This window comes from Arvicanthis niloticus, chromosome 17 (assembly GCF_011762505.2).
Source record: "Arvicanthis niloticus isolate mArvNil1 chromosome 17, mArvNil1.pat.X, whole genome shotgun sequence".
NCBI classification, from domain to species: domain Eukaryota; kingdom Metazoa; phylum Chordata; class Mammalia; order Rodentia; family Muridae; genus Arvicanthis; species Arvicanthis niloticus.
Window position 1 is genome coordinate 16046108 of NC_047674.1, and position 129728 is coordinate 16175835.

The 129728-nt window shown below is 47.6% G+C and overlaps 1 protein-coding gene across 3 annotated transcripts; it reads right to left on the reverse strand.

The window, feature by feature from the left end:
• Positions 1 to 6832: 6832 nt before the first annotated feature.
• On the reverse strand, positions 6833 to 87986 carry Sh3bp4 (SH3 domain binding protein 4). 3 transcript variants are annotated; one of them, XM_034521502.2, is made up of 6 exons: positions 87770 to 87986; positions 55165 to 55240; positions 24334 to 24578; positions 15949 to 18302; positions 9501 to 9689; positions 6833 to 8830 (listed from the first exon to the last, which is right to left on the reverse strand). In XM_034521502.2, exons 3-6 carry the CDS (start codon positions 24449 to 24451, stop codon positions 8606 to 8608), a joined length of 2886 nt encoding a protein of 961 aa, XP_034377393.1. In that variant the 5' UTR covers positions 24452 to 24578; positions 55165 to 55240; positions 87770 to 87986; the 3' UTR covers positions 6833 to 8605. The 3 variants fall into 3 exon arrangements, with proteins under 3 accessions (XP_034377393.1, XP_076770945.1, XP_034377395.1); XM_076914830.1 differs by lacking the exon at positions 87770 to 87986 and adding an exon at positions 73720 to 73856; XM_034521504.2 differs by lacking the exon at positions 55165 to 55240.
• Positions 87987 to 129728: the final 41742 nt, after the last annotated feature.

A 129728-nucleotide genomic window follows, 5' to 3' on the forward strand; every position in this document is an offset into this window, starting at 1 on the left:
GATTGAGTTTCGGTTTACACTCAAATATTGGCTGCCCCCGAGGTACATCCCAGGGAAAGCACATTCCAAAGACTCAAAAAAACATTCCAGGAAGACGGGCCCAAGATAAGAGTTTATCAGGAGATGAGCCCTTAACACAGGACACCTGGGTAAACAGAAGCCACTTAAGCTGACCCTCTTTGTTGTAAAGATAAGGTGCAACTTTGAGTTACCTAGAAACCGGGCCTGGGAATGGCTGTTTGAAATCCTTTATTGTTTAGAAAGTAGTTAACTGTCCTTGTGAACTCTGTAAAAATGGTATATAAACTGCTTTTAGCTTCAGTTCAGGATTCTTCTTGCCTGCATGCAAGGAAACCCCAGTGCACTGGTTATCATTATCAATAAACCTCATGTTATTGCAACGAATCCCGTCTGTGGGTGTTTCTGTGGGAGCGTGTCACCCGGTTTTGGATCTTTAGGTCCAACATTAGTCTGATCTCCCCAGACACAGCGTCTGACCTTATTGCCCCCACTTTCCAGAAAAGCTCTTTGTTAACGCCTCCCCTCTGACCCCCCACATCCCCATCCCCAGTCCGGGGACCTTGCCACTCTTTCTGAGGCCCACAGCCACCTGCCTAATCGAGCGCAGATAGAATGGATTCTCCTTCCGCCCTCTGTGGCTCTACTTTTACTGAGCCTCTGAGACTGAGGTGGGAGACTGTTCACTGGCCTAGATTGCACATCTGGCTCACTCTTTGGGGAACTGCTATGACAAAATACTGAAGACTTTCTTCCAGTTCTGGAGAGCGGAAGCTGACTGTTATGGGGAAGAACGTGTCTCTTCTTCCAGGATGAAGCCACGAACATTGTGTCCTGCAGAGATGAACACTGTGTCTTCACAGGATGAGGGCAGAGGAGCGAGTGAGTTGAATGCTATGGAGGAGGCCTCGATAATCCAATCACTTCTTAAAGGAGATTAATACCACGACATTGGCCATTATATTTCACATCTAATTTTTTTAAAAAAATATTATTTTTAATCATGTGTATATATGTGTGTCTGTGTGTGGGTGTGTGCATGTGAGTACGGTATATATGGAGTCCCAAAGAGGACATCAGATGCCCTGGAAGTGGAGTGACAGGTGGCTGTGAGCTACCTGACGTGGATATTGGGAACTGAACTTGGGTCCTCTTCAAAAGCACTATGTCCTCTTCAGCTAACTATTCAGCTCCGTACCTGAATTTTAAATAAATAATAAACAGATAAACAAATAAATAAATACATTTGAGATGAGGTTTCATTATCTAGCCCACAGCCTCAGATCCATAATTCCCCTGCCTCAACTTTCCAAACACCCAAATCATGGCTATGCACCACGGCACTTTGCTTACTATTTGAACATTGGAATGAGGGGTACATTCCAAACCGCAGCACATGCACCCCGTTTTCAGTTTGCTATTTACTTCTTTATTGTTTGCATATGTTTAATGTGTACGCACCTATGTGCGTGTGTGTGGATTCTGGCATATGACTGCTACAGAATGAAGGGCAAAGGTGAAGACTCAGGGAGTCTTCGCTCAGCGGCAAAGGGTCAGCATGGCAACCCGAGTCCTGATCATCAGAAGCCACTTAAAAACAGGCTGTTATGGCATGCACCTGTCACCCTGAACTGAGGGCGGGGAAACAGATACATCTGGGAGCTTGTTTGCCATCCAGTCTATGCAAAACAGTGAGTTCCAGGTCCATCAAGAGACCCTGTTTCAAAAAATTAAATGAATGAATGAATGAATAAATGAATACAAAATAAGGTGGGGTATGATAGAGAGTAAGAGACTCTAGACTTGAGACCTCCACTTGCAGGCAAAAGTGAATACACCCTGGAAGCACATGTCTACATCCATGCCTACAGCAACACACATACACACACATACATATATATGTATACATACACATACATATATGCACATACATATACACACATACACATATATGTTCTTGGAGCCACACATGGAATGGAGAATTCCTATGTCACAGGAGCTAAGGACTGAGGAGTGGGTGCTTGGTGAGCTGTTAGGTGGGGGCTGCCTGTATACAGCAACAGTGCCCTACACAGTTCAAACAGCTAGAAGGACTTGGAGAGTTTTCTCCATAACGTACTTTTCTTGAGAGCTGGGTGTGGTAGTACACACTGGCAACCCCAGCACCTGAGAGAGAGAGGCAGGAGGATCATATGTTCTTAAGTACCCCTGGCTATATACTGAGTTTGAGGCCAGCCTGGGGGTACACAAGAGTCTGTTTCAAAAGAAGAAAAATGTTTGAGATAAGTACTTAACTGGATTCAACCCTAATACAGTGTAAACATTTGTCAAAACTGCATGGTATTTGTTTGTTTTTTTTAATTTTTAAAATTAATAAGTAAAATTATTAAAATTTATATATTTTATCAGGCATGCCTGTGTGTGTTGGGGGGGGGGGGAGGCATCTGGAACCAACTGTAGTCACTGTTCTTCACACAGCACTTTCCCAGAGATGTCCCCTCTCTCCCAAGGCTACCCACTCTATGCTTGCCCTGGATTGGAATCCTCTTCAGCTCTGGCTTCTTCCTAACCTAACCCTGGGCATTGATCTGGTAGACTGCTGGCTCCCATCAGCTTGTTGACTCCTTGGGGACAGCACACCCCTGGGGTCTAGGGCAGTGCCTAGCTAATGGTCAAAGTACTCAAGTGCTCACCACCACAGCACCTCTCCGTTTTAGATCCTCCAGGACAGCTCTCTGCCCTGCATGGCCTCCATGGCCTCTCCCCACCCCCTACTCTTAGTAGAGGTATAGGTTCGTACCTTATGGGTGCTGCTCTTCTGCCTCTGTCTCCCTGCAGCTGTTCTTCACACTCGAGAGACCGCTCAATGGCTCCTCCCCTCCTGCCTTTCCTATCCACTCTGCTGAGCATGCCAACCTGCCTTGAACGTCAGCTGTTCACTCTTGTGTAAGACCTTCCCCAAGAGAACTGATGTCCCCTGCTGGGACACCCTTGAACCCTGTGATGGTGGCAGACACTGCTGAGCATGTACAGGCTCCACCTACCTGTAGCTCACAGGACAATAGGACAGACTCTGAGAAGCCTTTGGTTACCCTCTGCGATGAAAAACACACTCAGCACTACTCATATATGTGTATATATCTAAACACACACACACATGTGAATATATAATATATTGCATATGCACATATATTTGAGTATATTGATATTTTTAAGACAAACTAAATAAAATGGAAAATTAAGAAAAGTGACTTTAGACACTTAAAAATCACCTCACCTCACATACCAATTAATTACTTCAGGTCTTACTCTCTCTTCCATCAGGCAGAATATTAAATTAGGGGCTCAAAAAATTTAAAACATCACCCTTCCTAGCTTGGAGCAAAAATACCAATACAAGAGAATTTTAGAACAATCTGGGTAGCTAATGTGTGGGAGACTGGCTTCCTCAGAATGAGGGTTTTTTTTAATGAAGGGGGAAATTGCCTTTTTATTTTTATTATCTTCTGGGCATTAACATTTCTGTCAAGAGTCTCTGTAGACAAGGAACTAAGATATAAACACTCCAGAGAATTCTGACCTCTCTGACTGTGATGTCTTGCAGATGTCTTAATGCTTATCACAGTGTTGAAAGTCTGGCGGGATAAAACCTCCATTATTTTGTGTCTGATTGGGTAGTCTCCACGAACGTGTTAAGTATCTAGTGTGGATGAGACCTTCCATTACTGTCTTGAATGCCTGGTCGGATGCCCCCATCAGTGTGCCTGTTTGTCTGGTGCTGACGAGACTTCAGTCATTGTCTGGTCAAGTAACACCAACCATTGTGTACTCTGTGGAGTGTGGTGCCCAGACCTTCAATCACTGCTCGATGTCTGGTGCAGATGAGCACTTTCACTAGGTGGTGTTATTAATGTGTAAAGCAGCACACTTTAAATCTGTAATCATCATCTTTGCTACACATACCAAGAGTGCCTTTCTTTGTCCTCCCAGGTTTTATTTTAAGCATTTATAGAATTTGGAGGTGTCTCTTGCCTTCATCAAATCATTAAGGGGTCGGTGGCACAGAGTGCTGAGTTCCTTTCAAGCTAGTTTACAAAACATCAAAATTTGTGACAGCGTCAGGTACCTAAGAAAAAACGTGTCCTTTGCATGCCTGCTCTTGGGACATGGTTTGCTGAGTTCCATTCCTGCAATGTTCTTCGTCTTCTTCAGATCTGAGGCAGTTTTGATGCATTCATTATTCAAGTTCCCACTTGCTTTTGTGCTGGTAGTAAGCACAGCATGAAGGCTGTTAGCCACTCCACTAGCTGCAGCCATCCCAGTTTAAAATCTATTATACATAGGAACGACTGCCTCTTGCATCTCGGGGTTTAGAGATAGACAGGCTTCTTCTGTGGAGAGATCAGTGTGTAACCCTGCTAGGAGGAAGGGGAGGGAACACCCTGGGCAGCAAGGATTTCTGGAGCCAGGCCTGGAATTCCAGCTACTTGGAAAGCTGAGGCAGAGGGATGCAGGAAGTGCTAGGCCTTGTCTCCAGAGGGAATTCAAGGATGACCTGGGCAAGTTAGCAAGACCCTATCTTAAAAAAAAAAATCAAGAGCTGAGCTGTTAACACAGGGGTAGAGCGCTTACCTAGCAGAGGTTAGGGTCTAGGTTTGATCCCCAGTGACTCCCTCAAAGAAGTTGGAATTTGGGCGTTGTGGCCAGGTGATAGATTCTCGAGAAAAGAATTACATCAGTATGACTCAGTACACACTGAGGGTGGAGGTCAAAGCAAAAACTTACCATGGGTAAAACCCGTCTTGTTTTCTTGAAAATCAAAACCTATTTTTTTTTTTTAAAGCTTTATTGTTTTATTTGTAATTACATATGTGGGTATGTACCTGTGAAAGCAAGAGCCTGTACAGGAAACTGGGGTTAGAGCCCTGGAGATGGAGTTACAGGGAGTTGCGAGCTGTCCAGTATGGCCCCTGAGAACTGAACCCTGGTTCTCTGCAAGGCAGAATAGGCTCTTAACCACTGAGCCACCTCTCCAGTCATCCACACCCACACTGCTCTTGTTTGTTTAGCTTTTTGAGACAGGTTCTTACCATGTAGACCAGGCTGGCCTTGAATTCAGTGATTCGCCTGCTGGAATTAAAGGTGTATGTGACCAAGCCCCGTACCTAGTTTCTACATCTTCTTTTACTTAGTATCTGTTCCCAAAAGACACCTACACATTCCCAAGCTGTGTGCTAACTTGTCAGTATCAATAGTATCTGTGTCAACAGATTTTAAAACGTGGCTTCTCACCGAGCGGCTTGGAAGGAAAGAGACGGCGTGGTGTTGTCCGAAAGCCACAGTGAGTCTAAATCTGCTGTCATTTGGATTAGTCTGTGTAGATGAAACCACATTAGGTTATGGTGGGACATAAATCCTGCTATTGATGTCCTAATAATGAGGGGATAAACTGGTTAGGTGATCTGACACCTTCACTTTAGACTTCTGGCCTCTGCCAAGGTGAGAGGACACAGCTTTCAAGTTCATGGCGTTAGGGCTGCTCTGGGGTAAGATCCTTGCCTCTGGCCTGGGGGTGGGGGTGGGGGCGGTGGTATGGTTCTGTGGCACAGCACTTGCCCAACATGATTAAGGCTCTGGTATTCTCCGTGCTTATCACCTGGAGAAAAATCCATTTCCTATCAGCCATGTGTAACGTAAGTTATGGGGTCTATGGGATTATGTCTTCAACTGCAAAATGGGTGAAAATTCAGAAAATCATTATAAAATGAGAAGAGGTGTACCTGGAGTCACAACTCAGGAGTTGCTGTCAAGGACTGACTGGCTCTGCTGTTATGGAGCCTTTGAACACACACAGTAGGGACTACATGGACAAAGAGGCCATTCACTTCATGGCCAGATTAAAAAACAAAACAAATCCCCAAACAACACAACAACAACAACCACCACCACATCAAGGGCACACTTTCAGTGTCCTAGTCTCCTCCCATCAGATCCTACCTTTTAAAGGTTCCGTTCCCCCTCCCCCCCCCAACAGTTGACCTGCTGAGGGCCTAGTCTTTAACTCTAGGGCCTGTAGGGTACAATACTCAAGATCCAAGATGGAGTAGCCAGAATTAACAAAGGCTTTTCAGAGGCTTAGCCTCCCAATGCTACTCATGTGACAATGCTACAGACACAGTTCCCAGGTCTGGCCTGTTTCTGGTCCAGCTGGGACTTGGTCTTCAATTAAAAAATAGGAGAAAACTCACCAAATCATCCTAAAGTGAGAACAGGTTTATCTGGACTAAATCAGGGGTTGATGTCCAGGACTGACTGGCCTGTCTTGGGCTGTCCAATTGAAGATATTCTCTCAAGGAGACTCTCATGAGCCGAGCTCCTCCTACCACCTCTAGCTAGGGTTGGTCCCCAGGACCAGCACCTATACTCCTTGGTCCATTTTTACTGACAACAGAAAGCATACACCCGGGCAAGGCCTTCATTGCTTGCTGCTATCAGCAGGTCCAGAAAGATGCAAAACACACTCAGAAACTGCTGAGTCTTGAAATCCATGATGGGGGATGGTGGTACTAGTTCCAGGAGGTAGAGACCAGGAACAAGGAGAGTCTCTTTTGTTTGGGTGCCATAGGCAACACTGACTCTCACTACCCACTTAGGAGAAATTAAGTTAACAGCAAGAGAAAATGTCCCCTACATACCAATTGCCACACTGTCAGAGCGGCTGATAGGAACCTATTCACTGACTTTATGCTGGTTTTTATTTAAAGTCTGGCTGGGCACAGAAAGACACACATACACACATACACACACTAACCAGTTAAAATATCCAAATAAAATTTACTGCAATTTTTGTAGAATTTAATTTGTGCTACAAGACTTGTTGCATAGGAAACTATTCACAGCCCCTGAGGAAAATTATCCATGGTTTAAGGTGCAACTGGTTTTGTTTCTTCTTTGGGGAAAAAGGCAGAAAGAGATGCTCTCTGGGCAAAATGAAGGTGCAGTGACGGGCGTTACTGTGGTGACCAGGGAGTCCTGTGATTTAGTTATTACAGCCTTAATACCTATTTATAAGTCTGTTGGTCTGCAGTTCGGATTCAGAAGGTATAGACATTTCAGCTCAACGCAGAGGCTGTACGCTGGTCAGCAGACTGTGCTTGCAACGGAGATGGAGGATCTGGAACTCCCCCTGTAAACAGATAGCCTGAGTTGTTCTCATTACCAGGGTCACGCAACTGCTGATCTTTCTGGTGTGTATCCCACTTCCTGTTTCCACCCCAAAATGCCAGAGCTACTGTGTCCCTGGAAGTCAACGTGGACCACATGACCCATCACCTTGAAGTTCAATACAATCCTCTGCAAGCTCCCAACCTTCCAGAGAGCATCACTCAGGGAAAATGTTCCCCGGGCTAATATTTAAACTGCTGGACAACTACGTTCTCTCCTAAGGAGATGTGGGTGCACCAGGAAGTAGGAGGTTAAATGTGAGAGATGAACTGTGGAGTTTGGCAACAGTGGATGGCACCTCCACACGCCACCAAGTTATGTCACCTGAAGAGTCACCAGGTGACCATGGTGGACATAGGAAGAGCCAGGGGTCACTAGGTTGTGGCTGGGTGCTAGGGTGTTCCTCCCACCTCTAGCAGAGGCAGAGCTGCCCTGAGGGAGACAGCATTCAATGGCCCAGACTGGCAAGGGACCATCTTGTTCTCAGGGGGCACCACTCTTCAGAATGGTTACTGCAAATAACCAAATACACAGGGGTGACAGGGACCCCCAACTCCAGCTGATTTCTTATTCGTTGGAAGAATCTGAATGGTGCCGAGCTACCATGCTGGAACTTTGCAGCTCACCGAAGCACACATGTTGTGAGGATGGCCACTGAGGACAGCAAGATGGAAGGAAGGGAGGGCGCAGCTCACCGAAGCACACATGTTGTGAGGATGGCCACTGAGGACAGCAAGATGGAAGGAAGGGAGGGCGGGCAGCCTCAGGGCCACCTACTGAAAGCCACCAGGCCCATGGATGTGCCTTCTCACAGGCGACAAGTGGAAAATGTCTGTATGGAGCCAACTCTGTTCCCACTCTGAGTGTCAAAATGCAAGATATGTCTGGGACTCAGAAATACCTGTGGCCTTAAAATATCTATGTACACTTGGAACATAATTTAAAAGGGCCTTAAAAGAACATAAAAACCTCAACAGCATTTGCCTTTACTAAGGTGAGTTTTTTTTTTTTTAAATAACCTTTACAGTCCATTAAAAAATTAGATACCGCCTTTCTTATGTCCTGTCTAAGTCTTCTGTTTAAAAAAAGTGATTTTAAATTTAAACGTACATGTCAACAAATAGAAAGCAACACAATTGGCAACTGGAAGTAGAAAGCCCCTGGGACCTGCCCCTGGATAGAGGGGAGGGGAAGAGAGTCAAAAGTCCTCAGTCCCTCCTGGGTATGGCTGGCAGATGGGCAGCCATCCCTCCCTGCACCATCCGGTGATGGCATGGCCCCTATTGCGGACAGATGATGGGTGGAGTCCCAGCCCTGGTAGGAGGAGTCTCAGCTCTGGTGAGCAGTAGGGCAGGGACCCCACTCAGATCACAAAGTCATCATGGTCCACAGGGCTGAAGGCAGCTGCCCTCAGGATGTCCAGTGAGTTCACCAGGATCAGTGTCCCCGTGAGGTGCTTCCAGCGTCTGGTGATGGGGTTCTTCATCTTGTCCAGGCCTATGTGCAGCTCTTGGATGACATCTCGGTAGCTGTCCCCAATCTGGTGGCTCCAGGTGAGTAAGAAGTCATAGGCGGGTTTCCACATGGCCTGGGTGATGCAGTGGACAGAAACAGAGAGAGAGAAAAAGGTCAGGATGGTGAGGTCCCTCAGTCAGTCACTCCTGTGACACTCACAGCAACAGGTGGAGCCATTGGTGCGACTCAGCCTACACTGGGGAAAGGGTGGTGTCCTCCTGTGTCTGAGTCTCTCCTGCTTTATAGCACCGGCTTTCACCTGTGGTGTGTATCGGAAATTGCCCATGCAAAGAAAGCACACCCTTATGCTTGGGACTTCCTGCTTCCCTCCCCTGTGAGTCTGAATCAGCTTTCCAGGGTCACCTCCACAAACAGGTAGTGTCCGGGCATGACTCTAGCATACCCAACCTTTGTCTAAGTTAGGCAGGAATTGTAGCAGGAATTTAGCCAACACAGCAGACCCCCAGGGCTCTGTTAATATATTTGTTGATCTTACAGGAGGTGATTTAAAAGTAAAATTAGCAAGAGAGGACAGTCCACACTTCCCAGAGTATCCCTGATCTCTCTACACCAGGTTCTGAAGCCAGGATCCCGAGAACAGGCTGATGGCTCCCACCTAGCCAGGGTATACTTTATAGCTTACCCTGCTAAAGTGCCTGAGGTAAATCATTCATTATTGTACCCCAATGATCCTAGGAACTGAGGGGCAAAGAAAGTAACCAAGGGGTTGGAGCCCCACTCACCTCACTGTCTACTACCCCATTCCTGTCTCGGTGAGGAGACTCATAGGCGTCCATCTGTTGCTTGGAGACCTTGGCTAGCTTCTCAGCCAGTTCCCGCCAGCGCTGTGCCACTTCCACAGCTGTGGTCAGGAGCACGAAGTCTTGGATGAGTCTGACCACCAGGCCCTGACAGTCCATTTTCAGCAAAGCCTGGGGAGATGAAATGCAACATGAGACCAGGGTAGGCTTGGCTTTGGGGGACGGCCAACCCATAGATGATGCTCTTTATCCTGAGAGTTCTAAGGTCTGTGTGGCGTCCAGGCCCCATGCCTGGCAGCATGCATGTGCAAGAGGATACAGATGCCTTTAAGGGCTTTCCGGATATAACATGAAAAATGTAAGACCACAGGGTGCAGGCCACCATGGCTAATGTCCTTATAAGAGCTACATACCTATGAGCCAGGGTTGGATTGATACTCTTTCCAGAGGCAGTAGGGGAAAGGTGAGCGGTACTCCCAGCCATGGGAAGGCCTGACTCAAGCTGGCCAAACACATCTGTTGTACTGGCAAAAAGATATACTGGCAGATGCTGTGCAGCTAAGTCCAGAGCCCCTCAGACAGAGACCAGAGGCAGAAGCAAGCCCCAGTTTCTTGAGGTTCTCTCCATGATGCTGGGCACATGATACCAGGAGCTGACCCAAACACGATGCCAGGGTGGAAGGGTTACGTACACCTGGTGTCAACTACTTATGTATTTCTGAAAGAGGCTGACTGTCGCTTGGATTTTGGTATCTGGAAAGAAATTATTTTTAATAAAATGAAGTATGTGTTTATGTTCCAGAAAAAAAGTACGATCACGTGTCTCGGAGTGGATGTGTGGTGTGCTGGTGGTCAAGTGTTAGGATGAAGCTTTGATGGGCTGTGAGTTTAGGGATAGATTGAGACAGAAAAGGTCACCTCAGCTCTATGTGTTGTCCTGGGAGAGGATGCAAATGACAGAGGGCTTGGCAGCAAGTCACTCAACCATATCAAATAAGCTGGGGTGTCTATGCACTTGGGTGCTGGCTCTGGAGGTGACCTAATGTCCCAGGTGACAGAGTGCGTCAAAATCACCTGCTTTGGATTCAAATCAACTCTTGGCAGGAGTCAGTAAACCCGTTTTCTCCCCAGGGGCTCTGGGAACAGAATACAAAGGTCCTGAGAAATTCAGGCCACTCTCTGGCCACTGTTGGTCAGGAGAGCACATGGCCAGGTCCAGGGCAGCTAAAGCTCCATTTCTGGGAGTAGCCATTAATGACTAAGCTAGTGCTTTTGACATCAGCTGTGAGGATGTCTCACCTCTCCTGCACTATACTGGGTTCTTCTCACTCCACTTTTTCTGAGCCCGGCAGTAGCTCTGCCTGTTACCAGCTGCTCATACCACTCAGTGTGTTTGAGTGCATCCTCCAAACGGGTGATCTTTGGATACACATACGTGCTAGCAACTGGAAGTGCACCTCAGTATTCCAGCTCTGGGGATTCCCACCCCTCACATGGCTTACTCAAGTATACAAAGGCATGCTGGAAAATACCAGAGGAAATAAAACACAATACTAATTTCAGATAGAAATTTGCTAATATGAGTGAAGGGACAGATTGAAATTGTGGCTTATAGGCCCCATGGTTTCTGTCTCAGCATTCCACGGGGCAGAAAGACATTGCCTGGCAGCAGCTCTTCTAGTTTTAATTCTGCTGCTGAGAAACATCCTGCCTCAAAGCAACATGGGAGGAAGGGGTTATCTGACTTACAATTTCAGGTTATAGTCCATCACTAAGGGGAAGTCAAGGCAGGAAACTCAACTGGCCAGTCATATCATACTCACAGTAAAGAGCAGAGAAAAACAATTGCACCCATCCTGTCTGCTTCTTGTTTTCGGTTTTATACAGTGTCAGGGCCCCATGCCTAGAGAATGGCACCACCCATAGTGGGCTGTGTCTTCCTACATCAATCATCAATCAAAACAATTCCCTCCACCCCCAACAATTCTTCAACTGAAACTCTCTTTATAAGCAACTTTAGTTTGTGGTAAGCTGACTTTAAAATTAACCATCACAGCAACTGCAGACAGTTGGGAGGTCAAGGGACATGATATATCACTGTAAGATATTATGTACAGTAACAGCCAGGCACAGGCTATGTGGTTGCTAAGCTGTTTTGCAAGCTCTAAGCTTGTTAGTGTGTTTGCTCCTGAGATGCTCCAGTCTGAATGGAAAAGCTCTCCTGCATGACATAAGGGACAAGGCCAATAGAGCTATTTATGTCTTCACCCAGTTAACCACATAGCCAGCAGCTCAGTCTCTGTGGCCTCCTAATCTGCAGGATAAGGTGGGTTTTCCTCCTGATCCATCCTGAGTCTCCTTGCCACTCTTCCAGCCCAGACACTTCTATTCTCTTGATAGCCACCCTCCTTGGTGTCTTGGGCAGCTTAATCCATTGCTCTGCTGGAGACAACTACCTTCCTGCTTTGTGCCTTACAACCTCACTCCTTTCTTCTCATACACATTCCTGCAAAGGGCCCACTGTAGCCCTCTTTCTATAAGTCCCATGCTGTGATCCCATGGACTACCGGAGGCTTTGTCCTTAGTGGTGGCTCCAGGATAAGGTGTGGGGTGGGGTGGGGGGTTGAGGGGACTTTCACAACCACCCCAGGGGTTTAATGATGTCACCGCGGGTTCTTTCTACTTAAATTTCTTTTCCTCTCATTTCCAATCAACTTTTCTCCCCTCAAAAGAACAGAGACCACGGGGCCCTTTCAAGGTGGTGTCCTTAAAATGGGAAACACCAAAGGCATGCTCCCTGGGACTAGAGAGATGGCTTAGTAGGTGATAGCATTTGCTGCTCTGTCATGAAGACCAGAATTCAGATCCCAACACACACATTAGGTAGCTCACAAACGCCTGTCACTTAGTGCCAATGGATCTCATGGTCTCCTTTGGTCTCCAAGGGTACCAAAGCATGTGTTTACAGACACACAGACACATACACATATACAGACACAGACATACACACACAAACACTAAAAACAAATATATATTTTTTGAAGTTTATTGCCTTAAACTAAAAAGCATATTACTCGATACAACCCATCACAGTCCCTCAAGAGTTGGTTCCTTGGGGGTTCTGCCTATGACCTTTTACTCCCCAGGTCACTTCAAACCTGTGCTGTCGAGATGCCAGTAACTCAGATATAGAAGGTGCACACAAGAATTTCCTCATTCAGTGTATTCGTAGACCATACATACATGAACATGTGTTTCCACTTGGCTTTCAAACACACTCAGAAAACCCTCTTCCCAAGGCCCACACCGTACAACAGAAGATGTACCAGGATTCCAACACCTTAAGAACAGAACATTCTGCAGTTTCTCCTCTTCAGGAAACAACCCCAACCCCCCATACCAAACTTCAGGCTACAGAATCAAGTCTCCCACTCCTTCCCAGGTTCTGGGCCAATAACTTCAAGGATGGTGCTTCTCAGAACTTTCAAAGTGTCTCCTGTCACTCTCAGCCAGCCGACTCCAAAGTGACACTGGCTATCTATGTACCCAACAGTGCTTTCTGCTCCCTGGAAAGAGCCTGTGACTAGGAATACAACACACAGGCTTCCCAGAGGGTCTCAAACGTCAATGGTCATCAAAACCACCAGTGCCTCCCATCAAATATGCAAAGGTACCAGAGTATAGGCAGCCCCAGAAAAGCCAACTGTAGAACATCCACTGAAAGTCCCACCCATTGTCAAGGACAATGGTGGCCTTGAGTGACACAGGACAATTGCCCTTGACAGTAGAGGAAGGAAGCATGGTGGGAGCCATAAGAGCACAGAAGGCTCAGATGCCCCTTAGCTGATGCCTTTGCTCACATAGCCACCCACTCTCTCTCTCTCCCTCCCTCCCTCTTCGAGGATTTCCTCTGTGCCCTCCTTCCTCCATAGAGTTCAGGTCTAATGGAGGGCAGTAATGAGAAACAAATACACAGCAAACTTGACTTGAGCAAGCACCATGAAGATCCAGGAACAAAAGCTTGCTCCATCAAGGGCTGGAAGGGACACTGGAATGGACATCTGAGAGAATTCATCGTCAGGAACTCCAGGCAAGAAGGACACCAGCTTCTGGGGCTCCCAGCAAGGGGACAGCTGCTGCATGTAGGACACAGAGAAAAGGCCACAGGCAGAGGCATGGGCAGACACAGGCCCAAGGTGCAGGGGAGGAGCCTGGTGGCTGGCCCTTAGTGAGACCTCTCCCTTCCACTCTGCACAGTGAACACCTCAACCCTTCAATTTCCTACTTACTCTGGTTATAGCTGCCAGAGCAGAGGTGTTGACGATGCTACGGTAGTTCACAAGAAGAGGGCACTGGCCTAGCTGTGACCTGCTGGCTGCAGCCAAGTCTATAGGAAACCTGACTGACCCTCAGTCATGAATCCATGAGAAAATAAGCAGGTTGCTGATGCTGGGGTTAGCCAGCAGTGGGTTTCTGAAGTTTGGCCAGCTATTAAAATTCAGCTGCTTGGGAGGCAATGTCCGAGATAGCTGGGGAGAACAGAAAACAGAGGAAGCTGTTTTCTTTTTCATTATAAAAATGCCCTTGCCCTAGGGCCAGGTTCCAGCCAGCCAAGGCCAAGCTGCATCTCCACCAGTCAGGAAGGCAGAGGGGACTCAGTGGTGCACAGGACACTCCCAACCCCACCCACAGACCAGAGAGCTAAAAATCCTCTCCAAACCTGCCATGCTGAGCAAGAGCCAGACCATGAAAGTATTTAGGAACTGGGCACAGAGCCCCCATCCCTGATGTTTGCCCACAGAGGAAGAAACTGGGCCTATGCCAGATAAATGTTCTTCAGCTGTGGGAGGGACAATAGATGCTGTTTATGTTCCGTGGAGGCATGGAATTCTGCAGGGAATAAAGGATGCTGTCAAAGGGCTCTCAGGAAACACATGCTACTGCCCTGGGGAGTTAACTAGCCAGGAAGGCTAGGGCAAGGGGGGTTCTCCATGACCTTCTGGAAATCCATGTCAAATGGCAATATAGCTGAATATAGAGACATGTTCAACCCCTGTGGAGACCTACATGCAGAGCCCATAGCTGTCCCCAGTGAAACTGCTGCTGTCAAAATCCCCTGGGACCTAATTGAAGGGCCCTCCTAACCACAATCCACACTGCCATCTGCCTTCCTGGGGAGCCTCAGGCTTGTCTGTCCCATGCCGCGTCATGACATGGCGGGCCATATTGAAAGGGTCACGTGCCCTGCTCTACCTTGGAGGGTCACCTGCATTGACTCAGAGAGACTCTTGATGATGTCATACAGAGGGGCAAGTGAAGACAGGACATGGAATAGGAGAGCCGCCAAATAGCTGGGGACAGTGGGAGCAGGAAGGAGCAGGAACAGCTCACCAAGTGTTTCTACTGAATGGTGATTGCCAGAACCACGCAATGGTGGTGGGCGGCCTGTGGGAAAACACAGGGCTGTTCCACTACCTTATGCTCCAAAGCGCAGGTTGCTGCAAGCCCCGAAAAGGTCTCTGACAACATCCCTAGCTAGCTTGAGGTTACGCGTGTCTCAGAACCAGACATGGAATTTCTCCTTTCTAAAGCATTTCTTAGAATGCCAATTTGTTCTATACCAGCCAAGAGTCTGGCCCCCATGGACTCAAATGAACCCAAGGCAGCGAGAAGGCGTCCCAGTAGAGACAGATGTCAGAGGCGCCATGCAACGTAAGGCAGGAACTCGCATCAAAGCAAGGCTAGGCTTTGGGGGCAAAGGCTTTTACCACTATGTCACAGCCTGTTGGGGATCTAATGACACAGAGATATCCTTCAAAGACCCAGGTAGAAGCTTCTGGATTGTAAGCCCCATGCCCTTTTCTCATGGTGTCCTAGTTTGCTTTCAATTGCTGCGATAATCATCGTGACCAAAAGGAACCTGGGGGGAAGAAAGGGTTTATGTGGCTTACACATCCTGATCACAGTCAATCACCAAAGGAAGCCAGGGCAGCAACTCCAGCAGGAGCAGAGGTATGAACCATGGAGCTTATGGGCTTGCGTCCCATGGCTCTCTGCTTTCTTATACAAGCCAGGATGAGCTGACAGGGACAGCACACACCACAGTGGGCGGGGCCCTCCCCTCCCGCATCATTCATCAACCAAGAAAGCGCTCCCACAGACTTGCCCTTAAGCTAATCTGACGGGGGCAGTTTCTCAGTTTAGGTCCCCTGTTCCTAGGGACTCTATAGTTTGTGTCAAGTTGTCAAAAACTGACCAGCGAATTCAGGACCACAGGAAACCATAGAGGCTGGGGACGACAGCAGAAGAGGGGTCCTTAAGAATCCTACCCCACATCGTCAACAGCATCCCTGTGACTCGGCCTGGTATGACCCATGCCCGTCTACCTCAGGAAGCTCACCCGAGGTTTGGACACCCGCCTAGGACTCACCATCACCAGCTCCTTCTGGAAGGACTTCCGGTCCTTGTTGTCAGGGTTGTTACAGTCTTCCTTCAGCTTTTCCAGAACGGATGCCACCCGCTCTGGCTCACTGTCCAGCTCTGCCCGGCAGAAGAAGGTGAGCGGCAGGTTTCCGTAACCCAGGGCATCAGCAAAGGCCCGCCAGCTGCTGATGTTCTCCATGAGTAAGGTCCGCACGGAGGCGTAGATGTAGGTGAGGAACTTGCAAGGCCGCAGGATCTGCTCCAGCAGCACGGAGGTGCTCAGCTCGGGCCCTGAGAACAGGCTGGGCCGGGCCTTGCCGACGACCAGCACGTTCTTGGTGTGCACCAGGCCCACCTTGCCCTGATAGTAGCCAATGTACCACTCCTTGGTCCACAGCTGTCCCTTGAGCCGGATGCGCTCCTCGCTGAGCAGGGCTATGACGTCACCCTTCTTGTACTCCAGCAGGTAGTGACTCTTGTTCTGTCGCACCACTGTCTTTAGAAGCTTGCCAAACTTGAGACTGGACACAGGGCGGTCCTGAAACGTCGGATACTTGGTCGTGACAACGAACGGGGACAAGATGATCTTCCCAACTTCATTCTTCTTGAGAAACCTCCTCTGCCCGGATGGTTTAATGGCACTTTTAGGGGGCGGCTGTGGAGTCTGGACACAAAACTGCGTGAGGATCGTGTCCTGATCATCCTTGACCTGTACCCTCAGTGTGAAGTCGGACAGCTCGTTGGGGTTCTGGGAGATGACGGAGAAGATCAGACGGCTGACCTTGCCCAGTTTCATCTGAAATCCTCTCACTACTTTGGCTTGCTCGTTGGCCTTGACCTCATAGTTGGTCATATTGGAGAACATGCAAACTCTGAGATCCTGGGGCCTGGACAGGATGAACTGGTGTTTGCCCCACAGCTGTAGGGCCACGGGGGCAGGACTGGGAGCCTGCCGAGTCACCTCACTGACCAGGAGGGTCTTGGGGGCACAATCATGTCCAAAAATGGTCACCACTGTCTTGAAGGATGGATGGATGTGTTTGGGACCATAGAGACCCACGGTGACCCTCTTATTGATGAAATCCCACACAGTAGAAGGGTAGAGGATGTTGGGGCCCTGGGCAACGATGGCTAGGTACATGCAGGGTTCCAGGTTGTCCAGCTGTACCTGTATCGTGTCCCCATAGCTGTAGGCGAGGGGGATGGGTGCATAAGGTCCCTCCTTTGAGTCACTTCTCAGGCATTGCAGGACCACCGTGCTTTTGCTAAAGATGTCACCCTTCACCTCTGCGGAGAGCTTCATTTCCAAGATGATGAAGGTACCCACCTCTAGGTTGCTCAGTTTCACCTCCACCACGGGGCTTATGCTGGTGGATCTGTCACTGTTAAGGTCCAGTGGAGGGTCCAGCAGGGCTTTCATGGAAATCTGCTGTGTCTCTCCAGGAGCTACATGGCCCTCTGGCACATGGATACTGATGTTGGTGTCAGGAAGCTGCACGGAGCCCCCAGAACTATCCAGCTTGCACACAATATTTGTCTCCACTGCTTGGGTCTGGCCCCAACCTGGGCTTTGGCCGAGCAGGTCCAAGTCATGGCAGGAACGGGCCAGCTTCCGGTGATTCAGCCAGGCGGTTCGGAAGTCTTCTCGGCTTTGAAACTGTTCCGGGGCAGGTGACTTCAAGCCTGTGAAGAAGCTGGATGTTGGGGGAGCATCCGATTTGGCTTGCAGGACAGACAGTTCTGAAAGGCTGTAGGAACGCTTGCTCCTGAAGAAAGGGTTGTCCCGCTTGACAGGTTGCTCCACGTGGAGTCCATTGGTGGCTGGGAGCTCATCAAAGATGTTGCCGGTGCTGTTGGTGGTCGCTGAGCTGGATTCAGTGAAGGAAGATGTGCCTGTGTCAAAAAGGAGCAAATCCACGGTACTCTTGGGGTTTAGCTCATCCATACTGGGCTGTGCATTCCCATTCAGAAAGGGGTTCGTTCGGACTCCATTCCAGAAAGGATTGTTACTATAGGGTCTGGCAGATTCTTTCTGGTCGTCTGTCCAGCCCCCTAGCAGATCCAGTTCCTTGGCAACTTCATCGGGGCTGTCCGGGAGATTGTCAATCATTCCACTGTCACTCAGGGTAGAATTCCGGTAGTTCAATGGCTGCACGTACGAGGAAGGGATGTAGCCCATCTCAGTGGTGTTGTGAGCGTACCACCACTCCCCGCCAGACGTGTCCAAGACATAGAGGTGGTCGCCCTTGGAGAACTTCAGGGTGGTGAAGTTGTTTGGGCAATAGTCTTTGATTGCAATCACTTCCTTTGCATTTCCAAAAGGCGTGGGGTTGTCTACTAGCAAGGCACTGGGGGAAGGCACTGCGTAAAACATAAAGAGTCAGAGAGTGAGGTCAGGCTCACAGGCACAGGAGACACTTCCAAATTGGGGGTGGGGGGTTGGATGGGCTAGAAACAGACGGTACCATGATGTAGTCACCAACCAAGCCAGGATAACACTAGAGACCAGCCAGGGTGAATGACGAGCCACTCAGCCACTTTCCAAAGTCAACCTTCCAACTGAGGCAAAGGACTCAGAAGAATGTCCCTCAGCCACCTCAGACAGGCAGACCACATGATAGGTAGTGGACATGTCCCCTTGTTCTGAACATCCGATTTTAGTAACGTTTTAACCTAATTTCTAACCAGGACCATCATTATGATGAAAGAGAGGACAGAAGAAATCCTAGAGAGCACACTGATGCTCCAGGCTAGGCAGTGGCCCAGTGATGCTCCAGGCTAGGCAGTGGCCCAGTGATGCTCCAGGCTAGGCAGTGGCACACTGATGCTATAGGCTAGGCAGTGGCACACTGATGCTATAGGCTAGGCAGTGGCCCAGTGATGCTCCAGGCTAGGCAGTGGCCCAGTGATGCTCCAGGCTAGGCAGTGGCCCAGTGATGCTCCAGGCTAGGCAGTGGCCCAGTGATGCTCCAGGCTAGGCAGTGGCACACTGATGCTATAGGCTAGGCAGTGGCCCAGTGATGCTCCAGGCTAGGCAGTGGCACGCTACATGTACAGACCAGGAATGAGGGGCCCTCAGATTCCAGTGAAGATCATTAAGTCATTGTTCTTCTTTGGTATGAAAGACAAAAAGGAGCAGATCAAGTCCTTGACAATTGGGACTAGCTAAGTTTCAAAACCCCACCCATCCCTCACCTTTCTTCATATAACAGTGATTTTTGAGTTTGTTTGGAGTCTGTCCCCATTCCCCCCTCCCCAGAGAGGGTTTCTGTGTCCTGGAACTAGCTCTGTAGACCAGGTTGGCCTCTTACTCAGAGATCCATCTGCCTCTCCCTCCCGAGTGCTGCGATTAAAGGCATGCGCCACCACTGCCTGGCTAGATTTTTTATTTTTTTTTAAATGATTATTTAAAGCACGCCCTTCCCCATACTCCTTGACAAAAAGAGGTCTAGCCATGCATTGTGTTGCTATCCAAAACTGCTTTGACTTAAACGCAGCCTGAGAAACTATCACTTTAAAAACAACCCAGGGTATTGCATGGTCCATCTCCAACACACCACGAGTGTGGCTACCACAGGCAACACCTGGAACAGATAAAATAAGTCATCTACTCGGGATGTGTACTGGGAAAAATAATGAATGTTCTAGGCTCAGGTGAGATGCTTTTCAGGGGACAGAGAAAATGCTTTCTGACGGAAACAGACATGGGGACCCCTCCTTCCCAGGGCAAGTCCTCTGCCATGGCCTTATTTAGTCGGTAGACATTTGGTCTCTGAAGCTAACATAGAGAAACATTACGGAATTAAGTTGTTTGTCTACACATACATGCACATGGCAAGGGCGTGGAAAACAGAGGGTATACTTTCAGGACTAGATTCTCTCCTTCTGCCATGGGATCCAGGAATTGATCTCATGACATAGGGCTTAAGTGACAAGCACTGTTACCACTGAACCATCTCGCTCGCTCAACTAAAATACTTTCTAAAACCAACTGTGTATACAGAAACAAGCAAAAGGACAAAATTCTCAGCTAAATCAACCAGACAGCTGCTCGATGCACGATGAAGTCCTAGGCCATTGGGGCTTCATCTGTTGCACTGGCTGCCCAGACACCAGTACCTGCCAGGTTTCCTTTTCTTTGAAAGAGGACACAACAAATCAGATTCTGTCTCCCTGGCCAAGCTTGGGAAGCAGACAAGGCATCTTGTAGCTGGCTGGGGTGCACCTGGCTTACCTGGGCCCTGGAACCTCCCCTCTCACTTTTGAAAGGATGCAAAGCCCATCTCAGTGCCCGGGTGCTGCCGGCTCCCCAGACCTGAGCTGAATCACCTTTTAGGGCCATGTAACCACTGAAGCCCCCGTTCTCCTGATGGGAGAAAAGGCATCTTTCTCAGTAGGCTACAGTGAGGCCTAATGGTGCTCACCCTGAAGTTGGAGTCATACATAATCCATCTAAAATCCCATTCACTCCCTGCTAATTTTATTTTTACTTCACAGCACTTTCTAGGGTAATGGGAAATTTCTCCTTTACCTTCAGAGTTCAGTGGAATAAACAGGCCAAGATTAAATTGAAGAAAGAGTAAAAAAAAAAAATTCATTAGTGTGTAAAAAAGGGAGCTAAGGAATCCCCTCCTTTCTAAAGGGAAGTGGGGAACAGGAACAAGGAGGCAGAAAGTTTTGGGGAAAATACTGCATGACTTTTAGGGGAAACCATGTGCCTGGAAACACTGCCACACTCTCAGACAAAAGCAGAAGCCAATGAGGTTGAGAAAGTCCATCCCAGTGTGTGAATTTAGTTATAGAAACCAGGGAAGGGAGGCGGGAATCTTCCTGGGTCTGGAGTTCTAGCAGATATAATCTCTCCTTGTATCTACACTACCCCACCCCCACCCCACCCTGTTCCTTTAGCACAATCACCATACTGCAGACTTGACAAGGTAAAGAGCATCAGGTGCAGAGTCCTAGGAGGCACCCTCCTTGTGCCTCAGGCAAACATGGCCCCAGACAGGGGACTCACACTGCTGGGCTACTGCACACTTAGCTCTTACCTTCCTGTCCTGTCACCTTTTCCTAAGACTCCTCACATCAAACCTGCCTAGAAACGTTTAGGTTTAAGCCTCGAATTTGGGGGTCTTCACTTCTCTCTAAAGGTTCTCATGTCCTGCCAGCATGCATGTAAACCCTCTGTATGCATTACGCTCACCAATCTCTTTGTTAACAAGGACATGTCTGAAAGGGTGGAAGTCTTCATCGCTCAGAAGGATGTAAGCTCCACGGGAGCCTGGCACACAGTAGGTGGGCAGGGGATATCCATGAGCTGACAGTCACATGTCAGGACCAGAATGTTGGAATCAGGTACGGGTAGACAAGCAAGTCAGAATTCCCCCGACCGGACCCTTCTGCCACCAAGTCGGGATTAGTTCCCTTTTCCCATTGCTGGAACAAAATACCCGGCCAAGGCAACCACACAGAGGAAGGCTTTGTTTTTGGCTCCTGGTTTGAGAGTACCATGGCAGAGAATGAGCGGTTAGGGGTATGAGGCAGCTGGTCTGCTACCAGGAATGTTGGTGCTCTGCTGGCTTCCCCATTGTCTCCTTTTCTATCCAGTCCAGGGGATGGTGTCACCCACATTTAGGCTGGGTCTTCAGCCTAATTAACCTTAGTTATTAACTCAGTCTGAAAACTCCCTCACTGGCTAAATTTGTCTTTTAGGTCATTTTCAATTCTGTCAAGCTGAACATATGAACCCATCAACACAAATCCTGCCACGGAAAGGATGGGAGGAAACAAAGACCCCGAAGGGGCAGGCCAGCTTCCTCTCTGGAGTGTGCTAATGTGAGTGCCGAAGGTAACAGTCAAGGGGCAGGGGAACCTGAGGGGAGTCACACTCAGTCTTACCTTCCTGTCTACGGGAATCAGTCTGTGAGAAAACACAAAATCACAAAATCAAAGTCTTTAGGTGGAAGAACCTCGGCCCAAGGGAACTGATGACTGAGAGCCCTAGAGGGCCAAGCAGGAAGATGCCGCTGGATGAGGAGGGTGCGAGCCATGGGAAAGACAGAGAATGCTAGCCCTGAGCAAGGTCTGTCTGCTCCCATCTCTTAAGTTGTGGCTCTGTCACCTCTCCCTGAGGCATGGGGCAGAGCTCCTCTGGAATAATTTCTCTTAATTTCTCACATCTGACTAAGATCAGAGATTTGGGAAGGGTAGGTGGGGTTGTAGGCCTTTCTCCTGGCTCAGAGCTTTCCCAGATGGTCTGGGAGGAATTCTTTCTTTGGTATGCCAAGAAGGGGCAGAGACAGGAGGGCTGGTCACACTGTGCTCCTGAAGCCTTCATCCTCAGCCCCAAGAGAGCCCCAAGCAGAGTGGAAAAAGAAAAGTGACTTGGGCAGGACTGGAAGTCACAGAAGTGCTTCTCCCCCACATCTGTGGCTGGCTGTACCCTCGAGCAACAGGACACTCATTTTCTTCCCTGATGCAAATACTAAAAATAAAAGACAAAACAAAACAAACAAACAAAAAAAAAACCCCAGGTGAAAATTAAATAGCGCATGGCAGCCATTGAAACCCTTGTCGTCAGAATCCCTCCAGAGTCATTTCCTGTTGTGTTCTCTTCCAGTAATTAATTCTCTTACAGCCAAGATTTTCAAAATTAAAAAAAAAAAAAAAAGCCAAGCACTAAAGCATGCTTTGTACACAGTCTGAAATACATCAATACAAATTATCGTCTTAGCTTCACCAGACTGAAGAATAAGATGGTTTTTACTTAAAATTCTGAGCACTCTCCCTCTAGGACACAGAAGAAGACATTTCTCTCCGAGATCTGGCTCTCCCATCCCTTGGGGAACTACCATGGTGGACTGTGACAATTCCCTTCTGGAGGACATGCATGCATCATCTCCATCAATTGCCCACAATACCTAGGAACAGGAGGACATGGGGACAGAGATTTTTCCACTTCCAAATCCTCACTGGATCTCATCTTAATGAGATATGGGAAGGCCTAGATTGGTCGTTTTATAATACATAAAACCTCCCTGGGTGTTTGCAACTTCAGGGTTCTGAATAATATGTTTTCTATCCCCTGGCCTAAGTGTTTATGTAGTCAAAACATGGATAAGGACAGAAGACTCCGTCTGCCGCCGGTGCTATGGCAAGAGCTGCTTGCCTTTTGATGTACACATCAGGTAAAGGAAAGTGGTGCTGCCAGGTGGGATAGGCCAGCATAGAGGCCTAGCAATCTCCTGCGCAGACCAAGGCTCTTCAGTCCTGAGTGACCTCAGATCCTCAGATGCTCTCCCTGCTAGCATACCGGCTCTGCACGCTTGGTCAAGGTTGTTTGCTTTTGGGTCACTGCTGTTATTTTTAAATACTCAGCTGTCTCTTCTATGTTTTGAGCACAAACCATGCATGTTCTGCTCACCTTTTCTAGCCTGCCCCTCCCCCAAAGCTTGAAGTAAGAACATGTTGCCCATCACCTGACTGCCAAAAAAACAAACAAAAAAAACCCCCCAAAAACCTAAAAACAAATGTTCCATTATTTATAGCAACACTCACTAACTCTGTTGCTATAACACCTCCCAGTTCGTTCTCCTTCTTTCAAAGAACACTTGCAGTGGTGCTCAATACTGCATGCCTAAGCCAGGGCAGGGGAGCAGAAAACTGGTGGAAAGGTTCAGGGGCCATGGCTTCAGTTCAGGATCACTTAGTTCCGAGTTTGCCAAGGAAGAAGAAACAGAGATAAAGTTCTGAGTGTTCAGTGTGAGAAAGAAGACAAGGAGTGACTTCGGAGTGAGCAGTCAATGTTATCTGGCCCTCTTCAAGGAGGCCGTTTGTGTGTGTGTGTGTGTGTGTGTGATATCAACAATGAACTACCAATGCTGTAAAAACTGACCACAGTAACACAGTAACACAGGGGATCACGATGCTACCAATACATCCCAAGGCACAAGCCACTAGATGTGGTCGAGCAAGGTCAAAGTAGACTTTTGGGAGTCAAATGACATCCTGGGTGGGATCCATGCAAGTAGCTGAAAGGTTTGCCCAGCAGCCCAATTCTGTAAGTTAGCCAGCCTAGTACACTCCATTAAGTTCCAGGATCAGGAGGGATACCCTGTTTCAAAAACCAAGGCGGGTGGTATCTGAGTAGACATCTGGCCTCCAAGTGAACTTGCATCCAAGTGTACCCCAACCCATGTACATTCGTGTACACATAAGTTAGTATGTGCATGTGTGTGCACACAACCTTCTTCTCCCTAGATAAATGGCACTGTTTCAGGAGGAATGAGTAGCAGGGGGGTTAGAGGGTTGACTGTAAAACTGGCTCCCTATAGACTAAAGAGCCATCAATATCCCCATGCGCCCCTCAGGCAGAGGTTGGCTAGGAACTTACCTTTGACGTCATTAAAGCTTGTCTCTGAGAAGCCCTCACTCAGGTCGATCAGAGTCCCCTCCGACTTGCACCGAGGGAGGCCACTGGAGTTGGCTGCCCGGATGCGCTGGGCTGCCATGGTGAACCTCTTGGGTGGGTGAGGTACTACGGTCTCATGTCTCCTCCCCTAGTTCCAGCACGGACAGCAGGTGCTGTCTCATATAGTCACGCTGCACGGCAGGGTCAACTTGGCAGTGTGCTTCTTCCTGAAGGGAGAGGAGAAATAATTTCCTCTGAACAAGTGAAGCATGGCTTTCAGGGTAATCTTACAGGAGGAGGGAGTCCTCTTTCTTCCAGACCATTCCAGTGAAGAGAGGCCCAATTCATTGCTCTGGCCTGGGAGCAGAAACGGCAAGCTGCACAGACCCTGTGCCCAGTGGGCATACAGAGACGCTCTTCCTAGGGCACAATGGGGTCTATGAAATGTGTCCCAGCACCTGGACGGCCATTCAGTGCAGTCAAAGAAGACAGCCTCAGACTGTGCAGTACACTGTCACTTCCAGGACTCAGGAAGAAAACATCCCCTGTCTGTCCAAAGTGGCGGGTCCTATTGGAGGAGCAGCCGTAGGAGGCTTGGCACAAGCAATAAAGAACCAGTGACACCATTTACTTTTGAAACCTTGCCATGATGGCTTAGGGTATGGGGGTGTCGGGGGGTGCTCCTCCCTGCCTGTGCATACCCACAGTCTCTACTGGACCTAAACAGATATCATAACCCCAGTCCTCGTGGGCTACCAAATATATGATGTGTAGCTAATACATGTGAAATTGGGCACAGTATTGAACTGCTATTCCTAGGGTGGTGATAGACATAATTATGAGTAAGGTTTATTCTTAGTGGGATGAAGTAGACCAGGCTTAAGCGTCTGTGGCGGGGTGTTTCGTTGGCTTGGAGCAGACCCTCAACCAGGACAGACAGACAAGAAATAGCAACGAGAGCTGATTTCAATGTGAATTTTGTAGCCTCTCTACCAGAAACCCATGCATAGTGTCTCAGCTGATCACTATCATCCGCAAACAATGGAGCTCTCAACACTTCATCTAGAACATGGCTGGAAATGGGGCCTCTGACTGCAGGTGTGGCACCCTCACACAGCTCTCTATGACAAAGTGAGCTCACCAGCCCCAGGCACTACATCCCCAGCTCAAAGGACCCATGTAGAGAACAAGCAAGCTCCGCACCCACCTTCTGCTGATGGTAACAGCACACAACCTGAATCCTACTCAGCCTTGGTGTCTGTGTTTATCATCCAGCGTTAAAACCCCATTAACTACACTTGGTATTTTTAAAGAAATACACACGATCAGAATGATGTACAACATGAAGCAAGGTCTCGATGAACACCAATTACTACTACCAAGCATCAGAGGCCCGTCTTGGCTCCAGTGACCAGTGGGCGGAGATCCAAGAAAGTCTTCCGACTTCCCGCCCACCTTAAGACTCCAGAAGATCACAGCTTACAAGCTCTCTATGCCAAAGACTCAGTGTCATTTACGGACACACAGGGAAAATGATGACAGAGGAAACAGGCTGGAGAGGGGGAGGAGGAAGATCACTTCAGGAATGGGCGAGCGCTGAGCTTGCCCACTCTCCAGCCGCACGAGGTCAAGTGCCCCCTGCGACTCTAAAGGCTGGGATGTCTAGGGAGAGGCGACAGACTGTGCAGCCAATATAGAAGGGAAGCTGAGGTCAGGAGATGCCTACTGGCTGTGACAGGTGATGGCAGGCTTGTCCCGATCACGCTGGTGAAGCTCAGAGTTGCTCTGAGGACCCGTGTGAACGAGGGGTAGGTTTGGGCTCTTCATCTGCTCTAGGGTCACAGGCATTACTACCTGTGCCTGCTTTCCTCTTATGTCTGACAAGTCCTTCCATCAGAAATGGATTGGTCATCTCTGTCATCCCACCCCTCCCTTAAGGAAGCGGAGGTGTGTGTGTGTGGGGGGTGTCGGTCTCATAGACTGTCCCAGTCTAGGCCACAAGAACTGATTTTGTAGAGGGTTAAAGAACCAGAGTCCAAATGGTACAAAAGGGGACATTAAAGCTTCAAGACAACCTCATGACTTTAGGACCCTATGGGCAGAATCTTGCCTTGGCTCCCAGGTAAACACCCTGGGGTGTGATGGGCCATAGGAGACGGAGTTCAGAGTAGCCCTGCTCAAAGGCACCCAAGCCTAGTACTGGAACAGGGGTGGGCCCTGGAGTGCCTAGCCAAGTGAGTGGGGACCAGGGCTGGATGGGTTAGCTCATCATTCCCTGAGGACTTCTGGAAGCCACTGAAGGTGTGGCTTGAATGAGAAATGTCTCCCATAGGATCCAGTATTTGGTCCCCAGTTGGTGGCCCTATTTGGGGAGTTCTGAGTGGTGTGGCTTTGCTGGAGGAAGCATGTCACCAAGGGTGTTTTTTGAGATTAAAAGGTTCATGCTGTATCCAGTTCACTCTCTGCTTTTGTGCTTGTGGTTCAGCACGTGAGCCCTCAGCTTCCTTCGTCTTCTACTATGCTTGCTGGCATGCCTGCCTGCCATGGTGAACTCTCATCCCTCTGGAACCGTACGTGGAAATAAATCCTCTCTTCTATATGTTACTTTTGGTTGTGGTGTTTTATCATAACCTCAGGAAAGTAACTAACACTCCTGGCTGGGAACAGTCATTCGATGTAGTTGAGAAAAACAACAACAACAAAACGCCGTTTCCTTTGGGAATGGTTACTTCCAGTTTAGGGAAGATGAATGCTGTTGACCAGGTGCAGGCAGGGGTAGAACACAACACCGAAGGATCAGCTGGATAGCCTCGCCTCCCTCAAAGTCAAGAACAGAAGGCCACCTCACACAGAGATACTGGGATATTCTGCAGTGGGCAGCTCTATCAGAGCAGGCCAGGGTGGACACCAGTACATCCAATCTGCAAGGCTGAGGCTCTGAGTTTCTCCACGAAGGACTCAGAGGTCAGTGGAAAACACAAATGATCCATATAGAAAATGGCCCAGGGCCCTCTCATGACCATGAGACCTGGGGTCAGATGGTCCTCAGGAGTGGAGAGAGTTGTAAGATGAATCACTGTTGTCTCTTAGGGAGGGGACATAGCGAGCGCCCTGAGCCAGGAAAGAGACAAAAGGGGTGTCAGCAGTTACACAGAGACCAGTAGGAGATAGATAGATAGAAATTGACACCTTCAGAGGAGACATTCGAGGGACAGATAGGTTACTACCTATGGACTCTCCATCAGACAGAGAAGCCATGCTCTTAGGTGTGACCATCAGTATCCTGACATGCCTTGTGTTTAAACTGGCACCAACGTGCTCCCTCCTGCACAGCTGGGTACCAGTGCACTCACTCTAACACATACATGCCCCTACTACCCTCATGGAGTAGAGAACTTTAGTCTTGTGGTTTAAAAAAAAATCCCAAGAACGATAGTTTTTTTTTTTCCCCTCCAGTGACAGCCGGTCCTTGAATTGGATCCTGGTACTATCAATACCACACTGAGTGCAAATAGGGACACTAACTGCCCCATCCTTTGTGGACATTTTCTTGAAGGAAAGAGACAAGATAGTCAGTCCCTCTAGAGCTGCCTGGGGGCACCCTCCTCTCTCCTCAGAATACAGTCCAGGCAGGTGGACTGTACCAACTCCATTGCTTTGTGCCCTGCATACAGAGTCTGGCAGCTACCAGCCCTTGGAGTTGCCCTGCCCTTTGCACCATCATCCACAAGACAGGTCCTTGTCCCCACTACCACTCTGGTGAAGACACTTACTCCCCCTTACTTGGGCCTCTCACTGGCCTGGCCTGACCCTCCAACTGAGCTGATAAGACATGGGGACCAACCCTCAGTCTCTCACTCACCTTGCAGAAACAACTGATCCCAGGAGGCTTTGTGACAGCCTCGGGGCTCAAGGGGGCCAGGTGGCCCTGTAGAAAAGGGACAGTCCCTTAGAAGCTATGGCTCTCCGCCACCTGGCTGGCCTATTCTTCCACAGCCTCACAGTGGTGCTGGGGGCTTCCTGATTCATCCACCATCTGTCCTTGTGGGAACCTCATTTTCTCCAAGGTTAGGCCATCTTGTTCCCTCAAATCTCTAGGGATTATTTCCCGTCTCTAAGGGAGCAAGTCAGTAACCCAGCCCAGTCTGCTGTGCTCTCGTGGCTCAGTTTCACCTTCATCTCCAGCTTTGCGGAGCTGCACATCCCTCCTGACGACATTTGGACTTGCTGTGTCTCAGGCCTGCCTAACAGCTGCCCTTGCATTTTCCATTCAGTGCCCAAACAAAAACCAGGATGGCTTACCTGGGCTTCCAGGAAGCCAGGCTTCTCTGCATCCCCCTCCCTCCTGGCTCCACCCACTTCCCTGGGGCTCTATCAGTTCTAGCTGACTCATGGACACTAGCTCTCATCAGACCAACTCAGTCAACCAGTGTCCTCAGGGCTCTCATCCAAGTTATCACCATGTCCCTCACTGTCGCTCTCCGAGCCCTTCAAGGCTGAGGTAGATGGCCAGATTCCCATTCAACACCCGCCAAACGGCCAGAGGAACCCCTCTGCCCCTCAGTTATACACACATACACCCCCACTGTTAGAAAGTAACCTCCACCTGACCCTTCCCAGTGCCAGCACACCACCTCAGCTCAGCTCAATTACAGTAATTGGCTCCTTCCCACCAGGCTGCCTGCATCCTGCAGTCCACACCTCAATCAGCAGTCAGAGGCTGCCAGGCCTCTCTACCCACCATTCTTTGCTCTTAGCACTTCCAGCCCCTCCCTGTACTACCAGTCCTGCCATCCCTTGGGTCAGTTTCCCAAAGTCTTGCTCTTCTCCCACCTGCCTCCACAGTCTTACCAAAATTCATTTCCTACAATAGGGCCCCAACACATACTGTTTAGGAAGGACTGGAAGGTTCTCCCCAGTCATTCACTAGACTCTATCATCCACCCACCCATGCATGCATCCACCCACCTACCTACCCATCCATCCACCCACACACCCATCCATCCACCCACCCACCCATCCATCCACCCATCCATCCATCCACCTATCCATCCATCCATCCATCCATCCATCCAACCACTCATCCATCCATCCATCCCATCCAACCACTCATCCATCCATCCATCCATCTATCCATCCATCCATCCATCCATCCCATCCATCTACCCACCCATCCATCCATCCACTCACCCACCCACCCATCCACACACCCACTCACTCATGTACAGCATCTGATTGGTAGAAAGAGGAACACCTTCACCCCACACTCTTCCTATACTTGTCTCATCACCACTAAAGTCCTGTTCTTCCTTAGCAAGACACCCCTGGAACGTGAGCCTATTCAATCTCTGTTCCCACTGTGCTATGCAGGCTCAAAGGCAGGGAGTTAGGAATCCCTACTATACAACCACGACGATGGGTCTGAGGTATTTTGTAGGCACCTTGAACCATCTTTTATGGAGCCAAGAGGTTGGTGTGACTTGATGACACACAGCACGCTGAACTTGCAAAACCCACCCCGTTGATTCTCCACCAAAAGACCGACAGACAGACTGCCTGGGTGAGCACCTCAGAAGCACCCAGACATCTAGCTGAGCAAAAGAAGATAGGTACATTTCTCCAAAAGGATGTCTCCATTTCTCAGGCTCCAGCCATCCTTTCTCCAGGGTGGGCTGCCTACCCTATAGGTCACTCTCACTGACAGGGGCAGGCAATAAATAGCTCTACTCCAATGTTCCAGATGGTGCCTGGGTATGGAAGCATCCCTCTGTGGGCCCAGAAGGCTGCTGTGGGTCTTACTCCTCTGACTACTGAGTTTTCCTTTTCTGGGTGTCAGGGCTGACTTGTTTAGAGACAAGACCCCGGGAGTTAGGAGGTTGGCAAGCATTCTACACAGACAGAATCGCTGACAGATCCTGCTGGCTGCCTCAGGCGCTCTGCCCTCCCTGCTGCCGCCAGCTTGCTCTCTCTGCACCTCCCAGTCACGGGATCTGCATGTGGTGGCCTTTCTGCCAACACCCTGGCTCCAGGAACAATGAAACTACCCTCAATCCAGGAAAGGCACCGAGACCAAGATGGGGTGTGTCTTGGGGTAGCAGGACCGTGTGTGACTTGGGCAGAAACCAGGAGTCTGAGAAGGAGAGCCAAAGCTGGCGGAGAACAGGGCATGAACGCTCCCAGCGCCTCCCTCACCAATTCCGGTTGTATTAACATGACTCACCTTTTACATCTATTTGCAGTCTGTGGAGTACTGGGCCGATTTCAACAGATTTCTTCCAGTAAACAACAATAAAAGTATGAGTTTTGACCTGCCCTGTGATTTGCATCTCCAGCCTCTATAGAAAAATCTCAATTATTTGTTCTCTTTCTGGCTCCCTAAGAGATAGCTGTACAAGAAGTAGCTTGGCTTCCTGGGAGTCACTCTGAGAGTAGAAGACTTCCACGGCCTTAATACTTCAGCCCCTGATCTCACAAGGATGGCAAAGCCATAGGTATTTGTCTCTAAGCTTCCACCTGACTGGCATAAGCACTAACCCAAGTTGGGTCAGCATGGCTCCAAGTCAGAGCTGCCTAGAGAAGCAGGTGAGGAGAGCATGCTCAGATGACTCCTCCTGAGGGGGTCAGCTCTGCCCAGGGATGGGAACTCTGCCTACAGCTTGGCAAACAGGCCTCTGTTCCCTCCAGCCACCTGTGGATAAAGCAAAGTGCTACCCTGTGGCTTCCAAAGACTCCCATGCTGGCGCCTGTGTGTAGTGTTTCAGGAACACGTGAGACAGCATTGGTTTGGAGCTGCAGGAAGCCTGTGCTTTGCCACTGAGGGGTCAGATGAAAGCGTGAGGTACGAAAGCCAAAAATTCTGTCTCATGCTCTAAAGATGGGATGCCCTTTTCATGTCCATTGCAACCATGGCATAAAGTCATAGCAGACACAGCTGAGGTTCCATGTCCCGCGGGGAAGGTAGTCACTTGTTCACTTTCATGAACCATCCCTACAATGCTATAGGACCTACCAGCAACTTGAAGGGGAGCCCAAGGGCCAGGGACAGCTGAGAAGCATTGTTGTCTTGCGACAACGGAGACCAAGCAGGCTGGAATGGGCTGGGTCAATAACAAAATACAGAAAATTGAGTCAGGCGAGCACAGGGTTGTGGTGGGGATCAAGAGAGCTTTCTGGTCACGCTGTTCAGGCTGCAGCAGACAAAGCAACCCCTGTGCCCCACATTGCTGAAAACCTCAGGGTTTGGAGGCCAGCCAATGAGAGTACAGCAATGCCTGTCTCCTAGGACCTCAGAGCTACTCATCACAACCAAGTCTGTGGTCTGTTCTGCTGAGCCATGTGGGAACCCAAGCCAGTGTGTGGTGTAGCTGACGGCAGACGAGGCATGAGGAAGATCTTGTGACCAGCCCAGACAGCACATACTTCTAAGCTCTGAACTCCATTCAGTGACTCTGAAGAAAAGGCACAATTATCTCTGAAGTGTGGTCACAGCATCGAGAAATAGAGAGGTTCATTCATCTAACTTGAGTCTAGACTCCATCTGACACGATACTCAAGACTGCAAGCCAGCCGATGTGATTTCCAATACTAGTCACTGATTTCCATACTGGAAAACAAACAGAAAGCCAACAAACCAGCCAATCAAACAAACAAACACAGCTAGATGCGGCGACACGTGCTTTTACAATCCAAGAATTGAGGCAGGATTCCAAGTTCAAGGCCAACCTAGGCTACATAGTGAGACTGTGTCTCAAAACACCAAGTTCTGATACCCCACCACATATGTATAATTTAACAGCTCTCTTTAGATGGGTCGATCCACTTAAGCTAGAGGACCAGCTCAGCTGTTAAGTGCTCCTGCTGCTCTTGCAGAGGACCCGGGGCCCGGTTCCTACATCTGAGTTGTATGGCCTACAAGCACCTGTAATGCCAGCTTCAGCCTTTGCAGGCAACCACACTCATGTGGCATTTACTTACAGAACATACACATACATAAAAATGAAAATAAATCAACCCACTTCACAGCTCGCCTTGTTTTAAGGATGTTTTTTAAAGTCTACTCAGGCAGGACTGAAAACTTCTTTCCCACTGGTCACAGGATTCTTACAATGGTCTTAGGTAATTATTACTGTGGGAAGCTCAGGAATAGCCACTCTGCTCACTTTCCAGGTAAGGGAGAGCCCAGGCTTGGCCATATTGGAAAGGGTATCACTGAGTTGCTAAGGGGTGGGGGGGGTGGGGGGCAGCTATCACAGTCTAAGCAGATCCATGGTAGTCCAGCACAGTCCTTGTAAAAAGGCGGGATAGAGGGCAGAGCTATGCCTACCAAATGAAGCATGAGACAAAAAGCAACATACACCACACTGCCCAGTGCCTGACAGCATTGGCAGAGGTGCTGCACAGGGACGGTGAGGACAGGATGCCCAAGGGCTCTCTCTATCCTTAGTTATTAGTTGATAAGTGTCTGCCTCCCAGACAGAAGGTAGGGAGCCATGAGAGAAAGGGACAGTCTCAATGTCACCTATCAGCTTTATTCCATAGGTAACATGGAGCTAGCTCTATGTAGTATATTCACAGTGCTAGGGAGGCAGAGGCAGGAAAAATGCCTCAAATGCAAGAGGTCAGCCTGAGATACAGAGTAAGACCATGTTGGAGGTGGGGTGTGTGTTTGCACCATTTAGCACAGTAAGCAATTGGGAAAATTCCTGGGATGAAAGCCTATTTCTTTCCTGGAGAGCAACTGCCCATGAGTCACTGACCAGATACCTAGAGCAGTGAACCCATCAGAAACTCGACCTTTGCCAAGGCTTATTTAGGGACATGGAGGAGGACCCTCTCGCCATCCTACTGCCCCTCATGGCTATTTGTCCTTAGGAAATTACAGGTGGAGAAAGAGTGTCCACAATGCCATGGAAATGGAATGCCCTAAGCAGCATGCGTGAGCTGGAGGCACCCTTAACATAGGATAGCTCAAAGAACAGAGAACACATACAATCTAATACAGAAAAAAACTAATTCAGTAAATTTAATGGTAAATGCTTCATCTACTTCATTTCCAGAGGTGTACATTTGACAGAAAAGGAAAATGTTGACCTTTGGTGGAAGGGACATTTTCCTTTTACAACGTTTGATTTCCTGGTTTTCTGATTTTTCATCTTTAAGTGATGAAGACGGGACTCTCTTAAGTCCCATTCCCAGCCCCTGCGTCAAGTCAAGCCTTGGCTCTTGAAGGTCCTCTGAGATGGGACAAGGCCACTTCCTCGGCACAGAGGCAAGTCGTCTGATAGTGAGTGGGTCTCCGACATTTCAAACTCTCCCGTGACACCTGTGGAGACTGACCCCAATGCGTAGAACCCGAGGTACCCCGTCCTGGTGCTGTGGCCAGGGTGAGTCAGTAGGACATTGTCCATACTTCCTTTCCCTTACAATCCCTCTCCTTAGACGATGTCCCCAACCCCCAGGAGAAGAGGACAAAGTTAAAGCCGGGCTCAGCTGAGCAAGCCTGCAGCCTCATCTTCAGCTCTGCAGAGGCCTGACTACCACAGCCCTGAGCCTTCTGTTCAGCTCATTCTGATACCCGATCTTATGCATTTTAAATTACTTTCTTCCCTTCTTCCTTTTCTGTTTGGGGGTAGGGTGAGGAGTGGGGTCTCACTCTATAGCCCAGGCTGGCCTGAATACATGGCAGTCCTTCTGCCTCTACTTCCCAATTGCTGGGATCACAACCCTGGGCTTTCACACCCAGCTTTTAAATCATTTTGTAGGACAATTTTCTAGATGAGAACAACAGAGCCTTGCCAGATGCTCTGCTGGAAGGTTCTGGAAACTCAGCCTCTCCACAGCAGTGGAGTTTGTTTCCCACCCTGGGTAGACAGCTGAAGGAAGGCTCTGCTAACCTACTAAGTAGCAGCAGACATTCAAGTCTGAGTCACTTTCCTTCCCCAGCACCCAGAACTCAGTGTTGTGTGAGGCACTGAGTCCCCACCAACAGGACAGTGGCTCTGTGAGAGTACACTTGGTGACACAGTAATATCAGGTTTCTGTCTGAACAGTGACAAGATGGCTTCACGTTATATGTCTCAGAGCGTACCTTGTCACGTGGCAGGCCCATTTCTTTCTTTCATGTTTTTAGAAAAAGAAAAAATATTTATTTATGTGTGTGTTTATATGTATTTATATATATGCATGCATGTATGTATGTCTGCATGAATAAATAAATGTATGTATATATGTATGTCCGTATGTATATGCACCACATGCATGCAGGACCTGAAGAGTCCAGAAGAGGGCATCAGATCCCCAGAACTGGAATTACAGACAATTTATGAGCTGCTGCCATGTGGGTGCTGGGAACTGAACCCAGGTCTTCTGCAAGAGCCAGTGTTCTTAAACTGTGAGGTAAGAGCTGTGTCTCTCTGTCTGGCCCTATTTCCACCTGGAGGACTCTCACATGGAGTCAGTTGCCAGCATCTTCCCCACCCAGCTATTGGAGCTCACCCACTAGCTGGCTTGAAGTCTGAATTATGTGCTCATATCAGTCTTTCCCGTGGCTTTCCCTGGATGCACAGCATGGCCTCTCTTTAATGAAAAATTTGATGAGCACTCCCATCTATTCCTTTTATTTAAAGAATTGGTCTGTGTGCTGACATGAATGTACAAAGAATTGATTTGGCTTCTCGGTGAAGACTGTCACAAAATTAATTAGCGAAGAACTGAGTAATTACTTCTGCAGAGCATTCCCGAACAACATGTTCCCTCCAGACTAGATCAATGTCACCACCACACACTTTAATACATACAGACATGAGGGTCTGCACTGGGGCCATTGTGTGTCAGTAGCCTGACAATTTCTGTGGTAATACCCGCTTATGTAGTGGTGACAGTACTTCCAACCGGCCACCCTCCCGCAAAGTCCCACCTTAGGTTTTTTACACCTATCTTTTCCCTTCCATCAACTTCAGAACAATTTAATATAAAATGTTTCCTTACCACTTCATTCCCTCAAAGAGTGGCCCCACTGGTTTTTCTTGATGTTATGTTGTCGAGAACTGACATCTTTTATGCTAGCTCACCTTTTTGTGTAAAGGTGTGGTGGGTGTCCATTTCTTACATTTTCTGTAAAGGGACGGAGAATAAATTGAACTTTGGGGACTAAATGTTGTTAGAAGGACTCAACTCCGTCCTTTTAGTCCAAAACAAATCACAAACAATATGAAGCAAACATCTGTGACTATGTTCCAATAAAGTATTATTGATAAAACATAAATGGTGGGCCATAGTTTGCTTTCCCCCAATGTCAAGCTTAAGAGGACGTGCAGTTCAGAGTCCAACTCACCAAACTTTAATCCCTGTCTGGGTGTGTTAGGAATATAAAAGTGTTCAGAAATCAAGGCCAGCCTGGGCTACATGAGACCTGTCTCAAATAGCCAACGCACTTCCTGTCCAGAAAGCATCTCAGAAACACTTTAAATTGAGTTTCAATGTAGTTGCCATCGTGAGCATCTTTTTTTTTTCTCTTGTATTTTCAGGTGAGTATTTCTGGAAAAGACTGTCTTCTGTATCTACACAATTTACATTCTGTAGCCAAAAAACCCCTTGTTTAAGAGCAGCAGTTCTCAACCTGTCACAGGGGTCTCAACCTCCTCACAGGGGTCGCATATCAGATATCCTGCAGATCAGACATTTACATTATGATTCATAATAGTGGCAACATTACACTTAGGAAGTAGCAATAAAAATAATTTTATGGTTGGGGGTCATCAGAGCATAAGGAACTGTATTAAAGGGGTGAAGCATTAGGAAGGTGGAGAGCCACCTCTTTATAGATATTGATAACCAGTACAGACTTGTGCAGGACAGGGCTCTGTGCCCCGGCCTGCCAGTCTGCCTGGCATGGCCACGCTTCCCTTACTTCCTCACCCAGCACAAACCACCCTCTCTTCCTGGCACACTGACCTGCCCCTGCTTCTCTCTCATAGTCTAAGTCAATAATTGATTTAAAATATTACATTTGAGGCTGGGTATGGTGACTCATGAACGTAACCCTAGCCCTTGGGAGGCTGAAACAGGATGAGTTTAACAGCGAGCGGCTGGGGCTCCACAGTGAGTTCTAGCATGTTCAACATTTTCAAACAGAAATTTTAATCTGCCATTCTTTCTTTTTAAAAATTCTGCTCTCAGGGTTGGAGATATGACTGCAAGTGAAAAGAGCCTCATGTGGTAGTGACCCCAAACCTTGAAATTATTCTCCTTGTTACTTCGTGACTGTAATTCCGCTGCTGTTATGAATCGCAATGTGAATATCTGATATCCGTGATCTCTGTTATTCAATCCCCGTGGGGGCTCACCACCCACAGGTTAAGAACCATTGCTCTTCCAGAGGACCTGGGTTTGGGTTCATTTGGTTCCCAGCACCCACACGACAGTTCACAATCACTTGTGACTGCAGTTTCAAGGGATATGCTGCTGTCTCTGGCCTCCATGGGCACCCACTCACACACACGATGCACATGTACTCACACAGACACATGTGTGCGTGTTAAAACAACAAAGCAAAAAGCTCTGAAATGCTATTCTTAGGGTAGCGAGATGTCTCCGCAGACAACCTCAGATTGATCCTGGGGTTCATACGGTGAAGGATAGGACCAATTCCTGAACCTTTTATTCTGATCCCCACATGAGTAATGTTTTGGTGAACAGAGGTGGGGACAGAGCCCCACTCTGTAAAACATAAATCTTTAAAATTCCTAAGGAGAATAAATGCAGCCTTCGAACTTGGGCCTCAGACCGCTCACTGGCAACAAGATATGGAAGGATGTGATCCCCGGAACACTTCGAGGACCAGACTCTTCCTGAAGAGATGGCAGCAGTAAGAGAGGTAGTGGTGACAGTAAGATCTGTGCCTCCTGCCAAGGGTGCCACATGCTCCAACAATACCCTGTCTCCTCCCTGCAGTGGGCCTCACATTCAGACCTCATCTGACTGAAACCTCCGCCCTGACAAAGTGCCGGATTTTAACAGGGCTCACCATAGGGACCTCTGCTCTCTCTCAGCTAATCCCTCCCCGTGCTCAAAACCACATACTTCACACACTTCAAAACCATTCTCCGGCATTCCAGCATCTGGGAGACTCACGGTGCTTTGAATGACCTCTTGACTCTGTAAAGAAAGACCCCCTCGCCCTCTCCCAATCCCCATCCTGTCACAATAGCCCAGGCTCTCCTACTGCAGTTTAACTTACTTGACTGACAGTTCTCTCTGGCAGGCAAGCTCCATCCCACAGAACCTCACTTGCAGGTTTTGCCGACTGACCCTCCATTCAATGTCCATCTGGAGATTCCCTCAACCTCTCAGCAGCACAGCTGTGATCACTCTACTCTGGGGGGGGGGGTTCCTTTTTAGCTCCTGTCTTTGCTTCCATCACCTTCTTTGGGTCTAGCCTGTTCCTCGTCTCCCTCAGAGTACGTGGGGTAACCCTGCTCCTGATGACTCTGCCTCCCTGCACAGGGTTGGAAGTTTCTCGGCCACAAGGAAAATCGAGCTAAAAGAGTGGTGAGTGGCGAGCTGAGAACACACAGTCCCATGCCCCCCCTATTTTAGTGTAGAACATGCTACAGCCTCCCGGGCTCCTCCATCTGAAGACCGCACCCTACCCCCCACCTGGGGACTCCAGAGTCTCAGCAGCTTCAAGGGACTCTGGTGGAAACATAAAAGGCACCCAAGCCACTCCCATGAAAAGCATGGCTCACAAACCTCAGTAGTGTTTCCTTGCCAAGACCATGAGAGGCTGGAGGAGGAAATTCCTGTTAAGTGACGGTTCAGGGCAGGCAACAGGTTCTGAAAGTGTACCCGCCAGCCCAGAGGAGGAACCTGGGAGGTTATAGCTTGTCCTCCACTAAAATCTGGAAGGCACAGGACGTCAATTCTCCCACTCCCCACTCTCACCTCTAGAAACACACCTTGTTCATGAAAGACCCCCTGGCTTCTTGTAAAACACACTCACTGCACCGTTGTCTTCTCTCCACTCCCATCTCTACCCCCAGGGTTTGGAACGGAGATGCAGGCAGCCTTAGGCTTGGGACCCTGGGCTCTCCCCGGAGTAAGACATTAACAATTTAGATGTGAGGGATCTTACAAGAATTTATATGTAAAGTATCTTAATATTCTAAACTGGTCTGTATTTCTTTCTCATACATGGCATGGAAAGAAACATCATTTTATCCAAAGGAAAGCAGAAAAGACTGTGGAAAAGGGATCCAGGTGATCCGGCTACTTGTCACTTTCTGTGTGCCCCAAATATTCTACGCCCTTTACGACCTACTCTAGGAAGACGTCAGGTTTGCCCCACTCTGGAATCGCAAGGGCTTTTTGTGGTCACGCTGAACTGGCAATGGATGACAGAGGATCTGAGTACGGGCCAGGCTTGGCCCCACTCTGTTCACAGAACTCCTGAAACCTTGCTAAGCAAGATGCTCTCACTCCTAGTACAAAAACTATTTTGCCTTCACAGAATAACCTTTCTAAAACATGAAGCAACATACAGGGCACTTCTTATTTCCAATTCTCAAGACGTGTCAGGACAATGTGGGTTCCTCCTTACCCCCTTGTTCCCAGCCCTGCTACCTCTAGGTAGCACTACCCACACATTTGGGGATCAGGCAATTCTGTGCTAGGGGGCTGATCTCAGCTTCCAGGCAGATCTGCTATACCTTCCTTCTCCACCCACTAGATGCCAGCAACCTCCTCTCGTCCCATCTTGTTTCAATGACTCCAGTGTTGCAAGAGTAAACTCCCATGGAGCCTCGAGTATATCCCCAAGCCTGACAAGTGTCTTCCATATGAGTATGACTGATACTCAGCAGCGTCAGAAGCAGAAGCCTGTGCATCTCTCACCTGCATCTCCCATATCCCTGAGCTGTGCCTGAACACCACCACAAGGTATTCTAAGCCTGGCCTCTCTTCGCAGCACCATTCAAGGGGGTTGCCTGGACAGGGACTTAAAAGGAAGGGCTCATGGAAAATTCTTCATCTCGAGATGGGCTTCAAACTACTCTTATATCCCCCAGAGTACCCTAGAGAGGATCCCCAGAAGACATCAAGTTTACAACTACATATACTGGCCAAGTTCATGCCCTTTAGCTCTTAGCTGTATGGCCTGAGAAGTAGGGAGACCCTAGTGTCCCGTCTCATCTGAGCCAAGGTGGAACAAGAGAAGACAGGGTATAGGACCTGGAAATTCTGCCTTGTGTTATAAACTCAGGCCAGGGCAAGGAGCCTCTGTAGATGGTCTGTGCTGTTCCGCATGCTCCCCCACCCCCAGGTACTGTGGACTGCTTTGTAGGGTTTTGTTACCTCCCAATGGCCCCACCTCACTGTGGTTTGAACACAAAGGATTTCTGGGTGCTTCATTAGACAGGCAGGCTGACTTTATAAAGCATTAGTCACTTTCGAGGCATGACCTCCCTTGGCCTTTCTCCACGTGAGCTGCGTGCACTGAAGATTTAAAGACTCTCGTGCGCCCTCTTCTCAGCTGCTTGAGAGGTTCAAGAACTGGCCGAGGGCTCATTTAACAGGAGTGCAGCATAATGCCGTGAACAGTAGCTTTGGCCAAAATCTTAACTCCAGAGAAAATGTAGAGGGGCTGGCTCCTGCAGGCTGCTCTGAGGCACAGTGCAATCTTCCTTGTAGATAACCAAGTGGCAATGCCATTAGGGTGACCCTAATCCAGTACAATGAGCAATCCTTGTTTATAAAAAGAGACAGTTGTGGACAGAGACATAGAGGAAGAGAGAAAATCCAGAGAGTCAGGAAACCTCCATGTGCCAATGATGCCAAGACTCCAGAGCCAGAATGGTGGGAATATTTCCCCTCCATAGCTGCCAGGGAACCAGCTTTACAGGCACTAAGTTTTGAACTTCTGGTCTCTGGCATTCACAGAAGATTCTTGTGCTGGTTAAGCCATCATGTGCTAAGGTCCCAAGTCCTGCAATACTTCCGGGTCAATGAAGGACTGCATGTGTAATGGTGGTCTCATAAGAGCATAATACCTATACATGGGTGGCCTAACTTATGTATATGCACATTCTACAATGTTCACACAAGATGTCACACTTCTGAGAACTATCTTCCTTGTTAAGCAACACATGGCTGTGCCTGGCTGTGCCCTGTCCAGCCCAGGGAGCCTGCAAAGCCTACTCAGGGGCTAAAAACTATAATTAATCTGTAGAACTACACTCTACTTTGTGGAATGGCCTGGGTGGCCCTGCTCTCCAGCAAACCTCTGTCTGTCTGTCACAGCTAATTCAACAGCATCTCCCAGACACAATTCCTCACACGGAGGGTAAAACTTCCTTGTCCCGCACTTTCTGAGTGTACTTTCCAATAACCACCAGCCACTGCCTGGTCCTGCTTGGCAAATTCCTGAGGGATGAGTCTGACGCGGGCAGGCATCCAGTAATTACACTTCTAGGCCCCGGAGTGGGATTTAAAATATCGTGCTAAGTTACTTCGAGAGTCACAGAGAGGCATTTGAAGGGAGGCAAGGAACTGGGCCTTTGAAGATGGCTATGGGAAGATGCTGTCTGTCTGTGTGCTGTGATTCACTAGGAACACACACCCCACTAGACAGTAACATGGGGGTAACAGAACCAGAGAATGGGGCCCCCAAAACCCTGCAGGTATAGCTAAAGGATGCTCTTTTGCCAGAAGTCCTGTTGGGCCCTGGCAACTATAGTAGAACAGACATCAATCAAGAGACAATGCAAAGGGACACCCACATAGTTACTACAGTAGAGCATGCACGATCCACAATGGGAACCAAAGGCATAGGCTGGAGAGAAAGCCACATGGACGACAACGACGAGCCTCAAAAAACGCATCTCTTACCACACTGGCTAGACATGTCCTGCAATGGACCTTCAAGATCTTACTAGATCTTCTGGTACAAACTGCATCTTGCCACTGTTCAAGAGACGGCAATCCTGGGAGAGACCTGCAAACTGTAGAGCTGACTACAAACATACACCAGGCTCCTTGTAATGGGCTGATTGTCCCTGAAACCTGTGTGATAAGCACATAAGACTATATTACCACCACTCTAAAAGACAAAGGCCAGACCCTATATACTCAAGTCAGCCCTCAGCACCATGGCCCAGACCTAGCAGGGTCCACTCTGTCCCATGGTCTTCTTGTATGATCCTTGGCTTCTTCATCAGATCCTCAGTGGAATATTAAACAGGTCTATACCGGGGACTGAGCTTGGGAGGTGGCATGGCAAGAAAAAAAAATGTGGGATTCAGAGTTGAATTAAGTATGAACATATTCATGTGAGTTGGGGGAGGGGGGAGAGGCTGGCAAGGGCAAGGCCTATGGGCCCGCAGGTCCTTGCTCACCATGCTCAGGGATATGGGCCCCTCTCACACACTGGGGGATGGGCTCTCGCAGGCTTGCTTTATGTAGACACGAGTGTATGAGAAAACAAGGACGAAGAGGAAAGTAGCGGGTGGCTCTGCTCCCACTCAGAGCATGTCACGTAACAGCCGGTTGTCCTTGGCCTTCTCCATGGTGCATGCAGAACTTGACCAGCATTGACTATCACTGACCAATGCTCAATGTAAGAGGAACCCTGGGAACCTGTCCAAGAAGATCCAGGGCCATTCGTATCTCCTGTTGGCCGGCTCTCCCCAGGGTGCTCGGAGTAGTGGTCAGCACCCTGTGATGCTTTCACTGCAGCCGAGGGTTCACAGAACATCTTTAAAGCTGCTCTGGATTGACACTGAGGTTGTGGTCACCTGCCCCAGGGCCATGTGCTTTACTATAAAGGGACCTCATTGGAACTGCTGATTCCGCTCCACATCTCTCTGGCCTCAGCAGGAGCTGTATCTGTCCTTCAGTCTCTAGTTCCCAACACAAGTGCCTGACACCCGGCACCCATCACCCCGCAAACGGCACACACAGCTCTGTGGCGCTCACTCCCCAAATCAGGAGTGCTTCTGTGCCCGGCTGACTGGAGCCCGTGTGGTGGAGGCTCCTGCTCTGAAGATGGAAAGGCTGTGGGAAGCGGAGGCTCCCTGAAGTCACAGCTGTTGCCATGGGCATCTACCAGAAACAGAGAGAAAAGCCAAGCCGTGACTGCTCTCCTACTTGGTGGAAGCCACAATACAGATGGCGCCAAGGAACAGAGCCACAATCGTGAGCTGCACGGTGCCCCCTCACCAGCAGATCCACAGGTCCAAGTCCTCACTCTGTGGGCTGTGCAGGTGAGCTTACTGGGAAACAGGGTCTTGCAGATGTGGTCAAGCTCAGTAGGGCAAGCTCATAGTGGATCAGGGCGGGCCTTCCATCCACGCATGGGCACCCCTTTAAGAAAAAGAAGTTTAGATGCAGAGAGAGAGAGAGAGAAAGGGGTGGGTCATGTGAGGATGGAGATGGGAAAGAGAGGGGTGCAGCCACAGCCTGGGGGCCACTGGGAGCCATCACCTGCCCTCACCAGAAGCCAGGAAGAGGCCAAGGTACAGAGGCTCCCCAGAATTCCTGAGGGAGAGGGAGGGGCCCTGTCAAATTTCTAATGTAAACTTCTAGCCACCAGGTTATGAGAGAATGCATATCCACCATGGTTTCTTCTTCCCTTGGAATCTGAGGGAATTGCTCCCAGGACCTGGCAGACATTCAAGCCTCCTATATAAACGGGCATAATGTTTATAGATAACCTATACATACCCTCTAGACCCTTTAAACGTTGTTGTGTAGTTAATATTCAGGGGAAAAGATGACCAGGATATAAAACTCGGTACAGTATTTCTTTTTCCTTCCAGATATTTACTGTGAGGTTGGCTGGATCTACAGAACCAGAATAAAATAGGAGAGTGTAATTTTTTTTTTCTGAACTAGGGACAAGACCTAGCACCTCACACATACTAGCTCAAGCACCCTACAACTGAGCTGCACCCCAACTACAACTACCTGCTAGAGTACCACCTACCAGGTGGACATGTACCGGCCTCTATGCCACGTGCTTCTGCATGCTAACTTGCATAAACACCATGGCCACCTTATGCTAGCGGTCCATATGTCCACTTCCTCAGATAAGGAAGTAAAGGTGAAGAACCAGGTCTGCCAGCCTCAGTGAGGCAGGGATGAGCACTAAAGGACCTCGCTCCCCCATTCCATACACACACCAGCAGGCCAAGCTGAGCAATACAGGTGGGGACAGGGACTCTGGCTGGGCTGCCTGCAGAGACATTTCCATGTGTGGCTGAAGGGCCAGGCAACCCTCCAGAGGTAACGTTCCCCACCCCGGCCCCTCAAGCAATAGGCCTTAAAGCGCTCTGAAGATTGGTGTATTTTGAAGGAACTGTTCAAACAGATGCAGCAGCAAAAGGTCATCTGTGAAGACTTGAGCTCTCAGCTATGGGAACACAAGCAGACGCAAACCAGCTGGCTTCCAGTCCTGGAAGATAAATGCAAGCTGGTCCCTCCAACTGTCCCTGGTCACCTCGAACCTACCTCACTGGGTGAAGGAGGTATGTGGCGGTCATCAGCACTAACAGAACACTTGGTGGAGAGATAGGCACCTTCCTGCTTTATCTCCTCCCCTTGGAGTCATGGCACAGAGTGATCCCTGTGGCAACTTGCCTGCTGTTCAGGGGAGCCTCTGCCACTGGCTGGAACCCAATCGAGGTAAGTGATGGGCAAATGGGCAACCTATCAGACAGGTTTTCATGGGACAATGGGCCCAGCTAGGCCCGGGGCCTTCTGGCAATCCAGACTTGTTTTCTTACAACTCTTATGGAAAGAACAAGGGGAGAGGTTCTTGGCACTAAGGCCAGGATGACCTAGAGCCAGAGGGCACAGGACAGTTTCTCGAAGCTTCTCTGCCTACAGCTTTAAGGTGCCTAAGGAAGAGGGCTATACACAAGAGAAGTGGTACTGGGTCCAGTGGAGACGCAGCCATTAAAGAAGCAACACAAACAGTGGCTTGGCCTCTCTGCCAGGTGCTTCTCTGTCCTCGGCTTTATGACCGTATGGTCCTCTCAGACCTCTCACTGGCTGCTTCTGACCCTTCTTTTGGGCCCTTGCGGGATCTGGAAGCCCGTCAGCTCCCACAGCAGCAAGCCTCTTTTCCTCCCATTGGCTGGCTGGCCCAGCCCTGCAGTCTACCAGACTGACTGAAAAATCTCCTTCCTCTAGGCTCACAAACATCCTCTTTCCTGCCTTTCTGGACCAAGCACCCAACTCAGGCCTCATGAGGCCAGAGAGGAGGGCCAGGGACAGTTGAAGAATATCTTCCAAATGCCCCTTCTAGGACCCACATGACCTCCTAGCTACACAGTGACCTCCTTCTGCTCCCTCTTGCTGGGGACAGTTCATCTTTCCTTGGTCACTTCCTTTTCCAGCTTGCCTTCAAGAATTCAAAGGCCTGTGTTCATCCTGGTCCAGCCTGTCTCCTCACTGGGTCACAGTTGGGAAGCAAGCCACCAGAAGAGTTCCTGAAAGTAGCCACTTGCACTGCTGGAGGTGAGGCAGGACACCGGGCTGCCCAGCTGTCTGCCCTAGGCCTCCCTTTTCTCTTCTGTCCTATGAACAGGAGAGGATGGTGGTAACACATGCTCTGGGCACAAAGGCAGTACCACATTCAGCTTTCCAAGGCACCAGTCTGCCCAGCACCAAGATCAGGACAGGTGGCTACAGTTAGGATTAACAATGGAGCCAGAAGGGCTGGAGTTGACAGCTGCAGGAGCTAAAAGCTGCTTCTCACCCACCAGAGGCGCCTCTATGGCCAGGAGCACAGACTGGACAGACAATGGGATCCAGACAATGGAAGCCGTCAGGTGCCTGGCATGAGAGGACCCAGTCAGGCATGACCTACGTTGGCCATGTCAGAGTCTGGCTAATCATTTGCCTTATAACACACTTGCCTTCTTTCCTCCCTCTCTGTAAGAAGGTATGAATCAACTTTTGAAGCTTCAAAGCTTAGGCAGAAGGCTGGTCTAGCCTGCTGTGGAAGCCAGGGTGGCAAAAGGATTCAGGATGCAGGCTCCCTGCCCCACCTCGGACGACTTCACTCAGCAATGACAAGAACAGCCACTGTTCAAGGTCCAACAGGAAAGAAACATTGTTTCAAGTTGTGGGTAGAGTGAGGGAGCTATGGGGGAGGAACCGAGGGGACAGGGAAAAGGGGAAGTGGCTACAGGAGACAAGGATCCCTCAGGACAGGAACCCGGGTAGCCCTAGGTGTGGCTGTAAAGGTTCTTTCCTCCCTCACTTCTTGCCCCTACCCACTGAACAGAGAGGCTCAGCAGCTTGGGATGCAGTCTTTTCAAATGGACCCACAGAGAAGCCGCAAGGTTACCAGGGCAGACTCAGATGCTGCAGCTCAGAGGATGTCCAGGAAGCTGTTTCCTTTACAAAGCTTCCTGTGATTCACCCCTGGACTGCACACCTGGCCTTGGGTTGTCCTGACACACCTGGAGCTCACTAGGACATGGCTGCTGGACACTACTGTGATATACACACTACACTGGGGACAAGAATGTGTGACTGACCCACCTAGGTCACAACTGGAATTCCAGAGCAAACCAAGCCTTGGGGCTTAGGGATTCGTGCTAGACTGGGGCCAGGCATGGGGGAGGAATGGGGAACAATGGCTGACGGTCTCCAAGGTCTCATGTCCAAGACTTGGACACGAGAAGTCAGCTCTAAAAAAATCAAATGAGCCGGGCGGTGGTGGCGCACGCCTTTAATCCCAGCACTTGGGAGGCAGAGGCAGGCGGATTTCTGAGTTCGAGGCCAGCCTGGTCTACAGAGTGAGTTCCAGGACAACACAGAGAAACCCTGTCTTGAAAAACCAAAACCAAAACCAAAAAAAAAAAAAAAAATCAAATGAAACAACTCACTCCACACATCATTCTCAACCACCAAGAGGTGAAAACGACCCCAGGACCAATGAGGATGAACAGACCAACAAGACAGAATTATCATACAGCTGTAGAAAGCAGCAGAATGCTTGTGCATGCCACAGTATACATGAATCTTTAAAAGTCATGCTTAGTGGGACACTCCACTCACCGAAAGTCGCAGACTGTTGTAGAACATTTGAGACTGTTCTTTGACTTAGGTTGTCCTGAAACACGAGTGAACCATCCTAACACGATAAACTTAACAGCTCATGATGGAGTGAGTCTGGACAAGCAGACCATGGAGCTGAAGAAATCCTAAATTAGACGACCAGAGATGGAAATCATCAGACAAAACATGATCCTGACAGAGTGCCTACCTCATCCATCGCCTTCAGGAATGTATATAAGACGGTTGGAGAGAAACCTTGGCAGTGGTTACTGTGTGACTACACTGACCATTACTTTTAACAAAGTCACTCTTGGAAGGTCCAGGGCCACCAGGACTGTGATGGGTTAGTGACATGCCTAACTGAAGACTGTCAGTCTGTAAGTTTACCCATGAGACAAACCATCTTAAAAGTCGCTTGTTCCGAGAAATGTGTACAGTGAAAACATGCTTCTGCTCTCGGGATTAAGGCACAGATGGGCAAAAAGAAAACCTGTGTCCAGATACAGAGGCAGGCCCTACCAAGAGAAGAGGCAGGACAGGGGAGGTCTCGGCAAGCTTCCCCAGCGTGTCACCAGAAAACGGTGGCTGGTTCCAGGTGCTGAGAGCCATAGTACCTGGTGTTGTCCCTGGAGTAACACACCATGAACAGGGACAGATTCCTAAAGCTTTTGTGTATGCTTTCAGGATCCTTTAAAACCAACTCAAACTGGCTGAGCAAACCCTGACCCTAGCTGAGAGAAGGACTGGAGTCTGGCCCTAGAGCCACTTGGATACAGACATTTAAGAGGGGCAGCCTCTGGCATCTTGTCACCCACTGTAAGACAGGTGTCACCCTTAGCCACTGGATGCTTCCTGGACCACCTCCCAGTCTGCTCTGAAGAAGAATGGAAGACAGACCAGGTCCACACAGCAGGGATGGACTGTCCACAGGGAGGTGGGTGTCCTGTCCAAAAGACCCCTGGGGTACTCAGTTTGAAAAACCACTCATGCAGAATAAATACCTAAAGAACTTCCAGGAGTTATTTGGAGTAAGGCCAAGTTATACAATCCACTGAAACCCAGCATCCCAGGTTGGGTCAAGGACTCCATAGTGACTTGTATGCAGACTACCCTGCAGAGGATGCCAAGCTCTCCTGAAACCAAGAGATCAAAGCCACACAGGAGTCAGGAGCTCATCATTCCCCCAGAGCCAGTGGCTCCTGCACAGCCTCCCAGCATTCTGCTACGGCCAGACAATTTCTTCTTGTGCTGGGCCACTTTGGAACCTTCTCTGGCTTTGCAACATCTGAGCTCATGGATATTTGGGGGATCCTGGCTAATGGTGCTGAGCTCAGATGACCCAGTCTGGGTGGATCTCTCCCAGCAGCTGGCCTTTATTTAAAGATGTTCAACTTGGAGGCACAAGTTCCTCCTCTGGAGAAGCAAAGCTTGAATGAATGCTTAGCCCAGGGCACCTGGCCCTGAGAAGATGAAGAGAGACTGGAGCTTGGCACACTGTTAAGCATGGTGCAAGCTTACTCACAAACCAACACAGAGGACTTTACCAATGCTTAACAAAATCTGGGCTGTCTTCCCACAGTCCCCTTGTCAAAAATCAGAAAGAACATCACTTGAAACCCACCTCCTAGGGGCACTGGTGGTATACACCTTTAATCTCAGCGTTGGGGAGACGGAGGCAAGTGGATCTCTGAGTTTTGAGGGTCTACAGAGTGAGTTCCAGGACAGCCAGGGCTACACAGAGAAACTCTGTCTCAGAAAAACAAAACAATTAACCTACCTCTTTCACAAGTCCCCTCACAAGTCCACGCCAGCACCTCACACCTCAGCACCAAGAGTTCATTCATCTTAGGAGTACCCTCTGTCTATAACCTGACCAGGAACCATATTCTAGTAAGTAGCCGGGCCTGTGTTAGTCATTGGAAAGCACCTCCACATTCCAATTTCAACCAAGTTCAATAGCACCCACGGGGATTTCACAAGGCAGGTGGTTCCAAAAGCGAGCACATTAACATACGCCCTTTCAAATGCCAAAGAAATAAAAATCTATCAAGGACACAGGTTTGACAACAGCTTCTGTTGGTGGCTTCTGAGAGACATTCAATTCCTTTGTGAGGACCGGCTTATGGTCAGATACGTTCCAAGGGCCTTCTTCTAAGGCCAGGCTATCAGCTATTTTTACAGGCAATCCTTCAAGAATCTGGTAGCAGTGGCTGATGGCTCAGTAGCTAAGAGCTCTTCCTGAGGACCCAAGTTTAGTTTCCAGTACCACACAGCAGCTCATAACCATCTGTGACTCCCATCCAAAAAGATCTGTTTGACACCTTCTTTTGGCCACACGGGCAGTGCACAGACACACATGCAGGCAAACATGTGTGCACACGCGCGCGCGCACACACACACTTTAAAAAAAAAAAAAACATCTAGTAAAGGTATGTAGAAAATGGAACTACTGTGAAGGTTTGCAGGAACGACAGGTGTTTTGAACCCTCTGAACCACATGAGGGGTTCCTGAGCCCAGTATACACCGCATGTTCTCTGTGTGGACCAAGTGTGGGCCATGTCAAAGGAGCAGGAAAGAACCCAAGATGTGTTCACTGAGTACACAGTCCAGGGCTGCTGGCATCCCTGGCAGGGCATCAGATAGGGACAGGATAGGTGACCCATCGATGAGGCTTCGGACAAGCCACCAACCTTCAAATCTCTGCTTCTTCCACTGCCTAGTGCAGTCTGTTCGGTCCTATGGCCCTTTCAGCACATCCCACACCAGGCTCCAGGACCTGTCTCTGCCCAAGGGAAAAAGGAGCCTCACAGCTGTCTGCCACACACCAAAACAACAGAGCACACTGCAGGAGCAAGGTCCAATCTGTCTCTTACTCACAAGCCCCGGCATCTTCCTCGGCAAACTAAGAAATCCCAAGAGGCCAGGGCCATGTCCCACAAAGAATTGCTATTCAAGGGCTGGCAGCCATCCCTGGGTCAGGTGCTCCTAGAGGGAGAAGCAGAGACCTGGTGACAGGGCAGGATGCACAGACAAGGGCGACCATGTGACTCTGCAATCCTGAAGGGCAGCCTCACTTCCCAAGGTCTGGTTCCCAGGCCCTGTTGTGTTAAGACTCTTGGATCTTTCCAGTTGCCCAGACCCTTCCTTCTCCATCAAGTCTGAGCACACATTCGATTCCCTTGTAGTCCTTGAGACTCAGGATTCCTGTTTACTGATGGGGAAAGGAATGCCCAAGGAAACTAGTCTATGCAAATACTAAATTAATCTATGTAAATCCACATTAATTTATGCAAATGCTATTGTGGCTAGAACAAAAAAAATTTGTCTGTACTTAGAAGACAATTGTTTGTTTTGTTTTTGAGAGTCTTACTATGTGTGCATACAGGTACCCTACCTGGCCTGAACTGGCAGAGATCCTCCTGCCTCTGTCACCAAGGTAATGGGCCATCACACCCAGCTTTGAGAAGAACAGTTATACATTTCTTTGCATAGATAATTTTAATAATTCAAGAATGAAATACAGGGCTAAATATGTAGCTCAGGTGGGAGAGAATTTTCTCAGCATGCACAAAGCTCTGGGTTCAATCATCAGTCCCTAGCTCTGTGTAACAGTCATGGTGTCCATGCCTATAAACCCAGCACTCCAGAGATGGAGGGATGAGACTCAGGAGCCCAAAATCGTCCTTGGCTACATAGCCAGTCAGAGCAAACCTGGACTATGTGAGGCCCGGTCTAAACAAATAAACACAATCCATCCTCCTTACCAAGCTCCCTCATCCAGGTTGTTTAGACAAAAAACTGTATCTAGGTCAGGGGTTAATTCGGAGACTCATGACTGGCCAACATGCTGGGAATAACAGATTGTGATAATTCAGCCATGGATGGGGAATCTCTATCAGTCTTCCCAAGCTCCGGGGAATCATCAGGAAAGAGAAGGCCAGAAGGAACGTACAAGTAGGAGGGTGCAGAGCCATGCTATAAAATGCTGCTCCGGTCTCACTTAGCACTCTCATGCTCAGGTACCAAGTTGAGGTTACCTCTCCTGGTATGGGGGACATGCCCCAGGGGCTGGTCTCACATGGGTGTGCACAGACCTAGGGGACTCAGTTGGTTACAAAAAAAGAAGAGGCCATGGAGTCGACAAAAAGATGTGGTAGTGGTGGCCCAAGGGGAACTGGACAGAGCAGATGCCATCAAGATACAGTATAGACACACATGAAGTTCTCAGAGAATAAATAAAATGTTATTTGGCAGGGGCTAGACAGAGCGTAGGAGCCCTTAAGAGCCGAGTTCAGTGTCCAACACACAAGTGGGGTAGTTCATGATCTCTTGTAGCTTCAGCTCCAGGAGGGACCCAGCACCCTCTTCTGTCACCCAAGGGCACCTGTTCGTACTCAGGCTTGTATATATCCAAACACAGGTAAAAGTGAAACAAATCTTTAAAATATGGTCTCTACAAGACAGGTACGGTTTTTCTTCACGGTCACACCCTCAGGAATGCAGTGTAAGAAGCAGCCTGCATTCGCCCTGTTTGGGGTACTAGGAGTCACTCAGGGCTGCAGTGGAGGATGCTGGAGGATGTAGGTTATAGTCATCGCAGCACGGAAGCACAGCCTGGATAGTCTGAAGGGGTCCTGGGTCTCATCATCCACCCTGTGGCTCCCAGGTGAGCTGTGCATACGTACGGTCCATGTGCTTTGCCTAAATGTCAGTCTGCTCCGTCTGCTTTAAACATGGAGCTGACAGGGAACTCCAGGCTTGGAGCCTGGGAATGAGAGTGTCTCTCAATGGCCTGGAAGGGTCTTCCAAGTCCAAGTATGTTTCATCAAGACATTCTAAAGCCCTTAATATAAACAACACTGGAATTTTTCTTCCTCTACAACCCACTGCCCCCCAGAGACTCAAGTATGCCAAGAATGTTTTCCCTGTCCCCAGGGCACACCTGCTTGAAGGAGGTTGAAAAGACTGTCATGGTGGGCAGCCTCTTATAGACCTCGAGTGGCTTAGGCTCCTTTCTCTCTCCAGCCTCCCCAGCCCCCCCCAACCCCCCACTGCTGCTGATCTCGACCACCTTCGGAGAAGTCCTTTACTGACTGAAGATGCAGATTTTGTGGCTATTTCAGGGCAGAGGTTTTGGAAGACACCAAGAACAACAGCCTGTTGGAGATGGTCTGAGCCGGCTGAGGAGTCCACGCTGGTCAGGCTGTGAGCATTGGTTATTATGACTCTGTCTGAGAGCCACTATCTCCTGTCCTGTGTCCTGATCCCAATTCACAGCTCAGTAGTGAACCCATAACTTCGTCCCATAAAGCCACACCTCCTAAGGGTCCTATCACCACCCCGCAGTGGTACCCCAGGCTGAGAGTCAAACCTTCAACACATGGGTCTCCTAAGAGGCATTCAAGGTACAAGGTATAATACAGGGTCAAACTTTGTTAGTGACTCTCCACAATGTCCAGGCAGGAGGCAGCTGCACAGAGTGGTTTCAGCTGGGCCCCTAAAGAAAAAGTCAACAAGGCCAACCACCATAGATTGATGAAACCCTCCTTTTAGACCATATAATGTCTTAAAAGTATATATTTGATTTCTAAAGACACTCACCATCCCAATATTAACTTCATCTGTTAATTTCTACTTTGTGGCTCCCTTCTGGTTCTCCATACAGGTCAGTGAAGGGATCAGGGATCTGGCACATGCCCAATGGCTCCTGTGGCCTCCCAGGTACAGGCTAAGAAGTGAGTCAAGGTAGCCTGGAGGGCACACAAACCTGGTGGAATTCTAGACCTGGACTTTGCTATTTCATACTAACCCTCTGGGCTAAGCCTGAATGAGGCCCTCTCAGAGGCTTATTTTCCCATCTGTAAAATGGGCAGGGCACACAGAGAGCCCCGGAGCATAAGGAAATTGAAATTTGAAAAGGAGCGGGTGATCATCAAGGCTGGGGGGGGGGGGGCTGGAGCCACACTCAGGTGTGGAACATAGTGGGGGCCTCAGAGGGGCAAGGTGGGGTGGGGCTATGGGACACACAGGACAGAGAGCTCAGGCTTTCCATGACCTCAGGCTCCCTACCAGTTCTAAGCTGCTGGGCTGAGCTCCTAACTGTCTTAGGTGAGAGACTAGGAGTTAGACAGACTCCCTGGTAGACAGACTGGGGAGAGGGGCGGGCACATGGCTAGGTAATAAAGGTGTCAAATCACCCTCCAGACTAGAGACAAAAGCCCAGTAGCCTATAACAAATGTCCCATAGGCTTCTGTCTCCCAAAGGCGGGCTCCTTGCTGTTGGTGCGGCTCTGCAAGTTCAAAGCTAGAGCAGGACAAGTCACACATAGCTGTGGGCCCACCAGCCTTCACATCTGTCTTCAAACTAACTAACCCTAAATCAGGGGAAGGAAAACTTCAGAGACTTAAAACCAACAACCCTAAAGAGACTTGACTCCTCTGCTTTGCAGACAGAGGGCTTTTTTCTCTGTGTGCCTTCCGCGTGCCTACTGCGTGCCAGTGTTTCTAACCCCCTCAAGCCCTTCCTCCAGCTGCTGACTCTCGGTTCCTGTTTGCTGTGTTTCTACAATGTTTGCAGACCTGTGGCACTTAAGATTTTTCCTGCCTTTTAATTCTTTAATTGGCAGAGAAAACAAACCTATCAGGCAAGACCCCTAGACTGTATTAAAGGTGCATGGACTGGTCATACTGGTCTCAAAATGACTCGACCACTGCACCCATCATTTTGAGCAGCCATATGCATGGTCATGGGGCAAAATATTTCCAATTGGAGCAAAGTGGGATCAGAAGCAGGCTGTGTTTGAACCTACATAGCAGGTTTTCCAGGTAAACAACAGAAATGGCCACCAGCACAGAACCCTGGGTACAGAAACCCCGGGAAGCTCTCTATCACAATGACAGAGGGGCCAATTGGGCTATGAATATAAAGACGGAGAACATGGGACACTTGTTTTCCTGGGACCAAAAAAAAAAAAAAAAAAATCACAGAAACTGGCCACAATGTATCACAGCCATCAAGTGCTGGGTGCTGGGCTTTCTGAGTGCTGTGATGACTGGCATGTAGTACCTGAACTGCACTCGAAGATGTATCACTTCGGGGTGATCACACAGAGCCTGCCTCACGGCACTGAGTTCCCAGGTAGGTGACACCAAGGCCCACCAGCTCATTTGAGATGGCAAAGCCACCCCAGGGCACCGTCTATTTCCTCTCCCCTGACGTTTCACTGGCCCTGTGCATCTGGCAGAGTGCCAGAAAAAGCAAACCACACAAATACCACCCAGGAAAGTGCTGGGGTCAAAGAGCAGTCGCCCTTTAGTCTCCTCCAACAGGGATCAGAATGGGGCCTGCTCAACCAGCCTCTACCCCATAGCCAAGAGCAGTTGAGTCTAAAAAGGGTCCCCTGCCTCATTTCCTGCTGCACAACCCTCTGGAAGCCCCTGCATTCATCCAGAGAGAATCAACCCACAGGAACTGATAGTAATTTCAGCACCCTAGTCCCACCTCTGGCCAAGGCCAGGCCAAAAGAATGTGAGGAATGTGGATCAAGCCAAACATCAGCATCTCAACATCTACAGGGCAAGGAACTGCACTTATAAGGGAAAGGCCTGCTGTTGGCCACTTCCTGGGCATTAAACCCTCAGACCTCAGGAGCCTGAACAATGACCCCCCACCCCCGGGACTGATAGCTCCTGCATGCTTTTCTTCGGTATCCCAGGACACCCAGGCACTCTCCCTACCCTGGTGCACATGTGGACTCGAACGCAGATAAAGACAAAAGGGATTGGCAGGGACAAAGAAACAAATACCAAGCAGCTTTCTTGGCTTCACAGAGGGCACCGTGGATTTAAAGAAAATGCCCAAATGACTCTCGTAGCCGGGATGGGCTTTATTTCAATGCATATATATTCCAGAACAGAAGATGACATGGCCCAACAGCTGGTCCTCAAACTCTCTTTTTAGCCTCCAGAGCAGGAGCCTTGTGCTTAGTGGTAGTCAATGTATTCCATCAGGCAAGGAAAGACACAAGGTGCCACCATATCAAGTGGAAATTCCTCCCCCACTGACTTTACTGGGGACAATAACAGTTGGCCCTACTGGCAGCCAGACGGAAAAGGTCAGAAACTAATCCAAGAACACAACACCAAGTACCCACTAATTCTCTGGTCCAGTCCTTCCTCCTGACACTCCTGGAATGGGTGTGCGTGTGTGTGTGTGTGTGTGTGTGTGTGTGTGTGTGTGTGATCTATAACCTCAGGGCCAATGGAAACCAACTGCTTATCACTGGACTTGGGAAACTCGTGTTAGAATAACAGCTCCTTTGTGCAAAGGCAGGACAGGCCACTGGCCCTGCCCCATGCTGTCACCAGAGACAGCAAGCTGTGGGGCTGGTTTGTCCATAGGACATGAATAGGAATTCTCAGAAAGTAAACAGGAACATGGCCATCCCGGAAACACACAGGTGGCAGCTTCAGGCAACTGACCCTTGCCAGCTGGGCACACTGTGAACTGGAGGAGATGGGGGAGGGGGTTATTAAGGGAGATGCTGGTGGTGGTTGGTGTCTGAGAAAGGACAGAGGTCACCAAAAGCTTCTAAAAGCTATTTCTCCTTGCTTCGGTTGAGTCTTTGTGTGCTGGAAGCCTTCCCTCCTCTCTAACCCCGACATGCACTTACTGGCCTGTGCATCTCAGGCACCAAACGCTGCTACTGAGTGGAGGTTAAAGGGAGCAACCTTATCCAGGGCCTGCTTACCTGCTGGGGGATGGTGACCTGATGTTAGAGGAAGAACTCCAAGACCTGACCTTCCGTCCAACAGAAGAGGGATGCCCTAGGAGACAGAAAGGGCAGCATGAGAAGATTCTGAGAGTGGGCTCTGTTGTAAGTCTTTGCAGAAGTCCGGGTAGGGATAGACAGACAGCTGATCCCTCACTGCAGGCCTCCCAGGGCTGCACTGTTGGAAGAAAGAAGCACAGCAACCACCTCTGAACTACCTCTGCTCCAGCCCCTGGATATTGTCAGAGCAGCAGCCAAACCCAGGCAGATTCCAGCCTAATGGAGCAGTGTGGTCCCCTCCTGATATACCTCAGGTATCTTGGTGACGCAGTGAGACAGCCACAGAACGACCACCAGCAAGGGCAGACTTGATCACCATGCACCATGTAAGATATAGTGGGGCTAAAGGCTTGCGTTCTGTTCCCAGCACCATCTACCCCAGGTCAACTTTTGAGAAGTAGGGTGGTTATATTGTTGTGCACATTTATAGAAATGCTGCCCTGGGCAGCGTAGGAGGAGAAGAGGCCATTCTGGACACCTTCCTACCTCAAATGACACTCTACATGCAACAGCTGTCATGTACATAGACTCATATCCGTGCCCCATACCTTCACAAACCAGCACCCATGTCACTGTCCCTATATTTACGGAACATATACCCACAGGGCTTCACTTCTGGTTCGATGGAAATAGAAATCCCAGATGTACCAAAAGGTGGAAAGCAGAGAAAGTTGCCCTACCAAAGTGCCCCAGGAAATGCCACTTGAAACAGATGGGCTTTGTAAACATAAAGGCAGTGTTTGACATCATGGGCACCAGAAAAACATCACTCAGCTTGATGTATGTTACCAGAAAGGCTGGGACAACATAAGAAGAAATGTTCATCAACAAGAGAGACCTCAGTCCCAAAGGAAACCAATGGTAAGAATCACCCAGGGCACCATGGTCTGTCTAGCTGTTTGGCTTGCTGGAGAAGAGCCAGCTTGAAGTCAAAAGACTCCAAAGTACTGGGTAATCCATGTCAGAGTACTTTATAGAACTTCACAGTCAAGAAGTTCATGGCAAAAGGGGATAGAGACTCTGAGCGTGGCAGAACCAGGCTGACACAGGTGGCCCACTAACGACCTGCCATTCCAGTACTGGGGAAATGGGAGGGAGAGGTGGCTGGAGGGTACTATGCCGCGATGCCCAGCAGACAGGAGCAGAGGTCACTGTTCATATCTCTTCCTCCTGCTCTAACTCTCTGGAGACCCAAGGTCTCTGCGCAACGAAAGAAATGGCTGTGCAAAGACTAGGGAGCCAGGACCCATCAGCTGTCACGACATCAAAGATAGCCATGTGAATGAATGTGAACAGACCGAGTCACTGTAAACTCTGAAGGTGTCTACATCTCAACATCTGCTTCAAGAAACACCAATGCCATCACTGGAAAGGATGTTGGTAACCCCCTATAAACCCCACTGCCAAGATGACATCAATGTGCTTTCAGGAGTCTCAAAGCGCCAGAATCTTCTCCCACTGCCCAACAAGAAGGTGCGCATATCACTCTGGTCATCTCCCATGGGCCCAGAGGACATAAAATTTCAGAGCTTGACCCTAGCTGAGTGCTGGAAGGCTGAGCAAAGGCTTATGGCCACCATCCCACCAGATTCAAACAGTAAGCAACAGAGAGACAGAACTGTCCACACCCCCCACTCCAGAATGACTAGCAAGTCCCTCTGTTTCCACACTCTTAGATGACCTCCCCACAGGCTGCAGTATCTCAGAATGTGACTCCATCTGCAGAGAGAATCTCTCAGGAGGAAAAATGAGATTAAGGCCCTAACGCAGTATGACAGGATGATTTGCTGAAATGGAAAATGTGGAGAGGCCTTGTATTCATAGCAACAAATGGATGTGAGGCTGGCAATGGCCAATGGCCTCCAGCTGACATCAGCTGTCCCAGGCCCAGCCCCTTAAGGTGGCCCCTGAGGGAGCCCACTCTGCCTCTACACACATGCCGGACTCTAGGAACACTAATTTCTGTTGTTTGTGCTACCCAGTGCCTTGTGGTCCGCCATTAAAACTGTCTATCAACTAATCCACCACACCCAGTATTCTCACAAGCAAAACATGGAAAGAGGGTCTCAGGGGCCTGCCATTCTGGATGCTGCTGAGGGAGACAGACTTGAGACAGCTAATGTTCTCACACCCACCTCACTTGCTACAAGTCTTCAGGAAGGGCCTTGCCCGGCTCTCTAATCCAGCCAATACACAAGTTCTGAATTCTGTCTTAGCACCCCAAGATGGGGCTCCAGTAGACATCGATGGATACAAGTCTCCTACCTGCATCCCATGGCAAGTAGTGTGGTTCCAGAACAAATACACAAGACAGAAATAAATGAATCCTTTCTCTACGTCAGAGCCAAACCATGGCCTGTAGGCTGAACCCAACATGGTCATCTGCCACAGACGCTTATATGTTTTTAAACAGTTGGGGGATGGGGTGGAATGAATCAAAAGACGAGTATTTCAGGAGGTGGGCATTCCATGACATTCACGTCGAAGTCTCCTTCCACTGATGTCTCACTGGATAAACTAACACGCCAGCTAAGGTTTCCTCTGAGGCTTCTGTGCTATAACCACTGGGGGCAGCTTCAGAGCCCTTCTGGCCCACAAAGCTGAAAGACCTGTTTCCTGACTTTCCAGAGATGTTTACAAGCCCCTGTTCCATGCCAGGCTACTTACGCAACAGGCACAGGGCCAGGCGGCTGCAGACTCAAGCCAGAGGCTAGTGGGCCCCCACCCACAGGTGCAGGCTGGAGGCCAGGAGTGGTGCCAAGGGCAGCCAGCACAGTGAGGGCACGGGAAGAGCAAAGACAGGACGTGGCCACAGAGGAAAGCAAGAACCAACCCAACCCAACTTCAAAGTTACTATCTTGAGCTGGTTCTAACCTGGAAAGGATGAAAAAAAAAAAAAAAAAAAAAACCCACGGAATCCTTCACAAAGGAGAGGTGCAGTCTTGATCTCTTTGGTGACATGTTGCCTCCCAAAGCCTCCAAGTGCAGGTCAGCTCCACCAGCCCCTGTGACGTCCAAGAGTGCACTGAAATTCCAGGGCCTGGCTGTGTATTAACCCCCAGTGTCCCACTGTTTGGTAGTCTGACTTGCTCTTGAAAGTCAGGGGTAGCTCTTTTGGTAAAGTGCTTGCTGCACAGGCCTTGAGACCTAAACTTGATCCCCTAGCACCACTCTTGGGGAAAGCCTGTGCTACAAGGGGTGTGGACTACCAGTACCTGGCTTTCATCATTTCTTGAAAAGCTATTTGTCCAGGTTTAACTGCCTCCTTCATCTCACCAGCCGGTTCCTCAGAGCCTTCGGAGCCATCACCTCATACTCTGGTCTCTACTAGCAGAAGAGTTTTTATTTACCTTCAGTTTTCTCAAGACAAGGTCTCATGTAGCCCAGGTTGGTCTATACGCTATCTAGCCAAGGATACCTCCTGATCTCTCTGCCTTCCCCGGGGGCTGAAGAGACTTTCACCAGCTATGTCTGTGACCACCATCTAAAAGCTATTAACGAAGAAAGCCACTTCCCCAGGCGGAGTGCAGCCTGTGCTCCATTTATGACCTGGCAACCTTCCTGGGGAACCCGTGATGAAGGACCACCCCTAGGGACTGTGGGAATGAGCAGTTTGTTTGCAGGACTTAGTGTGCGTGTGAGGAAACTACCTGGAACAGGGGACTGGTGCCCGTCAGTCACACGTGTGTATGCATTCAGAAGAGCCCAATGGATCTGGTATCACCACATTTTTCTGGACCTCCATACCTCTATCTGTTAAAACAAGGCTCCCCACAGCAAGTGAAAAACCCCAACATGAGGTTGACTTCTTCCGGCTTTTTTCAACAAGCCCATGGACGGCTTGGGAGAACTGCAGATCTTCTTTTATTTCTTCGAAACAGAAGCTACTCAATATTCAGCACCAAGGACACAGTAGAAACATCTCCAAATGCTTAGAACTCCATGTCTTACATCTGAGTAAGGCTGGGATTCCCAAACACTGGTATGTATCAGAGAACTGTTTGCCACAGATTGACCAAATGTCCATCCTTACCCTGCCCAGCTTCCTGACACTGAAGCCTGAGACTGCATACTACTTACAGGGCCCCAGGCAACACTTTGAAAATCACTGGCATAGTGACCCTGAAATGTGTTTTTCCATCTGTCCTCTCCGCCTGTGAGGCAGCCTGACAGGTGCCCCCCACCCCACCCCAAGCACACTGAGCAGGAAAGGCTTCAATAGCTTGGAGAAGAAGTACAGAGGTGGGACTGTGAATGAATGCAGTACAACGCCAACATCCGTGACCTCTATAATTAGAGGATGAAATACAAAGAGAGCCCTTCACAAAGCAGGCTGCAGGAACCGGATGTCTGCAAGCAGCGACATAATGCAGTCCTATGTTGTACTTCCTTCCTCCTCCTTCCTTTACAGGTGACAAAACCTCCCAGGTCTAAAAGTTGGATAAAGTTAAATATCCTGCCTAAGGCAGATGAAGGCAGCTGTGGCCGGGCCTCCACGGAACATGGAAGGAGCTGCAAAGTCCGGGCAAAGGTGAATGCGTGAAACCTTGGGGTTATCCATGAGCGGAGACTCAAACCGCAGCTCTGCCCTGAAATACAGTGACATCTTCCCTCCTGGATGCCAGGCTGGGTGATAGGATAACATCACTTATGGTCCCTGAACTTGCCAGTTTTCACAGATTGCTGGTTCCAGTTTCCACAAGTCCTCTCAGCCAGCTGTCCTCCCCTCCAACAGCACAGAAGGGGCAGCCCAGAGAGCTATCCCCTGCTGACCAAGGACCACCAGGATGGGGCTGTCAGCTGACCTCTTCAGAACTCCTTCCTACAGGTCAAATCTCCGCCTTGGCAACCTCTCACTTTGACAACAGTGTAAGGGGCAAAAACGAAAGGCAGCCAGAGGTCCAAGCCTTTTAATGAGACCCAAATTCTTTCCATGCCTGACTCACTGTGGACGGAAGAGCCTTCCTTCCCCCTTCAACTTTGCAATGGGGTGCAATGGGGTGCTGAGATGAACGGGGGACTGGAGTGACAGTCACAGTTAAGAAAGCCCCTGCCAGACGTCTGAGCAAAGTGGGAAGTGGGTGGAGATGCTTACTTTCTAAGGACTTGTGGTTGACTAATCTGATAGGTTATCTCAGGCCATTCCTTTCAAATCCTTCACGCTTACAGAGGTGGGTGGAACTGAAAAAGGAAAACCCCTGGGAGCTCCAAACCTGCATAAGACCAGTCTGTATTTTAAACTTTTCTCCCAAATGAAGCTTCGGTGTCTAAATCCCTCAGAGATGACCATAGAGTTACCCAGAACACAAAGCAACTTCCCCATCACAAGAAATAGCTTTCATTTATTTGTTACTTTGCATTGTGTGTGTGTGTGTGTGTGTGTGTGTGTGTGTGTGTGTGTGCGCGCGCGCACACACACGTGGAGGCCAAGATCAACCTCAGGTGTCATCCCCAGGAGGGGCATTGCTTTCTGAGACAGGGTTTTACACTGGGACCTGAGGCCACCAATGAGGTCAGGCTGACTGGCCAGGGAGCCCCAGAGACCTGCCACCTCCCAAGGACTGAGATCCATATACCACACACCACATTCACCTTTTATACGTGGGTACTGAGGACTGAACTCAGGGTCTCAGGCTTGTCTTGTTACCATCTTACAGACTAAACTCTCTCTCCAGTCTGTAAGAAATACCTGTTTTGTTTTTAAATCTCAAATTTGCAATCTTCCTGTCTCAGCCTCCATAGTGTTGGGATTAGAGGTGTGAGCCTCCGTCCCAGACAATGTCTTAGTTTTAAGCACACATTATTTTTTTTTTTAATTGAAAATAACACACATTTGAAAAACAACCAATTTGGCTGTCTCTCTGTTGGGACTGTAAAGCGTTTGGGGAGACCTTTGGATCTGTGATACAGGGCTGAATGACCCACCCAAACCTGCTGGCTAGCTCTATTCCCCTTGATTCCAAGGCCTCCTGGCTTTGGTAAAGCTGAAGCAAACAGAAACAATGTTTCCAGTACACCTGAGGCCCTGTAGCTATGCAAGTGGGCTCTGCCTTAGTCTCGCTATCCTGTGACTATTCTGCATATCTATTTCTTCCCACTGTTCTTCTTCACGAGCCCCATTAATTAGGCATGAAAGGTTAGCCTGCTAGAACGCTGTTCCCACCCCACACGGCTAGGGCTCATTTAGCTCCCAGAAGTCACTGTGCCACCTCACCGTCCTCATCTGTCCTTCCCTGCTCCCCTCTGTGAAGCAGCAATTTGGCAAGATTAGCAAGTGTGCTGGAAATCAGAGAGAAGACGGGTTGAACATGAAAGATGAAAGTTGCCCGCACGCTTTAGCACGAGACAAAAAATGGCAACCCTATGCTGGAATGACAAGGACCGTGAGCCAGCAGGGAAGTCGGGCTCCTCTGAGCTGCTGCAAACTTTACCTCTCTCCCTTTTCTTCTCAGCATTGTCACAACGATGGCTTGGAGGACGGAGAAGAAATACTCCCTTCCAGGGCTGTTCTTGGTTATTAACTTGACTATGACTGGAATTAACTACAATCCAAGGCGCTGGGCATATCTGTGAGGGATTTTCCTGGGTCGAATTATTTGAAGTGGGAAGATCCACCGTATATCTGGGACACACCTTCTAGTGGCAACCTATAGAGAAGACATAGAAAGAAGTTCTCTCTCTGCTTGCCCTCACTCTCGACAGCATTTTCATTCCTTCACTGGTATTAGAGCCTTCTTCTTTGGGATTCCAGTGTATACTTTAGGACATGCTGAGATATCCAGTGTCATGCAATTAAAAAAAAAAAGTTACTGGCTTCTTGGACTTTCCATCAGGAGAGCCACTGTTGGACTATACTGTCAGACTATAACCTGTAAGCCACTCTAATAAATCCCATATATAGCATCCTATCAGTACCTGACCTGTAGATTTCCCTTTCTTACAACCCTCGGCGGTCAGGAAGAAAGCCTAATAGAAGTCCACACTACAAGAGGCACCAAACCATAATGGATATCACACCACAGTAACACAGAGATCTCTTTCAGGGGGCAACCAGGATAAGTGCAGATGCTGAGTGCTCCCTATGGGGGGTGCTCCCCATGGTAGCATACCAGGCCTCAGTAAATACCCCCAAAGAAACCCTAGGATCCATGCTCCCTGCCCCCAAGAACAATTCCAAGGCATGGTCTCATAGCTCCTCAAGAAGGTCCCAGCCCGGTGCAGCCTCGGTGTCCACAAGGCCACTCCCTCAGCAGCTCACCCCTTGCTCTTTTCCTCTCTCATCTCATCCTCCTGGTGCTCCAAATCCTGCTCCTGAGAGTAGTCTCTATCTAAAATACCAGGCTCTGCCTTTGATGAGGGTCACAGTCTGGAACAGATGGGAAATGTACAGCTGGCTCTAGGTCACTGGATTGGCTTTTTGCCAAGACACAAACACAAGGCTGGTGTACACACACACACACACACACACACACACACGCAGCTGCAGCAGCACTCCTGGCTGGTTCTAGTCAATGCTGGAGGGTGACTTTGTATTGTCGGTACAAAAAAAAAAAAAAAAAATCCCAGTTTAGAGAGTCATACAAATATTTTGTTCCATTAATATGATGCATTTACATCCCTGCTAAATCTGAGGATGGGGGGAAAAGCAAGGGGACAGCTGTACTCCAACAGATGGTTTTTTCATCAATAATACATAAAATCACCATGGATCACTCCCAGGCTAAGGATCACCAGAGGTCATGGGGTTGGGGCTCTCCACTAGGACTTGGTACTAATGCAGGTGCCATGGGCCTAGGTCAATCAGCAGGGAAGCGCACCCCGGAAGGAAGGAAGGCTCTGCTTAGCAGTCACGTCTTTGGATCTCCAGATCCCTGTCTCTCCTATTGCTGCTATAGCACAGGTATATACCATGTAGTTTTAGGGGCTAGAAATCTGAACCCAATCTTATGGGTAAAGCCAAGGAGATAGCCAAGGAGACTGACAGCATGAGCAGAGAGGGCTAGAGCTAGAAACCCTTGCTCTACCCTTTTCAGCTTCTAGTGTTTACCAATCTCCCTGGCTCCTCCGTACCCAAAGCACACTCGTTTAGTCTGTGTCTGTCATCAGCCCCTGTGGTCGCACCTCCTTCTACCACCTCTTAAAAGACACGTGTGTTTGCATGTAGGACAGAAGTGGGAACCACGCATGGTACGGCCTGGACATGGTCTGAATGCTGAAACCTTAAGTCTCCCAGACTGGAGATGCTAAGATGAATGACTTAAAAGGTGGGGCCTAGATGAAGGTAGTCGGTAGCAGTGTCACCCCTAAAAAGAACTCATCTAGCCACCCTGCAGTGAATCATGTAAAGCACAAGCCTTGCTCTATCCTAGACTCTCTGGTTTTCTGTCTCTCCAGGTGATCTCGGCACCCAAGTTCCTGCCTTGGTGCTATGCTCCAAACTGTGCTGTCGATGCCGGCGGGAGGCTCTTGAATCTCTTCTTTATCAATTCTTTATCAATTAAAACACCAAGAAACCTTGACACCCCGGGCTCCTCCAATCTGCAAAGGCCCCCTTAGATCTAACGGGTAACAATTGCAAAGACCAGGGTCCGGGTATCTTTCAGGAAACACGATATCAAACACTGCATACTTTGCTGCCCAACCCCCTCCCAGCTTCACTTGCCTCTCCTTGCACACACACCTCTCCCTGTCCCCATACCTCCAGGATAAGTGTTCTATGAGACAAGACCTTTGTCCTGGTCTCTTGTGCATGAGGAAGCTCCTGGATTCTAGCAGGCAGTATTGCAAAGATGACTGCTGGCTGTTCACAGTGCTCATGTATGGACACAGAGGTGCTCATACCCTAGGTCCGGACAGATTGCTGAACTTAGAGGATTCTCATTGACGAGTGTGTTGGGGGTCATTCCCCCCAACCCTCGCCCCAGAGTTGTTGGCAGAAAGTGGAGGTCAGTAGTCAAACTTACAAGGGTCATTTTAAAAGAGAGGTGCCCTACTGTGCTCCCTTCTCTTTCCAGCTGCCTTCTAGAAGTAAACAAGGAAAATTAAATTTTTCTTGTGAACTATCAAAAGGAGTTGTTTGACAGCATTTTTCCATTCCAGTATCATTCTGCAAGGACTCAAAAGCTGGGTGACGCCCACAACAAAGGTCGCCATGGAAACGGCTCACCTCCCTCTTGAAAATCATGACTTCACCCCTCGGTCCTCCCAAACCCACTCCAGATTGTTACCGAAGAACCTTTGTGCAAACAAACACCAGTGACTGCCTGAATGGCAGGAAATGTGGCAGCGTTTTTCTAATTTTAACTTGCTCCAGGAATGTGTGTGTGTTCAGAACACTCAGTGGGGGTGGGAGGGGGGCACACATTCCTTTGCAGCCACCTCCAGGGAGCCCAGAGAAAAAGCAGCTCTCAGGCAAGCCTTCTCAGAGGAGGATGTACCACAAACCTCACTCTACTTCAGACGGAGCTGAGTCCAGGGCCTGCCCACTCAGGTTATGGCTGGGAAAGCCTAGAAAACAATCCTGGCGAACGTCCCCTGGGGCAGAAGGCTTCCAATGAGTCTCAGTTCTGTTTTAAAGCCCTTCATGGTGGGGTGGGGGCACCTCCCTCAGTGAAAGAACAAGGAAAGTGCCAGTATTTGCCATATTCTAGTAAATTTGAAGACTTTGTAGGATCCAATAAAAAAAGGTGAACGGAGAAAACTATGCAAAGAATCTTCTGGAACCATGCAAAGAATCTTCTGGTTGGAACAAAGGAGAATAATCATGCAAGTTTGGGGGAGGGGAGGCAGGTGTACCTGCATTGATACACAACACCCCAGGCAGACCAGCTCCAATATCACAAGGTGGTCAGCGTGGAGCTTGGTGCAGGCAGAGGAACAGCTCAGGGGTGGGGGTGGGGTGCAGAGGATCCGGTTTCCACTTGCAGTTTGCATGCTGGGACGACATGGAGGACAAAGCCCTTCCCTGTAACATTCAACCATCCTTCAGGAGAAGCAGGGACAAGTCCATAGACAGGCATGCTACAGAAATTCCCCCAGTGAAGGTGGTGCAAATTCAGTTATGCATCTCAGAGGCGACAGCCTGGCAGGTCAAAAGGAACCCAGCAGTACACACCAAATGACCACAGACATCAGAGGCTGAACATTTCTCCATTTCAGTGGCTTAGGAATCAGGGCTGGTTCAGCTGATCGAAGACACCTTTTTCTTCCGGGGTCTCAGCCTCTCAAGCAAGGCCAAGGTCTCATCAAGACTCGGCAGGGAGGAAGCAACCAGAGCTCCTGGCTGGAGTGAACAGTGGTTTTTGTGGCCTCCCTGTTGTGCTGGTATGAGAGCGCCCTCCTCCCAACCTCAGGGGAGTTACTAAGCAAACTCACTCACCTAATCACAGAAGGGACATTGACCTTTTGTTGTGTTTTGTTTTGACTTGAGACAGAGATTCATGTAACCCAGGCCGGCCTCAATCTCCCTATATAGCTTAGGATGGCCTTGAACTTCTGCTCTTCCGATTTTACCTGGAGTGCTGGGATCACAGGTGTGTACCACCAAGCCCTGCCTAATGGTGCTGGAGATGGAACCCAGGAATTTTGCCATGCTGGGCAAGCTCTATGCCAGCAGAGCTCTGGTCTGAAACATTATCATTCTGATGAATTAATTTTATTAGAGGCAGCCAGAGACAGGAAGGAACAGCAGACTGAACTATGTGTGGTACAAATGCAAACAAGCAGAGGAGGGTCAACACACAACCCAGGACAGGAATAGCTCTCAGCACTTACTTAAGATCCACCAGATAAGAGAATGGCTGGGCACTGGTGGCTCAGTGGTTAAGAGTACTTGCTGCTGTTTCAGAGGACCAGGGTTCGATTCCCAGCACCTAACATGGCAGCTCATAACCATCTGTAATTCTCACTTCAGGTAATCTGATGCCCTTTTTTGGTCTCCATTGACGTCAGTTACAAACATGGTGCACATACATGCAGTCAAAAATACTTATAAGCATAAAAAAGTAAGATTTAAAATATTTTAGAAAAACAGTACATTTGAAAATCATACAGGGGGACAGGGAGGGCAGGCTGGAGTCCATCTGTCCTAGCAGTGGCTGTGTAAGTCTGGACGAGAGCTCTCTGTTGTGAGTCTTCAATAACCATGCTGACGTTCTGTATTCTGTCTATGTCTCCCCAAAGTTTAGGGATCACCTACCTGGCTTGGTCCCTTGCATGGCCGAGACAACAGAAACGGAGCACACTGAGAGCCTCGGAAAGCTCAGCTTCTTCCTGCTGGGCATCCCTGATTCCTGTTTATCTTGCTCAGAAAGAGAACCAGGCCAGCTCTAGCCCATACCACTGCCCGGAAATCCTCTTTGCCCTCAAACCTCAATAGTGGCCTCGGATTCTTCTCTGAGGCGAGGCTGCCCCTCCCGGGTGGGGTTCCTGTACTCAAGGACTGCCCCACCTGTATTAACTACAGGTACCATAGCTGTAAGACTCAACTTCTTTCATTGGGTCAAGACTCCACTCCAGGACCCTGAAGTATCTTCCTGTTGGGGTTATACCTCTCTGGCAACTGAAAACATCAGTTCACTGTCAGAAGCTGGAAGTCACACAAAGCTGCATTCTGTGTGTAAGAGTGTCCAATCAAACACTCCCAAAACAGGCTCGAGGAGAGACACTAGTCTGCAATGAGGAAGGAGGCCATGAGGGTTCACCAGGGAGTGCCGTATGAATGAGCTGACTTGGACCTCTGTGCAGTGGAAAAACCAAGGGTCTGGTGAGGGGCCCAGAGGGGCATTTGTGCCTGTCCCTCACACCTCAGCATCATCAGACAGTAGCTGAGTCAATGAACAGATGAATATGGTCCTTGTGGTCCTTCTCCATAAAGGAAGGTACATCAGGGCACCTGTTGAGTTAGATGGGGGTTAGTCAGTGTACAGAGTGAGCCCAGGTCTTGGGAGTCAAGCATTTGTGTGTGCACTGAAGAAGGGTGTGTATAAACAAAATCAGAGTAGGAACTACTGCAGGTTAGCTGGGACACTACATGTCTGTGACCACGGTGCATGGCAACCCAGGGAGTGAAACTCTTTCAAGTCCCAACCACAACACTCAGGCCTTCGCAAAAAAAAAAAAAAAAAAAAAAAAAAAAAAAAAAGTGCTCCACAAACCTCCAGGCTCTTCCTGGAGAGCACACCAGGTAAGTGAGGTGGGTATGGGTGGGGGGGACCTGTGTCTAACAGATAAGACCTCAAAAGTACACTTCAGTAAGCTCAAAGAGTCGTGTGTTGGCATGAGGAAGAAAAGGTGATTTAGGGCTCTGGAGGAAGCCTGCGGGGGGTGGGGGTGGGGTAAATGTAAAGTTAGGGTTCAGCCAGGACAACGGTGTGGTCCCAGGAGACCAGTGCCTGGGAAAGAAGGTAGGCCGGGGCTTGACAAGTCTGGCTGTATATTGGTTACAGTGCCTCTGAGGACCACAAGGACAGAACAGCAGTCAGCTCCCTTTTGTGTGGCATTCTATGCTTGTGGCTCTCATCTAGCCAGGCCAGCACCCAGTGTATACCAAGAAAATCACAGGAAGGCCTCAGGGCGTCTACCCACCCTGACTGCTCCTCATACAGCAACAGTATCATCGTGAATGCAGAAGCTATAGCTGTGTGCCACCTGTCCCCACTGAGAAGCTTCAGGTGTGGAGATCGGAACAGACCATAATCTGTCCAGGATCGGAACCCAGTACCACCCCTCCCTACAGAGCCTCCCACAAGCCACAGGCCTGCTCATTCTCAATTCTTCAGCCATCTCACCTCAGAAGGTTATTGTGGACAGGGAACGCCTGAGAGGTATCGGGAACTCTGCGCAGTCCACACTCAGTGCTTGTAGCTGTCCCCCATCCCAGGCCTGCTAGGCTATATGCTGTGTTCTTACAACATCACTGTTGTTTCTGGGCAGCCAAGCAAGCTCTGAGAAGTGATAGGCTGGAGGATTCCAGCATGTGTGAGCTGGGCCCTGGAAGGAAGTCCTCTTCCTAAAACTAGGAACTTAAGTACAGGTCCTCCTCTCCTCTCCTCTCCTCTCCTCTCCTCTCCTCTCCTCTCCTCTCCTCTCCTCTCCTCTCCTCTCCTCTCCTCTCCTCTCCTCTCCTCTCCTCTTCCTTCTCTCCTCCTCTCCTCCTCTCCTTCCTCCCCCCTCTGTCTCTGTCTTTCTGTCTCTGTGTGTTGGGGGGGGGGGTGCACTCACACAAATGCCTACTCCCAAGACCTGGGCTCACTTTGTACACTGACTAACCCAATCTAAGTCAACAGGTGCCTTGATTTGACTCAGTATCTGGGCCAAGTTTAGCCAGTCAACTTTGTGGGGCAGCTTAATCCCATCCCGCTTTCCGTGCGGCCCCCCCCCCCCCCCAGTCATTGGCAGGATTAGCAAGGACCTTGACAGGATCCCAATACACCTGCCAATTTACTCCAAGGCCCAGTGCTCTGGGCTCTGGGTTTCAGAGCAGTTTATTAATGGCCTATTGTCTTCAGCACCCTCCTCCCTCTCCCAGGTTCACTCTGCAAAGAGATAATCCCTGCATTGCTTAGAAGCCACCACAGCTGGGACATGTAGCTCACCTCTAAATGTCCAGGTCAGGACTGAACAAAGAGGCTGCTGATGGGAAGAGGCTGGAGGCCCAGCTGGCTGAGCATCACTTTGCAGAGAAAGGGAGATGCTGGACCTCCCCACTTGCTGCCTCCCTCTGGTCCCTTCATCCGCTCCAGGGGTCCCATCCAGGACATCACACAGCATCTTGCTGTCTTGACTTGTATAATTTCCCCATGCATTTCTGTTAGGTGATCCTGACAGTTCTGAGGACCAGGTAGGTGCTTTAAAAGCTGCTTTGCAGCTGGGAGTTGTCTTGTGACAGTCCTATGGGGTTATGTGTTGTTGGCAGGATGATCATACAGGGGCACGTCCGCTGTCATCACAGCAGACTGTCAGCAGGGTTTAGCATTACTAGGTAGACAGTGGGCACCTGGCCAGTGTCTTTCAACCCCTGTCCCCAGGCCCCTGTCCCCTCTCTGGCTCCTATCCCTTTCTGCTCACAGATGCTTCTCTGTGCCACTGCCAGCAAGAGAGGCCCAAGACCCAGCTCCTACACAGCATATGCAACAGGAAGCTCAGATCCAAGCGATGGAAGCCCTGGCCTAACTGCAGGCAGTAACATTCGAGGTCTTTCATCCCCTCACCCCTGCCCTGACATCTGGATGCACTTGAGGTCCTACTCAGTACTAAAAGAGTGGTTGGTAAGCTCACTGAAGCCTCAGTGGGAGTGGCAGGGAAAAAATATCTGGAGATGACATCTGTGCTAATCACGGGACAACTAAAGGGGGGGGGCTTGAATACTACCTGCCTTCCCCAGAATCTTTACGCCAACCTAGTCAAGTGGGTAATGCTGGATATAATAGTAACAATAACAGCAATAACGGATAAACCACACTTTGCTTAGAAGCTCCGTCATAGCAGCGAAGTCAAAACAGCAGGAACTTGAAGCAGTAAGTCCCACCACATCCCCAATCAAGAGCAGGACGGAATAAATGCAAATGTGCTTAGTTCTCACCTGGCTTTCTCTACTCGTTTACAGCCTAGGGTCCAATCCAGGCTGGTCTTCCCACATCAATTAAGGCAATTGAGACATCACCTACAGACATGCCCACAAGCTAACCAGATCCAGAGAAGCCTCTCTTCCAGACCCATCAAGACTCTTCTCTGGTGATTCTAGATAGTGTACCATTGACAAAACTAGCCATGACTGGATGTATATTCAGCCGGAGACAGTCATTCCTAGTGACAGATGGGTCACCTGATAGTGGTGCTTTAAGTCTGCAGGTATCCTTTACAGGGGTAACCTGGGACGCTAACCACTTGAAGACACAGCCAAGCACTGACTATATCAGGCCCTGGACTCTGTTTTAGGCCCCTTGGCTGTGAGGAAGAAGGCTCAGGGTTCAGAGACCAGCTTCTCTGGGGTCAGACTGTGCTGAAACGGCAGGAAAGCGAGGAAGGAGAACACACTCATGCAGAGTAGCTAGGAAGATTCTAGTAGCAGGATCTCTTAGATCTCTTGGCTCCAGGACAAACTACCTGTGCCCCATTGCTGATTCTTGAAGCTTGGGCAAACTGCTTAGTGTCTTGGTTACTGATGCCTTGCTGGTCAGACTCTAGAATTAGAGAGCCCCCAGGCAGTCAATGAAAGCCCCGGGGGCGATGCATTCCAAGTGTGGGAGGAAAAGAACACCATGCCCAGGTGCAAGCAGGGTTCTGAGCTCATGTCCCATTGCTGTGAATTTCAGTGGGGGCTAGAAGGCCCTGGGCCTTGCAGAAGGACGACAGGAGGAGAGAGGCAGATTCAGGAAACCTGCAAGCCGCCTGGCGGCTGCCATTGAAGTTTTAAAGAAAGGGAACCAATTCTATTTTGTGATAACAATCCAACCTGCAGTAGCACCTGCCTTCCAAAGAGCTCTTGTGTGCCCACACTCACCCTCAGAAACACGCCATTCTCTCACACAACTCACTCCCGAGGCTCACTGTTCACCACCTTCTCTTGCCAGTTTTGTAAGACAGGGCACAGCCGGCTCTGAGGGACAGGACCACGGCTCGTGCCAGGCACACTCCACAGCGCTTCTAATCGGGGTGCTTTCTTGTGAGCCCCATTACAAATTGCCATCCCCATTACAAATTGGCCTATGTCATGAACAGGCAGGACCTGTGGTAGTGAAACTCAACCTCAGGGTGAGACGCAGGCCAGCTCAGGTTCCTCCCTCTCCTCTGTACTAGCCAGGGGACGATCTGAGGAAGGATAGGCCCCACGTTTTCCTCATGTTCTGAAACTTGCCACTAGCCTAAGCTCTGAGCAACAGTTAAGTGACACCATAAAATACAGCAAGAAATAGAGCCCCACCCCCACCCCACCCCCTGCAATCACCAAACCATAACATCCTTGTGGGGCTGCACCAACCCATCTCTAAGACAGAAGCCAAAAATCTCTCTCACAGTTTCCTGTGTTTCGACAAGGATCACACACAACCAGGGATGGGACCTTGAGTATTCTTCATCTATAGCTGTGACCCCAGGCTGGTGAGAAGCTGCTGAAATCTGAAGCTCCAGTTGATCTGGAAAAGCACTCAGGGATGCAGTCCCTGTCTGCAATGTAGTCCCCAGACCCCAGGCTGAGAAAGGAGGACAGGGCAACTAGAAGGCATGGTGAGCCTAGCTGTCCAATCAAGGGTGCGCGGGGGGGGGGGTGTCCATCTTCCCCAGAAACTCGGTGGCTTAGGTCATGATTCTGCCTCTGTGAAAGCAGCTCTGTGGCTATTCCGATCTTGAAGAGGAAGGGTGAATTGATACTGTTACTACCCAGAATGCACAGAGCGGTTATGCACAGAGCATGAAGTTAGACAACTTCATGGTCTAAGTCAATGAAGAATCTTGGAGATAGATGCTCAGACAGTGATTTCCCCTAGAACACCTGCACAACTGGATGGCCTGCGAGTGACCTTGGTGTCCACTAGTGGACGCTGTCCTTGTTCCCTGGCCAATAAAAATGGCAGGCTGCAAAACTGGCAACAAAGGACTCCACTTTGAAAATAATGCCTGTGTGATTTGTCTCATGGCAATAGTTATAGATTTTCAATCTCTTCTCTGACTTATGTTTTCTAAATCGTCTATAGTGAGTTTAGATCACTCAAACAAAGGCGGCATTCCCACTGGGCTCACATCACTGAGAGCCTTATGTTCCCTGATCCCAGGTCTGAAGCTCCACCTTGACATGTTTTACGTGCTCTCTGCCGCCACACCATGCACACTGGCCCTAAACAATGATTCGGGCCTGACATTCCAGCATTTGGGAGATTGATGCCGAGAAATCAGGAGTTCAAGAACACCCCCAGCTACTTGGCGAATTGAGCTCTATGAGATCCAGTCCGTCTCAACAGACAAATTACAAAGGCCTGATCTGCAAGGATTCCAATCTTCAAGTGGCTCCAGGCAGCAACAATGGGAAGAAGCCTGTTCCCTCCTACCTTCCATGAAAGGCTGTGTCAGTAAGAAGGCTGCAGGGAAGGCCCGCTAGAGGTGAGATGCTGGAAAGTCAGCTGAAGACTGCATGCTATCCTAGAGGTCTGGGCTCAATCTGTGACACTACAAGGCCCTCGGTCACCTGCAGGCCAGGAGGAGGCACCAGCAGATCCATAGTCTGGTTCTTGGAAAAGGGCCAAGACTGCAATGGTGTGTCCTGTGTGAAGGGTATCGAGTGTGTGTGCTGGGTGAATCCAGGAAGCAAAAGTAGAAAGAACAGCTGGAGGTGGGGCTCAAAGACGTGCAACTAACTCACTGGACACACTGAGGCTCACAAAAAGGTTGTAGTGGGACTTCAAGGCTCCAGGAGACCCCACAGCACTCACGTTAACACACAATCTCCAAGCTTCTGTGAAGACAGAGGTAGGTGTACACTGAGGTAGAAAGACCTGTCATACTCCAAAGTCACTCACAGATCAAGATTAAACACAGAAGGAAATCCCACATGAAACACCACAGAAACTAACGAATCAGGTATCAGAAATGAGAAAATGCCTTACAGCACTAGCAGACACAACATTCCCTATCCTCCAGGGGGCACTGGGAAGAGGAGAAGGGGTCTGGGTGTAACCCCAGACTGCAGTAAGCATCATGGCCCATCCTGGTTAGTTTGTATTGTCAATCAGACACAACCTAGAATCACCTGGGAAGGCAAAAACGCAATTAATAACCCAGATTGGCCTATGGCCTTGTTTGGGAAAGATTGTCTATATTATTAATGTGGAAGGGTCCAGCCCACTGTGGGCATCACAATTCCTATGAAAAGGAGGTCTGGGCTATATAAGACAACTAGGTCTACCTTTCAAAAGAACGCTATCACCAAGGTGTGAACCATAGGCACCACCTACCCAGCAACCCTTCTGTCAACACTGTTGCTGCCTGATAAAGATACCCAGTGTACAACAGAAAACACAACACCATTATCTATGCCAAGTTCTCCGTCACAGAGAAAACATGATCACTTTGCAAGTGCCCAAGAATAACCACAAACACTGCCAACCCCAAATACCCACTCTGAGCAGAGTTCAAAAAATATTCAAAACATTCCATCAGCCATCAGAACTGTGTTAGAATAAGAAAGGCCATTCTGGAACATTCTGTCAGGCATCATTATTATCACTCAGTTAATTTGAGAACGAGTCTCTGGTAGACCACAGTCCAAACAGCCCCCACCCTTCACTCCTTCCACTAAGAACTAATGAAAAGAACCAGGAGTCTCAGGTCACCCACACAGAAGGGGTGGGTTTCTGCACAAGTGGCAGGAGGTACTCTGATCCATTGAGTGGTGAGCTTCTTACTGGTGAGTAATCAGAAGAGTAGCATATAGAGATGTGAGACACAGACCCCTGAGGTCAAAGATGCCTCTCCAACACCTACCAGGCAGGGTCATGAGCAGATCTCCTCAACCAGGCAGCAGACTCTGAATGAGCCAAGGAGGCCATGAGGAGAGAAGCAGTCACATTTGCATCAGGGCTCTGGACAAGGCAGCTGCAGCGACAGTATCTACATGAATACTGAAGGGCGAGGATGGTAAGAGCCTATGGGAAACAGGAAAGAGACAGGAGGGGCTGTGATGTGAGGGCAGACGCTAGACACAGCCCAGAATTCTCCTTTACCATAAGAAGAAGGTCGATCCCACTGCCCTAAGCTTCAGATGTAGAGGTGGACAGGGGGCAGGGTGGAGGGTAGTAACTGCTGCATACAGAACTGCACCAGAGGCCAAGAGCACAGATAGCCTGGGACAGCCAGGAGGTAAGGGATGACAAAGCCAAGCATCAAGGTGAGGATGGAGGCCTCTCTAACACCTTCACATGCTCTCACCCAGTCAAGCCTCATCTCCTGCCTTTGAACTACGCACCAAGCTCCTCAGATCACCAACCGGGGCATCTGGCCACTCTCACGTGTCACCTGACACCCCAGGTTCCTGCCTCCCACAGTGTTCCTTGGGCAGGTTCCAGCAATGGCCTGTTCACCCTGGAATCCAGAGGGCCTGTGGCCAGACGGAGAGAGCAGCCTGAGGAAGACAGTCTGGCCCATCACGGCTGGCTTCTGTGGTTCTCAATTCTAACGGTGTGATTTACTTTCTCTGTTATGCAAACGCAGTAAGAGTCCCCACTCCATCAACGGGGACAGAAAAATACGTTTCCAGGCGAAATGCTGAAGACTCTGGACAGGCTGTCAGAAATGTTAGAGGCCCTGTCTGTCTCTACAGTTATCCTAGCACAACAGAGACAGGTCGGGCACAAACATCCAAGACACAAGAGGAGAGAATATACAAGCTTAGCCTCTCAAGTCACTGTGACCATGGTTTCCAACAGTTCCTCTCACACATATAAAGCTAGCTTAACAAAGGAAGCCTCCTATTCTCTGCTAGAGGGGAGATGCGTACACTGGTCGGTTTCGGAAGAACTTGCCGTCTATGAAAATGACTTAATTTCTCAAGTTTCTGCAGAACCTTGAGATAGTCAAAGGAAGGCAAGAGGGAACAGTAGGCACAACTCAGGGAACCTCAGAAGCCGGGTGAGAGAGGTGGAGAGGAGCGGGAAGTTAAGCACAAGATGCAGGTGCCTAGGTTAGCCAATGTCTGCCTGGTGTTCTCAGTATCAATGCGCTGGGTTCCCGCATCATCATCAAGGTTTCAGTTCTTTCTCAGCAAACCAGGGTCAGGACGGTTTAACCCTGTGAGTGTCCCTGGAGACTAAATAAATCAAAGATCCTGCCGTAGTAACTGCCTGGCAAGACTTTGCAAACAGCAGCCACTGCTTCTCTGACCCTCTTTGCTCCCATTTCAAAGGCACACTTTTCTTTGTTTCCTTAAATAGCGGGAGGAGTGACCCAATGGTCTCCATGTCAAAGCTCACACCTAACCGATTTCTGCGATTTCTGCATGCTCCTTTCCAGGCCACTGATTGCAAGCTCTGTGGAATGGCCTCCAGCCGCACCAACTGAAGGCAAAAGACAACCACAAACAAATGAATAATCTCAAAAGTCACAGGCGCCAGAGATTTTCCCATAATGCCCAGTTTCTTATCATCTGCTAAGCAGTCAATTGGCATTTAGCTCTGAGTGCGTCAGTCACCTGTTACTCCGCCGCCTCGTGTAGCAGAATCGCTGCCATTCTAATCTCTTCCAGCTCACAGAAATTATCCCTTCTCTCAATTGTAAGAATCGAACTCACGCTTAGCAAGCAATTTCCAGAAGGTTTTTTTTAAAAAGGCGTTGATGACATCGTTCTTAGGTTTCGTGGCAGCATCCTCAGAACTTCCCCTAGGGATGCTGAGAACCTCCGCTTTCTTCTAGGAGCAGGCTGCATCCAAGTTTCCCAGAGAACATTCAAGACTATCTAGGTGTGTGTTAAAGAGACATCATCCTGGCAGTCAGTGAACTACAAGTTAACAGGAAACCTGGGTGTAGAGAAGACGGTCTTCATAGAGGACCAGCCACCTTCCTGATCGACTTCAGAGAAGCCAGTCCACAGGCAGACTCTGCACAGCTATTCCCATCAGCAGAGGCGACCGGGCGATAAAATGTAGAACTGTAGGGAAAGGCTCTCCAATGGAGAGTAAATTTATAAAAAATCTCGGAACTGGAGGGAAAGTGTTCCACTTATATGGCACTCATGTGAGGCTGCAGGCAGGGAGCCCAATTCCTCTGCACACCAAGACTGTGAGGAAGGGACCCAAGGGCTCAGTCCCTTGCCAGGTCACCTCACAAGCTATGTCACCCCCTGGACTGCTCACCCCCTGGGCAGCTTGCCCCCTGGCCTTTCAAATCATGCTCACACATCTAATCAAATTTCCCCAGTGGCCTCAAAAAAGTTCAAAGCTGACGGGAACCCAGAAGGGCCATGTCTGACCAGGCACCTGCCTCTGGCACCCTCCCCAGATACTCGGAAACTCTCATACCATTGCATCCCTTTGGTTCTTTGGAGTCTGCAAGCCTGGAACCTGACTACCAACTAGCCCGCAAACTCCTACCTTACCTACCCTGGCCTACACATTCCTATGTGTTATAAAGCTTCTTTGGGAATCCTCTCCTGCCCCAACTTCAACCTGTAAGCCCTACCCTCCTCCCCTGTGTCCTTTAACACTCTCTCCTGTGACAAAACACCCCAGCAGAGCTATCTCTGGGGTCTCCATACCGCCTCTACCTACCTAGTCAGGCAGTGAGTGGGTTAACATTAGACCCAATACTCAACCTCAAACCCAGTGAAGGGAGCACCTGGCACTCAGAACCAAATAACAAAGCTAATGAGCCCTGAACGTTCCAGACTGCCAGCCACGCCAGTCCGTGACCCTCCTTAGGGTTTTACAAGGCCCCCAAAATGCTGCTTCATGTTACCAATGGGTAGATGAGTCACACGGACAGCCTGTGCCAAAACCACTCTCAGGAGACAGGCCAAAAAAATATTCCACCCATAAGTTGGTTTTCCTTTCTTGCCAGACTGGAGAAGTCCTGTGACACTGGACTGCAGTCTGGAAGGAGAACTGTGACCTGGCCATCAGCAGCAGGAACCAGGAACTTCTCTCAATGAACACAGGTTCCCAAAGTCAAGTCAGCACCTTTCCCTGTGCTAAATCATGATGCAGTCTTTCTGATAGAAAGCCCATAAATCTCCCCAGATACTATGGCATGACCTGAAGAGCTCAAGACCTTGACTCTTGAACCTAAAGACATGGAAGTCGCTACCTGTTCCCTTCCTAGGTGCAATCCCTCACCCCGCTCCAGGGTCCCAACAGAAGCACAACTTCCAAGAGTAGTGAACCTTGGGGAATCAGCCCCTAGGAGGAGTGGGCAAGGGAGACTGCTTTTAGAGCAAACAGAGCCTGCCCCCAGCAGCATCGCCGTGAGGGGCTTTACTGAACAGGGATGACAGTCACCAATAGTCAAACATAGTGAGAAGTGCTTTATAGATTTTTGAACAGCATAAAAGTAAGACTCTATTCTAAGGAAAGCTTATACTGAAAGATGCTTATGTTTATATGTTCCTGAAAGGTCCGGGACTCCCCAGCAAGGAGGTCCACTTAAGTCACAGGATAGCACACACCCAAAGGACACACGAGAAACCATCTTGCTGTAAAGCACATGAGGTGGTTTATTAAATCAGAGCTCTGGGCCAGCCCATATCCCCATATCTCACATAGGGGATAGAGGGACTGACCTCGTGGCTCAGGGGTCTAGTGCTTATATATGGGTGGGGTGGGGAAAAAGCGAACTTTCGCACGGGTGCACAGGATTGGTTGTTTTACTTTTTTGAACACTAGTAGGCCGTACCATGGGGCAGGGTGTAGTTCTTCCCTTGGCCAGTCAGTTTCTGGGATGTTCTTAACAGGCCTTTGTCCTGTAACTCCCCCTCCTCTGTAACTAATTAGATGGGCCCAAACCTGCTGGCAGGTGCTTTTCTGCCCAAGGTCTAAGGCGAAAAATTTACACATATTTCATAAAATGGCCTTTATAATTTTTCACTCTACATTCCCTAAATGTAGCTTATGATCAGGGCAACTATGAACTGTGTGGTTACACAGTAAGCATGCCTTTAATACCTGCCCTCTCGCTCTGGAGAAAGAGGCAAGAGAATCTCCTATGAGTTCAAGACCAACTTGGTCTATTCAGCGAATTTTAGGATAGCCAGGGCTACATACTGAGACCCTGTCTCAATAAATACAAAATGTACATGACAAACCTCAACACAAACCTGGCGTCAAAAGCAGGAATGCAACTCCTGCCGGGCAGTGGTGGCGGCACATGCCTTTAATCCCAGCACTTGGGAGGCAGAGGCAGGTGGATTTCTGAGTTCGAGGCCAGCCTGGTCTACAGAGTGAGTTCCCGGACAGCCAGGACTACACAGAGAAACCCTGTCTCAAAAAAACAAAACAAAACAAAAAACAAAACAAAACAAACAAACAAAAAAGAATGCAACTCCTATAATATCAACCTGAAAACATCAATTTCATACAAGCAGCTTAAAAAAAAAAAGTATTTGTTCAAAAAAGATCCCTGTAACCAGAAGCACCATGCTGTACTCTCAAATCTCTATATTCACATAAAAAATGTGAATGGTTCCATCATCAGTGTGTGGACCACTGATGATGTGAACTTCCTCCTCTTTGACATTCTCTTTCGTTCTAAAAGGAACATGTAGTTATTGAATAATAATAGGAATTCAATGCAGAAACAGATTTTGGTTGGGGGGGTGTTGATAATTTTTAGAAAAGAAAAAGCATCTGTTTTGTCAACAACTCATGCATCTATAAAGTACTCACTGTGGTGGCAACGTGCTTCCCAACCCCAAGCCAAGCAAGGCACAGAATCCTCTAGCAAGCTGCTTCCCACCTTCCTAGGGTACTTCTTTGTTGTCAGGCAGAGCAGACCAACCTAAGTCCAGGTCCTGGAGCACAAACTGCAGTATCTCATCTCTCTTCTTCCCCTTCCTTATCCCCGTCCTCTTCCTCCTCCTCCCAGGACCTTGAACAAAGAGCAAGGTAAACACACTTGCTCTTTAAAGGTCAGTGGGAATGTCCAAAGAATCCAAACCCAGCACTCTGTTCTGATGATGAGACATCCTGACCAGGTCACGCCTTCATCAGGTCACTGCCCTGACCACAAAACGCGCCATTTACTCAATATTTAAGAACAAGCTCCAGTTGCACGTAAGACTCATTAAGAGGCCCCAAGTCAGAAAGAATCCAAAATCCACCTCACACAGGGTGTGGACACTTCTCCTCGTGATCTCCTTTGAAAATCCCAACAGCAAGAGATCGGCCCTGAGGTCACCACTTACAGACCCAACTTCAAAAGGAACGAACGGGGAAGCCCAGGTTCGGCTGCACTGTGACTCGAAACTGGCCCAGCAAAAGGCCACTGTAGAGGCCCTGGGGAAAAGGAACTTCTCAAATTCTAGCTCACCAAAGTCTTCTTTCAGCTATTGTTCGCCACAACGGCCTGGTACAAATGAATCGTGGTGCTAGGAGAACCTGATAGGCATTCAGTTACTTAATTCCCAGCCAGGATCTTCCTGGATGACTTCGGGTTATGCAAACTAGCCTGTTTCAGATTTGACTGACCACAAAGAAACAGCTACTTACAGACATGTCGCAATGCCCGCTAGAGGGAAAAGCCCAATAAAGTCAGGAAGAATCTGAAACCACAGAAAAGCTTATGTTAAAAAACAGTGTGGTGTGGTGTGGTGTGTGTGTGTGTGTGTGTGTCTGCAAACTGTGACACGTCCTTTGCCTCTATCCTACTACTTCTGATAAAAACATAAGCCAAACTCAATGTGCAGGTAACGATCTGCAGCGGCTGCTGGCGGATGCAATGGCTCCTGACGTCTTATCTCCGCTATGGCCTTGGAGAGGTACCAAATTCAAATGCCATTTCCTGGCCCCAACCCTTAAAAGGTGAGCTATTCAATGGCTTCCCTGTACCTGCCAGGAATAGAACTGCTCTTTGAAAGGCTTTAGGGACAGATTTCTGAAATGAAGCACAAGTTTTGCGATAGAATGTCTGGAGAGGAATGAAGCTAACAGCAAACTGTAGCAGCCAGGACTCTGTGGCTGGGCTCTGCTCACTAAGTGCCGCCGGGCTGCCCAGGACACAGGCTGCCGTGGGCCAGCACGATACGTTAATATTTCATAGGTGATACATAGGCACTCATGAATTGTTTTCTAGTAGATCATTACATAGTACCCCAATTTTCCATTTATGCATGGGCTACATGCAAACTTTGACATTGCTATCTGTCAGAGCCATGATTCTTGGTGAATTTCAAACACTTAAATGCACTTAATTTTTCTTTTTTAGGATATTCCACAGATAACTCTGTATCCTATTGAACATTCAAGCCCCTTTACAAAGGGTGATAATGTAACACCGGTAAACAAAGTCAGGGTGTATCTGCCTGAATTAAAAATTACATTGCATTCAACTCTGTAATGGCTACTTGACAGCATTTGTAAGTAAGCTGATTGTTATTCATAAGCCAGAATACTAAAGCCAGAAACTACTCTGGTCATATATTCTAAGTTTTAGAGTGCCAAGATACCTTAGAAGAGAAAGTTAGGCTTGTCACTGTATGCAGGCCAGAGTCACCACTGTGGTTCCCTTGGCCAGTGCACCCCACTGTGCACAGAAGATGCATAGAGTGTAAGATATAACAGAGAGGGGAGGTCAGTCAGTAAAGGAACTAAGTCCAATGCCCAGCACCTAATAAAAGTAAGAGCAGTGTGTCATAATCACAGTACTGGGGACTCAAAGACAGACAGACAGACTGACCGACCAACAACTGGAGCTTACTGCTAAGCTGCAGGTCAGAGAGAATGTCTCATAAAGTAAAACCAAGTAGATAGTGTCTGAGAAATGATTGCCAAAGCTGTCCTCTGGCTTCTACATACACATGCATACACATGCATGGTCACCTGTATAGAGATGTGCATCCACACAGGAATGTTTTATACGCACACACGCACACACACACACACAGAGGTAGGTTAAACCCCCCCACACACAAACAGGTAGGTTAACCCCCACACACACACAAACAGGTAGGTTAACCCCACCACCACCACCAACACACACACACACACACACACACACACACACACACGGGGGGGGGGGGGGCGGTAAAGGCAAAAGGACACTGAACAGACAGATAAATGGCACAGGGCAGCTCTTGACCTTGGGAAACCAGGGGAGCTCTGTTTCAGAGATGGAGGTACCCCATGAGGCTTGTCTTTAGAACACCCCCCCCCCCCCAGCCCTCACAAAGGCTTGCAAAGAGCTGCAGATATAACACTTGGGCAGGTACTTGCAGGCTGTTCTTAACCTGCTAACCCTAAAGAATATCTTTCCCTCCTTCCCTGGGACCTTCAATCCTACTGCCCATATGATGTCAGCCCCTGAATATCTGAGAGCATCTTGGCTCCTGCCACCCTGTCTATCTGCTTACCTCTCAAGTGATGGATCTGCTTCTGTTACTACTCAAAATTCTTCTCCGTTGTCCTAGAGGCTTCCCACCCCCCACCCTCAGACGTCTTAACTGCACAGCTCCTTCAGGCCCACAAGCCTCCAGGCCTTCATCCTAGGGGTCTCAGCTCCCTTTACTAACCTGAGGCCACCTACTTCTGCATCCCTTAGCCTTCCTACCCACCTTCACGGGTGACCCGAGGTGGCAGCTTCACAGTGAGTCTCCAGAGCCCACAAAGTAAAGAAGAGCCCAGGCCTGTCCCCTTTCCTGTGGTCCTTCTCGTCCCCTGCCTGTGACCTGGGGTCTCCTCCAATATTACACAGAGGAGATTCCAATGCCTCTTCCAAACCAGGCCTGCTAACCGTAGCTGGCTGGGGCTGAAGATGTATTGCTAACCATGGCTAACAGTTGAAGGACACTTCTCTCCCACGTATTGAATGCTGTTGACGAGCATTCTTAGGCTTTAAAATTATCTTTTTGCTAATCACGGTGGAGAAAATATAAGCACCCCTTATACGTGTGCTAAGCCCCATGCTTTCAAACATTCCCTTGATAGAGCCCTGGACCCTTGCCCTCTTTTACCTGGATGGTTCCTCGGAAGGCTGCTGGACCTTCTTACCTCTGCTTTAACATGCAAGATCACCTCATCACACACACCCGAGGACCAAATCCCTTTACCCAGTCTTCTTCCAAACCAGAAGAAGCAACCAAGATCCAGCAAGGAGGACTTACCATTATCCTGTGATAAAAAAAAGCCACACAAGACTCCAGAAGGCAGTTGGGAAAATTGGTCTCTGCTTGCCCCTCCCAAAAACACAGCACTTCCCTGGATAATCTTCTACACCAGTGGAAACACCACCGCCCACCAACACACACACACACACACACACACACACACACACACCTTAGAATTCAAGATTTTGGCCATGCTTCACCCCAAGCTACCTGTACAATTGTCTTCTCACACAAATCCCTCATTGTATACATCAGTGGTACTGAAGCCTGGGTTCCTGTGAGCATCACCTCAGCACTTCTGGGTTACAGACGGGCTGGGGGGACAGCTTGCTAGGTAACGTGCTTGCCTTAGAAAACAGGAGGACCTGAAATCAATCTCCCACTGCCTACTTCAAAAAGCTGGCATGGTGGTGCATGTCTGAAATCTCAGGGCTAGGGACTCACTGGCCAACCAGTCCAGCATAACTCGTTCTGAGGCCAGTGAGAGACCTTGTTTTTAAAGCAAAGTAGAGGAGAACTGGAGAGATGGCTCAGTGTTAAAAGCACCTGTCACTCTTGCAGAGGACCTAGGTTTGGTTCCCGGCCCCCAAATGGTATTGACACCTATAATGCCAGTTTCAGAAGATCAGATACCCTCTTATGACTTCCTCGGGATCTAGGCACTCAATGTGGTGCATACAGGCAGGCAAAATTAAAAAGAGGTTAGGTAGCTCCTTAGCGTGACAGTTAAGATTGATCTGGCCTCCACCGGTACAACACACACACAGACACACAGACACACAGACACACACACACACACACACACACACACACACATTCCCTACCTCTATAGACCTGGAGGCCCACACCCAGAGAGATTCCTACCGGTGGGAGCAGAAAGTACATTTTTAAGGTCCCTAGTGATTTTAAATCAGTCTGAGTTTTGAAGCTCCCTTGCTGCTCAAACTAGGTTGCTCAGTGTCCCCCAAAAACCTCTGCAACATTTGCATCCAGGAAGACCCTGCCTAAGCTAAGCAATTCGTCACCTCACTGAAGGGTTTGGTGAAGGGGCTCAGCACATCAGCACATGCAAGATGATCTGAAACTATTTTTTTTTTTTTTTTTTTTTTTTTTGCTGGCTCCTGAATATGGTTAAACGTGTAGGAATTTTGCCAGCCCACACTGGGAGCTTAAAAATCTGCCCGGGTGGGAGTGTTTACACCACAGACATTGGCAGAGGCTGCCACCCAGGCTCTTTGTTTTTCTTCCCTGGAGCAGGTTCCCAGCACACACCTGGCACCTAGCCTCCTACACCAGAGGCTGGGCAAACAGGCCTCAGATTTCAGTCACGTTCTGGGATCTTCATGATGGCCAAGAGAAAACTAAAACGAATTTGGACCTGTAAAATTCTCTGAAAGAAAGGATTGTGGGTTTGTTGTTGTTGTTGTTGTTGTTGTTGTTGTTCAATAGGCTCAGAAGAGTTGAGCTAACAGGCACCCATCCACAAAGTTCTCCTGGGACAGGCTGCCACTGAGCAGATAAGAATAATCTTGTTAGTGTGTCATTTATTTGAATGTAAAGAAGAAGGTGGAATCCTTATCTTATGTTTACTTAAGAGCCTTCCTATAATCTTAACTCTTGTGATGTCATCAACCCAGAACACCTCTCTCGGTGGTACAGGGGCAGGCTTCTCCGTCAATTCCGGCAGCCTTCTTGCAGCTGCAGAACCTCAGATCTTCCAGATACATCAAGCTCTGCCCTGCAGACAGGTAGGGTGAAGACGTCCGCCGTGGGAGGGAAGGTGCACAACTGGCTGCCTTCCATGAGGCCGAGAAGGCTTCATCACCTTCAGAGCGTTCGCTAGTTTATAATAGTGTAAGAAAGACGGCACCCAGCTATTTCCATGCCTGTTTCTTAACACTCCCCAAATGCATGACTGGGAGTGTTTGCTTCTTTAATTTCAGCACTCTGTGAGAAGGGATGGATGTGGGGGAGGCTCTGGAATGCATTGATCCAGGTTCAAACCCTGCATCAAGCATGCATCACCCTACTGAGGTGGAAGACCAAGCAAAATTCTGCCAGCTTTCCTGTCAGCAAGAGTATCTGTGCAGGCTCCCTGAAGATTCCAAAAAGACACAGAAAGTGTCACTGGAGTGATGTTGTTGTGTGACAAGGCTTGTCCTGGGGAGACACTATACACCCCAGAAGGAGAGCCCATGCCAGACCAAAGTATGAATGCCACCACTGAAAATCCAAATTGATGAACCAATGAGTTTTATCGGGCTTACTTACCAGAGCTGAAATGACTCAAGACAGTTGAGTCACCAAAGTCTACTCCAGCATGGGTGACAGTTCACAAGAGCTGGGAACCCAGGATACACTGCACAGCCTGCAGGCAGCTCAACAGGTTGGAGAGTGTCCTTTCTAAGTAATTCAGTTTGTCTCTACCTCTTCTGGGCAGCTAGGATGGTTTCTGCTTTTTCCAGGTCTGATCTGAGAGTCCTCTTTGCAGCTTAGCTAGCCTGAGAGTGACTCTCAGCTTGTATTGCTTATTCTGGAAAGACATAGTGTCTGGTCAGTTTCAGGAACTTCCTGAAGCTACTGAGTTGCTTTCCTAACTGTTAAGAGCTGATGGTCACCTCTCCCTCCTTAAAACTCAGCCACAGCGCCTTCCTTTCTGAAGCACTATGCAATCTCTGCCCTCTGGAGACTCACATTTCTCCCACGAGCTGGCCTCCATGCCTGGGGTGTGGAGTTATGCAATGCAGATGCCCTGGGGCCTACTGAGTAGCTGGCCAAGGCTTCTTGGAGGACACTGAATGTAGATGCATTGTTCCCTGGGTGTCTTGGGGTTTGGTCAATAATTTTCCTGTCACTTCTCCAAAGAAGGGAAGTTGTAGAGCTTGTGTTGTGCAAAGTTTTTCTAAAGCCAGGACCTAGACTGAGCCACTAGAAGCTGAGCTGGAAATGGGGTGACAAATGTATCAGCCAGTGCACTGGTGGTTAACACAGCTATCTGCTGGTTATCTCCTTTCCTGGTCGTCAGATAGTAACCTTGGGACAAAGAAATCTTGGTGCTTTATCTCTAGGGCCCTGGGAAATGTCCCAGGGACCTGATTCCAAGTCTCGGGAGAAAGATGGTAACACAATCCCACACAGGTGTCAACACTGAAAATAACAAAGCCATAGGAAGCCACAAAGCTGTCCACTTACTGAATACAATTCCAACTGGGAATTAAGATGCTGTGTCCAGAGCCAAGATTGCAAGTTAGGAACACAGTGGCTCTGGCTTCCTTCAGGTCAAGGGCTCTCAGAGAGACACCAATGGCCCCCAGGAGGCACACAGGCGGGAGACACACACACACACACACACACACACCATTCAGTGTCAGAGAGCCAAAGGCTCTTAATTGGCTGGGAACAGAAGACTCAAACCCAAGAGGCCTCCCAGGAATCGAGGGTATAAACCCCATTCATCACTCATTCTCTCATCTCATTATCAGACTAGAACCAATATTAGAATAGAAAGAAAGTCTATGCAAACAGCCCAGAGGGGAATAATTCCTGCCTGCTACTGGATTAGCAAACAGCAAAGGAGAAATTCTAGGAAGACCCCTCCCACCCCCAGTCCCTTCTACCTCCACCCAGAAAATTAGCAGCACAACTTCTGTTAACAACCAGAGTGAAGGGTGCCTCATCAACAATGTATCCAGCCAGCTTTCTGGACCTTTCCAAGGCCCTGTCTGAGATCACATCTGCAACCAGACCCAGGCCACATCAACAGTGCTGGTGGGAGTAACAATTAAGAAACAAAACTATCAAAGGGTCACCAGTAAATGAAGAAAATCTTCCAGCCTGGCTCTCAGCGGGGAGACAGGATGAGGACAAAAGGCAGCCTGTGCCTCACCTCTCTGTCTGGGTCCCTATTAATTGTTCTTTAAGAACATTAAAGCCTGATGCCAGGACCTGGGGACAACAGGAAAAAAAAGGAAAGTCCACAGAGGCCTTGCTGGCATTTCTGCAGCCGGCCTCGGAGCCGGTCATTGTTCACTCGGTAAACACGTGAGACATAAAGCAAATCGCTGGGAAACCAGGTTGTTCACTTCGTGTGTCCTCCCGGGACCAACTGTTCTCTCTTGGAGGGTGACCTGGGCAGGCATTCACAGGACACTCTACAGCTTTGCATGTACCAGGCACCAATACCCCCCCACTTTAGGACACCCCCAAACCCCAAGTCCAAAAGATGCTGCCGGAAGAATCCTTGAGAAGAACAGCTACTTGCAAGCTTCTCACTTTGAAGGACTTGGCCTGCACCAAGAAGAGAATAGGAGTGTGCTCTGGGATCGGGGGGGGGGGGGGGGGGGGGGGGCTGCCTAGATATTGATTCCTGGGTAGGGTAGCCAAGCTCTACGTAGCTTGTTTTACCTAGCTACCTAGATGACACCGTGTAACAGCTAAATGCTCCCAGCACATTGAAATACAGCCGCTGTCCACCTAAGGATGCCAAAAACGCTCTGCAAACCACCCATTAATTTTTATAGTGGCCTAGGAAGCAGATTGAGAGTCATTACTGTCATTTTTACAAGACTCAGCACCAAAACCACGGACTGGGCTGAGGTACCGTGTCCCCCCTTCTCTCCATCTGTACCCACCATCTCATGGGAAACCCCAGTACATCAAAAGGGTACTCACCGCTATCAGAAACAGCCTTTGTGGTAAGGCAGGTCAAAAAATCCAAACTTTGGACACAAGACAATCAGAAAGGTGGAGAGTGGACGGTTTCATGCAAGGGTTTTCTCAGGGTTAGGCAAGTCGGCGCCAGGTGTAATTCAATGATTAAATCTACAAGGCTGTGACAGCCCCCCACACACACACCCACACTCCACCCCCAACGATTGTGGGATCGGCGTACATCTCTTGTGTTGTTTATTTCCGCTCTGGACACTCAATGCTATTATAATCAGAGCAAAAGTTGTACGAACTTTATTTCTGCTGCTAAATCACAGAACACCAATCTGCTGCACTAACAAGGGAAGAATAAACACGAATAAAGCCCAGCGTGGTGTTCCCTTTCAAATCTCACAGATCCACGAGGCTCCACAACCTTCTGCGCACGCAGAGCGGCCAGCCAGCTCCCCACCGCTCCTCCCGCGCGGCATCTGCAGGCGCCCCACACCCGAGAAGGGCCAGCGCCAGCCAGCCCCACAGTCCGCGCCGCCAAGCCCCCCAAACCCGCACACTACAACGCCAGATCCCAGCTGAGAGCCTCCTGGCCCCCAAACCCTCTAACAAGACACACTGGGCGGCGCAGGGCGGCTTCCCGGTAAACAGCACTTGCAGAACAACGCTCCTCTATACTAACCGCTCCCACCCGCAAACCCGGCGCTGTCACCTCGGGGCTGCTCGGTCACTCGATCACCAAGACAGAGTTTTCAATTTCATTCTCCAGGAGGGCTCTCCGAAGAAGTTGAAATGTGCATTGTCACCAAGTTTAACCCGGAGCCGCGCTCTCCTCGCTCCTCCCCAGAACCGCGCGGGTGGCGCCGCGACCCCTCTCCACCCTCCCGGAGCCCCAGGCCCTAGCGACCACGATCCGCAGGCTGGGTCGGGCCCTGACCACCGAGGGCAGGGCACCGGGAGCTCAAGGGGCTAGGAGCTGCTCCAGGCTAGGCGCACCCCTGAGCCAGGGATGCTGCCCGAAGCCACAGCGCGCGAGGGGTTAGGGTGCGCCGTCCGGCCCCGGGCTCCTACCTGGCTCGCATGGCGCCCCACGGGTCCTGCGGTTCCCCGGTCCTGTGGGGCTCACCCGGCCCGGGGCGCGTGCGGCTCTCGGAACCACGGCCGCAGCGATCGAGGCAGCGGAGGTGGTGAGGTGCTCAGACGCCGCGACAGCCCAGAGCGCTCGGCCCCCGCCGGCGGGCGCAGAGGTGGTCTGGGCCGGGGCGGGGCGCGAGCGCGGGCGGGGCCGGGGCGCAAACAGCGGGCTCGAGGAGGGCGGAGCGCAAGCAAAGACCGCGGGAGGGGCGGAGCCAAAACTGGGGGCGGAGCGCGAGAGAGGCGGGGTGAAGCTCAGGCTGGAGCTCAGGGACCCGGGGAGGAATCGCACTCTCAAGGCGGAGTCTCTGGTGAAAAGGCGTGGCCTAGACAATACTGGGACAAAAATGGGCGGGGAGTATTCAAAGGGGCATGGCCAATGTGAGGTTGGAGCGAGTAGGGTCTGTGCCCGGAGCTAGGGAGGGCAGTTCTTAGCAAAGGCGGGGTCTGGTTGAAGGGGCGGGGCGTCCTGGAGGGGCGGGGCCAACTGAGCGGCTGATTTACTTGAAGAGAAGCGGCTTGGCTGACTGGCGCCTCCACTGCTCCGGCGCGATTCCCGCCAACACTCCTCCTTGTCTCCTTCCGTTACAGCTCCAGTTAAGAGAGCGGGGTTGGGCCCTCGGGTGTCTTTAACCCTGGACCCAGAGATGAACAAAAATGATGAAGACCTCCGGTACTCAGTTTTGGGGGAGCTTTCGGTCCCCCGGAAGTGGTAAGCAGTAAGACGGAGAAAAAAAAAAAAAAAAAAAAAAACTCAGCATAGGGAACAACTACAAGGGGATGAGAGCTGCCCGCTAGGCAGAATCCAACTGAATACAAGTCAGCATATTTACACTTCCTTTGCCCAGACTCACACAGAAGCAGCCTCTCCGTGCGAGCTCAGTGAATGAACACACTGGGAAGCAACGGAGCAAGAGCCCAAGCTTGGCTGCTCTCCTCATGAGTCATCTCACGAGAGCAGACAGAGGCCTGTAGGGTTGATTGCCTCAGTGAGGTCGAACCAGCCTTTGACCGCGGTGGTGGTGAGGACAGAGAATGAAGGCTGCCACTTGGAACCAGTAGCAATCATGTCTTCAATGTTGTCACAGATCCAAATCCAGCAGCCCTTTGAGTCCATCCTCACTATCATCGCCGGCGACAGATACCGTTCTTATTTTCAAAGTGACTTCAGACGTTTACACAGATTATCATATTCAGCAAAATCACATGGGGGGTGTGTGTGTCAATTTTCTATCTCCCAAATTCTTTATGCTCCCCTTCTCCTCAACCCTTGCACTTGGTCTGGGAGCCTCCGGTTGTGGTTTTGTTTTTTAAAGTCCTGGCGGATTCAGGTAGACATACGGGTCCAACCTCAGAGGGTGGAACTTCATATTCTCTTCAAACATAGAAACGAGCACAATTACTCCTCACATGTAGCTGTAGACCTTAAAAGAAGCAGTCTCCTGCAGGTGCAGGTGACTTACCTGGTTGGAGGGAGGGGACAATAGCATCTAGACTGGAGGGCATGTCAGGAGCCAGCCTGCTGTGCTGAGATCTCTAGGCATCTGTGTGAGTCACTTGCCTACATGAGTATGAAAATTAAATACAGAGCACAAGCCTCAGCAGCATGCCTAGCACAATGTAGCCATCACTAAATATTAGCTATTTGTATTGCTGCTACTCCAAATGGCTCACGTCTAAACCATATCAGAAAGAGGGAGAGGGAGAACAAGAAAGAACATGGCCTGGGGTTATAGCTCAGTTGGTAGAGTGCTTGCCTAACATGCACAAAGCCCTGGGTCCCATCCTCAGCACCAAGTAAATGGAGATGTGGTGGCTCAAGCCCGCACTCAAGAGATGGAGGAAGGGGGATTCAAGGAAGATGGAGGTGGGATGATCAAAAGTTGAAGGTCGCATACACTCCCCTAAATAGTAAATTCAAGGTCAGCCTGGGATGCATAAGACCCTGTCTTGGAGATTGGAAAGATGGATCAGAGGTTAACAGCACTGGTTGCTCTTCCAGAGGACCAAGCTTCGGTTCCTAGCTCCCTCATAGCAATTTATAGCCATCTCTAACTGGAGTTCCAGGGGATCTGATCTATTGCCCGTCACTGCAGCAGGCATACCGTGGTACGCAGACATATATTCAAGGAAAACACTCACACAAAATGAAAATAAATTATATATATATATATATATATATATATATATATATATATATATATATAACTGTTGGGTTAAGTGTCATGTACCTTAATCCCAGTATTTGCTAAAATGAGGCAGGAGGATTATGAATTCAGAGACAGCTTAGATTTATTACTAGACTGAATCTGTCTCAAAAGAAGAAATGCTTATAAAGCATTGAAAAAGACAAGTGAGTTATAAGTGATCAAAGGTATAAAAAGATGATTTTCCCCCAAACACTGCAAATGGCCCAGCACATGAAAGGCTCCTCAGCTGCACTGATCAAAAAGCTCAGAAAGGAGCAAGAAGGTGAGAAAGCCCAAGTGTGGCCTAGGCAATGCTTGGCTACTGGAGGCACACCACACATCAAAAGTATGGAGCTGGGCAGAAATCAGGCTGTAACATGATGCTTTTCTGGGGAAGCAGAGGGCATGGGCTCCAGTGTCCACCCAGACAGAGTATATGGTATAATCTTCAGGTCAGCCTGCTTCCTGAGTGAGGAGTACACGGAATCCAGGATCTTGAAGCAAAATAAGGAAGAGGAAGAGGAGCCCACTTCTTCCTGCCATAAGTCGGATCTGACTTCAGAAGAACTAAACCGAGGAGAAAGAACACTGTGTGTTTAGGTTAAGTCATCTGTGAAGCATTCTGAGTGTTCTGGAAAGAATGAGACCTCCAGATATGCTTCCTGGTGAACTGATGCTTTGTGGTTCCACCAGTTTTTATGGCTTGCTCTTTTGTAAAGATCACTAAGTCAGAAGAAAAGAGAAAATGAGCCACCCCAAGCAGCCACCGTGTTCAAGTATCAGGCAAGCATACTGGTGCAAACGGGACTGCAATAACCCCATTAATAACGTGGGGTTTTCAACACAAGAATAGTACTCATTTGTCTTGTGGATTACAGAATTCCAAGAGCTGGGCACGGTGTCACACCCCTATAGTCCCATCAGTTGGAAGATAGAGGCAGGAGGATTAGGAATTCAAGGACAGTTTCTTTTACAGACTGGGTTCTAGGTCAGCCTGGGGTCCATGAGACCTTGTTTCAAAAGACATAGAAAAGCAAAAAATATTAGAGAAAAGTGTGGTATAAATGTAAACATTGATCTTGAATCAAAACTTCTCTTGACATCTCATGGTGAAGGTGGATTACTTGTCTGTCTAGAGGCTTATTATAAGCTAAGACCATGTATATGCATATATATTTTTAATTTGGTATATATACTTATAGATATACACATAAACATGTACTGAAAGACAGTGTGGTGACCTGGAAAACCTGACTATCTGGGCTCAAATGCCAACTCCAGTACCTGATGGCTGGGTGAAGAAAGGCCATCCTGCACCTGCTTTCTCACCTTAGGATAGATGCAGTTGGGCAGACGAGATGGCTCAGCAGATAAAAGCACTTGTCATACAAAGCCTGACAGCCTGAGGTCAATCCCAGGAGCACACATGGTTGAAGGAATTGACCTCTGCCTGACCTCTGTACCCAGGCTGTGACATGAGCACAGCCTTCTCCCAATAAATAAACAAATAAATGTTAAGAGATAGTGAGAGAGAGAGAGAGAGAGAGAGAGAGAGAGAGAGAGAGATCGGTGTAACACTCGAAAGTATTAACGAAGATAAATATTGATTGTTGTACGGGGCACACAGTACGTCACTTACAGATATAACCTATTATTTATACATACATGTTCTGACAAATGATTCTTTGGTTTACATTAAAGCCAAGCAAATGAGTCTGGTTCTTAAATAAACTCCAAATAGAAATTTCCTTTTCAAAGAGATGCCCATGCTGCTTTTAGGAAGCAGGTTAGTGAGAGTGTCCAAGACAGTGTCTCAGCTAAGTTCTGCATAGGTTCCTCCACAGGTGTGTGCACAGTGTGCTATGAAAATGCCTTTTAGGGTGTCTCATATGTTGTTAAGCCTTGAGTCTGAAATCTACCCCCACAGAATCATGTCTTGAATCCTTGTTTCCCAGCCTAGTGGTACTATTTGGGGAAGCTGTAGAATCTTTAAGAACTGAGGCCTCACAGGTAGAAGAAGTATGTCTTTCAGGATAGGGTTTTCCTCGTGAGAGCCTGGCCCCTGGTTCTTGTCTTCTGCTCTGCCTGCTGTCTCTCACACATTACCCCACCACCACCACCACCACCACCACCAGGAACTAAGCTGTTTCCCTCACTTTCTGAACTGAAAACCGGCTGAAACTGTGAGTCAACGTTAATCCCCTCCCCACGACCCCTTTCACTCATTCTCCCTATTAGGGGTTTTGTTACACTAATACAAAAGTAACTGACTTCTGACATCGGTATCCAGGAAAGTGGGATGCAGAGAAGAGACTCGACATGGACCAGGGGTTACCAAGCCCAGCACTGTTCCAGGCACGGCCCCTGCTCCATGCTAAGTATTCAGCAATGCAGCTAAAGCACTACCAGGAACATTGGCTCAGACAAGAGCGATGCCAAGTGCCTGAACTCTGCAGACGATCTCTAGTGAACCACGGCACTCTAGCTACCTGCAAAACACTTCACATAAGAGAATAACTACTTAGGAATCAAAAGCAGGCCCAGTAAATCATCTCTCCATTTACTAGGGTGCATGCTCAGCCTTGAGATAAAAAGGATATTATTCTTTAAAGGGATAAAATCAATAAGGACCAAAACAGTGGTGTGGAGGGGAAAATAAGATAAGTTGAGAGCTCCTAGGGACCTAACCCCTGTTAGGTTTCTCCTTTCTCATTGTATTATTACAGACACACACACACACACACACACACACACACACACAGAGGCAATGATCACCGGACTTAGTGAGTTAGTGAAAATGCAGAAGCAGAGGACATGGAATTAGGAGGAAGATCCAGGAGGAGTTAACAGGGGAATGGAAGGTGGGTATGATCATGTTTCATTGTATACATGCATGAATACATTGTATACACGCAGGAGTGTGTACATCAAAGAACAAATAAAAATGCATACATAACCTAGCCAAAGAAGGGCTAAAAGCATATAGTAGCTGTTACTTTTCCAGTGAAACATAATAGTCACAGAATAATATTTGGAGAGAGAGTTAAATGTACAACCCCCCCACAGTTGTTATGAAAAGAACTTCAGATTTGGGGCTGGAAAGGTGGCGCAACAGTTAAGAGCATGTACTGTTCTCACAGAGGACTAGAGTTCAGTTCACAGTACCCACATCAAGTGGATTACAACCCCTATAAGGGGATCTAACACCTGTGGCCTTCATGAGCGGTCCACAAACATGTGCATGCATGCCCACGCACACAATTAAAAATAAATGGGTAATTTTGTTAGTTGTTTTTTGTTTTTTTAAGAAAGCAATTCAATACTATTTGCTCTGGCTTCTAGTGTGAAGAGAGATTGCCGGCACTCAGACCCCAGGACTTCAAGCACAGCCTTGCATCCATTCTGCAGACAGCATTACGAAGAAAGACTAAAGACAAAGCTGCTCTCTTCTGAAAAGCTCAGGCTTTCTATCGGTGACAAATGTCCCTCTGCCTAAAAGTCACATTTAAGAGACTGCCTAATTAACAGAATCTGCAGGAAATTCCCTCTACTTTGTGTTTGTTTTCAACTGACAACGCATCAACATGACTCTTAGACTAATATTTTGAGTAGAAAGTTAGATTTATAACAAACTAATGTTATATTTTATCCTTTGTTAGTTGTTGTTAAAAGAGTCAGCTGTGAGCCAGGTGTGCTGGCCCGCTCGTTTGTAATGCCAGCATTGGGGCCTGGAGTGGGGGGGGGGGGGGGGAAAGAGGTTGAGGCAGGGGAACCTCAAGTCTGAGGCCAGCCTGAGCTACTCAGAAAGCCCTTGCCTTAAAATTCAACAACAAGGGGCTGGAAAGATGGCTCAATGGTTAAAAGCACTGACCAGAGGCCTTGAGTTCAATTCCCAGCAACCACATGGTGGTTTACAACCATCTGTAACAGGATCTGATGCCCTCTTCTGGTGTGTCTGAAGACAGCTACAGTGTACTCACATACATAAACAGTCCTTTAAAAAACAACAACAAGAAAAAAAGCAAGTAAATGGACAGGAAGACGTAGCTCAGTTGGTAAAGAACTTACTTGGCAGGCATAAAACCCAGGTTCAATTCCCGGCATCAAATAATCTAGATGCCTGTAATCTCTAGCAGCAATAAATAGATAAATAAATAAATAGCTGCCAACAACAACAAAATTAAACATTAATATTTTAAGCTGGGCATGGTGGTTCACGCCTTTAATCCCAGCACTTGGGAGGCAGAGGCAGGCGGATTTCTGAGTATGAGTCCAGCCTGGTCTACAGAGTGAGTTCCAGTACAGCCAAGGCTACACAGAGAAACCCTGTCTTGAAAAATACACAAAATAAATTTTGATATTTTAAAAAGCAGTTCTCTTTCTCTCTTAACACCCACACTTAAATCTGTGTGAAACTTTTTCTTAATAAAACTCCAACCTCAAAACCACTTTCAAAAATAAAACAATGAAAGTCAGTTGTGATTCTAAAAAAAGGAATAGCCATGGCACTGAGTTCAGCTGCAGATGTGACTTCAAGGGGCACAGCTGAGTTCTCAGAATTTAGAACTGAGGGCAGCTGCCCTCACATGCCTTAGCTTTTCTTGCTTTGGAGATAAATTCTATACATATTTTAAACATGAATCCAACTTGAAGTTTAGCCTAAAATGTTACATATTTTGTTGTCTCTGGATGAAAGTCTAAGACATACTGTTTGTGATAAGTTGCTATGGCGACTATATGTTTATTTCTTAAGTCTCTCTCACTTAGTGTGTGTGCTGGGGACCAAACCCAGGACCTCGACTACCGTGCTAAGAAATCCCTTTGCCACTGAACTACACCCAGAATCCTTCTTTATATATTCATCCTCACAGTAAACAGTGAGACACTAATCCATAATTTACTTTTTAACATTTTCTCATTTTCATGACATCCCAGCTATGCAAGGGGGAAATGCATATTACAGAGTCAAATAAATATAACCTGCTTTCTTAAAAAAAAAAAAAAAAAAAAAAGTCATTAAATGACAAAAATCATTAGACAGTCCTGAAATGTCTACTTGGACTGCCAAAAAATACCCTCTAAATAGTAGCAAGGGCTGTTGAGGAAGTATTTATTTACTGTCTACTATTTGCCAAGCCCTGGGCATGGTCCTGGGAGAGGATGATCCTCAGGGAGACAGGCAGATCTGCTTGTGCCACCGGGGTGCTAGTACGGAGAAGAAAAGATCCATAGGCTTATGTTAGGTGTCTTAAAGAAAACCCAAGGAGCTGTGAAGAACAATGTGACTGCTTTGGGGATTGAGGCTAGAGCAGGTCATGGAGAAACTGAGGTCACACAGCAGAGACCCTGCGGCTGCCAAGAACTGTGTGCATGGTTACATAACACCCAACCTTTCTAGCCTGCATCCTTTCTAGATTGTGCATGGATCTTCTGGATTGTACATTGAGAGTCTAGTGCATCCATGATGTCCTAGTTACGTGTGTGTGTGTGTGTGTGTGTGTGTGTGTGTTTCAACACACCCTTGAGGTGGGAATGAATGAGGTGAAGCTGAAGGAGTTCTAAGGGGACCGTGTCAGGAACCAGGAGTCACAGGACTCCAGACACAGCTCTAATCTTTGCTACTTCTCTATCAGCCCAAAGAATATAGCTTTACCAAGAATTTGATATCACAGTCCTATAGGAAAGAACATATAATTTAGTCAGAAAATATTGGGTGACCTGTTATTCTTGGAGATATTTGTTTTTCAAACTCTAAAATGTTGAGTCTATCCATCTTGGTGGCTGTACTCAAACACACACACACACACACACACACACACACACACGCACACACACACACACACACACGTGACTAGGACATCATAGAAACACTAGACTCTCAATGTACAATCCAGAAGGTCCATGCAGAATCCAGAAAGGATGCAGGCAAAATGATTGGCTTTAAGGAAACTTCTGGAAATAACTTCAAATAGTCACTACTTCCATCCTTTATTCATTATGTATGTAATGACTGTATTTGGTGAGCTTACTGCGTGCCAAGCAGCGTGTGAGGAGATGAGGAGAAGACAATATGTGTTCTAGCCCCTTCTATCTAAATAGCACCCAGCTACACGGACTGGCAATACCCTGTACTACAGGGAGTGAGGAGGATAAATCAATGGGATCAGGGCTCCAGAACACAGAAACAGAACAAGCAATGGTAAGAGGAGGGGAAGAAATGATGAAGAGCAGAGGTGGGTGAAATACAGACTACAGAAACAACTCAAAAGACCAGTAAAAGTAAGAGTTGGTTGACTGAAAAGATAAAGCTGGGAGCTCTCAGCTAGACTAACTACAAGGAAAAGAGAGAAGACTCAGTGAATCAGAAACAAGAGATGTGACTTGGATTTTTCAAAACCTACCTTAATCATAGTTCTTTAATGCTTCCACCTCCCTTCTAGCCTACCATCCACCAGAGGTAGGGGAAAAGAAAGGTCAATAGGAAATGCGGGTGTTAGACCTGTTTAAAAATACTTCTTTGGGGCAATTTCAATCCTCATTGTTAGTAGTCCAGTCCACTAGCAAAACACCTAACACAAATCAGTAGCAGCATTCGAGTCCACTCAGCAAACACCAAATTCAAATCAGTAGCAGTGGCTTATTCCAGAAGAAACCACAAGGCTCCACCAGCACAAGTCCACAGAAGTGGCAAGAAGCAGCGTTTCTCTCTACAAAGAAATGACATCAGTGAAGAAAGCAAGGCAAACCAATGCAACAGGGTTGTCAGTGAACCCCAGTGCCAGCAAAGCCTAACAATGACCAGTAAAGAGCTGCAAGGTGAACCAATGCAAGAGCGTCATCCACTGTTTGCTGGGTTTACTTATACTCTTTCCAAACATCACATGCCTCTCAAGCATCTGCTCTAACAAAACATCACTTGCCCCTTAACCAGACAACCTGCAGAAAAACACCACTTGTCTGTTCTCAGTAAAATATACTCTCATATGACAGCTTCCAGAAAAATATCACATGACAGAACTGAGTCTCCAACAAAACCTGGAATTCCCACTTCATGTTACAACCACCATAGAAATCCAGAGGCTCCTAAAAGAGTACTATAGGTTACACCAGTAAGTAAAATGACCTGGATGAACTGATACGCTGCTGAATTGTTAGAGTTTCACTCTGATGTCATAATAAATGCAGTAACCAAGAGTAACTTAGGGAAGGAAAAGGTTAATTTCTTATCTGAGTGTCTCTCAGCAGCTCTTACTGCTTATACATGCTGGGAAGGGGAGGGGCCTAGTGAATCTGGTTAGTTTCAGGGACTTCCTAAGGCTGTTGAATTTACTTCATGTGGTTTAACCAACTTCCCCGCAGAATAGAACATTTCACCTCCCTTTTGGACATCTAAGTTTTAACAAGCTTCCTTCCAAGATGAGATGTTTTATCTTAGAAGTAAATGGCTACCCAATAATGCCATACAGAGAACTCAAACAATTCTACAGGAGAAAAAAAAATCTGATTATAAAATGGGTTGGGGATCTGAAATAAACATTTCTGCAAAACGACAGACAGACTGTCAACAGAAGTATATAAACATGCTTAATATCACTAAACATTTGAGGAATATAAACTACAGTGTTCGGTATCATCTCACAGTTATCAGACTGGATATTATCAAAGAACAGGACAGGAGAGATGGCTCAGCAGTTCAGAACACTTACTCTTCTTGCAGAGGACCTGAGTTCATTTCCTAGCACCCACTATGACTTGTACCTCCAGTTCCAGAACAGTCTGATACCTCTGGTCTCCTAGGGCACTTACTCTCATATGTGCATACCCCACCCCCCACGCACACATACATAATAAAAACCAAAATTATAAAAAAGAAGAAGAAAAGTCAGATCTAGTGGTTTAGCCTTATAATCCCTGTCACTCAGAAGGTAGAAGCAGCAAGATTGCAAGCTCATGGCCACCTTGGGCTACAGAATGAACCCAAGGCCAGCCTGGCACCTTAGGAAGACCCTGTCTCAAAATAGCAAAAATGCAAACAAATTTAAAAGCAATAAAACAAATGAAAAGATAAGCACTGAGGGTGTACCTAAGAGGAAGGAACACTTAGGATGTTTGCTTAGCCTAGCCAAGACTTCAGGTTCAGTTTCCATCAACACACACACACACACACACACACACACACACACACACACGTCGTTGTCAAGGACACAGGAAACAAAACACTGGTACTTTGTTGGTGTTGATGAAAATTAGTGCTGCTATTATGGAAAACAGCATTGAGAATTTTCTGCAAACTGAAAATAAGAGTTGGCATGATCCATGGATCCCACTTCTGGATATTTACCCAAAAGGTTTGATATTAGCATGTCAGAGGATGGCCACACTCCTGTGTCACTTACAGTGCTATTCCCAGTGATGGCTACAGAACCTAAGTTCTCACTGGCAGGTGAATGAAGCAAAGGAATGGTATATGCACAATTCAAATGCTACCAAGTCCAGAAGGGAAGGAAATTCTGTCGTTCCTGGCAATCTGGTTGAAACTGGAGAACGATTATGCTAAGTGAAATAAACCAGGCATGGAAAGACAAATACCACCTGTTCCCACTCATCTGTGGAATTTCAAACAACAGAGATTAAAATGGTTGTTATGGAGTCGGGGTGGGGGTGGAGAGATTTGGATCAGAGGATAGAAAGCCTCACCTCAGACCAGAGGGATACGTTGAGTTGCTTTTCTTTTCCAAGCTCTGTTGCACAGTGTGACAAACATGGTTGTGTTGACAGGTAGGGTTGATTGTCACATTGGAAGGATCCAGAATCGCCTCAGAGATAAGCCTCCAGGTTTACCTGTGAGGTGTTATCTTAATTAGGTTAACCTCTGGCCTTGTCCCTGTGAGATTATCTTGATTAGGTTAACCGCTGAGAGAAGACCCACTCTGAAAGTGTGGTTTCCTGCCCTGGGGTCTTGTACTGGGAAAGGAGAAGAAAACGGGCTGAATAAGAAGCATTGACTTCTCTTTGATTTTTTAATGCTGATTTGACGTGACCAGCTGTCTTCTCAAGCTCCTGCCTCCAAGATGGACTATACCTCAAAATGTGAGCCAATAAAACCCTTTTCTCCCTTGAGTCACTTTTGTCAGGTCTCAGGTGTCACTACAACAAGAAAAGTGATGAAGAGATGGTTAAGAGCACTGTATTATACATACGGTTTTAAACTCCTAAGTATAATGATTGTGTTTATAATGCAGTATAATTGTGGAGGTGGCTACCTTGGCAGGTCCTGACAAGGTGTTCCTCTGAGGAATCACACCATATGATGGGCCTAATATAAAGAAAGTTTATTGAGAAAGGGAGGTGGGAGACCTGGAAAGGGGTAGAAGCAGAGAAAGGGGGCGGGGGAGAAGGAAAGAAAGAGAAAGAGAGGAAGAGAGAACGAGATGAAGAAAGGCCGGCTGGCCAAGAACATGTGGGAACACAGAGAGAAAGACAGAGAGAGCTAGGGTAGCAAGCAGTCCCTCTTCATACACCTGGCAGTGACACAAGCTGTTGTTAGGTAGCTGTAGGGTGTAACCTAGAGGAATTTTCTGTAAACCAACAATAATTCCAAATATTTTCACCAAAGAGGAGGAGGTAGTGGAGGAGGAGAATTTGGGGTGGACATGATAACTAGCTTGATTTAATTGCATATGTATTCATCTATCACTTCAGCAATCCATCTGTACATACATATAATCCATAAATACATATATTATAATTTGCCAATGTATATTAAAATGGCAATTATCTGTGACTGGAAGATAATGAATTTGTGTTTTTAAATACTACAGACTGGTATGGATGTAATTTCTTTAAAAAACCTATTTAGTATATTACTTGTTTCCCCCTGCAGATTAAAGAAAATTATGTGTCTCTGTGTGTGTCTGTGTGTGGGAATGTCAGGTGGATGCAGTGCCTTCAGAGATCAGAAGAGGGCATCAAACTCTTTAAAGCTGGAGTTACATGTGGTTGTGAACTTTCCAGTGTAGGTGCTAGGAACTGAAGTTGAATCTTCTGCAAGACTCCTCCATGCTCATCCCTGTTAAGCCATCTCTCCAGCCCCCACTTGTTGCATTACTACTTTTCCAGGGGAGAAACGAAGTGTTTACACCCCAGATAGAGCATCAATTACAGACCAAAGAAATGGTTTAATGAAGTCAAGTTTGGGGAACCAAAGAATTTATTGGAATTACATACAGAGGCATAGGTGGCTCAAAGGCAGCTCAGCACTGAAAAGTCCTCCAGCATAGATGGCCAATCCCAAAAGCTGCATCCCTCGAGCTTCCTGCCCAGCATGCAGACAGCTCCACTGAAGACTTCTCCCTGAAGCCACTGTTTGCAGCTCACCTTCCCAGAGGAGCCTGGGAGCCTTTTGACTTTGCAGGTTTCCGGAGCCAAACACACTTTTCATTACTTTCCCAATGTTAAGAGCCTCCCTCCTTCACCAGGAGAAAACGTTTCAACTCTGAGGAAGTAGCTGCACAACACCATCTGTAGGTTTTTCTTCTGTTTTGCTGTTCCACCTACTGGTGGGCAGAACTCTTCTCTCCATGTGCGCTGTTTAAGATGCTGTAAAGGGCATGCTCACAATCCCTTGCTCTCTCCCTCCTTCCCACTGTCCTCTTTCCTGCCTCTCTCCTGTGATAGGAGCTCTTTTTCTACCTTTCAGCCACATCAACCTCATTTATTTTTGCATTGCCCATTCTTGGTAGAGTCTCTATCATGGGAAATAGATTTGAGATTACTGTTAAATGGACTCTTTCTTACTGGTGATTCTGGACCACATGTAGGTTTTGGTGGTGGTGGTGGTGGTGGTGGTGGTGGTGGTGTGTGTGTGTGTGTACACACTGGTATATCTGAGACTGGCCTTCAACTCTGTGCATCCAAAGATGAATTTTTGACCTTCCTATTTCCATTTCCCAAGTGCTAGGATTACAGATGCCACCACATGGCTCCTCCTATGGATTTGAACACCTACAGAGCTAATGGTGTTGTGCGTTCTTAAACTCTGGTGTGTGTGGGTGTCTCACCTTCAATAGAAACCTTTTTCTTCGTTTCATTACTTCTATTACCCATTAAGAAAGAACTCTCATGGGTGTGTTTCTGAGGGACTGACAACACCCAACTCTAGGTGAAGGGACTCTTGCCAGCCCTAGCACGGCAAACATGGCTCTGTCAGGCCTTGCCCTTCTCCCCCATTCCCTCTGCCTTGGTAAAAACTATTAATTCCATCCCTAAAGCTAGTCACTGAGGTCTTTTGTATTCATTTGGCCACTTCCTCCTCCCGAGGCTGACTATCAAGGTCCAGCTATCAATGTGTTAAAGTCCAGCAATCAAAAGCCCCCTTTGACTAGTCTAATAAACATGTCCACTTAAAATTAAATACTCCTCCTAACACAGGGTTTCCCCTTGTACCTTTATAAACTGCCATCTGTCTATGGGCTGTGTTTGTCCCCTCTATATCCCCAGGCATTCCTTTGTCCTGTTCCCCTCTGGGACAAATCCTCCTTCTCCCTCTCTCTTGTTCCCTTCCTCTTCTCTCTCATCCTGTATCTCCTGTCTTTATTTCTTATTCCCTGCCCTTAGTATCACTAAGGCAAATAAATCTGCCTGGTGCTGAGAACTTGGTCTTTGGAGTGTCCTGAGCCAATACTTGGCCTTATACTAGGCAAACGAGATGGACATTCCAGAACTTGGACTCTCATAGTGTGGGAAGCAGGAGCACCTGACATGTCAGAGAGTCTTTTAGACACCAACAGAAGGCAATAGTCTCAAAAAACCAAACAAGGCTGTATTAAATGCCTGTAATTACATACTGCATATTTTTAAAGGTTAATCTTTCTTGCCTTCTTTTTGACAGTTTCAATGTAACACAAGCTGGCATTGAACTTGTCTCAAACTTGCCATTCTCCTGTCACAGCTATTGAGTGCTGAGATTATAAGCATTCGCCATGATGCCTAACGAAAGGTTGAATCTCTGCTACGGGTTTGTGGTTCCTAATGCTAGAGGCAGTGGGGTGGATCTGTAGGAAGCCAGTTCCTGGCCATTTTTTTTTCTCCCAGGTAACTTGCATCTTTCAGCTGGGATCACCCAAGGCTCCACAGAGACTTGTTTTTTCAAGTGTTTGGTGCCTTTGCATTCCAAGTCTTCATCAGTGACCCCCACAGGGACCTCTTCTGACACTGAACCCATCACCTTAAGGCTGGACCACTCAGTCTGAGCTCTGGTCTTGCCTCTCAGGCCCCTGTGAGTAGAATCACGATGTGACTCTGGCTGTCCTTTTTTGATGACATAAAAAATATTTATTATTTTTTATTACATATATCTGTGTGAGTCTGTGTAGTTGAGTGCTGGTACCTGAGGAGGCTAAAGGTCTTAGATGCCCTGGAACTGGAGTTACAGATGGTTGTGAACTGCTTGGTGTAGATGCTGGGAAACAAACCCCAATTCTCTGGAAGAGCAGTGCATGCATACTCTTAACTATAGAGTCATCCCTCCCAGACCCATTCTCACTGGCTTTGGGACACATATACTTTTCAGAATAGTTCTTCCTAGCTATTGTGATCTTGGGCAAAAGTATTTTCTCACCGAGAACAAGTCTCTGGGGAATTGAAAGTGCCATGAGGCCATGAACGCCACATAACAGCAAACTCTCCGAGAACACTGTGGCCAGTCTCACTCCATGGTCCCTCATCACCTCTAATGAGCAGAGGTCATACACATGTGTGGATGACATCATTCTTGGTTTTCCAGAGATTGCCCTGGGTGTGACTGCCCTGCTTCTGTGACATGCACTGCCCAGGGCTGAGAGTTGCCCACATCTGGAAGGGAGGGTGGAATGAGGGGAGATTCTCCCTTTAGCTCAGTAATTTTTTATTGCATTAATTTATTTGTGTATGTGTGTACACATACATGTGTGTGCACATACATGGGAGGGGGGCTGCTACAGCACTGGTGTAGTGGTCAGAAGACAACTTTTAGGAATCTATTCTCTTCTATCATGTGGATACCAGACATAGAACCCTAATCATCAGGCAGGGTGCTAGGTGCTGTTACCCACTGAGCCCTTTTTTAAAAGAAAAAAACCAAACATGTCCCTTTGACTCACATTAGGCCCATGTGTCTCCAAGAGGGGTTTGGCTAGTTACCGACTGTTAATACTAAGGTCAGAAAGCCATTTTAAAAGCTCAAATGTTTAAAATGATAAACTAAGATTTTTATTCTAACGACATCTCACTGAGAAAAATGCCCATTCTTTTTGACCCAGAGATCACTGGCAAAAAGAAGTATGGCAAATTGCATATAAGTGTCCTGTGTATAAATGAGAATTTATCACTTCATCCAGAGGGCAGAGTCCATCTTGTGAAGATAATATCTTTTTCTCTTATTGTTCTCAGAAGTTTCTCTTTGTTCTTAGGTTATAGCTTTTACTCTTTAGACTTAAAGCACAAGGGGGAAAACCATGGTAACATCTGCCATTCAAAAGTCTCCTTATACAGAATAAGAAAGACAGAATAATACAGAAGAAGCAAAGATGTATTAGGAGACAGTTATGTGCATCTTACTGACACTGAAGCAAGTGGTAATGAGACCTGTGGTCATGGTAGCAAGCAAAGGATGCACTCAGCAATGCTAATGTCTGTCTTAGGGTCTTATTGCTGTGAAGAGACACCATGACCAAGGCAACTCTTTAAAGGCAAACATTTAGTTGGGGCTGGCTCACAGTTTCAGAGGCTCAGTCCATTATCATCACGGTGGGAAGCATGGCAGCATCCAAGTAGACATGGGGCTAGAGAAAGAACTGAGAGTTCTACATCTTGATCTAAACGTAGCCGAAAGGAGACTCTCTTCCACAGAGAGCCAGGAGAAAGCTCTTTCCATGCTGGGCAGAGCTTGATTGTAGAGACCTCAAAGCCCACCCCCACAGTGACATACTACCTCCAACAAGACCACACCTCCTAATAGTGCCTCTCCTCACAGGCCGAGCATTCAAACACTAGTCTATGAAGGCCTTACCTATTCAAGCCTCCACCGTGTCACTAAGGCAGGAACTATGGAGTATGGAAAGAGACAAGTGAGAAGAAATCCAGAAGCAGGCTTCTGACTTAAGAGCTCATGGCTCCTTCTTGAAATGGGGCCGGAACTGGAGAAATTCGCAGATGAGTCCTCCAAGATTGAAACAATCCATCCTGTAGGGAAGCTCCCTAAACAGGAAGGTAAGCAACTAAAACTAGTCTCAGGAAGTCCCTGAAATGAACAAGATTCACTGGCTCCTCCCATGGCCACAGTAGGCAATAAAAGAGGCAAAGAAGCCCCAGGACCAGATCTGCTGCCTGGAAGAGGTTTAAACCACCTGGCTCACTAGGAAAGGGCACTCTCCAACCACTTAAACTGCCTGCAAGCTGTGCAGTGTGCTCCAGGTTCCCAGCTTTTGTGAGCTGTCACTCATACTGGGGTAGGCCTTGGTGATGCTGCTTCTTTAAGTGACCCCCTCAGCCACATTCCCGTAAGTAACCCCAATAAACTCATTAGCTCATCAGGTTGGATTTTGGTGGTATTATGGTCTGTTGTGGGATCCTTATCTGGGGTTAGTAGCATCTCCCCAAGAAAGACTTTTTTTTTTTTCACACAATAGGAAACAATAAGGTCAGATCTAGATACTTGAGTCTGAAATATTTATGTGACAACTAGCCAAAGCCAGTGTGTTCTCTATAGAATCTGGTACTTTTCAAGATGTGGTCTCGCCGGGCAGTGGTGGCACACGCCTTTAATCCCAGCACTTGGGAGGCAGAGGCAGGCAGATTTCTGAGTTAGAGGCCAGCCTGGTCTACAGAGTGAGTTCCAGGACAGCCAGGGCTACACAGAGAAACCCTGCCTCGAAGTTCCAGCTGGCCTGGAACTTGCTATGTAGGTCAGACTGGGCTGGAACAGAGAGATCCACATGCTTCCATGGTCACTAAAGGCCACCACAATCAGTTTAGAGTCTCATTCTTAAAAGAGTGGCCTGGGTTGAACTTGTAGGTTTGGATCTGTCAGGACAGGAGAAATCATATTTCCCCGAGGAACATTGCCTTTCACCCTGTCCTATGTATCTTTCCCTGCCACCTTGAATATGCTCCTTGAATACAGTCCTTGCCTTGGTGCCTCTGGACCTGGGGTAATTACCTCACCCTCTACCCCCACCCCCCACCCCCAGGCTCACAGGGTCTTTCTCCTACATTTCTGCTACAGCATTTCGACTCTAAAACCTGTCTCCTCTTTCCATCACGGAAGGTACTTAAGAGTCTTCCCAGATGCTACAGGCTGTCAGCTCTGTCTTGCTGTATCTCATGCTTGGTGTGTACGGTCTATTGACTGTTTAAGCCTCTGTGTATGTCTGTGAGGGAATTTCTAGTTTGGGTTAACTGAGGTGGGAAGACTCATCTGAACCGTAGGTAGCTCCATCCCATTGGTTAAAGGGGGGTTAAATAAGAAGAGAAATAATGCTGGAGCAGATGTGTCCTGGGAAAGAAGGACTCTCCAAACTCCCTTACAGAAGGCGATTTATCACAAAGCAGATTTCTTGCTGACTTTGATGGTGAGTTTCCTTTGAGGATGGCCCTTTAAATCTGTCCTGCAGCCGCTATTGGCATTAAAAGAACTAAATCCAGACAAGGCAAGAAAAGGGGGGGGGGGAGGGGGAGGCTACTGATCAGATAGCAAATAGAACAGAGAGAGAATAGCTGTCCTCCAAGACAAAGGAGCAAGAATGAATTAATAAAACCAGGTGTGCATAAGTCCCATCGCCAGGGTGACAGCAAACATCAGGTGTGGTTACTTGAAGGGGAGCTGAGGGAAGCTAGCTAAGCCTTAAGAGACCACCTGGAATGGGGACCCAGCCCACTTAAACTGACACCTAGGCTGTCTGCACCTTGGGGAGCTTCCCTTTCATCCTTATCATCTATATGCTAATGAGTTCTTGTTTACACATCAGGCCAGAGACAGTCTGCCATCCCTGGGTCCTACTTACAGATAGCTATACCTCTCCTTCCAGTTGGCCACTCCTTCATTCCAGCAACCAGTTGGCCCAAGATGGAAGGATGTGGAGATCCCAGGGGTGATAAGACAGTCCCAGGAAAACCAGTATACTAACTGTATACTAACTAGAGCTCCCTCTGTGTCTGAGACAAGGGACCATCCAATCTTTTTCATTACGATACTAGGCACACACTGGAATTTCACCTCATTCAGTGACCTTTGTCTTGGATCACAAGGAGAGGAAATCATGGCTTAGGGGTCATCTATCGCTGTATCTGCACTTTCCCTGTGGTACTGTGAGTCCGAAACTGGAAAAATAGCACCTTGTTGGTTAAGAGTTCTGTTTGCAGTTAAGAGTAAGTTCCTGTTTGACCCAATCTACACCAGATGTGCTTGATCCTGGGGGCAGAGTGTGTGTGTGTGTGTGTGTGTGTGTGTGTGTGTGTGTGTGTATGGACAGGAAATATGTCGGGATGTACACTTGCCCCTGATTGGATGTAGGTTTGTAGGCAGGAAATGACGTCAGGATGTATGTTTGCCCCTGATTGGAGCTGATGAGAAATGTGGTTTTGTCCTTTTAAGCTTCTACAAAATGTGACTTGTGGCCATTTTCTGAGAATCCAAAGGCAGACCTGGCCAGAGTCCAACCGGGTCAATATTTAATAAAGCTTCTTCAAATTTGGCTTTGAATTGTGACCGTGGTCTTATTCTCCACTGGTGGGATTAGCAGTCTCTGGCACACAGTAACAGTGAAGGGCAAATGAACAATGCCTTTGCTTGTAGCTCAGAAGTTGTAAGACTCACTTACATTTTTAGTTTTGAGACAAGGGTTTGTGTGTGTGTGTGTAATCCTGGTTGTCCTGGACCTATCTCTATAGACCAGGCTGGCCTGGAACTCACAGAAATCCACCAGCCCCTACCTCCTGTGTGTTTCAGTTTGCTCATCCTTTCTGTAGCAGTCAACTGGGATGCCAGTTTATTGGGGTACAACTCCCTTGTGCCATCCTCAGTGGCCCTTAAACCTTTAGGGACTTCAGCTCAGGCCAACCCCTGATTTGTGACCTGGATGCAGAGAGAAATTTCAGTACCAGCTAGAATGAGATAGACTCAGGGGTTTGAGGGAGGTATTGGAATGTATAAGCCTGTGGTTACAGAGGGGACTCTCAGAGGTCTGAGAGACTCACAGGAGAGTGGCTATGAGTGAGTCAGAATCAAGTGTGGGTTCAAGCTCTCCAGGGGACTCCCAGCTCCCAGCTTGCCGCTGCTTTCTTTTGTTTTTACAGTAGTTGTGTTTAATGTTTTGGTGGAGTTTGCAGCGACCTGTCATTCAAGTGTTGCCAAAAGAGCTAATGGAATCACCTGACAAAACCTGACAGGATTGGCTGGCCTGGACACAACAAAGTAGGCTGTTTTCACTGTAACAGTGTGCTTTATGTGGGTGGTCATAGGAAGGTGCCACACACATTTAGGGTGGGCCTTCTTGCTTCAAATAATCTGATCAAGAAAAATCCCTCACAGGTACACTCAGCTGCTTGGATTTCAGTTGATTCTAGATGCAGTCAAGTTGACAACCCTGATTAGCCATCACACTGAAACAACAAATTAAAATTGACTCAACACTTAACAGCTCATTACTGTCTGTTAATAAATGTTTATTCAACATTTATAATTAGAGAGGTATTTTTTTGTTTGTTTTGAAGTTCAGAGGATGGTCCCAGTCCTCACACAGGCCAGGCAAACACACCACAGCTGAAACCCCCCCCCCCCATCTCCATCCCTCCTTTTCACTCTTACTCTGGACCTCACTCATGGTGATGCGATATTCAGAAACACTCAACTTTCCCTAAATATTTATCAATGGATTATTTTTTATAGCCAGATATGCCTTTAAACATTTACTTCACAGACATCCTCTTGTGAAGGTTTGTTTATAAAACTGCTCAGAAGAAAATAAGAGGTACTCTGGACTCACAAGACTGGAGTGATTTTAACAACAGCAGCGAAAGCGTATCGTATCTGGCTTTTGGCTTTGCTGCAAAGTGGTGCATTTAGTTCTGTTGTGTCTTCCGTGGTTCTGATGTTTCCGACACTTCTCTGAGGATAGATGCATACAGATAATCTGCAAGAGGGGCTCCAGCTAGACCAACCCAAGACAGAGGTTTGAGCCTTGAGGATGCAGAGTAAGATTTTTAATTTTTATTTCTTGGTTCACAGCAGGTGAGAGATGGTGGGTGCACCCAGTGTGCACATACCTAACACAGGGATACATGCTCACACAGGCACAACTGCACGCTTCATCAGGCAACCCCATGGGTACCTTTCGGGTGTTTGAAGGATTTGTCTATTCCTGATTGTCTACTCTGGGTTCCCATTTTGGTTGAAGAACATTCAGCCTATGTACCCACACTCTCTTCCTTCCACAGGGTCTTCTTCAATTTACATATGCAGGTTTCTGATTTCAGATACCTAACTTAGACCAGTTATCGACTGTCTTAAAAACCATGATCCAACATAGCTGGGTATTTTCCAGCACTTTCTTTGGCAAGAGAAAACAGATTTGCTTGAGTGAGTTACTTACAAATCTATTTGGAGAGTTAGGACTTAAATTTTTGGCATACTGTTGGAGAGCAAAATAAATGTCATTTATTATTATTATTATTATTATTACTATTATTATTTTAGGTAAGCCTATTACTTAAAAGCCATGAGGTTATTTTTTTCAATATTATAGGTCAATTATTCTCAATTGGGTGATTTCTACAGAGTACAGAAAGTAATTTGAGGGTGGAGTGATACCCCGAAGGCAAGGTTTGCTCCTGGGCCCTGGTGAACCTCCAGGGACTGGCACACCTGTGGATGGCCTCTGGTCACGAGTGACTCCAGGGGACCAAACTCATCTGTACCAGCCTTACGTCACTTGTTTTTCAGAGGAGCATTCTGCTCTTTTCTTCTCTGTAAGGCTAGAGAGGAGGTTCTGAGCAAGACCTGGATGGTGAGCTTGGCAGAGCTGAAGAAAAGTCGCTTCTTACATGATCCATGTATATACAATATTCTCATTGAAGTTCATAAAAACTGAGTGATTTGTGCTAATGAACCAAAACCTGATGGCCTTTACATCTAGCCATAGAGTATATCTGTCCCCAACCACCTACCCTGCCCGGCACTAGCTGCTTAATGTAATTACAATGAACACACATGCCTTGTATGTAGCTAGCAAGCCTCATCATTGGACATGTTCCCAAATGCCTAGGAAGAAAACCTGGCACTTGATATTTATTGCTGAAAGCTATGGCTTAGATAATCCACATGCCCTTTGCTAAGTGCTGGTTAAAGAAGGAGAAGCACAGAGCCAACACAGTCCCCGAGCACACAAAAGCCATAATTCATTAGGCTACTAATGATGAAGGGTACTCCCCTACTGCATAGGACTGACCCCTGACGAATTGGTCGTCATTACTCATCCAGCCGGAGGATATGTTCGGAAGATGTCTGTGGGAGTTTGTCTAAAACCCAGGGTTCTTTGAATAGCAATTTGCACCTTTAAAGCTCACCCAGCAATTATTCCTAAGCATCCATCTGGTATCCACCTACCCAGTTGTCACCTTTAACAGTTATCGAGAAGTTTCATTATTCACGGTTTTGGCACACGTATTTTCAATTCCAGGGACAGGTCTTTCACTATCAGAATTTTTCCTTTGGGCCAAAAATGGAATACACAGAGTGGAGTTTGATTTGCTGCTTTTCTTTTCAGAAGAGCCACAAAATGGATTTAGGGTCACATGTTCATAGGAAGTTCAAGGTCATCCCAGAGTCAATGTCACGTGACACAGACTCCCTCTCCCTGCCTTCTAGACCAGCTCCTGCTTCTTCATCTTCACTGAAGGTGCACGAGGGGTCCTTAGAGGGTCTTGGCACAGTGGAGGATTTTGCTATCTGCACTTTCTGAAGAGAGGACCCTTTAGATTCAAAGGGAACCCTCACCCCTCCTCCACATCAACTGAGTTCTGAGCTCTCCAAAGACCACGTCTTCTTGCACACCCTGTTTGAGAGTAGCCTGATTCAAGCTCTCTGTAGGTAGAGAGAGAAGAAAGGCATGGTGAAAACTGGACATTGCTCTCGTGTTCCAGAACAGAAGCTGGGATTAAAAGGAAGATTCAGGGTGTGTGAGCCACTTTTCTGTTGCTGTGATGAAACACCATGACCAAGGCAACTTACAGAAGGAAGCACTGACTTGGGCTTATGGTTCCGGAGGAATAAGAGTCCGTCATGGTGGGAAAGCTTAGCAACAGGAACAGGAAGCAGCGAGCTCACACCCTCAACCACAAGCACAAAGCAGAGAGAGGGAAATGGAAGTGGGGTGAGGTTATAAACTCTCAGAGCTTTCCTTGAGTGACATACTTCCTCCAGCACTGCTGCACCACCCAAACCTCTCCAGACGGTGCCATCAATCAGGTACTGAGTATTCAAATACCTGAGCCTCTGGGAGACATTTCTCATCCAAACTACCCCAAGGAATTAACAAGGCAAGATCTAGAACAGTGAAGAATGTGACTACAGAAGCTTATAGTTTGACAGGAGACAACCAAGCTAGATGGGGAAGAGGAGTGGGCAGGGCACTGGGACCATGAAGGCATGCCTGCTGTTCACCAGAAGCCCCTGAGGAACGTGTGTAAATCACTATTGTATTTCATCTATTCTTGTTTCTAATAAAACTAACTAGAATGGACCAAATCATAAGAAGCCTCAATTGAGGTGGAACCCCAGATCACCTCCCAGACAAAAGAGCTAAACAAGGTAACCAAGAAAGATTGCAGCTAGATCTTGGTGGCTGGGATAGAGTTAGCCCTCTGCCATGGTGAAACTATAAGCTGGTCATGTAAATGGGAGAACAAAGAGGATGCAGCCTCCTTAACAGATGGCAGGACATCTGCAAGCTGGATGACGATAGTGTCCGTCGGCACGAACAGTAGCAGGCAGTCAAGGTCAGCCCTGACAAAACGCAGGCCAGAGGCGGACAGAATTGCACTCCAGTCACCCCTAACTGGATGGGGAATGTATGAACAGCTTCTAAACATCTCCTTGCTTGGGCCGGGGGAAGTGGGTATAGAATATGTGGTCCCTCCGTTGGCTAAGTGAGCCATGGGGAGTAAGGCAGCAGGTAGCACTTCTTTATGACCTCTGCTTCAGTTTCTGCCCCCAGATTCTTTATGATTGACTGTAAGCTGTAAGATTAAAACAAACCTGTTCCTCGTCATGTTGCTTTCAGCCGTGGTTTTTATTACTGCATTAGATAACAAGTTAGGACAATGACTGTGTTTGATACACTAGATCCTTGGGTTATGCATAATTGGACTGTGAAAGATCCCATAGCACCCAAAATTCCTACATGGACCCAGGTCCATGTGTTCTATGGATGCACCAGGCAGGAGAACTTCCAACCATGTTTTCCTCTGGGCTACTCAGCCCTAGAACCTCTTCTTAGTATTCTGAGACTATCAATCGCATCTTCTGAGTGTGTTGGGAGAATGAACCAATATCCCACTATGGAAGCTGAATCCAGGCAAGTGGGGCAGCTTCCGGCCATGTAAGCAGGAGCTCACTGTCTACTCCACCCTCCATCCTCACTATAACAGTGCCTGGGCACATGATGGTGGCTCCTTCACCATCAGTCTGGGTGCCAAACTGAGATCTACTGAGTACCAGCAGGATGCAAGGGGCCAAGGATAAAGGGTGATGGCAGCCTGATCCATCCACCCTATCCGTGCCCACCACCTCTACTTCTCCAGCTCTCTCAGTGGGTCTGTGCACTGCATCTCAAATGTGTTTTCTGCTTAAAGCAACAATAAACACAGCATAGGGTAGTGAGTGGGTAGACTGCTTTGATGCTTGATTTGGAGGCAGGTTCTTCAGATTTTGAGATTTCTCATCACCTGGCTCTTTGTCCATGTGACCTCAGCTATCAGCTGCCCTTTCTGGATGGTGACATCACAGAGTAGTCCTGGCTTTCTAGAATTTTCCATTAACTAAGTCAGTTTGTTAAATAAGTATATGTTGTATTTATTTATTTTGTTTGGAATGTCTTAATAGGATGACTACAGAATGGTTGGATTACGCAACAGAAATTTGCTTTGCCACAATTTTTGAGGCTGAGAATTTGAAATCAGTATGTTGGTGGGCCTGGTTTCTTCTTCTGCGAGGCTTTCAGGTGGGTTACCACACTGGTATCTTCACTGTCTCCCAGTGTCCTATCTCTAATCTCTTCTGTCAGGTCATCGATTTTATTGGTTTAGAGTCAGAGGTCTTCATCTGACTCATTTTAAAAGCCCTGCCTCCAAATGCAGTCACCATATTCTAAAGAACTCAAAGTTAAAAATTTCCAGGGAGAGAACATTTCATGATGTCATGACAAATGGAGAGCTGAAGCCTTCAGTCAATTTTAAATGTTGTCACTGCTCAAAAATGTCGTGGAAGGCCTCTTCCATGTCCATTATCATGGCTGCGGGGCTGTGCCCGGATGGTGGAAATGTGCTGATGTAATTGTCCTTTGTCACCTTAATGACACTGCAAAAGAATGTTAGTGGGGGAGACTCACCCACAGTGGAAGGTTGGACACCAGCTCTCTGCCTTCCTTTGCTTCTGTTCTTAAGCTTGGTTTTCCAAAGGCTTGCCACTAAGAATGAGGTAAGGTCGCATAGTCTTTTCCCAGGGGCTGTCTCTGAAGCTGTGAGATTTTCATTGTCAAATGTGTTACTGAAATGCTAGCTGGGTGTGATGGTTTGAATTCGAAGTGTTTCTCCATAGGCTTCAGTATTTGAAGACTCAGTTCCCTGTTGGTAACACTGTTTGGGGGAAGTTTAGGAAGTGTGGCCTTGTTGGAAGACATAAATGTCCCTGGAATCAGGGCGTGAGGTTTTAAACCCTGGGTCTACTTCCATTCTGCTCTCTCTGTTTTGTTCTTGAGTGGGAACTCCCCCCCCCAAGAGCCCCCCCCCCCACCAAACATGGCTTGTTTTTAAAATTTAGTTGTTTATTTTATGTATATGAATACATTGTAGCTGTCTTCAGACACAACAGAAGAGGGCATCGGATCTCATTACAGATGGTTGTGAGCCACTATGTGGTTGCTGGGAATTGAACTCAGGACCCCTGGCAGGGCAGTTAGTGTTCTAAACCACTGAGCTATCTCTCCAGCCCCTGATCCTGCTGTCATGCCTGCTAAGATAGATTCTTATTCCTCAGGAACTGCAAGCCCAAATAAACTGTTCCTTCCATGTGTTTTATCATAAGAGAAAAGCAACTAATAGGCTGTGTGTCTAGGACTGGAAATGGACTAGGCAGGCACCCGGGGCAGAAACAAGTTGTACACACACCAGTGGAAAAGCCGGCTTCTCTGAAGCTGGTCTTTCTGTGTTCCTTTTCCTGGAGATTCTCACAGAAACTCCTCTTCACCCAGACTAAGGAGAGACTCCCACTTGGTGACAGAAGGAACTTGCTGGGATTACTTACCTCAGGAGCATGGGTCACTGAGGCAGCTGGAACTCTGAAAAGAAGCCAACTCCAGCTAGTGTGAGAACTCAGGCAAACCACACTGTGGAGGTCTCCTCTCCCTCCATTACTTGCTCACTGCTACAAGCCTCAGGAAGGAGCCTGGAGGGTCCTGTAAGTTCTTGTGCTTTTGGTGAGTCTGTGACTCTCCAGGAAGGAGAATGCTTCTGTGGGAAATAGCTACAGAGTAAATCTACAGAGAATAGCAAGTAATGCTTCGTGGATCTTTTGTGCCTTTGGCCTCTTGGGTCTGGGAGGGGCCTCTGATCACATTCTTTAATCTCTTTAGCATAGACCTGGAGGAATAACCAGAGAACCTGAGAGGCTTCTTAGTGATGCATGAGACAGATAAGGCAATCTGTATTTCTTTTTCTTCTTCTCAGCTTCGCTGTGACAAAAGTCCTGCAGACAAGCACATTCTCTGGAGACATGGAAAGCAAATCAGGAGTGAATTACAAAGCACTTGTGATTCCTTATTCCCCGTTTCTTAAAACAGGCTGAATGTACAATATGCACATTGGAGTCTTGCTGTTCTGGCATAATGATCAGAGATTATGTTTAAAAGCAAGTTTTAAATGTGAGTCCCTCTGGTATTTCCAGAAATCTGCCCTCTGTATAGATTTGGAGATGGATGACGCCTATACCCACCCGTGCCCGCCCCTCCAGTGGGTAGTTCTAGCAAATGACAGCACTGCCACTCCTTTCAGAATACTCAACATTTTTCAGATGTGTTTGATGTGCTGTGTGAATGCATAGCAATTTGCATTTCACCGTAAAACACACTGTCAAAGCGATGAGCAGTGCGCTCGGTTTCATGCTGAGGATTTGAAATCAAATGTCATAGTCCAATTATGAGAGATCTCAGAACATCAGGTATGGCTGGAGGTGGTACATTACCATAGAAACTGTAAGCTTCTGAGCCAAGAAAGTAAAATAGCCAGGATCTGATTATCCCAGAATCCCAAAAATGCAGTGATCATAGAAATCTATCTCTCTGTCTCCCTATATCTATCTATATATCTGTCTATCCCCCATCCACCCATCATCCTTCTATCATCTGTCTATATACCATATATATATATATATATATATATATATATATATATATATATATATATATAAAATCTAGCAATCACATATCATCTATCTTTTTACCTGTTATCTACGGCAACTTATCTTCTACATAAATAAGAAAGTACACATTTAAAAATACTGTGATAAGATTTTTGATAAAACCTAAAACCTGGAGGCCATTGGAGGGTAAGGTACAAAGGAGAGCTCCTGAAAGAGAACTAATCTTCTTAATTTCGAAGAAACTCATGGAAAAATGGGTCAAAAGAACAAGGGAGACAGGTGTGGAACAGGACTCTGGAGCCGAGTGGAAGGACTTTTTAGAGCTGGAACACTGTGTATTTTTTTAAAAAAATGTTTTTACATGCTGAAATTGACATGCATAACAGTGTGAACGCATGCTTTCACACATAATTATGAATCAATAGTTTTGCTCAAGGCTGAGAATGAATGTTCTGGGCTCCAAAGCACAAATGTGTCGTTTTCTAGTCACAGATCCTGCCTCATTTCCAATATGTCACCATCCTGATTGCATAGAAGTTACTTTGCTTGTTTTGACTTTTACTTACCACATAGAGATAAGTATGGTATAGAATCTTACAGGGAGTTTTTAAATCAAAGATTGTTCTTAAAATTTTTTCTTATTACTTCAATAAAAGAAAAAAGATTTCCCATTTTATTTTGTGCTATCTGTGTGGGCTTGAATGTGTGAACCATGTGTGTGTGTGTGTGTGTGTGTGTTGGTGTGGCTGGAAGCCAGAACAAGGTTTTGGATCCCTTAGAATTGGAGTTACAGGCAGTTGTGAGTAATTGGTGTGGGTCCTGGGAACTAAACCCAAGTCCTCTGTGAGAGCAGCAAGTGCTATTATCCCCTTAGCCATCTCTCAATCCCTTACCACGTTATTTATTTAAGACCTGGGGAGTGTAGCCTGTGTGGACTTGTGGAGGTTAGAGATCAACTAGTAAAAACCACTTCTCTCCTTACACACTGTCTTGAGGACCAAGCTGAGGCCACCATACTGGGTGGCCACTGTCCTTCACCTGCTGAGCTCTAACTGGCTCTAGAAATACTTTTTTATGTATAAAGCTCAAATAATACGCGTTCAGTTTGTGGGTTTTGACAAGTGGAAACCCAGCATCCCTATGAAGCTGTAAAATATCTTAATCACTCCAGAATGTTCCTTCTTGCCTCCTTCCTTTATTAACACATCTCTGGCTGAGGAGCTTGTCTGCCAGTGCCTGACTGCATGTGGGTTAAGCTCGCAATGTGGACACTTGTGATACCAGAGGAGATAGAGCAGCTATGGACCGATGCCATAGCTTGTGTGTGGTGATGGAACAGACCCATAGTAGAGACTACAGGCTGGCCGCACAGAGAGCCTAGCCTAGTCAACACCCACTAGAGCAGGCTGGAGCCAGCAGCACTTGAAAGGCTGGCTGGTCAGGGTTAATGACCAGCAGACAGTTAAGGTCAGCAGCTACTGAAACAGAAGTTAGAGATGGACAGTTTTGCCCTAAGTGGGTGAGCAGCATGTGGACACCCACGATCATCTTCCTGGTTGGGTCAGAAGAAAGTCCACAGTGTAGGACCTCTAACTGGCTTGCTTGGCTTGTAATATGCTCAGAATTTTTTTTTTTTTTTTTAGATTTTCTTTTATTCTATTTTTATGAGTATGTGAATGTGGGTGTTTCACTTTGTGTACCATATGTGTGCCTGATTCAGTGGAGGTCAGAAAGAGGGTCTCGGATCGTCTGGAACTGAAGTTATAGATAGTTGTGAACTCCCGTGTCGTGGCTGGGAGTGGAACCAATGGTCTCTACAAGCCCAGTTGCTCCTAGGCTTTGAACCATCCAGCCTCGCGCTCAGAGGTATGGCCAGACTCGATAGGAATTGCCTCAACCCTTGTTGTCCAGTTTCTGCCGTAAGTCTCACTAAAAAGACCTAGCCCAGCAGCTGAGCGATGTCCCTCCTCTTTGGGCCCCTCCTGCTCTCCCGGGTGACTTTTATATTTATTTAGTTTCTCTCAATGAAACTTGTTTTCATGTCGCTTATTGCTACTTGTCCACGGTTTCCATCATTCCCAGTGTGAGGCAACAAACTCAAGGGCCACTGAGTCGTGTTGATTTTCCGTGACCCATAATGTTCCAGTGCTGTCTCTGGGGTTACTGACACCAGGGCCAAGAAAGTTACCACCACTGTCTGTATCCCTGCAGTCTGGCTACATTGTTGCAGTCATTACTTTTCTATTGTGATAAGTCACCATGGTTAAGGCAACTTAAGGAAGATTTTTATTTTTTATTTTTTTGCCTACAGTTCCAGGGGTGAGATTCCATCATGGCAGAGAGGCATAATAGCATAAGGGAGGTACAGTAGCTGAAGCAGCAAGTTGAGAGCTCATCCTCAGCCACAAACATGAAGCAGAGAGAGGAAACCGGAAGTAGAGTCTGGTGTGTGCTTTCAAAGCCCTCCCCCAGTGACTACTTCCTCCCGGAAGGCGGAACTTCCTGAGCCTCTCGAAAACAGCACTGACCCCATAGTATGGGAATCCATGTTCAAGTGCCTGGGCCTAGCTAGGGGGAGCATTTCTTGTTTGAACCCAGAGCCTTGGGCATGCTAAGGAAACATTCTATCACAGAGATATTTCCCTAGTGTATAGATAGCTACTCTTGTGTCTGAATTAAACATGTCTCCAGGAGTCATCTAGTTGTTGTCTGAATCTGACCTTTGTCTTTCCTCATAGTTAAGTGTAGCAGTCATTGTGTGGAAACACTACTGATTTTGATTTGTTCTTTTAATTTTCCTGGTAATGGACATTTGAGTCATTTTCTATTTTCCTGTTTGGATTGTTATGATTAAAGGTGCTATGAATACTTTTCTATGTGTCCTTTGTGAATACAGTGCTTCTGTTTACTGTGGGTGGACTTTACCTAGCAGTAGACTTGTGGGACAAAGGGGAGATACATGTTTGGTTTGTAAGAAATTCCTAAAACAACTTGCCAAGGAAGTAGAATGGCCTTACAACTCTGCCAGGGCTCTGCTTCCTCCCCAACACTGCTCCCTGCAGCCTTTGCAATGGGTGGGAAGTGGTGTGCTCATGACCATGGATAACGTTTTACACTGATATTGTTGTTGTTCATTTGTGTCTCCTCTTTTGTGGAGCATCTACTAATATGTTAAGAAGATACCTCCCTCCCCATTGTATGAAATACAGATGATGATGATGATGATGATGATGATGATGATGATGATGATGATGATGATGATGCTAAGACTACTGCAACAAATGAGTCAGCATGGGGAGCAGAGAGCAAATGAAGAAGTGTCCCTTCAATATATCCATTGATGATCCTCCCTCTAGGGAAGATTGTTTGTTTGTTTGTTTGTTTGTTTTGTAGAATGAACAACAGCCATGAAGAGTGCAAAGCTCTGAAGGGGGAGAAAACACTTCAGACAGAGCACAGCTGCTGCAGGGGACTAGAAAGTTGTCCAGTCAGGTGGGGGAAGCAGGTGTCTGAATTTCCCATGTCTTACATGGGAATGTCTTGGACAGGCATTGCCTTGTTCCATTGGCCTGTATTAAGAGTTGGGTTTTGGGAAGACGTAGATCATTTTGGTTATGCTTGACGAGCTCTCCCACCAAAGGGAAGCCTGGTTGGTTCCTGCAGACTCTTAAAACTATGTCAGAAGAAGACTTATCATTTCCATGCTGATTTAAATTTTTCTTCGTATTTTGATGGTGGGAACCAAACCCAGGTTTCCAAAGTGCGTGTTCTACCACTGAGGTATGACACCAGTTCCATATAGATTTCTGAATGGAGAGGTGAGGCTTTTTGAGGAAGGAATTGTTCTCTCCTTGATGTGCTCAGATGTCTTCAGAAGGAGAGGTAGTGACATCTCTCACCCTCAACCCAGAGATCTCTAGGGTAGAGAACAAAGGACATAGAAAATACAGACAGGGTGCCCAACCCAGGAACATAACTGATATGCTAGTTTTCTCAGGTCTAAATTGGTTCTCAAACATATCACAGACAAATCAGGACGAGCTGGTCACACTATGTGCAGACACGGATGGAGATCTGAATCTCTCAGTTATCCATAGGCATAGTCCCCTTCTAGCAAGGTTGGACCTACTGCTCACTCAGGTATGACACAGGACACTCCCAGATTGAGGCTCTTTGCTCTTAGAGCTGAGTCCTAGAGGAAAAAGAAATGCATGAAACCTTCACAGTTTTACTTGAGAGACTACAAGCATGGAGGGAGCCCCAGCTGGGATGTGAGCCCTGTGCATTCTGTCTGGACAATTAAGTCCCAAATCACCACAGGAAACTGGAAACTGTACATGATCTCATCAACTTCTCTGGGGAATTCCCAGCTGTGGCTGTGGCTGTGGCTGTGGCTGGGGAGTGTGGGAGGAGGCTTGCCCTCTTGCTGATGATGGTCATAGCAAAGCAAAGAATCCAAGGAAGCATTGTTGTGCTCCTAGTTTGTTTCCAGGCTTCTCCATGCGACATGTATTGTAAGAGCAAATTAACTTCATCTCTCTCAGTGAATGTCCAGTAGCTATACATTATAATATGGTTCTCGTGCTGAGCCTATGATGCCCAGACTAGTTTCTGCTGCTATAGGCAGCTCTGCCTTTGTCCATATCTCTCTGTTTTATCTTTTTCTCTCCTTGCCCCTGATAATCACATTTTAAAAAAATAAATAGTTTATTTATTTATTTTTTTTGTGGGTGTAAGCCAGAAGATGCCTTGTGGGAGTTGGTTCTCTCTCTCCATCATGTGCGTTCAGGGATCAAACTCAGTCCTTAGGCTTGGTGACAAATGTCCTCCCCTGAGCCCTGATAGTCACAGCCTTCGTCTTTAAGTATTAGACTTTGCTAACTTCTACACAGCGTGAAAATCTGTAGTCTTTTTCTTTTCCCTGCCTTATTTTACCGAGTGTACTGTCTGCTGTTTAATTTCATCGACGTTAGACACAGGATCTCTTTTGTAAAGGTCGAATGATATTCTATTACACAGATATTAAGACATTCTATCTCTTACTGTCTATTTATCATCTTAATCACCTATTTTTCTATCATTTACCTATTATCTACCATCTGTCATCTATTTTCGGTCTTATCTATCGTGTATCTACTTATCATTTATATTTTACCTATCATCTATCTATCTATCTATCTATCTATCTATCTATCTATCTATTATCTATCTTCCTCTTCATCTTGTTTTTCTTCTTCCTCCTCTTCTTTTTCTTTCTCCTCCTCCTCTTCATCACCACCACCACCACCACCATCATCATCACCACCATCATCTACCTTCTCCCAGCAGGACTGCTGCATACAAAGCTCTGTTAATATCTCATGCAGGTAGACACGAACAGGATCTAGGAAGTCCTTTGTTTTTTAATGTGTGTTTTGAGTGACAGACAAGTATTATTATACGTGACATCTATATTACATAATGAACTCATATCAAAGAAGTAGAAAGACTGACTATAGGAAGGAAATGAAGTTTCCTCCTGGCCTCAGCCAGAATACCCTGTTGACAGACAGAACAGAGAGCCAGCTCCTGAGGCTAAACGAGTCAATCCCAGAGGAGACATGTATTCCCAGGGACTTGGCGGATGAGGCCTAACTGCTGGCTAACATTCCTCTGGTTAATGACCATTTTTTTACAGAGGATTTAGGACCTGTTAACAGGAAGTGGGTCATAAAATATATACAGCTTTTAGGACCAGGGGTTTAATGGCTCCGGAGACAACTTAAATTGTGACAGTGAACTTTCCACGATAAAATGTCATTTTTCTTTAGTTAGTGGCAATGCAGAAAATGTGGCCTCTGGAAAGGAGTTGTTCCAAAACATAGTTCATGGTGATTGATAGTGTGAAGTGAAAGAAAGAAAAAAACTGTGGGGTTTGAATAATGAATATGCAAATGACTAGACATTGTCCTCCAGGGATACAGAAAATGGATGACAGGGTGAAGTCAAGATGGGAGTATGTGTAAAGACGGGTGGAACTTTTGCATGTCTGGGACTCCTCTGCTGCAGCCACTACTGTGTACATGGCTTTCTGGGCAGTGTGGCCCTTGCAACGGGAGGACCCTGGTCATTGCTATTTCTCTGTCACCTTTGGAGCTCTCCTAAAGGAGTAAGATCTAGCAGTGCCTTGGCACATCCACACTGTAGAACGTATGTTTTTAGTAAAAGAGGACTTACCATGTGGTAGTCCAACAATGGCTATCTGCATGCTGGAGATACCTCATCAGTCTCAATGCAGTGCTGCAGGACTGGAAGCTCCCTAGAGAACTGGGGATGTTTAATCCCCTTTGGGTGGAGGCTGAAGAAGCTGAAGTCGGTCATCAGGAAACGGTGGTAGCAACCCTGACAGATATGCTCACTGATGAAGTAGGGCAGACAGGCAGCCCCTGCTTCTTCTTTGGACTATAAATTGCCACTTTTCTTATTGCTGTGACAAAGTAGCTGAACTTATGGATGGGAGAATTGGCTCCTGGTCTTGCAGCACATCTCCCATTGCAGGGGCAGCATGGAGGCAGGAGAGAGGAGAAGTGGTTACAGTGTTTCTATAGCCAAAGCAGAGAAAGATGAACACTGGCACTCAGCTCACTTTCTCCATTTTCTTTGGTCCAGGACCCAAGACTAAAGAAAGGATGGGGTCACCCACACTTAAGGTGGGAGTCACTCAACTCACTTAATTTAATCTAGAGAACCCCTCTCAGACTTGCCCAGAGACTTGTTTCCATGGTGATTCTAGATCACACCAAGTTGACAATAATGACCTACGGTTTCAATACCAAGTAGAAGGTGCTGTCCACATTTAGGGCAGGTCTCTCTGAAAAGGTCCTCATAAACGATGCTCTGTGTCTCCAAGGATTATTCTAATTCCAGTCAAGTTGACAGCTGAAGTGAACCATCTTGAAGTGGAACTTAGAACATTCATTCTCTGCTCTTCAGACATGTTTCAGAACCTCCTTAAAGATATCCCGGGACAGGGGCAGTGAACTTGCTCCAAGTCTGTGGCCAGAGCATGAAGTCATTTCATTCATTGCCCTTCTCGTCAGCCAAATCTAGGCCAGCAAAGCTCACAAATGAACAGCATCCTGAAGTTTCATGCTATTTGGTGAGATTTCCACTGTTGGCAGTTAAAAAAAAAAAGAAAAATATGCATATTCTAGATATATGCATATGGATTTATGCAGAGCTTACGGACTTCAGTGTGTCAATTCAGTTACTTCTTTTCACTTTGAAAAATTTAGATTTACAGGGTCTGCCATATTTGTTCATTATGGCATTTGATTAATTAGCAACAATTTGGATTTGGAATGATAGTTTCCATTGTAGGGTAATTTCCTGCAACCCACCTTGGGAATCTCACTGTGTCTGACTGTGTTTGCAGCCAGGCTAGGCATGTAGCCACCTGCCTCAGTGACTCAATGTCCCTTATGAGACACTCAAGTCTTGGTCTTCCCTCCAATTTTTGGCTGTGTGGTTCTGTCTTTCTCACAAAGTCTGGAGTTTGGCTGTTGGGGACATCATGTATGACATTGTGGGTCTCTGCTTTACACTAGGACAGAGCTTTTACATCAGTGCTTCTAATAAGTCTTCTGCTCAAAGACAGACAGATGAACTTGACGGTGTAGAAAGCAGAGATCATCTTCATTGCTCCCAAGAGGGGAAACTGAGTCTTAGAGTGGAACACGGAGGGTCACAGCCAGGGGCAACTTTCAAATGGTATCTTAGTGTTCTGATGATTGGCTCCTGCCACAAATGCCGCCTCTTGCAAGTGTGATGGACACAGAAGCTCGACTTTGCAACTTCTGATTGGCTGAATATTCCTGGTCTTCCTCTGATTCTATAGAAAGCCTTGAAAAAAGCTCCGTCTTAATTCTCATGGTGACAAAAACTGAACACGTCAAAGATTTTATTATTAACTCTCTACTAATGGGGACACCACTAAGGTGTCCCAGTGTCTGTCCATAAAGTCAGAGCTGGGATGCAGAAACAGTTCTACAAAGCGGATCAGTAACCAATTGCATTCAGCCAGACATGACTATTTGCACTTGTGTGCAGACATCGTCCATATTGACATATTGCAAGTTTTCCTCTTGCAAAGCTGTTGGGGGGAATACCTTGAAGACCAAAGGAGTACCCCAGATTTTGGTATCTTGGGGGAATTATTTTATCTCATTTCTATGACTGAAATGCCTGACAGAGCATTTCTCTGTCAGGACAGATCTCCTTCCTGAAGGGAGGAGAGATCTGTTTTGGCTCACAGTTCGGAGGGCTCCACCTGAGGTCCTTTGCTCCCACGTGTTTGGGCAGAATACTTCAATAGCAGAGTGTGGTGGGAGAGAGCTGTCCACTTTCTGGCTAGGCAGTGGGTAGAACACCCAGAAGAAGGGACTGGGATGTCTGACTTTTCTCCTCATGTTTCCTTTCATTCCATTCAGGATCTCAGCCTGCAGCAACTCCTACTCAGAATGAATTGTCCCCTCTCTAGAAACACCCTCACAGACACATCTGGAGCTGTGCTACTGTTTACTAAGTGATTCTAAATCCAATTAGGCCACAGTGAAAAATAAACCAGTCCTGGATCCAATGCCTGGAGGGTTCTGAGAAATAACTGGAAATCCACAGTATGGTGACACATAGCCTCTTTTCTGAAGGTTGGCTCCAGAAATATTTCTCCTTTATGGTGATTTATAAAGTCTTCCGTTAAATAGAAAGGTGCTTAGCACAGTTAATGGGGAATAAGAATAAATTATTCTTAGGCTCATTGGCTATTTGTTCTAAAATGTTAGTCCTGTATTTATTTCTGCTTTAAGTTCGTAATGGTAAGAGACACCTTTTAGCCAGTGTGTTTTATAAAAGAAGAAATGATGTCCTAGAGACATCTTTTTAGGAAACATGGAATGAGTTTACTTGGCTGGTGGTTTCAGTTCTGTGCTGAGGGGGTGAGGGTGTGGTCAATTAAAAGAGCTGTGTTTGGTTTCACCGAGCTGGCTTTTACCCCAAGGGTGTATAGAAACCTACTAGGCACCTGGTGCAGGAGCCAGCATGCCCTGCATGCATCCTTAGAACAACCATAATGCTCACTGCTCACACTGTGTTGTCGCTGTTCACACATCAAGGGTGGATGAGAATGTTTCCTCACTTAGTGGAGGGATAGAGACAGTGACTCCCCCAACCCTGCATCCTCAGATGGAAGTCCCTGGTGCTCTCAGCTCTCTGTAGAGCATGTGCCCTGTGGGCTTCCGTCCTGTCTCTTCCATAAGCCAGGCATCCTGAGATGGGTAACACTGGGCCCTTAGTGCACCCAGGGCATCCACCATGAGCCCTTTTATCTGGAAGACTAGGGCTGTGCATATGTTTGAATAGTGTGATGTGGTATGTGTGTGTGTGTGTGTGTATGATATGTGTGTGGGAGGGTGGTATTTGAGGTGTGTGTGAAATATGTGTGTGTGTGTGTGAAATGTGTGTGTGTGAGAGAGAGAGAGAGAGGGAGAGGGAGAGGGAGGAAGGGAGGGGGGAGAGGAGGAGAGGGGGAGAGAGGGGGAGGAGAAAGGGAAAGAGGGGAGGGGGGAGGGGGAGACAGGGGGAGAGGGGAAGAGAGGGGGAGGAGAAAGGGAGAGAGGGAGAGAAGGGAGAGGGGGAAGAGGGGGAGAGGGGGAGGGGGAGAAGGGGGGAGAGGGGAGAGAGGGAGGGGGGAGAGGGGGAGAGGGGGGGGAGAAGGGGGGGAGGGGTGTTTTTACTGTTTGGTGTAATCATTTTACATCTTCCTCTGAGGATACTTTTACACTAGATTTTAGCTAAAACCCCAATAAGCTCTTGGAGACACTTTTTAAAGTCTTAAAAACGAACAAACAAAAACACCAAACAGACATGGTAATGGTCTTGTGGTTTGTATCTCCTTTTATCATAGATGTTACAAATATATTTTTTTTAGCATACTCTTATTTTCTTCATGAAATTTTTTGTTTGCTATATGTTTTTATTATGCAGTGGCTTTTGAGCTGGACCTGGTGACGCACACCTACAATGCCAGGTAGCAGTTGGATGTCTGAGGCAGGCCACTGTGACTATGTAGTATGTTTTAGGATAGCCTGGGCTACAGAGTGAGACCTTGTCTAAAGAAAAAAAAAGAAAAGAAAAAATAACTAGACTTTAACTGCTGTGGAAGTCAATGGCTTCTTCAAAACTGACCCCGTATGGCTATATTGGGTACACACCCTAAATACCACTTTTGTTCCTGAAGAACAGGTCTCCCCTCTCAGTTCCTGTCCTTGAAACCAAAGTTGACCTTGTCCCAACCCCGGGATGGTGTCTTTTATACTGCTGAGGCAGAGGAGGACCTGTCTGCTGAGGAGGAGCCTGGTGCGTGCAAGAGCTTTGACGGGGAGCCCCGCCCTGTGGAGTAGAAATTCAATGTTTTGGCACGAGAAGTGTGATTTCTTGGTTGAGTGAAGTGCCTCCCCCACTTTTTTGGCTTCTTTTAGTGTTCGAATTCCTGACTTTGGAGAGTCTTCCAGATTAGTAACATTCGTGATTGTACATGGCAGCCGAGGAACATGCTGCACCATGAATAATGCATGTTTTTTCTCTTTCCATATGTAGGTGTGCCTTCTTCTTTAGAAGGATCAGAATAACTTCTGTACATATAATGTTTTGTGTGTAGACGCTATTTCTCTTTGTAAGATTAAAATGACTTCTGTACACGTATAGAATTTTATGCACACATACACACATTATTCTATAAGAATGATATCATTTGAATATATTGTATGTAGCATTTTACATATGCACACACACATAGACACACACACACACACACACACACACAGCACTAAGTTTCTTGGGTGTGAAGCACTATTCCATTGCCTTCTGTCTGCAACAGGGACAATGGATGCTGGGTTTGAAAGTAATATTATTTTCATTAAAAATACTTAATATGATTTGATTAATAAACACAGCTGTAAAGTTTCACTTATGTATATGTAAATTTATTTTGAACTCTTTTACTGTCCTTCTTCTCTTCTCTCCCCTCCCTCTCTTATTTTCTGAGACAGCATCTCACTCTACAGTGAGCCTTGCAATCCTCCTGCCTCAGCTTCTTGAATGCTGCAATCTTAAAAATCATTCATTAAAAATCACGTATTTTATTTTTGATGGACCATCTTGGACATTTTAGAAGAAAAAAAAGTTTGGGAAAAATACATGAATGACTTTATATTTTCTAGCTTAATTCTATTTGTGTTTTTGAAAAAAAATCCGAAATTTGTACACTTAGAATTCCACACAGCAGAAGGAGAAAAAGTAACTCTTATGGGTTGTCATTTGATGTTCTCTCTGTCTCTCTCTAAACAAAAGGAAACAAATGAATAAATAAATAAATGTTAAAAAAAAAAAAAGGCCAGTGTGTCAGTGAAATAAACTTACAAGCAAAAAAAAAAGTTAACGTAATATGTTTTTGTGCTGAAGTGAAAAGAAAAGAGTGAAGCACATTTTATTTCCTATGCATATATTTATTTTCTGACCTTCCCAAATACTGCCGACTCAGCAGTTCCACAGGAACATCATCCAGTGACTTTCAGCTGATATTTTGCTAACATTCACTAATAATTTTTTATTGGTGGCTTTACATGTTTCTGTCTTTATAGCAGCACATAGAAAGGTGAAACATTTAACTTAACAATCCTCTGACTTTTAGAGACTTTTGCACAGAGGAGCTGTTATTTTCCTCTGTTCTTGGACTTACCAGTGCCCTAGTCAAAACACAGGGACTCCCTTCTGTGCCATGGTAGAAGGCCACGTTCCCTGGTGTCACGTAAGCCTCTTGGGTTTTTTTTTTTTTTTCTATTATTTTTATGTCTTTGTTCTATGTGTTGGAATTTTGGACCCATCTGCAACTTATTCCCATTCATGAGGATAAGCAAAGACTTTATTCTGTGTCCCAGCTCTCAGCCGGCTGAGCATCTCCAATCCACTCAAAATCTCATTTGCTCACTGCGCTGTGCTTTTCCCTTCAGATGTTATGTGCAAGCGCCACACATGCGTGATGTGTTGTGTATGGTGTACGCACCAGTGTGTGCCTTGTGTGTATACTCTGAGGTCAGAGGACGATACTGAGTGTCCTGCTTCCCCTCTTTCGGTCTTATTCTCCACAGATCAGATCTTTCACTGCATCTCACCCCACCCATGAACTGGATTCCAGTCTGCCCTAGCTGTTTCTTCTAGGAAAGCAAGCAGAACAGAACACTCAAGCATGCACATTCATTTTAATGACCTTCAAAACCCGAAATGAAGATTTAAAAAAAAATCAAAATGACGAGCAGTAAATGACTCTCCTCCCTGAAAAGATTCCATTAAAAACTTGGTTTTGGACTTTCTTTCTTTACCTTGTCAATGAAAAGAACATCTGGGAGTGTCCTAACATTCCTATGGTTATCTAAAAAAATGTTTGAAAAGTAAGACAGTGAGTTGGTGTATATGCTAAGGACTAGCATACATCAATGCAGAATGGCGATAGCCAAAACAAACAGTAAAACCTTCAGCCAATCAAAAGAGGAAGTTCCCAACGAGAGTGGAAGTGTTAGCCAGTAGCCACTGCTTGTTCACAGAGCCCCACCCCAACCCCAAGGCTTCTTTATCAGATACCTGAGATGCTGAACACATCTTTCTGAGTCCCAGCCTTGCTGCAAACATCATATTTGAGGCAAATTTCCTGGAAACACTTTCTCAGATCCTTGGCTGGGCTTCTTCCAACAGACTCCAAGTGGGAAGTATGTCTTCTCTCTCTGCCGAGGAGGCCTTGGTCTTTTCTGGACAGAAATGCAAGCACATAGTGTTAGAGGGTGTACTACATCCCTAATGTTTGCTGGGTGGGGATAAGACAGTGTGATTTTTTTAGAAAGTCCTGCTTTCTGGATGGAGCCTGCTCTATTACAGACAAGCCCAGCACAGAAGCTCTGAGGAAGCTGGAGGTAGTTAGAGTGGAACATTGGTCCCACCCAGACTGCCTGAGCTCATGCCCACAAGGAGACCCTGCTTCTGAAGGAGACTCTGTTAGTGTATGACACACCAAAATGACCAGTGTCAATAAGCAGGTGCTTTGTCTGTGCAAGAAGAGTCTGGCCAGAGGAAGGAGCTGAGAAGCCAGATATTAAAAGAAAAGAAGAAGAAGCCAAAGTGAGGGCTGGGAACTCAGCTCAGTTAGCAGAGTGGTTGCCTAGTATACACGAAGCCCTGGGGTCCATCCACAGCAATGCATGAGCCAGGCATGGGCTACCCAGTGAATCCAAGACCAGCCTGGTATACCTATGAGAGAGATCCCATCTCAAAAAAAAAAAAAAAACAAAAAAACAGAACCACCAGCAACAAACCAAAAACATGTAGAAGTGAGGTGGTACGACAGGTATATATTTGAGTAAAATACAAAGAGAGCAGGAGGCACTGTAGAATGTTTTAGTATGTATTAGTTTTTCAGTACGGCATCAAAAAACAGCACATGGCTTGCTTGTGGCTGGAGAAACAAATGCTTCCAGTTGAAGACCAGGATTGAGGTGTAGCTAGGTGTTTGAGGGCGCCTGTTCCAGGCCTCACTCAAGCTATGGTGGCTTGGGGGCTTCCTTCTTAGCTTGCAGACACGTCATCTTTATCTTTGTCTTCCTGTCCCTATGAGGTCTTACCCACTTGCCTCTCTGTGTCAAACATCCCCAATTTTCAAATGGGTTCTGGTCACACTACAGGAAGGCCACCCTACCTAGGTATTTGACTCCTTGTAGAGAATTCCATCTGTACCAACAGTTTCTAAGCTAGCCCTGGCTCTGAGGGAGGGCTTGGACTTTTGTGTTGGAGGGGAACACAGTTCAACCTGCAGCAAGAAGCAGCATCAAGGTAAAGTACAAAGTATAACCATATTTCAAAAAATATAGATGCCTTTTAGCACTAAGATTGGAGTGTGTGTGTACCTACCTTGTGTATGATGTATCTGATATACGTAACTCATGTGCTGGTCAGAGGACAACTTGTGAAAGTAGGTTCTTTGTTTCCCCGTGGCTTCTAGATACCAAATGGGATCATCTGTGGTGGCAAACGCCTCTACCCACAGAACCATCTTGCCCTCCCAACATTAGATTTTAAAACAGTAATCTTTTATGACAGGAAAACAAAGAGAAAATGGAGAGCTTTTAGGGCCACTTCCAGAAACTTGGCAGGAATTTGACATTGGGCCAGGACTCAGAAGCCTCAGGCAGGAATTTGACCTTGGGCTAGGACAGGGAAGTAGGCTCAGTTATCTTGGTCATCCTGATAAGCCCCTAGAAACAGTGATCACAGGACTTTGTTTATTGCCTTGTTCCTTAACCTAGAACTGACCTTATTATTTGCATATAATTAAATTGGTATAAAAGCAGCAGACTGGGAAAAAATAAACCCACTTCAGTCTCAAAACTGGCTGGGGTCATGCAACATTAAAGATAATGTTGTCTAATTATCTTTTTTCTCTTTAATCCTCCCTCCCTCCCTGGAGAACCTGTTGACTGACTGAGCTGGCTTGGTCAGATCATATGTAATACTCTGAGATCCAGGGTCAGTTCTAAGGCAAGAGCAGCTGGTAGCCAACGCCTGTCTCCAGGGCACAAGGCTGGCTTCTCTGGAAAGGGGAAGGAGAACACCTTAGCACTCACCCATCCACCAGTCTCACACCACACAGGTCACAGAGTGCAGTCCTTGTCTTTTCTTAGATCACATGTCAGAAATAAAATCATATCCATGATTGTAAAATGTACAAATCTGTCCCCTTGTGAAAACTAATTAGTGAAAACTAATTTAATAAAGTTTCCCTTGGGAAAACTAATCAAACCTATTAGTTTCCTCTTTCCAATTTGTTAACATTCTCTCTCTCTCTCTCTCTCTCTCTCTCTCTCTCTCTCTCTCTCTCTCTGTGTGTGTGTGTGTGTGTGTTTGTGTATGCAGGCTGGAGGACAGCTTTCTGGAGTCATTTCTCTTCTTTCACTGTGGGTTC

What these genes read in the sequence shown, in the direction of transcription:
- Sh3bp4 (XM_034521504.2), bottom strand. Translation starts at nt 24,451, where the DNA reads ATGGCAGCCCAGCGCATCCGGGCAGCCAACTCCAGTGGCCTCCCTCGG. An exon ending in AAGCTTTAATGACGTCAAAG is followed by an intron (nt 18,303 to 24,333) that starts GTAAGTTCCTAG and finishes TGTTTTACGCAG; the next exon opens with TGCCTTCCCCCAGTGCCTTG. An exon ending in ATGGGGTAGTAGACAGTGAG is followed by an intron (nt 8,831 to 9,500) that starts GTGAGTGGGGCT and finishes TGCATCACCCAG; the next exon opens with GCCATGTGGAAACCCGCCTA.